A 144,179-nucleotide genomic window follows, 5' to 3' on the forward strand; every position below is an offset into this window, starting at 1 on the left:
TATTTATATAAAAATACCTTAGTATTGTGTCCAGAAACAGTTTTGTTATGTGTGAAATTTTATTTTATTAGTTCATGAAGATTCTCTGTGGCTGATTCTTGTTCACACTTAGAGTATGTGATGGAAGATACATTTTTATCACTGCAGTTTCTTTGCTAAAGAAGCCTTGAAATAAGAAGTGGGTCCTTTGAATCTTAACATTGACATAGCTAAAGTAAAAGCTATACCAAAAGAATTCAATTAATTTTATTTCATTAAGGCATGACCTGGTAAGATTTCAGGGGGATGTTGGAAAAAATTTGCATTGCTGGTGTCAGAAGAAGTGCAATTAGTGTGGTGCTGATGCTTTCTTTCTCTCTGAACTACTGTGCAAAACCAGAGCAAAGGGAGTCACAGAAACTGACAGAACAGTGAAGTGCACAGATTAATTGAGCCCTTGGGACAGATCTACTTCTTCCTGGGAAAATTTGTGAAGGCAGAATTCAGACCTCCCCCAGACCCAGTTTATTTCTCCCATCATTTTATTTTGCAATCTTTCCAGAAATAGCTACAATTAATAGTACAGGGGCAAAATCAGTATTTCCAACTAAAGGCCATCAGAATTAAGGGAATTGCTCTTGAATCTTGGCAATGGGACCCCTTTTCCAAACCCCACCCATCCTACAACCTAGAGGCCATTCCAGCTGCTAACTTTTTTTTATGCCTGCCCATTGTTCTGAAAAAGTGGTGGGAGATTTGCTTCCTGCAACAGCAATGACTTTTGTGGCTGTTTGCCATGGAGTGTACAAAGTTTCAAAACTCTGCTCCAGTTTATCATAAGTCAGCTCGGCAGGAACCAAATTCAACTTTCTGAAATGAGAGCTAGGACTTGCTTTTCTGCCTCAAGTCTGCAAGGTGTATGCCACAACGGTCTTTGAGACTTCTAAAACCACCTCTGATGGTGTGGCTGCTCACAACTGCATAGGAAGAAAATAATCAGATATAAGGTTTGTTTTGTTTTGTTTTTATTTTAAATTTTCCAGTCCTGTTTGGGTATGTTCACTGGCAGTCCTTTTATGCAGAGCATGAAGGGACAGTAAAAGCCACTGTCTTAAGTTACTGAGCATTGTTCTGATACTGAAACACAAATAAAAGAAGAAAAATAATTATTCTGGAACGTTTGCCAGGTCCAGATGAAACAGTTTAAAGATACATCCTCTCCAGAGCATAAGTAGTAGGATCTAAATGTTAAATATGCAGTTAGGGTGGAACATGAAGCTGGAAAACCAGTCAAAGAAGTAATAAACTGTGAAAGAATCTGTAACAAAGTAAACAACCTTATAAAGTTGTGTGTATCATCTGCTTTGGCAGACTTTTGATGCTGAAAGCAAAGTCAAGCCAGTCATTTCCAAATATAAATGTAAATGAGCACATTGCTTTGCAGCCTCTTTATAAGATGGCCTTTGAAGATTTGTGCTAAAATTTCTTATTTTTGAGCAGTACAAAATTAAAAATTTTTGTGCCACTATGGCAAATGCATATCCTGCACACACAGCAGCACGTAGTGGTAAGTAACTGAGAGAATACATCCAGTAGCATCCCAAGGATATGTAAAGGGGTGGATTCAGACGTAGAAACATTTCCACTCTTCTGATTTTTCAGCCCAAAAAAAAAACCTGCCAAAGAAGTATTAAGGACAAAGGCATTCCCAGGGGCTTTGGACTATAAGCACGTGAAGATGAACAGGAGTCTTTCCACTGATTGCAGATGATGTTGGGGAAAATTTGTACATATGATTAGTTCACTCTGCATGGCTAAGATTACATTCCTCTAGCAGAGCAGGAGGATGCAATAGAGCTCTCAGTTTCTCAAATGTACTTGTTACTGCATTACAGAATAGCATGGAAATATTCAGTGCTGATTCGTCATAGTTTGTCAACACCAGGACTGAAAAATTAATGTAATATGATAGAAGAACACTGTATAGTGTTATAATAGAAATAATGAATCTTGCTGAAGTGAACTTAAGAGGGTGATTCTGCACCTGAGAAGTATTATGACAATTTCAAATGTCAGGTCCCAGACCTTAGAAAATACCTATAGTTCAGTTCATGTCAGTAAAGTAACTCCATCTTCAGTAAGTGGAATCCAGCAATACATGTAAGGCAGTCTTTTTATTCAGAACTTCAGTAACAAAATGAACTGTAAAAGCAAAGTCCATATTAAAAAAATGCAATCAGTGCTTGTGCATTAACACAAACCATATTGAGCTGAATGCAGATGTTCTTGTCCAGCTACTGGTTTTGCCGAAGTTACTGTCTCAGCAACTGCCCTTTCACACAGCATAAAGCGACCCTGTGCTACTTTTTGCTTTCATGAATCTCACCAAGAATTGGCAGAGGAAGTCAGCATCTCAAATCAGGAAGAAACATGTTAAAATAGAAGATGTATAACATGCACCTAATGCATGAGGATCCCCAAATGGGATTGTGTGCTGTAGTGGAATCAGCTGCAGGTTTTATGGAAGTGCATCAGATACAGTCCATAATGCATGTGGCCTAACAGTTCTGATACTGACATGGTTGGGTCTTGCAAGCACAGCTCAGTATAAACAGCTTAGTTTGACATTTGATATTTATCTTACTGACTTTGAGCCTCTCCTTCAGATGAAAGCAAATCTTCTTGCCTAAGACTTCCAGACAGTCTTGATTGAGCAGGTATCTGGAATGGAGTCTTGTCCTTCTCAACAAAATTACTTGGTTGAATTCTTTAATTCAGCATCTTCCAAGCTTTCAAAAGGAGACCCCTGTTTTAGAAAACTAAATCAATCACTGCTTGTTTTTACTCTGATCATGTTGTTTTCACATTTTACAAATCTCACCTTGACTAGAACTTCCATCTGTTATTATAATGGGTTAATCACATGAACAGGCTGCAAATGCCACCTACCAAGCCTGAACCAAAACAGAAGAAAGATAATTTCATTTCATCTAATGCAATTTTGACCCTTGTAGATACCAGCACTTTCAAAGAAGTGTCATTCAGGCACACAAAATCACCAGATGATCTACCTTCTGAAAGTCATGACCAAAAATAATTTCATATAATCTAATACTTCATAAGCATGAAGGCTTATCACATGTAGAAAGTGGATTCCCTGGAAACCTGTGAAAAATGAAAAAAAAAATTACAGCTATTGTCAATACAGTCAACTTGTTTCCTGCCTGAGATGGGCTGCCAGGGATTCCTTGACATTTATATCCTCGAAACAGTTTTATATGTGCTTGAAGGAGAAGACTAGCCACATTGGAGAGCAAAAGTGCCAGGTGTTATCTTTTCACTACCAGCAGTAGGCACACAAAGATGTAACTACATTTGTAGGTCAGGATACGTTTTCCCATTTTCCCAAAATTTACCAAAAAGCAAAAAGTAGATAGTGACCTCATGTGTTCAAATCTTAGTTAATTGGTGACAAGTCCTCTTTAGCTACAGGAAAGCACAGCCTTTGATCAGGTTCCAAAAGTATGATTATCTCTGTTGTCAGTTTCCTGGAAATGGAGGAAATTTTTAGAGATTTGCATCTCTTCAGTTTTTGTTTGGTTTTCTACACAGATATATTTAACCAATAATTTGGAGTAGTTTGGTTAATTTATCTAAATACTTTCTTTCCTCCCTTCAAAATTAGCATATTACCTGTATTATTTTAACTGGTTATACTGAAGCTTTTGTTCTTGGTCATTCTTTTAAAAAACCTAGAATTGGTTTTTCCAGTAGATTTCGACTATGTTAAGTAGAATTGATGACTATGCCTACATGACCTAAAAGTAGGGTTTGCCTCTGCTGTTCTTGGAATGTCTGCTGAGATGATTTTGCCAAATTTCTAATGTCCATCCATTTGTGAATATAGAATTTTAGAATCTCACTTACAGAATTTTTAAAAGCTCTTAACAGTTTCAAAAGTTCACCAGGCAGTAGTGGAAATCTCAAAAGATTTTACATGCCTCAATTTTTAAACTTATTTACATGGAATTTCCAACACCAATGCTTCATATTATTTTCAAGAACTATGTGACCAGTTCAAATGTTAAACTTATTCTGCACTATCTGGCCTGACTAGTGTTTATGGTGTCACGTAGCAAGGCTTCTGCCCAAAAGCTACTACACTAGTAGTCCATTATGTACCCATCCCTTTATCTGCCTAGATTAAAAACTAATTATCTTTTTAATATGTTTTATATAGCACATGATAGATAGAGCCTGTTATTTTGGAACTGGCCTTGGCATACTGTCTCTGCTCAAAACCTTCTGTTGTAAGCATCATACCTTATTTAGAGAACCCTCTAAGAATCCATATTCAGTAGGTTAATGATACAACACAGTGTTTATTCACAGTGACACCTGAGAACGACTCAAAAAGACACCAAAAACCCGCATTACTCGTTATTATGCTTTTAGGTTCACTGGCCTTTGAGAAATGAATGCAAAGGAGCAGAAAAGACTGCGATGACTTTGTCGCTCAGATTGTTCCCTTTTCTGGGGACATTTTTCTTCCTAAAAGCTAAGCGGTACAAGAAACAACTGAAGCATTCTTGCGAAGGCAAGCTCTGCACAGAGAACTGACTCCAGTGCAAGCACGCGTTGCCCTACAGGTTCTCACCCAAGCACTATGCGCAGGATGGCTACATGCAGGAACGCGCCGGACGCTGCGATCAGTCCCACCGCCCCGCCGCACACGGCCAGCGGCCGCCCCTCACGCCCCGGCCTCCGGCCCCCGGGGGGCCCTCGGCCTCCCGCAGCCCCGCCTCCGCCTCTGATTGGAGGAGTACGCGGCGGCCGCGCCTGCCATTGGCCCCTCGGGCAGCGGTCGCGCTCGCCATTGGCTGCCGGTCGGTGCCACTCGGGGCGGCGGCGGCCGGGGAGGTGGTGAGGTAGACGGGCCCATCCTCTGCTGACGGCGGCGGCGGCGGCGGCACCACCACCACCACCACCACCACCGCCATGGTGAGCTGCGTCGGGCTGCTCGCCCTGCCTGTGGCTGGGCCGCGTCCGCTCTGCCGGGCACCGGGCCTGCGGTGGGAGGGAAGGGGTTGAATCCACTTGGGAAACGGGAAGCCGGACCACGGCTTTTCCCTTTGTTTCCGGGAGAGATGGGTGATGTTTCGGTGGGTTCCTTCCCGCCGGGGTGATGGGAAGGGTGGGGTGGGATGCTGCGGGGCGGGGGAAGGGGCTCCCCTAACGCCCGGTGCCTCACCGTGTGCCACCGCCTCGTCCTGCCCCGTAGTACGGCTTCGTCAATCACGCCCTGGAGCTGCTTGTCATCCGCAACTACGGCCCCGCCGTTTGGGAGGACATCAAGTAAGTGTCTGTGCGTGTGTTTGTGTGCATCCGTGTGTCCGCGTGCGTCTGTCTGTGCGCGCCTGTGCGCCGGGGCCGGCCGGGTATCGGGTCCCGGCGCCCCGTTTGCCGTCCGCTGGGTGCCGGGCGGGTGTGCGGGCCGGCAGGGGCTGGCAGCGGTACCCCCAGCTCTGCGGGCCGACAGAGGCACCCAGGACGCGGCTCCCAGTCGTGACGAGACCAGCGTGGATCCTGCAGCACCTCGTCCCGCTCGCGGCCTTCCTTAAAACCTCCAAGACCCGCCTTGTTCCAGCTTTCCCGGTCTCCAGGAGCCGCAGCGGGGATGGCATTGATCCCTCGGTTCCCTCGGTTATATGGAATATGTGGCGGAAGTAATGTCCTTGCATGAGGCCACCGGCTGAACCATGCAACAGTTGCATCCCTTTGCATCCTTGATGGAGCTAAGATACAATGTTCATTATACACTGTCTAAAAATACTGTCCGATTTTGGTAATGTCCTCAGCTTGAAATTAAAAAAGTCACTGAATATTATAGAGAAATATATGTAGGAATAGAAGAATGGTTTTTGGCTTCACTTCTTGAACCTGATTTCTTGTGCCCAAACCTTGTTTTTCAGGTGATATAACACTTTTTCTAAGGAGCTGACTGCCTTCACTTTAAACCTTTGATCAGCTGTGAGAGTGCACTGAAATTTTTAAATGAGTGTGCAAACAAAATTCTGTTTACTTTAAAAATAGTAGCATTAATCACTGGACAAAGCTACAACAAAAAATTTTAAAAGGACGTAAAAGCTTACAGAGTTGTAGGTATCCTTCATTGGGCTTTAGGTAATGTGGTGAGAAGAAATGATCTCTTGATAAGGGATCAAGAGATTGCATTTATTTTGAGCCAGTTTTAATATGTCAGTGTTGATGTTGATTTTATAATATATTGTTCTTGTCTTAATAGAATTTTTGGAGTCAAAGGCCAGTTTTGATTGTTAGATCTTTGTTACTATGACATACTTTTTTCATAAAATCATTTGTTAAGAATGTGGTAACCTTACATGTTACCGTGAAATCAGAGAATCATAGAAATGTTCTCTGGAAGTCATCTAGTCCAGTTTCTGTTTCAGCCTGGATTGTTACTGGCATTAAGTCAGGGGTCAGCTATGACTTTTGTCTAGCTGAGTGTCTAAAATGACTGAAGGTGAGTCCACAGTTGTGATTCAGCAGGCATTCGTTGTTCTATTGATCCCTGACAGGTATTCTGTAAATTACTGTTTGCAAATACAGTTCTGTGCATACCACAGATGAACCTTTAGTGTATGCCACAGAGTTTTGTGCTATAAGTGAGGCGTTTATTTTCCTTACATACTATCCATTTCTAAACACAGTGATCTATTTTAAATTCCTATGTTTTTGATTTATTTTAATGATGTATGTAAATTAAGAGGCGATAAAATAGCAACACATGCATAGTTTTCCATGAAAATTAAATAAATAAAATAAAAATATGCATAAATTACGATGTTCACTTTTTCTTGGCATGGCATCCCTTACCATGATGCCTTTAAATATCATGGACCACTTTTTGTCCAGATTACCCACTAAATATGTATTTGTATTTAATATCAATCTATCAGAGAAGATACAGAGTTTCATCTTCTAGTGTAAGATCATGCTGCAGACTGTCAGAACACGGCCATAATTCCTAATGCATTTTATCTCTTTAGATTTTGGAAATGCCTAATAGAATACTGAAGATAACTAAAGCCCATGAGGAATATTATGCATATAACATTTTGGAGAAATTTAATAGAAACATACAAAATACTTTTCTAAGGTCAGGAAGCTGCTAAGTCCTGTTTCTGCTTTAAAAATGAGACACTTACAACATTTATGTCTTGTAGCAGCCCAGCAGTTGGGCTCTGCTGTTAGCTCACAAGAAGAGGGCTCTGTGGGAGGAAACTAGCATGACATCATGCAGGAGAAGATTGGAGTGTGATCTCCAAGAAGGAGCCAGTATATTTGCAACAGCCACCATAGGTCCTTACGTGAAATTGGTCGCCATGGGGTTTTATGAAGCAGGATTTCTCAGCTGTGTATCCTAGAGTTTAGAAACAAATAAACCAACCCTTGCTGGAACACACTATAGTGATGCTGATTTAGGGAATGGTAGTGTCAACTGGTAGCCAAGTGATGTTGGGGAAAAGCTTGGATGTTTTATCTTTTATAAGCAAATGCAAACATCTTGCAAAGACTGTTTTGTTAGAACTGTTAATCATTTAGGATCAGCAAGAAAGTACAGAACAGTGTTGTGGCATGCTGAATTGTATCAATTGAATCACTGATGACTGGAGAAATAATTATTGAAGTCAACAAAACCAAGAGGAACTTTGCACTATTTGTGAGGTTGAGTTTGCTTCATGATTTTTATGAAGTAGAGGGGCCTTAGTGTAGGTCAATGCAAAATTTCTTACTAAGGTTTTTTTGGTTTTGGATTTTTTCAATGCTGAGCTGATCACATACTGCTATTTTGTTCTCTCAGAAGTCACCACAGAAGATGCGAATCAGCATTGCAGAGTGGTCGGTTATGACTGCTGAGTGATTCTCAAATGCCAACAGGTGCATTTGTACTTAATATTGATAGAAGGGAAAAGAAATCATAGAACTAATTAAACTGAAGTAATGAAATCTGGTCATTCTTCAAAAAAAGTGCATTTAAAAAAGTTAAATACTGAATTGAAAGAGTGTTCTCCATATGAAGCATGGAAACTCTTTTGTAGCTTGTTCAGTCAAAAGTGGTCTGGAATGAAGCTCTTACATAGAGAATTTGGGTACACAAGTTGTTTAATTTGATGCTCTTACAAGAGTGGTGTTTTCAGTGCCCTCATTGTTATTTGTGTTAGAACGATGATTTCAAGTCTCCATGTCTGTTATGTTCATTTTTCAGCATTATTATAAAACCATGATCTCTCAGAAAAAGATACACACTGTTTTTTAATGGTGCAGAGCGGAATTCTTGGGAAAGTCAGCCTTCATGTTACTTTCATCCACTTTAAAAAAACATAACAACAGACTTCTTTACGCATCATATAATAAGGCACTAAGTTCATGGAAAAGTTACAGTATATACTTTGATATAGGGCTTGCCTTTCCTAAAGAACTAGAATTAAAATGCTTGACACACAAATGGTTCAAAGCCTTCTATTTCTTCTATCCAGCATTCTGGGTCCCTAATAGGTTGAATTTAAAATAAGACTAAGAAAGCTGGCATATAAGTAATGAAAGGTAATCTTGATTTATGGTGCCTTTAATGATTTTCTCAACAGCAAAGTCTCAAAACTTTGCTTTTCCTTAGGGTTTTCTCTGGCTGCCACTTGCAAGAATTGAGAATATGGACTAGTGAACAGGGTCTTTGTGATGAACCCCTAGAATCATTAGAGGGATTCAGCAAAGCTGGATGAGCAAGAGGGAGTGAGAGGGAAAAGTCCTTCTGTAGTTGCTGAATTCTACAGTAGCAGAATTTTCTTGATGCAAAGTGAACATGATTCACCATAGTCCTTTATTTTGCTTACTGGCAGTCAGTGAGCTACACATACACTGCTCATTGTCATTCACTATTTTAGTCCTTGGAAGGGGAGGCTTAGGACCTGCAGTGCAATAGAGATAGACTCCTTTGATCAGCGCTTCACTAGCTCTGCGAAGAGTTACTATATAAACAGTTAAGGTAGAACTGTTAACGACACTTTTACTGAGAAAACGGTTGTCATTTGTTCCTTCTATACTTAAGAGAAAACCTTTTCCGAATCCTTTATTTTGTATTTGTTGCATCCAGAGGGCTGCTTTAGATTGTGAAGCCACAATTGTAATGGCTGGCTCTCAGGGGTGGTTCTCAAGGTTCCTTTGGCATTAGAGATCTTCAAGTCCTCTGCAGCCAATATAAACTGAAAATTGTTGGGCCTGGCTGTTCCCATATACATGCAATTCTGTGCTCATGTCTGTTTAAGGCCAAATTTATACTGCTGGGTGAATGGTAGTGTGTGCACATGATTGTCAGTAGTGCATGTGGAATTACTGTCCATGTACCTGGTCCAAAACAATGCAGAGAGATTACTCATATTGTCAAAATAAATAAAAATTTCCAGGGCTTAAGAAATTGTATTCCCTAGTATGTTTTTATGGTGGGCATATTTTTATGGTGTGTGATAGTACATTTTTAAAAGAGGCCTCTGTCATAAAATCTGAGCTCTTCTGTAACAGGTGTCACTTATGAACTACCAATATATGTGAAATTCTGATCCCTCCATACAGCAGTTCTAAGGGCATAATTGTGTAACAAGCATTGACAGGGATGTCTTCTTGAAACAGCTGTGGGTCAGTATGTGGGAGCTAGAGCAATGATGTCAGCAGGGAATATGTAGAGTTTTTTTTCTTGTGTTTCCCAACGCTGTTCCTCTGTGTTTGATTAAATGAATACAGGATTTTCCCACAGGCTCCTAAATCTGAATTGGGGCCAGGTTAGATGCTCAAACTGTGACACTTTCAAACATACTGCCAAGAAAATGAATGAGAACTCAAAAATCTAATAAAGAAATGCATTAAAATGCTTCATCACAAGCCTGTCCAGTAAATTAATATTTTTCCCACACAGACATATGAAATATCTGGACTTGGGAAATGAAATGGCACAGCCAGTCAGCCACACTCTTCATCTTCCCTCTGTTTTTATAGTAGAAGTCCCCACAAAAAAACATGTAGTGTGGAAAAACTAGAATGGAAGTTGAAACTCAAGGTTTGCTAACAGCCACTACCTAGAGGTGAAAACACTTTTTATTTGATTCTGGAGAAGTGTTCAAACTTGCACAGTTAGAAAAGTAGGCTTTTTTTTTACCCCTTTGCTGTCTGTACCTTAGCATGGGGATATATTAATCAAGTAATAGCCTTACATCCCTGGTGCTCAGTGTAGAATTAAGGCATCTTCTCCTGCCTTTGCCCTGTTTTATCCTTTGGAGGGATTGGGATGGCATGTGCTGTCCACACTCTTGAATGCCAGGACTCCAGGTCTGAGTAGCCTTTTGGCCAGCACAAACTTGGGGACCCAGTGGTCTGGAAGTGCACACTACAGAGGAGCAAAAGTCAATTGCTTGTCCTAGGAGGAAAGAAATTTGTTCCCCAAGCTTCACAGATTATCACCTACTAAGGCTCCAGGCAAAAGCTTTTTTTTTCTTGTAAGTGGCCTGTTAAGGTTAAAACGGTGAAGCATTGAGGATTGAGAAATTGTCCTGGTGCAGTGTGGAAAAGGAAAATGTAAAGCTCTGCTCAGTTTCAAATTGGGTTCATCTTAAGTGATAGAAGATTGTACCATTTGGAGAAGTGAAAGAAACTGCAGGGCCTGAAAATGAAAACTAAACTAAGCAGACAGAAACTTCTACATTCTGTTGGTGAAGGTTAACACAGATCAGACTGTAGTGACTTGGTGTGGCTTTTGCAATTAAATGTAGGTGATTTAAGAATACATATTATTGGCTAAATTTTCAAAGGCATTACTAGCAGTTAGATTTATTAGTAGTGTTATAGGTTGCCTACTTAAGTCAGGAAAGGTAGATGCTTTTATTAATTTACGTATTTTAAAATGGTACTCTGGTGATTTCACTAGCATTTAAATAACTACAACTTATTGATATGATGTGCTATTCTGATTAATTATATTTGTAGTTACATTCTAAAATAGTAATAATATAAATAAATAAAATAAATGTTAAATGCCTTTAAGAAAATATTTTATATTTTTTTTACAGGAGATGGACTTTAATTGCATTGTTTCCTCGGAATTTCTCACATAGCAAAAAATGCCCTTTTTTATGCTACTTAAACAAGCAAATAAGAAAAATTTTTTTAGCTGCAGAATGAAAGGCTCCAACTTGGCTTACTGTGTCTGTATGCTGAGTTCAGAATGTGACTTTGTGGTGTTTTTAGTTTTTACTATGTCAAAACACAACTTACATTTGTTGACAAATCCTGTGAGAATCAAGATTTTGGCCTACTGCTATTGCTTAGCACAATATTGCTTAGTGTTTAGAGGTAGTAATAGCTCCTGCTATAGTGTAGTTTGCCTTTTTTAGAAATCTAGGAAAATAGGACAGCAGCTCTAGTGAAAGATTAAGTTGCAATAGTAAGCTCTTAAGATTTGTGGGAATTTAGATAATTTGTAGTTCTGATGTTGGTAGGCTGTAAAGTCCATGCAAGCTGTATTTTGAGCATAAAAAGTGCTTACTATCTTAAAAACCCAGAACCGCTTGTCACATACTGGGCACCCTAAATAAATGAAACCTTTTTGATCTGTGGTGTTCTTGCTTGTTTTAAATGGAAATGGTATAATTGGCCTCATGAGATTGTTGGAGAGCTAATTAATGCTTCTGCATACAATTAGTGGAGATCAATTCCACAGAAAGACTTAATAGAAAGGAATAATTCTCTCTTCAGAACTGGATCTGAAAACTGATGTAAATCAAGCCTGAGGTTATATATTGAGGAATGGAATAAATTAAACACAAAATAGTTGTGCATTAGGGTAGTAGGATCTAGCCTCAGTACTGAAAGAACTGGAAGCCTGGAGGAAAAGGAGCAGGTTCTGTGGGCTCATGGGTGTAGCTGGATGTGTCATAACAGGCTCAGGATTAGACAGGGAAATGTTGTTTGGAGCAAACTGCTCTGATGTTGTTGAGTGGACCTGAATCCATCTTTCCTGTTTTCACTAAACTACAAAAAGAAAAAAAAATACAAATTCACCAGATGCTTATGACTCTTTATGGGACATGTTTTATTTCTTTGTAATTGTTCTGGAAAGTGTTTTTCATGTTTTCAGCTGACTGTAGTTTCTGTATATAGGACAGCCCTTTAAAAAGCATGTAAAACAGTACCATAGTCTGTAACAAGCTGTCTACAGTGATAACAGCATCACTTCTGGTAGGAGAGAAGTTGGATAATCATCAGCTTAGAATGTTAAGTTTTTGGAGAAAATCTCTGTGTATGTAGGTACATATGCAAATAAATATTGATGTACATGCCTATGTGTATGTGTATATTATGTATACATATTCCCCACATAGCCTGGACAATAAAACTGCCATCTAAACAGGAAATAAGAATCAAATATCTGTACAAAATGTGAGGTGGGGCACTTCAGCTAGTAATTATCTGTAGTGGAAGCAAGTGAAAAGCCTTCCAGTTAATCTTTGGTGTTTCTTGTCAAGGGGTTGATTTTCAGGAGAACCTTGGTGCCAGCCTTCTTATAAATTTCCAAGTGTAGATTTCAGTGTGTCTCAGACTTCAATTTTATTTTATCCTCTTAATTATTTTGGGATTTTTCCCATCAAAATGCTGGCTTTCCTGTTCCTTTCTTCTGTTCTTCCTCCCCCAGGAATTGTAGAAGTCTCTGTGGTGAACAGGTGAGTTATGGAGTTTATCATATAGGCGTGCATACCTGTGTACTGCAGTGGTGGCAGTCAGTCTCCTGTGAATCTTCTTTCCTTCTTCATTGAACTGCTGGGAGTTTGCTCAGTATTTCCCTTTCCCAGCCCACAACTAATTAGTGTAAAGAATGTTTGCTTTACAGTTTGCTTGAACTTACTGATTCTTTCGTGCTCAAAAGTGTTGCAGATACACTGTGTTAAATATTTTAACTATGTTGTCACAATGAGCACTGGTGAAAAGAATTGATTATTCACTAGAGTTTAGATTGTGAATACATTTTTATTTTGGATCATGTAATTCTCAGTTGTAAATAATTGCAGTGATCTGTTAAAAAGCAAGAAAATAGAGGTTTTGCTGCCTCTTTTAGTACAAGGAGGGTTTGCCCAGTGCTGAGGGCAGTGTCCTGTTCAATCAGTCTCAACAATTATGAAAACATTATGCCTACAAGTAGATATGAGAGAGACACTTTGGAAAGCCATTAGTGCTGAAATTACAATAGATGATTTCTTTTTAATCCATACCCCTTTTAGCATTAATGAGTTTTTATCCAGAAAGCAACATTTTTGTTTATATTTTTAAGTCCTTATTTCATACTATTCCAAAGCTCTATATAATTTAGTATTTTTTTTTTAAAGTGGTGCTCAATAGATGATTCTTCATGGGTAGGTAGGTTAATATTTATAAGCTTCATAGGGTCAGGACACTATACTTCCTGCTATTTCAGCTCCTCACAGCAGAAGGACCTTCTTGAAGGTCAGGAGTTAAACTAAGTAGATGCCAAATTCTTTAATTCCTCTGGGGAAGGGTTGGCTAAAAGGAAATAATTGGCATGTTATGAAACTTGGTGTGAGTGTTCTTGCAGTATCTCTAAGGTACTTTGCAGCTTTCCCAGAATTAAGTGCTTTTAGACATGCCAGGATAACAGGTGTTAAAAACACATCATTCTCTCTTTTTTAATAAAATGCATGAAAGAGTGTTTTGTAAATACCATTCTTTTTATTCTACTTACGTAAAAGGAAGCAAAATAATACTATCTTTATATTTTAAATAATATTTTTAGTATTTGTAATAGCAGCAAGGAACTTGTACTTTTGTTGACTGTATCTTCTAGTATTATCTTGTTTTGAAAACCTACATTAATCACTCCTGTATCCAGCCTGTAAAACTGGGAAATAGCTCAGAGCTGCAAAGTCTATAAATACACCTATTTACTTTACCCAGAACATCATTTTCCTGGACAGATTCCCATTTTTATTTAATCTTGTAACTTAATATCATTTATGTTCTTCCCAGCTTGGGGTTTTAAAATAATATTTGGACCATCCAAAACATGTACAAGTCTGTTTTCTTTTTTTCCTTTTTGGAATAGTGGCTTAATATTTTTAATAACTTTTAGTAAAGCATCTTGGTAAAATACATTAAAAAAGATGGGAAGTATTTTGAAAAAAGCAACTGTCTGTGAAGTAACATTAGTGGTGATTTTGCCATTTCAATGTAAACGAGATGCAAATACAGTGATTCTGGGTTCATAGATACCATCTTTAGTTCTGACCCATGTAATCCTGTTTAAGAGTGCTATTCTTGGAACAGAATTAAACTTGACTTGCTCCTATCAGTGAGATCAGAACCATGCTGTGTTTCTAAGTGCAGTAGAGTTATTTTGTCATTAAGATTGTTTTGACTGATCTCTTCAATTTAACAAGCACTTTTTCCATCCTTGGTATACCAAGAATACTGAAGCACAATGGTGGCAAAAGTCCCAACAGAAACAAGATGTATAATGGAAGAAGTCCTGGAGGTAGCCTTGGAACTAGCTGCTGTTTTTGGTGTGTTCAAGGTGACACACCCAGTGTGCACACTTTGGACTGAGTTTTGGTAGGAAGAGATCCAGTTGTTCTTTTGGGACACTGGATGATCTCTTAAAGTGACACCAGCAGCTTCTAAGTAATAATGTTATATCACAGAGAATCCCATGCATCTTCAGGATGTAAAGTGATTGTTCCATGCAGTCTTCTACCATATTTTTTCTCAATATTTGCTGCATGCAAATGGAAGGGTTCTTTTTCTGTAGGAATTTCTTAAGATTTCACCTTTTTGGCTAGCTAGAGAGGCAGGATAGCAAGTATGACTTTACAGGAAAAAAAGTTTTGTCAGCAGCAATCTTCTTGATTATGATTTATGCAAATTCACTTTAAATACTACTGCAAAACTACAATAAAACTCACCATGTGCAGAATGGACTATATAAGTAAGACCAGCCTGGTGTGACATCTTGTCCACCTGTGTTGTCTATAAAAAGATGGCCAAAGAAGTCCTTTCTACATTAAACCTCTATGAGAAATAAAAATGTGTGCATCCTGTAGTTTAAAAATGGGAAGTGCAGGGTCTGTTCTGATTTTAAGAATAGTTTTTCTTGGAATGCTAGTCCACACATAGCATTTCAGCCACTTCTGTGAATTATTAACATTACCTTTGAACATTAGTAGTGTGTTTACTAAACTAATTGCACAAAGGGAAAGATTTTCAAAGGGACCATTTTACAAAGATGTATCACCTGTAATGCTGTTCTGTGCTGCTAAATCAACAGCAGTTTAAACTGGGGGTGCTAGCATGACTGATGGAAGAAAGGCCATTTTAAGATCCTTCTTAAGATCTTCCTCCTTTTTTTGATCTTTCTTTCACGTATTCGATAGGAATTTTTCTACTGATTTCAAATCTTTATGTGAGAAATATCCTCTGTATAGCTGTTATTTTCCATGGTACAGTGGTTAAGGTTCTTCTCTTGCCCAACTAAACTGCCTCACATTAACCTGGATAATAGAAACATTATGGAGGAAAACAAAAGCATTTTAGAAAAGTCTGTGCTGGAATCTTTGTTTCCCACAATTGAAATAGCTCTGTGTAATCATTCAGAATTAGTTTAGAGTAAATAAAAAGGGCTGCCAGACCCTAGAAGTTAGGACAGACATGTCACAGGATGTAAGTTTTGAACCATGAAATACCACATCTCATGTGACAGGAGTCAGTTTGGGCAAGAACATTAAAATTCTGGGATGTTTTAGCGTTTTGAACATAAATTTACAGGGGAGCAAAACCCACACTTATTTTGTCTCTCTGTATGTGAGACATTAATTGTAAATTCTCTTATATTTGACTTGAATTATTTTGAAAGAACAATCATATAAAAGTTTGCTACTGTAATACTGCTTCTTCACTAAAGAATTAAGCAGGGCTTGGGAATTTGCCAGACATTGTTGCTTTTGGCTCATTTCCAGTCTTAGGTTCTTAAGAAAGCTACCAATGTGTTATTGCTGTTAATATCTTTGTGATCAAACACCACAGTCTGCAGAAAACATTACAACTGTGCTAATTTCCTCTCATAATTTTAACTGGTTGAAAACTGTAACTTAAGATTAACATTTCAAGGGAAATGCCACAGTTTTTTTTTTGTAAAGCTATGGTGCAGTGGTTTCAGTTTGAAACCAGGCAGAAACACCGATTTTGCATAGTGGTTTTGATTCACCAATTTGAGATTTCCCAGCCAGTGCACCAATTTATGTGGTGGGTTTAATGCTGGCCAAATCACCAGTGCACTCACTAGGATTATGTACTCATTTCTTGTTTTGAGATAGGATTAGGAGAAAAAGCAAAGCAGGCTCAAACTTTAAAGGGTATAAAGAAAACTTTATTAACAGAAACTAAAAGAATAATAAGAATCAGAATAAAACTCCTCCCCCCTACCCCCTGTTTTCTTTCACACTGACAACATGCAGAAACAAATCAGTCAGTTTGCCATCTCTAAGATAGTCTTTCTCCAATTTACTTAGGGAGAGGAGTCTCTCTCGTCAGTCTGTGGAGACTTCTCCACAAGCAAACAGTTCCCTCTTGACTTCAGTGTCACAGCGATCAGCTCTGTGGGAGAGTGGAAATCTGATCACTGGGTAAAAATCCCTTGCCTTGACTTACAGCTTTCCCCACAATTGTTTTCAAGGGCTCACTTTTTGGCCAATAGGGTGCAGCTTTTTAAGGATTTGAGCAGTTCAGAAGCAAAGGTTTTTTTCATCTAACTGAGATTATCTCTGGGAACAGAGATCTTCTTGCCTGGAGGCAAAGGGCATTACTGTCTCGCTCTCTTCAAATCACAGCTACTTCAACATCTGCTTGTTTAGTGTGGGTGCCTTTGCTCATGTCTACAGTGTGAACGCTCCATCCCCCATGCTTCTACTACGACTTACAGGGATATTCAGTATATCTTAGTCCATCACCATAGCTTACAAGATCATTAAGTGGGAAAACTGCAGCCATGAGGAAAAAATTTTAGGTATTCACATGAATGACCCTGCCCTGTTTCCTTGGGTGCTGGAGGTCTGTCATGGTCAGCCTCTCTGGAGCTGATAGCTGTGGTGCTCTCTCAGACAAGTTCATTAGAGACACTGCTATTTTGTAGAATTGCCGAAGGACCATTGCCTCCAAAAAAATAGGATTGCTTTTACCTTGCACTGCCCATTTTGGATAAACTCATGGCAGCATTTTCCCATTACATGTAGTCTTAAGACTAGTATTTCGGAAAGACTTTTGGAAGCTCTCTCTGCTGTTAGATTACTGAGGAAAGCAGAAGCTTGTCCACCATCGCTCTGGCCATGTGTTGTCTGTATGCAGGGCATCTTATGTGAACATGTTGATGGAGCAGACAGGGAAATTCATGTGGCAGAAAAATAATACAGAAAAACAGATATCTAACTGAATTTTATTTCAGCTCAATGCCTATCTAAATTGCTGGAATGTACCAGCACAACAAATCTTAGAGATACGGAGAAGGAATTAACTTGGAAAGGAAGAAGAAAGTTCTGAAATGCAATAATTTCCAAGCATGAATATTAAAAAGCAGTTTATCTTTCAACACAGGCTTAAATTAGCCACTGTCATGGTATTTACCATATTTGTAGAACAAGCAAAGAAATTTTTGCCTACATGGTTTTAATGGAGAAGTGTAATCCCCTGCAGGAGTAAATATTTACTTTTGACAAATTTTCTAGAAAATGTTGCTCAACTTAAAAGTATTTTTAATGGGAGATACATGAGTAAGACTACAGAGAAGATGACTGCTGATTGATCCAAAGAATAAACTAGAATAAACTAGAAAACAATTAGCTAAAATAATTAAATGGAATAGGCTGAAATAACCAGTGGTGATTTCAAAAAGTGGTGGCTCAGAGAAATTGCAGATATTGAAGAAAAACTTTGACAAAGTAAACTGAATACAAATAAAATAAAAAATGAAGCATGGCTTGGCACAGAGAAGTAAACAGGAAAATTTCCAGTCAATGTATTTGGAAAGAAATGCAAGAAGTTTTGAAGGAGATACCAACATCATCAAACTGGGTCAGTTTTTCGTAGAGAAAATTCTTACACAGAAAAGCGGTGTCTGCTGGACTGTGCAAGTATGCAGTATTTTTGAGGATGTTCATTGCTTTTCCAGATGCGTGTATCATCCTTTGTGGTTTGGCTCAGAACAGAGAGACTAAAAGAAAGCGCAGCATGTATCATAGATGTGGGAAAGTTTGTTCATCCTTTGCAAACATCCCTTCAAACTTGGACTTCCCTCAACAGTAGTTGACTTGTAGTTACATATCATCTTGTGAGAGTCAAAGAATCAAGATGGTTTTCTCATATGCATTTCAGTTCTCTTTTTAGGAACTGTAAACTTTACCTTCTTGTCCCTGACTGATCTCTTTCAAGAAATAATTTCCCATTAACAACTACACCTCTCCTCCTGCTTAAGACCCTGCTTAATTAAGTTTATTATAATATTTTTCATGTCATTGGATAGAGAATGATGTTTCTTTTATGTGGAATTATGAGGAATATTTAGTTGTACCTCCCCTATAGCTTTTGTCATACTCCTTTAGGAAAATTGCTTAGCTTGTTTTCAGTTCATCATTCTTAGAGTGAGTGTAAAAGTGTTTATTTCAAGTAACAGTTACAGTACTTTAGTTATTAATAAATAATCTATTTTTGAAATACAAAACCAATGTTATATAATTTTTGGACAGTGGGAAGAATGTGAGGAACAAGATTAAAGGAAGGTGAAGAGGAAGAAGAAAATAATGGGTTCCAGATATCCAATAAGTGAACAGATTATCAAAGATTGATGATTACAAACTGGAGGGTTAAATGACCAGTCATTTCACTTAGGTCAGTAGAATACTGCCATATTAGATTGGAATCAGTCCTTCTCAGAAGTACCATTTGCCATCTAGCAGTTTTAAGATCAACAAGAGTACTTAATTCACAGACCTCTCCCCTTTAAGTACCTCAGGAAATGTTTCTGTTTCTATGGATGGGTAATTCCTCTGCGTCTGTAAATGTTTGAATTGTTCTGCAGGCATCATTATTTTGTATTAATTAATTTGAAAAATCAATGACACCACTTTAGGAAATTTAAACCTGAGTTAGAGTCAAAGTATTTGATTTTAATTTATGGATGATTATGTTATGATAATGGAGAGAAAGTGTTTGATGTAAAAGGGGATGCAGGATTTTGCATAGTAGATTTAGAATTTTACTTTTTGTAGGTCTTTATAATTCCTCTGACAAAGAGAAATTAGAAGTACTGGCTCTGTAGGCTTGAGCTGTATCTCAAAGAGCAGTTCTTTGTATTTACTCAATTTACCAGTCGTATTCTGGTAATAGCTCTTCATTACCATGGTGCTAGTAAGTAATTGTTTACTCACTGTCCTCTTTTATTTGTGCATCAAAAAATAATTATACTGCTACCAAGTTGGTGAATGTCTTGATTTGCATCCCCTGTGCTTAGATTTCTTTTAAAAACCTATCTCATCATCTGCCTTTTTTCTAGTTTTTCTGATTCTAAGGGTTTTTTCTGAGGAGCAACATAGTGTACTGATTTTTTTTTATTTTGGTGTGATGTAAGATGTGATTCAGTAATTCACTTCAAGGCTTTCCTGTCTCTTTGCCTTTCTTTTGACTTCCTGAAATGAGCTGCGAGATAGAGATATATTTAGATGAAAGGATATAATTTCTTTTTAATGAGGTAGTTATGACCCTCCACCTGCAAATGTACCAGTGTTGCCATGATCATATCAATCATACAAATTTTGCTGAGCCAAAATATATTCTAAGTACATCAGTTAGAGCATGAACACTTACAGATGTCTCCTCTTTCGTCACTATTTCTGCAAAGCACACTGTCTCTATGCCTGTTTTTAAAAACACGCTGAGAAAGGAGGTTGTGCTCATTTTCCAGATGAGGACTTCAACAAATGGGGCATGACTTCATCAGAGAACACAGCAGGCCCCTCTGCCCATCTCCTCATCTGCTGAAGGGAAATTTGCAAAGGAAATAAGAGCAAATACCGAATACTGCTTTACTCGAAACTGGGGAGACATGGCATGCTCTGTGCACAGCAGGACAAACCACATGGGCAGCTGGCTCTTCAGTGTCCTGGGGTCTGCCTTTCCATGGAGGTGCTCCCTATCCCCCTCCCAAGAGCTGGGACTCGGCCACCTCTGCAGCACCAGTGGCCTGGCTCCAGTACTGTGCAGATAAGGTAAAACAGGGAAGAAGGTACTTGTGGGTCCTCCCTGGTAACTCACTTGTGCCAAATGCAAAGCTTGGAAGGCACGACAGTACATTCATTGTCTGTGGGATGAACTTGTTTTCCTCAGTAAAAAGTACAGTCTGCAGATTTTTGCTGCCTTTTGGACAAGCCGCTGATTTGATGATCAAGTTGAAGAGAATAGTAAATTACCCGAAAAACAAAGCTGTCATTTTACTTTGTTTTTTTACTTAGTAGCAGTAGTAAGTGTGCATAGGACATATATATGAGGCTTGTCTTGAACCTAGGGTAGAGAGTTGTTTCCTTTAGTGAAGAAATGTGTATTTTTATTGTTCTTTAGCTAAATAGTGACACTTTACACATGAGAATTCATGTGTAATGTGAGAACAAGGCCTTGCAAAATTCTAGCATCCTTTTCCTTCCTATCTACTGGGCATGCATAGAATTCTGAAGAAAGATACTTGATTTGGGACCTGCATCTGTATTTTAAATTTCTCTTCCGACATATGTGCAAATGGTTGTTAGGAACATCCCACGCCTTTTGTAAATAAAGTATAATTAAAATGTTATAGGGTGAAAAAGCTTAAAAAGTGAATAAAGAACCCATCATGGGCTGCATTATTGGATAGTATCTTATTTTAATACGCAAATTTTGTCTTTATTAGTACAGCAACTTCTTTCTGAGGCTCTGAACTGAAAAATCATGTTTATTTTCTTGTAGCTAATTATTATTTTCAGAACACTTGTGGTCTGAAATATTTGTATTGTACACTAATGACTGAGATATGGAACAAATTTATGTATAATTTTCCATCTTAAATAACTCTACAAACTTATTTTATTTAAAAGACTTTTATCCATATGGTGGTTTTCCCTCAAGCAAAAAGATTTTATTCTATTTTCTTTTTAGGAAGGAGGCACAGCTGGATGAAGAGGGACAGTTTCTGGTCAGAATAATTTACGATGATTCCAAAACCTATGACCTAGTTGCAGCTGCAAGCAAGGTCCTTAGTAAGTAATACAGATACCTTCTTTGCCCATTCATCACCAAAAAGGTAATACCCTCCTGCCCCCCAAATCTGTGTAGCAGAAAGGAACAGGATTTAGCACAGGGGAAGTGAAAATGAAGTATTGGTCTGAGATTTTTCTTAAAATCTTAGGGGCAAGAATTGTATTCTTTATTCCTCTTAAGAAAATTCTACTCCTTACATTGCTAGAAATTATTATTTCTGAAGTATTCCATCTTAATGGAGAAATATACCTCATCCACCTCATCTGCACAACATGGGCAGTGTAACAAGCAGTCATGAAGCAAATAATATCCTGCTGCAACTGCCTTCCAGTGCACCCAAGTTTCAACCATTGCTGCAAGAGCAGTGAATGAATGAATGAATGAATCAATCAATCAATCAATCCTTGTCTCTGCTGATGAACAATGATGAGTCACAGAAACTCTTGTGCACTTATTTCATTTAATGGACATATTTAATTTAATTGCTTATCAGTCATTGTTTGGGTTGCATTCATTTTCAATCATTGCAGATCTGATCTGGAATTTAAAAGGTAGAATTATGCCCATCAGCATTGTTTTATCTGCAGACCCAAGTGGGGTATGAAATTGTTCTGCATCAGTAATTAGCCAAGAATCTATAAGACTGATGACTGTAGTAATGTTGAATTGGAGCAGCTGATGTGGTTTTATGCTATCTTAAATTGGAATTAACTCTGCTGAGGCGAGCACTACTAACAACCAAGTTCCTTCATTTTCAATAAGTGATTCATTTTTCTGTATCAAAATCTATATATGTGTGTGAAACATACAATGCAGTGAAGTAATAATGGTGATTTGTAAGTCCTAATGAAATTCCTATATTTCTCAGTATAGAATACCCAGGATTTATAGAATACTCAGTATTTGCCATATGAACCCTGAATCTTTCTTTGTTCATGACCTACTGCATCTGGGTAGTGGTTATGAATACAAGAGTAAAGAAATAAGCAAGTGCATGAAATACAGTGTTTGGACTGAATCATATTTTCCTGTTTTAACTAGATCTAAATGCCGGGGAAATTCTTCAAATGTTTGGCAAGATGTTTTTTGTATTTTGTCAAGAATCTGGTTATGATACAATTCTACGTGTCTTGGGCTCAAATGTCAGAGAGTTTTTGCAGGTAAGAATTTTGTGCCAGATTGTTTCAGATACCAGACAGAATTATGGCCTAGTCAACAGAAATTTAATTTGAAATTCCAAAGAGAAATTTAGAACAGGTGTATTAATATGCAGCAAATTTGGGGGAGGTGGTGGGGTGCAGGTGTTAACCGGAAAGACCTTATTTACAGTAACAGAAAATGTTATCTTCAGATTTTGTGATATTTCTTCTATTTTCTCTGACTAATCATAGAGACTGGATATTTCTAATAGCATGTTATGTACAAAGCTAGGGCTCATAACAGCTTGTCTGTTAAGATGTTATTCTGCATCCACGAACTGAGAGTGGGATACTGCAGAACAGCATGATACTGCACTATAAACAAAAACAAAATTAAAATTATTCATTAATAGCATGTAAGAAATGTAAGGTCTTTTCAAAAGTGTTATTTCTAAGTGTAGAAAAATGGCTTTCCCTTTTTTGTCATCTGAAGATTGTTCCCTTCAGGAAGTACATTGTATTTAAGACTTTTGATCTATATCACTTTTGGAGAGAACTGTGTACTGTATTGAGGTTAAAAGCATTGAACTCAAGATTACCCAAAAGCTGACTGTCAAAACTATTGATTTTCTCTGAAAATGTAGTAGCCTCTTGTCATCTGTACCCTTAAAATCTCTCCAGCATTAAGGGAAAAAGAATCATAGTTTGCTGGATTACTTAAATATTTAATTATGTGCCTCACCAGCCCAAAACCTGCATAATTCTAGAGCATCCTAGATGCAGTCAAGCCAGACTTCTTGTACAAATCCCACCAACTGTCTGCTGGGCAGACAGGGTATATACCCTGTGTGTATTCCAACATGTGCATATCATAAGTGTTCTGTAAACCACTGTCTGTCTATAGGATGTTGCATCCTTTATATTTCATAGCTTCATTCACAGGCTGCTCTCAAATCAAGCCTTCAGGTAAAAGTAATTTCCAAAGATAACTTGGGTACTGAAGTTGTGGATAAGGTTGAGCAAGAGTAGGGGAGGAGAAAGAAGGTGTAGCTTTCCCATTGCATCATCACTTTGGTTGCTCATGTGTAGGCTGCAAACACAGATACTATATGCTTTCCCTCATGCCTTTTTCCATATCATATACTTCTCTTTTCACTCCTTGCCACATGTGCTGGTGAAAGGACTGGACATGTTTGTTATAGATACCAAACATCTATAGAAGTGGAAACAGCTTACATTTATATTCTTCTAATGACAGTATTTTAAGTTGCTTTGTTTGAATTTTAGTGTTAACAGATGACATTGGCTATTATATACTTCTCTAAATGTTAGCAGGACTAATGTATTAGTAGCTGTGCCAGAAGAGTACTTCATTGCTTTTTATTGCAATGGAAAATTAACCTTACTTGTGGTTTATTACTTCTGCATCTTCCAGCAGTCATATTAGGTCAGGAAACTGCTTTACTACACCTTTACTTTACTACACCTATGCCCATTACAGAAGTAGGTGCAGGTTGAGTTTAATGTCCCATACTTTTCTCAGATTCTTGAAATACATCATAGAGTTCCAAAAGGTGCTTCTTGAAGTGTATACTGAGTCCAGAATATATACAAAATTATCGGGAGCTGCAGCTTTTAAAAATATAGGAAAATAAATCTCACACTTATGTTCTGTTTCCTTTGACATCTCAAGAAAATTTCAGTCTATTCTTGGTTAAAGCGCAGGTACATCAAGCTTCATGAAAGAGGAAAATAAAAGGGCAACTAAATCAAATATTTAAGCACAAGCAAGGAAAATTTGCAAATCATATTGAAAGACACTGTGCCAAAGAGAAGCAGTGTGAAAAGAGGTACTTCCTAAGAAATATGAAGTGTGCTTTTATGTTCAGTTCAGTAGCTTTTTATTGAATGAAAATCAAAGTGGTTAGTTCTCCCATTTAAGGAATTGTTCACATGGCTATTTAGGTTTTCATGATTGCAGTGGGATTAACTCAGGGATGACAATTCAGGGGATAACTCCTCTTTTAGATAAGTCTCCAGGTATTTCAGGTGCTAACCACAACTCTCACTTTTAGACAGACCAGGATCAGCCCCATTTAGTGTGACTGCTTGTTCTTGTTTGGAGATTACCTTGTGTTTCTCCATGGAGCTGATGACTGTTCCTCATAGCTCTAGAATGGCTTCTTTGGTTCCAGCACAAGCTCTGGCATGTATCTGAACAGTCTAGGAGCCAAATTCAGGGAGAGAGCTTAGCCTATTATAATCTGCACCTTACTTCACCTCTGGCTTACAGCAGGTGAACATACAGTAAAAAAGATTTTTGTTCTTTCAGAAACTGCAGTATCAAGTTAGACTGGATCAAATGCAACAAAAAGATAGGAGTAGGAGTAACAGTGACAGTGTCTAGATCTAGGCGCGATTTCAGCTCCATGATCTGGAAAAACATGTCTACTCCTTGACTATGTGTCGGAGCAAGGTTTTGAATACAGTGGGCTGTAAGTCCCCCACTCCGGAAGTTTGGAGAGTGAAAACTGAAGGACATATCACAGGGACTTCACCTGTGACACAGCTTTGACAAAGTCAGCAGTAAAGGAGTAGAATGGTGTCAGAGTGGTTTTGCGGAATGGGGCTACCACCAGTTATAGTCACACTTGTGCCAGACTTAATACTTAAAAAAACATTTTACAACACGTCTGTCATTGACATTGGCTATTCCCTATTTGAAATTCTTCAGCTGGTGACTGTGTAACTGAAAGGTTATAATCTTTCCCCATGTATCTCCCTAAGAGTTTTTTTCCAAAAGGTCAGTATATCCTGGCTGTGTCTGAGGCATATGTACTGAAACTGCAGTTCTGTGTCCAGTTAAGGAGATGGCAGGGCAGTCTTTCAGAGCCATTCATCTCTCTACAGCCTTTCAAAACAGTCTCTACCAGTTGCATTGTCTTGAACCCTGCAAAGTTCTTACAGATTTTTTCTTAAAGCATTATGTTTTTTGGTCAATGCCCACTAACGGCTGGAATGAATTGACACTCAGATTTTTGCCTCTTCGTGTTCTAATTTGGAGATGTTGATATAGCAACAAAAACATGGATTTGAAACAAGCTAAAAAAACTGAAGGAGGAAATTCCAGGTTAAGTGCATCCCATGGAATTCATTGCTCAGTGTGTAATTTTGTCTGGAGGTCTCCAGGAGAAGAGGCACCTGTTCAAGCACTTCACAGCTTACATGAAATGAAGTTCAGTATGCTTCCACTAATTTGATGATCAACAGATGCTCATGAAAGGTGAAAAATTTCCCAGACAGCACACTGAAAATATTTTCATTTCACTTCACTTTCTGTGTTGGCAGAAAACAATATGCAAAGCCTAGTGATAGCAGTCACTTGCAGGGCAGTGAGGGGACAACATTTAAAATATGCAGTAATGTTCTGGACATAAGATGTAAAGAACTGTATTAATTCTACAACATAAATAAAAAATTGTCGGTTGCAACACTATCCTGCAAACTAGGTTGCTCTTTCTATATTAAATATAGAGTAAATAGCAACTTGGAGCCTTGATAATTGCTTCAAAATCAAAGTTGAGTCTAGCGTTGTGTTTAAAGTGTGATTTTGATCTCACTGTTCTCTTTAATGTCCTTACTAAGTATACCTCTCAGTTTATACTTTAGCTTTCCTCTCCGGGTCACAATTTGTCTGGTTAAAATTTAAAGTAAATTACATGAGATGGCTGGGACAGTAGCAGAAAAAAAAAAAATCCCTTTCCTGAACAACATTTTCTGGCAGATTATTACAGCAGCTGTGATATTTCTGTTTATTCTGTGGAGTTTTTCAATTATTGTCAAAGAAAATATATTGGAGTTTGGTCTTGCAAGCATTTAAGTCTTTAAAATTTGAACATTGTCAGGCCCTATAAACTTGACCGTTATGGTGTCAGAACTAGGCTTTTTCATTGATAATAAGGAGGAAGATTTATGCTTATTCAGACATGCTTATTTGTATTTAGCTCCTGAATTAATATTTGAAGAGGAGATTATAGAGACTAGAAATGGAAGGAATGAAACTGGATGAGGTACCAGACTGAGAAACACACAGAAGATCTTTAATCTGAGTGTTTCAAAAGACAGCATAATCAAGCATGACTTCTTACTATCTGGAGTAATTTATAATAGTCCTAATTTTTTATGCCATTCATTGTTCAAATGTTACCATGGTAGAATTCCAGGTTACCTGAAAAGCCTGGTGTGATGAGAGTTCTATAGAGAATAAGGCAAATGTGTAGACGTATGAGCAGTAGGAGAAAGGGGATGTTCAGATTGGACAAAATACATGCTTACTTTCTTCATAAATAGTAAATGAATGCCTTATAACCATGTTTTTAATTTCTTCCAGAACCTGGATGCTTTGCATGACCACCTTGCTACTATTTACCCGGGTATGCGAGCCCCTTCCTTTAGATGCACTGACGCGGAGAAGGGAAAGGGACTCATTCTGCATTACTATTCAGAAAGAGAAGGTCTGCAGGATATTGTTATTGGAATCATCAAAACAGTAGCTCAACAGATCCATGGTACAGAAATAGATATGAAGGTAATGTCTGAAGTGATATACTCAATGAAAAGTTATGTCAGTAGGAAGAAACCAAGAAAATCAAAAGTGAAGTGATGGCAAACTACAGTAATTTTCACTGTTGCTGTCTTCTGTGAAAAAGTGCAATCAGTACTCACTCTCAAGAAGAGCCATCATCATTTGTGTTGCTTGAAGGACACATCAGCCATGTGCTGAGAAGGCCAGCTGTAATTGGCAGCCAGACCTGACTGGGAACAGTGCAGAACAATATCCCTTTATTCAGAAAAGGATTGTAAAGAGGACATATAAAGAAATTATATACTGCCTTATTTAGGGTGCTTTTTTCCCCCTTTATTTTTTGTTTGGAATATATTTCCTATGTCTGCTGTGTTCTCTGAGAACACGGACATTTCCTCTTTGTCCTAGATTCTTCATCTGTGTGCAGACTGTAAGGCTGATGTGCATTGATGAGGCCTGGGTGGCAAGCAGTGTTTTCCTCCCAGCCAGTATGCCAGGTTCTTTCCAGAAAAAAGATACATTTGTGCGTTTCTTGCTGTCATTGCGTGGAAGCGTGTCTGGATATGCACCTAGAACCCCAGAAGTAAATGAATGTTACTCAGTGACAGAGTTTATGTGATGACATGTTTGCTCAGTCACTTGTGGAATAGGAAAGAGGTGTGTGCTTTGCCTATACAGAGCATCAGAAAGATTTAATTTATCAGGCCTTGCATATGTAGTAGCATAAAATCAAGGTTTGGTCCAAGGTGTGGAGGGGGAAGCAAAAATGAAAACTTTTTTCTATTAGAAATATTGCAACTGATATAATTTTTTTTCATCAAGTAGAAAAGAATCTGAGCAGGTACACCAATCACTTGGGTTTTTTTAAACATTTCCTAGTCATACTACATTTCTAGCACAATTTCATTGTATGCTTGCTGAGAAAATACTTTAATTATGTTAGCACAAAAACATGACCTTCCTTAGGGAAGAGATTTGCAAGAATTCCAATGACAAAGATATTTGGACTGCTTTATTGGAGTATTTGCCTTTTAGGCTTCCTGTTCTAGGTAGCTCAGGTTTATAGTAGATGTCTAGATGTGTGTAGTGTGGTGATAAACTTGTGTCCTTGTTTAGAGTCTATTTTTTAGAAAACCACACTTCAAACTTTTGCAGCAGGTGTTAGTAATCAGATACAGAAGGATACAACAGAATCAAAACAATCCTCTTTTTAGATTCCTGTTTATTTGAAGTGTTGAGATAGAGAAGAAGGACTGTGTTGGAAAGTTGGCTGCAAAAGTGCTGAAGCTGTTGCTTGACAAGCATTTATTTTGGTAGCACAGGCAGCTTAAGCAGTTCCTGTTCCCTCAGTGCTCAGGCTTGTCCTACAGCAACTTCTTTGGCTGTGCCTTCCAGCTGGTGTTAAGTTATAAAATAAACTACACTGAGGAAATGAACTGAGTTCAAAACAGCAGGGAGGGTTTTTGGATTTTATTTTTTTACGTTTGTGTGTTCATTTACATGGTTCAGTGTTCTGTCTCTCAGAGGCCCACACAGAGGCAAAAGTGATCCCTGGGGCAGAGGAGAAATCTGGGTTGTCCAAAGCAGCTAGCAGCACAAACTTTTGATAAACTGTGCTCTCAATCTGAAGGTTACTTTGCTGAGAAAATTGTGTTACTATCCATCTGGAACTTCTCACAAATAATATATGTTCTAAAGAGATTTAAATATTTATTACGTATTTACTTCTTATTTTAATTTTACTTTTTTTTGGCTTTTCTGGATATTTTACTGTTTTACTGTAAGTAAATAGATATTTAATAGTACTAGTCAAAACTAGTCTAAGTGAATGCAAAGTCTAATTTAAATCTACACTGTTCTTCTAGACTGTCTGAGGTAAAAGCACATAGGTGCCTAAAAAATAGTATTATCCTCTAAACTGAAGAAAGCGTATATTGTTTTATCTGTTACCCCAGTTTTAACTTTTTCCCTGTTAGAAATTCATGTACCCTTAACCCTGAACTTTTTCATGTTTTTCCTGATGAATAAAGCCTACGTCTTGACATCTCTAAGACATTACACACCACTGTACTCCGCAGGTTCTCAGAAACTTCAATGGTAGATACACAGAGTATTGATTCTCTAAGGTGAGAGTGCTGAAATTTGCAGCTTATCCACAGACAATGAAAGTCTTCCTCCATTACTCCACAGTCAGATATTAATCATGAATAGTATGGGGTGAAGGTTTTAAAGTAAAGTCTGGCATTGTAATAAGTAGGTAGTTTTACTGTTCAAAATACTGAGGAGAAAAATTAGACCAGCTTCTTTAACCTCCATTCTTTGCCTCATAATTAATACTTTTGTGTTTTAGTCTGTTAGCAATGCATTGTCTGAAACAGTGCAGCACAGAAAAACAATGGAATTGGTTTTAATTTCTTCAGTTTTTGCAGACCAGTCAGTGCCTCTAGTGTAAAATTTTTGGTTAGGACCTTAGTTAGAATTTTGCTTAAGGAAGAATGGGGGTTTTTTTTGAATCTGATAAAAACCTCAGTGCCTGGCCCAAAGTTGCCAGTGTTCTTACGGGAGTCGTCTTCTGATTCACAATAAGAGATTCCTGAATTGTCCTTTCAAATTTCTTTGTCCAAACCATTTACATAACAGTCTGACACAGAACTGACTTAGTAAATTCTGCAGTTCTCTTTATGTTAGTATAATGTTGATATCTGCAATTTGATGTGTAATACTTCTTTATCCACTTTCCTTCTCCATCTGTTTCGAACAAATGCTTATATAAATCTTCTGGTGATAATACATCCTTCTAAGTCTGTATTTTCCCGAAACTTTGTTTGAATTTGTTTACTGTATTGCAAGTGGTTGCAGACCTTGTTTTTGATAATGCTAGTTTTGTTTGATTAAGTGGTTAGATTTTGTTTCATGGGTTACAGAATGGCTGAGGTTGGAAGCAACCTCTGGAGGTCATTTTGTTCAACCTCACCTGCTCATGCCTGGCCACCTAGGACCAGTTGTTCTGGGCCACAGTCAGCCATCTTTCAGCTATCTCTAGGGATGGAGACTCTGCAAATTCTTTGGACGACAGGTGCCAGTGGTTCATCTCTCACAGTAGAAGAGTGTTTCCTGATGTTCAGACAGCACTTCCTGTGATTCAGTTTGTTCCCATTGCCTCTTGTCCTGGCACTGGACACCACTGAAGACAGCCTGGCTCCATCGTCTCTTCACCCCCCCTTCAGGTATTTTTGTGCATGGATGAGATCCTGCTGAGCCATCTGTTCTCCAGGCTGAACAGTGCCAGCTGTCTCAGCCTTTCCTCTTCTGAGAGATGCTCCAGTGCCTTGGTCACCTTAGTGGCCCTCCCTAGAGGGAGTGGACTCTGTCTTGTAGCTCTGAATCTCTCTTGTACTGAGGAACCCACAGCTGGACACAGCACTCCTTGTATGGCCTGTCCAGTGCTGAGGAGAGGGGAAGAATCACCTCTCTCAACCTGCAGAGAAAACCAGCTAATGATCACAAGAGGAAACTAAATATTAAGAAAAATATTATTCTTATTTTGTCCCACATTGTTTCTTTGGGTGGAGAAACAGCTAAATAGAAAAAAAAAGTTTTATCACCTTTCTTCAGTCTCACACAGAACAATTTTGTGTGTATAAATATATAAAACCATACAGCTTCTTTTGAAGTAAAGGAGGGCTTCCTTATTCAGGAATTGTGCATTCTCTTTTGACACCTAGAGTATGTGCATGCAGGAGGAAGGGCGGGACAGGGGAGGAGAAGTGTCGTTTTGTTTCTGTTAGATGATTTTTGCACTGAAAGGAAAGCAATTTGTTTTGAACTTGGGTTCAAAATTTCAGTTGAATAATTCCGGAAAGTCCAAGTTGACATTAATTGATGAATTGGTTAAAATCCAATTTGCCTTATCTTCTCTGATATGGCAATTCATTTTTAGCAAATAGAGCTAAGACTATATAATTTTTGTACCAGGTAATGTCTCAAAAGTTGTTAGTGACTTCATATATGTACTAAGAATATTCATATCCGGCCAGTCTGAGAACTAAAAAATCATCACAGTGCTGATGACAAACTTTACCACGAGATCTCTGTTAGCAGTCTACTGGCTATCTCTTCTCTTGCTTCACTTGTCAGAGGTTGTTAGTATAGAAATGAGGGTGACCTGTGAAGGTGAAGTCAGGACAGGGATTCCCTCAAGGCTATTAATGATATGGGTCGACAAAGAATGTTTGTTGTACATAATCCTGCAAAGCCCAAATATCTGTTGGGAGAGCAGACTTCTGCAGTTCTGTTACTTGAGAGCAGACTGTCAAAATCTTTTACATAGGGAAGATGTTTTACAATGTAAAATGAGAAAAGAATGGGAGGTTTTTGACAAGATGGTAATTTCAGGCTTACTAATGGCAATGTAAAAAAACAAAGTGAAGATGTGACCAGCTGGAGAGCTGATCTAAAAACTGCTTGGGTACTTGTCATGGAAGACAAGCAGTACTGGTCCATACATGAAAATGCTAACTGTGTGTGAAGATAAGTCAGTCATGGAGCATGATCAGCCTCTAATTTTGGCACTGGGGCAGCTGTAAACTTCACTATCTCTAGGCACAGTGGTTTGGTGAAGTGAGACAGTCTGCCCTGAAACCAGCTGCAAGGGGAAGATGTCCTCATGGCTCTATCTTTGGGTATGCAAAACTGAAAGTAGTTCCATTCCCACAGTGAACTCCTTTGTCTTGGGATCTTTCTAAAACAGCTACAGTGAACTTTCTTAAGCAGCATTACACAGTCAGTTTTGATCAGAAGAGATCAAAAATTTTATCCTGTATTGACCTTTAAAGGGCAAACCTCCCTTGTTTTTGTATTAATTTTCACAATCTCATCAAAAAAGATCCTTGTCCAAGAACATTCTATCCTTTCATGCTGAGATATGAGTGTGTCCTGGGGATATGCTCAGATCTACAGAATGGAGTCTTGTAGACACATCAGTGACAGTTTAACAAATAGCCTGTGCTCATTATGTGTTCTATATCATTGCAGTACTTCTTGATTTAATAGCTTGTGTGAATCTCACCAAATACACTCATTTTAAAATAATTTTTCTCTGAATAGCCATCCCCTGAAATACTGGTGTGACTTGACTTTTCACTTGATTGGGCAAGGACAAACTCTGAAGGTACATCTCCTGGAAGGCATAGGCAGGTTAGCAGTTTATATATATTCTCTTTGAAACCAAGAGAGTGATTTCTCCCTTCAGTTTTAACTGCAGTTACTATGGTGATTGAGCTCTTAGACCTTGTGAACTGATGCCACTTCACCAGCTAAGACTGCAGGGAGAGGAAGAATTAGACTTGATTGCTGGCTTTGTTGCTTTGTGACTGAACTTTGATTTGTCAAGCATTTATCAGAGGCTTCTTCAACAATATTTAAATGATACTGAAATTGTGTGGCTTGCAAACTTTGCTTGCAGAATGAAACAGTAGCTAAGTTGTATTCTACTTTAGCTTAGTAGAGTATCTTAGGGCAGGTCCTTATGCCAGACAAATATTCGGCCAGTTAGGTTGGCTCTACAGATGCAAGGGTGAAGGAACAGAATTTAACATCTTATGTTAGTGGTCAAAAGTGCTTGTTTTAAATTTGCTGACGAGGTGGATAAAGTAATGAGATGGGAAGATGAGATAGTTCATAAGTTGTGTGAGCAGAAAAGACACCATGAAATTACATATCCATTGGGAAGTTAATTAGAGATGCATCAGTAGATTTCCTAGCCTGGAGAGTATGATTAAAGCATCTGTTAATAAGTGTCTGTACATGAATGATCAGAATAAAATTGCATAAACCAGCCATGTCCACAGCTTATCATGTTTACCAGGAATGTGCAGCTGGCGCTGTGTCTGTCTTACAGGTCTGACACATGTCCATGTGTTTGGCCTGGTGTTCATTTGCTGCACTAACATGTTGCACTAATACAGCAAGCATTTCTAGATGCCCTGGGATCTGGACAAAAATAGTGTTTTAAATGAACTTGAAGATGCTGGGAAACATGCAGCTTTGCACTGCTACTGGCACAGTTCTAATCTATAAAGGTTAGGAAAATAGCACAGCATGTGCGAGAACTGATTTTGTCACTGTGTGAGCTTGTAGGATCTGCAGAGAGTCATGGCTCAAAGTAGCTAGACATTTTGAAGCATGTAGCAGTTCTATTTTTACAGGTGATTTTTTAATCTAAACCTGAGTTGTTTACTGATGTCTCATTCATTTCTAATAAATTAAATAAAATGGGAAGTCATTAAAAACAACCTGGTGCTGCATGGTAGAAGAAAAAGGTCTGTAAGTACAGGCTGGTAACAGAATACTAGTGTGCAGTAAGATGGCTATAAGGAGATAATATCTTTAGAAGGTGATGTGCTGCTTATATGAATATTTCCTTTAAAAATTATTAGCTTCTTTAAAATCAGCTTTGCTGAGCTAAGAAGGTTTTCATCCAAAATATGCAGGGTTTTTTTTCCATTTGTAGCAAGAGAATGCTTTGAAGTAAGATCCAAGACTGGAAATGAGCTGGAAGTATAGATCAGTTCTAGAGATAAATCTTCACCATTTGTAAAAGGTTTCTGTGTGTAATCTCAGCTATCTCTGGCCACAATAACAGCACTATTAAAATAAAAGCTGTGGGAGTGTGTATGAGTGGTAGAAAGTAAAAACTAAGACTCTTAACTGCGTTCTGATAATCTTTAATATGATCACAGTCTCACAATGTCAGGGATAATTATTTAAAGGAAGACCTGGAAAACCTTTAAACACTGAATTCAGAGGAAAACTAGGTGTCCACCTACTATATTCCCCTCTCCTAGACAAACCCATTTTATGTGTTTTCCTCAGATGGCCACCATATATTTTTCCTGATGCTTACCCCTTGCTAGGTCATACTTTCCCACTTCTCTTTGTCACACACACTGACATATGGATTACCAATACAGCTTCTTGAGGCAGTAGGGTTTTATCATCATCAACATTTGAATTTATTCATACATCCACCTTTGGTTACCTACATTAGCTGGTAAATTTAGTAGGCTGATCTTTATCTAAGTTACTTACATAAGTAATAGAAAGAGAAGAATAATGCAGCACACAGCTATAGAGCACCTAAATCAGGCTCTTCTCTAAAACTGTCCTCTAGAAAAGCCTCTCTTTCCTTCAGATGTGTAGTCAATTTGTAGATCAAAGAACAATGCTACTTTAAATTAAACATAATTTAACTGTAAAATACTGGCATTTTGTTTTACACTCCTTCATTTGTATAGAAACAAATAAAGGTATCAACTAGTATTTTTGGCAATTTTGGAGAACAAATATTTTATAAATTTGACATCTTAGGGATCAGTCACAGTGTTTGTGCATATCTGTTCTGCTTTCAAATTGTAACTGTTAATCTCTGTGGTTAGGATTATGTGTAAAGGGCAAAATCAGGATGCTTTAGAGATTTTAAGAACTTTTTTTTTTTTTGCTTTAGTGACTTTAGGATCAGACTCCATATGAAAGTAGAATCAGGTGGAATACATTCCAGAAAATCGCTGCTAAACAACACCATGTAAATAGAATTGTTCTTTTCCAGTCATTAAGTCTAATTAAATTTGAAAAGAGGTGAATTTGGCTTCTCAGGGTAAATTATATTATTCTACTCGTTATTAGCTTAAATTATATTGCCATAGATGACTCTTGGTGCAAACAAAATAATCCCCATTGATATTTTTTCTAACTTTGAGTAAAATTACTGAAGAGTGTAATGCTGTGTTAAGGACACCTTTTTGATATTCCACTGATATAGATGATTCTAGTTTTGCTGTCATTTCCTTTAATATGGAATGTTGCCCAAAGATTGTAATTGCTTTTAGTTTTTGTCTCTTGGCTCTGATCTTGCACTCTGCTGGAATGTATAAGGTCTGTATATCCTAACATCTCCATTCACCTTGCTTCTTGCTGTCAGTGACATGCCCACCCTCTTAGCACTATTTAGTCATCACTAAACAGTCAACAATTTTTCCTGTTGTGTTATAGACCTTGAAAACAGCTTTGATCAAAATAAGGATTCAAGGTTCTGTGTGATTCAAGACTATCACAGGTTTATTTCAGGGGAAGGAGCCACCCTGGTTTTTTCGCAAGTACCAGAAAAGCAAACAACCTGAGCCTTGACCCCTCATTTCAGGATTTTAATTTCATGCAGGCTTAATAAATTGTACTTGGGTGATCTTCAATATGTTGCTCTAGCGGAGAGCAATTGTGACTAATCAAAGGCATAGAAAATCAGAAATTCCTATTAGAATACAGTATTTTTCAAGATGTGAATATAATTCTTGAATATATCTTTCTCCTCTAAATAAATTCCTGTCTTCATAGTAGCTTTCCAATTACTAGTGAGCAGTAGAGTTTTCAATTTTTCATTTTTTCTTCATTTCTCTAGGTTATTCAACAGAGAAATGAGGAGTGTGACCACATTCAATTTTTAATTGAAGAGAAAGAGTCTAAGGAAGAGGACTACTATGAGGACCTTGACAGATTTGAAGAAAATGGTACCCAGGAATCTCGCATCAGTCCCTATACTTTCTGCAAGGCATTTCCTTTCCACATCATATTTGACAGAGATCTTGTGGTCACACAATGTGGCAATGCTATATACAGAGTTCTTCCACAGGTTAGATGATTCTTATGCATGGATAGCCATTGAAATTTCTAATAATGTTTGACAGGTTAATTTATAAAGATTAATAAAATAGACTTAGGATTCTCTGTTAAACAGCATTCCCTTGTAAGTATATAATATTTACTAAATTGTTCTTCTGTAGTTTGAAAAATAACTTGAAAATAGCCTAATTCTATAACAGCTTTTTCCTTATGGTCATTTACATATGCAGTAAGAGAATAATTTAAAAACCTTGTGATTCAATGGAGAGATGCATAAAGTGTATATATTCTGTTGCATTCCATTTTGTTATCTAAGAAAATGGATTTTAATCGCTCTATGTATATTTTTATTATAAAGCATAAGTCTTTTTTTTCCCTTTTCTTGTTTTCTAATATTCTAGCTGCAGCCAGGAAATTGCAGTCTGTTGTCAGTTTTCTCCTTGGTCCGGCCTCATATTGATATTAGCTTCCATGGGATCCTCTCCCATATCAATACAGTCTTCGTACTGAGGACTAAGGTAACTAGAGAATGTTTTCCTGGCTTTTCTTTAAGGAAGTGTGCTTTGGAGAGATAAGAAGTGCAGAAAGTTCAGAAGTCTTCAGAGAAAATTCTCTGCACAGTAGTATGCTCAGACCCTTTTGAGTCTTGAGCTAAGGGAGAGTTACAGTTATGAATTTGTGAACAGCTGTTAAACAGAATGTTTTATGGGAATGGTGAAGTAGATGTACTTCATTTATTCATTAAGATGCTTTCTTTGCAAGGGGCCAGTCTAGTTTATGGCATTGTATCAAAGCAAATGTAAAATTTACTTGTTACATTTACTTTTGTAACATTTACAAATGTTACATTTACTTTTGCTCCTAAGAGTGTGGGAGGCAAATATGAAATGTCTTCTTGCTTGGACTCACATACAAAGGTCTGTGTCCTTTTCCCTAAAGAGGGCAGAAGACAAGGCAGGTGATATGCAGCATGTAGAGTAACCCCTACTACATCAAGGAGCCTGTTTACTTAAAGAAAACTGTGCCTGATAGAAACCAGGATGATTTCTTAGAGGTGGTCCCAGGCACAGATAGAACTTAACAGAACAGGCAATACTATTGTCAAAACTGTTGTTAAAAAATTATGTGGAAGAAAACAAGGAGTCACAAATATAAATGAAAAGAGAGATAGCATGCTTTGTGTCTTTAAGGTAGAAAATCATAATATAAAATCCACAGACAGTACATGGTATTCAGACGAGAAATTAATCAGGGTTTGATGTAAGCTGTAAGTCTATACCAAATATTCCGACTGCATTTGTAGTGAATGCACATACAAGGCCTGATGCATAACATGCCATTGCCCTTACACAACTGTGGCTTTTCATCACCAGGAGGGGCTGTTGGATGTGGAGAAGTTGGAGTGTGAAGATGAACTGACTGGCACAGAAATCAGCTGCTTACGCCTGAAAGGGCAAATGATCTACTTGCCTGAAGCAGACAGCATTCTCTTTCTTTGTTCACCAAGGTACTTTAAACCTAGAGAGTTCTATAATACTGATTTTCATTTTGCAATTACTAATTTTAAGAACACTTAGGAGAGTAGTACTACAGAGATGAATTGGCTCGAGTATGGGTTTAGTTGGTTTTGATGTATTTATATTAAAAGAGGTAGGAACTTGACTGATTATTGAGTACTCAATATAAATACTGGCTTTCTCTGGCCCAGTTTGTATAAAAGATTATTCCACATATTCCTTTTTTTTTGCAAGTTCTATCCTTTGTTTTTTTCTCAGAGAATGCTAAGAAATATGACAGTGATTTGGTTTTCTATGTGGATTCATGGATTTTTGAAGTAGTTTTAATGTATTAGATTGGTGATAAAGAAGTGGTTGGAATGGAGGATTGAATGGAAAGGTTCTTTACAAAAACTCACTTGGTGTGCTGAAGTACATACATTTGATATGTTCATGGAACTCTTTGTGAGAATTCTGTATTTAAATGCAAAAATTAAGAGCAGTGGGTTAAAATGAATGATCACGAAAAAGGTGTTTCGTGGAAGGGATATGTTGTACTGCTCATCACAAGTTCAGAAGCTTTATCTTTCTACTATTCAGCAGATTCTGCTGCTTATTTTTAAATGCTCCTTTGGCAAGTTAATTTCATCCATATTATTGTTTATTTCTCTGCTTTGCAGTGTGATGAACTTGGATGATTTAACCAGAAGAGGTTTATATCTGAGTGATATTCCATTGCATGATGCTACCCGTGATCTTGTTCTTTTGGGAGAGCAGTTCCGAGAGGAATATAAACTGACCCAGGAGCTTGAGATCCTCACTGACAGACTGCAGCACACACTGCGTGCACTGGAAGATGAAAAGAAGAAGACAGACACGTAAGAACCAAATCCCAATTTTCAGCTGAAACACTCAAAGCAATATATTATTTATAGCTAACTTCTTTAAAGAATAACAGAATCTTGTAAGGAATATCAGAGATAATCAGGACTGGTAATTTTGGAGTCAAGAAAGAACATTTAATAGGGTATTTCTTTATTTAGACTGTCAAATGTCACCCATAGTCTAGGCCATTATATGCCTAGATGTTTTGGTGGCTCCCTCTCTGACGAGAAAAGTTACAAAAAATGAGCTGACAATTCATTTCCATTTGTGAATTACCTAAAATTTTGGAAACTTGCATGCAATCACTTCAGTGAAGGTGAGTTTGATGGATGCCAAAGTGCTGTTATATCTCTGTTTACAGAGTTCAGTAAACCAACTTTTGTCTTTCTGGCACAGGATAACAGAACAGAAAAACATCTTATAAACCTTGAAAAAAGTTTGTGTAAAGCTGAAATTTTGCAAAGCCTAATGCTATGAATTTGATTTATGGTTACTTATAGAAATTAATTTTGGTTTATCTAGATATAAGTGCATTAAAATAACACGTAACTGTGGGTGTGCATTGGGCCCCAAATCCAGTTCTACAGATACAGATTCAAATGTTGTTAGTCTATGGCATTTCAGCTCAACGATGACTGGCAAATTAAGCAAAAGCTTATGTGAAAAGTAGCAAGAGTTCATGATTGACTCCTTTTTTATAAAACACAGTCCCATCTCTATTCTATTGACAGAGGTGTTTTTTTTCTGTAATGGAGTAATGGAAATTATTTTAAAAATATTTAAAAGGGATGGACAGGAGAATCAGAGAAAACAAAGTCTAAGAAGTATTTTTTCTCTTCATTCCTGTTGGCTTGCTTTATAAAGTCATTTTATCTTCAGGAATTCTAGCCATCATGGCAGCTGCTGGAACAGATAGTGTCAGTTACTGTATGATGTGCCAAAAGTATTCACTAATTATAACTCGACTAGTGAACTTGCCAAAATGCAACTACTGAGGGTTTGCAGGAGGCTGTGTACAAAATGATGTTCAAGATTTGTGAAACAGAGATCTTCAGTTTGTCCACTTAGCTGTGTCAGGAGGGAAATGGACCTTTTAGATAGCAGTTAGAAAGTTGAAGGAATACACGTGACAATAGGGTGAATTTCTGTGTGTGTGATTGGGTTTTATTTGCATAATTTACAACACAAAAAAGTGTTATTATATCATATAGACTATTAATTAAAGACACTCTAGACCCTAAAAGCAGCATGCTTAGAGAGAGGGAGCATTTAGAAATGCATTAATTGATCAGAGATGGAAAACTGCTTGATCTTGTCATCATCTTTTTTGCAGTTTTTATGGTTCTGTGAAAAAAAACATATATTATATGAGCTGAGGATGTGGCAGAAAGAAGTAAAAATCATTCAAGACACTATTAACAAATCAAACAAATTATGTCAGAAGAATTAGTAATACGTGTCTCATTTTGTTGATAATTTAGATGTATTAATGTCTTCGAAATGGTATGCTGATGTAGATCAGTTTGTGTTTTCCAAATAACATATTCTTCAGTAAACACCTTTTCTATTGCTTATTGATGGTGGGAGTATGTTATAAACCCTGTGGGGGGTAGGAAGTTAATATATATAACTCCTGTAGTTAATATAGGAGTGCTGTTGTAAACATCTCTCTCCACATTCTCTCTCTTTTGCTTTTGACATTTTTTCCTTACCTGTGTAGGTTACTGTATTCTGTTCTGCCACCATCAGTGGCAAATGAGCTGAGACACAAGCGTCCTGTTCCAGCCAAACGCTATGACAACGTCACCATTCTTTTCAGTGGCATTGTGGGATTCAATGCCTTTTGTAGTAAACATGCCTCTGGAGAGGGAGCCATGAAAATTGTCAATCTTTTAAATGATCTTTACACAAGATTTGATATTTTAACTGATTCACGAAGGAATCCATTTGTTTATAAGGTAAGCATATGATTTTTAAAGTATATAATCTGTTACTTTTCCATAATTTACTATGGTGTCAGTCTTTACCAGTCTTTCCTTCGATTTTAGGCTTTTTAAAATAAATCTGTATTACCTGATATTAGATGAGTATGTTGGTTATCTCTGAATGTCTGAAAGAACATAAAATGTTAAGTTCTCATCACGACTTCTGCAGTCACCCATTAGGCGGGCATATAAATGTACTTCCACATTTAGCAGATGTGAACTTATATAAACCATTTGTGGTTCTTCTGACCTTGTGCTTTAAGGTTTTTGGTTCTATTTCTGGGTCTTCTAGTTGTAAATTATGACTTACTCAGTTACTCAATGTGAACTTCATTCCTTCATTAGGAGTGAGATGTAGTTGCAAATGTGTCTGGTAGCAGGAAGGTAGAGAGATAGATACATATGCATCCCATATATAGGTACATGTGTTTGCTTGTTTGTTTATATCTATGAAGTTCATTCCTAAGTTTTGCTAGAACTGAATTTTATGCCCTGTACCATGTGAATCAAGGGTATGAGTCAGAACAAACATAGAGCTCAGTTTCATTCAGAAGACACCGAAAGAGAGACTCGAGTTTACACAATCACAGTGTCATTGTAAGTTGTTACATTGTGGGTTTACAATAAATTCTCTTCAAAAACAAGCAGAGATGACAGTGATTAGGGTGATTTGAATGAAAGGGAAAGGGAACTATTTTAAAGGAGAAGCAGTCTTGAAGGAAGCACTACATCAATTCTAGTACTCTAAAAGCCATAATAATGAAGTAATTGAAAAATATCTATCTTGGTAGGTGGAAACAGTTGGAGACAAGTATATGACAGTGAGTGGTCTACCAGAGCCTTGCATGCATCATGCACGATCTATCTGCCACCTGGCTTTGGATATGATGGAAATAGCAGGCCAAGTTCAAGTAGATGGCGAGCCTGTACAGGTTAGTAAAATGTGGGCTTGAATGAAAAACCCATTCTTTGATAGGATGATAATGTTTTGAAATAAGATAATGCTTTAGTCCCAGTCCATGCAAGATTGTTAGATTTTGAGACTGATGCATAAAAATGAGAAGTCACATGTAGCTGTGATGCGCAGTTCCCAGACCTTAAAATGCTTATTTTGCTTTAAAAGATAAAGGAGTAATTTAGATCCACATCATTTATATCTATCTTCTGTTAGTTTCAGTATAATCAATGAATTCCTACTTGTGCATCAAGTACAATCTGTTTGGTCTTCTTCAACTCAAGGAGCAGAACAATAATGCTCCCTCCCTGATATTTTTGATCATGCCTCAGATCCTCAAGTCAGAGTAAGAAATTACTGCATTAAAAAGAGAATTACAGTTCCATAGACAGTTACAGCAATGATTACTGTACACCAGTATATATACTATACACCAGTGTATATTAGTGAAATTTCACTCGTGGGACTTTCTGGAGATGTTGTAGAGCTGATACAGACCTGGGCAAGCAGCATTGACTGTCTCCATCAGAAGGCTGTGAGCAGGAAATGCTTAATGAGTGCGATGCGTATTTCTGTTTACATGAATGCTGCTGTTCTATCACCTGTCTTAGAGCTGTGTACTTCACTTTATCATGGAGCAAAACAGTGAGAAGGTTTGATTTGGGGCTTTACGGTAACTGTAACGTGCTACAAGAATGAGTTCCTCCAAACCTCTGTCCCATCTCTTGACCTTTGGAATACAAAATACCAGGTTTTTGCCTTTGAGAAACATCTTTTTTCTTGACTTAGGCCATCCTTTTCTGCATGTTCTGAGCACTCATTAAACACAGACCTGCAGAGTACGCCTCTCAGCCCACATATTTTTTTTTATTTTCACAGTGCACAATAACAGCAGGGTGCATACTGGAAAATTACAGAGATTGATTGTTCTTATGGAAGGCAGAGGTATGACATTGTACTAAAGTTAAAAAACAAGTCACAAAGCCCACAAAATGCAAGGCTTTGAGGAAGCAGGAGTAGTACTTTGGAAAAATAAACTCCAGTAGATATAAGTGGCATATTGCCTGTATTTAGTCAGAAGCATCAGATCAATTACATTAATTTTGAATATTCAAACTTAATTTTTTCTCTCAAAAGATAACCATAGGAATCCATACTGGGGAGGTAGTCACAGGTGTCATAGGTCAAAGGATGCCACGGTACTGTCTCTTTGGAAATACTGTCAATCTAACAAGCAGAACAGAAACTACTGGAGAAAAAGGAAAGATCAATGTTTCTGAATATACTTACAGGTGAGTGATGTATTATTTTTATTAGTGTTGACATCTTAAAATAAATCACTTTGTCAGCATACCATAAAAGTTTTTTTGGAGTTGATAGTGACAGTCCTCCTTAAACCATTATTTAAGTATATGAGTTCTCATGAAACTGTATGGCAAGCTGCATTATGATGTATTGGTATGCAAACATAATAATGATGTAGAGGTAGATTTGAATCTTTTGATAATTTGTTCACATACATGTAGCGTGTTTAATATTTTACACAGTGTGTGGTGTGCATGCAAAGTGCATTCATTTACATGTTGTCTCTGTCAATTTCAGTTGTCTTATGACACCAGAAAATTCAGATCCTCAGTTCCACCTGGAGTACAGAGGTCCAGTTTCTATGAAGGGCAAAAAAGAGCCAATGCAGGTTTGGTTTTTGTCCAGAAAGAGTACAGAGACGGAGGTATGAGTAACTAGATTATAATTTTGGTTTTTTTTCAAACATAAACATCAAAATTTTAATCTAAACTATGGAGATCCATTTACATTTGCAAAAATAAATGTTCCATAGAAAAGAATGAAGAGTTTTGTGCACCCCTCTTTCATTAACACATTTATTATCTTGACAGTACTTGGAATTCCTTGATTATTTGTCTTTGCAGTTTGTGCAGTTCCTGAAAGAATGTTTTTGATTTCAAAAAGTCCTTGAGGGAATGCCAAGCGTTTAAATATTTATATCTCCCTCTTACAGATTTCTGCACTGCATTAGATTTTGCAATATAATGTTGGTTTCTGTTTAGTTGACATGTCTGGTTATCAAAATTTGCCATTTGCTTTCTTACAGTAAGTGAAAAAATGTGCCTTCACATACTTAGAGAGTTAGAGAGTTATTATCTTAGGATTTGCAAATCTATCAGCGTAATATTTTACTCTGAAGACCAGTAATAGGGACATGGTGAGGAAAATGGACCTAATGTTTACAGGTGCCATAAGAGAGGTGAAACCAAGGCTTAAAATATGCTTTTGCTTTTGTAGGCCAGTAGAAAATGATAGGGCTGACACAGCTCAGCATGCCTCAAACTTGATTCCTGGGTTGACATCTCTAATATCAGTCCCCATGAGCAGCAGTTACTTCTGAGAAAGACCTAATTTACAATTTAAATTACAAGAATAAGTGTTGGTTTGGAGTGCTACTCCTTCACCTTTTTTCTCTGAATCTCTTCCATGATACCAGTACAGCGATAAGTAGAATTGCATCAGAAATACACACAGAACAAAGAAACTGTGACCAATTATTAATTTTGCATCTGCTTGTTTGCATGTTATAAGATTAATTATTACTGTCTTCATTATTTTAACAGAGGTTCAGCTGAAGTTTTTCTCTCAAGAAACAGATTTGTTGTAAAAAAATAAATCTCGCTGAGAGCCTCAGATGTACAACTGCAATTTTACTCCCTCTCCAGTTTTTAGTATCTTTCTCTTCTGCTGTGTTCCCTCATTACTGCTGGGAACAAATTGAAATATCTCAGGCAGAGCTGGTAGTTCACCAGGGCATGTAGGAATTATTTAATTCCTACATACAATACATATAAAAGAAATACATGCACTACTTATGCTTTTTGTTCTTTTAATTTTTATTATTTCCTGGTACTGGCTGCAAGTTATAAAATGTATTTTGCTACTGCATTAACCCACCATGTTGTTGCTTCAAAGAAAATTCCTTACTTCTCAAATTCTGCTTGCATGCTCTCAAGGAAACAAAGCAAGATTCTTTCTGAGCTGAGGGAAGAGGAAGAGGATGCTGAATAGGGTGCAATACTGTCTCCAAATAGGGTGCCAGACAGTAAGGTTATGTTATGGATGTTCTTTTACATTATATCTCCCATTACCATGTGCAATACCATTGTCTTTTGCCCTCCTCCTGAAGTCATACTTACCATTTTTCTCCGAACTTGCTTGCTAATTTTTGTCCTTATTGTTTGGTACTGTTACATCTCTGCTATGAGCATGTATTCCAAGCTTTCCTGGTTTTGATATGCAATTTTGCATGTCAGTCATGTGACCATTCCTACCACCAGACAATCTTGAATGAAACCATGTAATATGCAGCAACAACCAACCACTTCAGTCTGAAGCTTCACATCTTCATCTCTGAACTACTGTGGTTATGTGAATTGATGACATTTCTGGAAAGATAGGTATTTCAGTTGATAGGCATAACAGTGAAGCTAAGGAACTATGTCTAAAAAAAATACCTGAAGCAGCATTGTGAAAATTATTGCATAAATGGTGTCAGATTTAGTTCTGCTATTACCATGCTTCTCATTCATTTTGTGAATAACACTTGTGCTCTGTAAATTCCTGATCAGAAAAAGGTTTCTTGTTTGATATTATCCTGCATTTTCCCTTTGTGGACACTGTAAACATCTTCTGTACTGGAAGGGGGCAGCTGTTTTTCTGATACTGCCGTTTGAAGCATGTGCCAATGTATTTCTCCTGAAATGCTGTTCACTTGCAATGTATTTCTCACTGGTTTATATAAACTAAAATTGTCATATTAATAGTAGATTGCTGGACAATATTAGACCATTCATAGTGCATTGATTCTCATCTGATGCAGCCCCTGGAGTTGGAAGGAATGCTACTGGGACATTGTTGCCTTTGGTTTGGTCTCTCTAACTTCAGAATTCCTTGAGAGGACCTGGTAATATTCTAGGCATCATGACATAATTAAAGGATGTAAAGCTTGGAAAGGGACATGGTGTGTTTCATCAGCTGATACAGTCAGTAAAAGTAGACAAGGTTTCAGATGCATGGACCTTCCATAACTTTAATATATAGTGCATTTATATGTGAATAGTATCTGTTCTTATCTGACTGAGCAATTCTGAATATTTGCATTAAAAATAGAATAGTGCAATTACTTTGTGTATAAAAATAGTCTATATCTAGTATACCTTAGTAGCACAGAATATATATGTATAAATGTTTCATGTTAATGTGCCAAAAAATTGCAATAAATTATTTTTTCCACTGAGTACTAGAAATCTTGTGATTTTCTTTTGATAGAAAACTTTATTTCATTGTTTGATTAAAAAAAGTATTTTCTCCATTCATAATTTTCAGTTCAAATGTAAATAAATTATTGAGTCATTGTTCCAATGTTGGCAGATGTCCAAGTGTCTCACACATTCAGGTTAATGGATCACATCCTCAAATTGAAGTAGTGTTCAAAACGTTGAGGTTAATGATTCAAAACTAATAGATGAGGTGACAACGCATAAACCCTTCCTTTGAAACTCTTGGGAAATATTTACCAATCAAAAATTATTAGCTGTACATTTTGAGCAAGATGTACATTAGAAACCAAAGCTTTAGGATTGGGAAATGAAAAGAGGAATCTGCATGCTCTCTTCCCCATCATTCCACTGCCAGACAGCAACACGTCCCAACACATCATCAGAGGTTGCCCTCTTTCAGATAGGTACACAACAGCAATTTAATTGATCAAGTTGTTAAAGCTTACAGTAACTTTATGGTGACTCGAAAAGATATGGAATTTGTGACAGCTGTGATTGTATATTGGTGTAATTCATATGCAAATGGTTCTGAAGAAACTGTTCCATGTCACACTTCAAGCTGATGGAAGATGGTCTGTCCTGGTTTGAAAGACAGGTGTTTGCCAAGGAAAGCAGAAGCTTCCCCTTGGACTGAAAGAAAATGTGATTCTTCCGATTTATTATAATTTCGGAATTAAGAGAGCTCTCAGGCAAAGATATGGGGGTAGGAATAACAGTTCTTTACTAGTATATCTAACAAGACAAACAAGAACAACAACAGCTATGAAATTACCCACAAACAGAACAGTAACTCAGTCCCAGTGTTTTTTGGCTGCAGGCACCTTTTCCCTGAGCTGCAGTTCCCGGTGCTGGGGGCGGGCGGGTCCCGCAGAGCTGCAGGAGGGCTGGGGGTGATGGCAGAGCTGTCCCAGGGGGAGAGAGAGATGGAGAGAGAGCTCTCCGCTCACGGTGTGGGTCCTGGTGCTCAGCAGAGTGCTGGATGGTGGTAGTTCACAGCGAGAAGACAGCAGGGCAGGGTCCGATGGTGGTTTCCCAACGCTGGGATGGGACACAGACGGCGATCGTCCTTCTCGTCCGAACTCCGCGGGGGAAATGGGCCGAGGCCCAGCCTTCCGCTTCCTCTTCTGGCTGTTTGAATCTCGCGGGGCTTGCTTCTTCCCTCCCGTCCCCTACCCCTTGTCACCAGGGCCCAGGCAACAGGTATCTTAGCATGACAATGGGGAAAATTCCACAGAGGGAAAAAAAAGAAAGAACTAACCCTCAACATGGTGTAACAGAAAACTTAAATAATAATCTGAGTTTATATTGTACCTTCTTAATAATTTCAAAATATTAAAACTCTTATTAAGCTGCTTTGTAACATAACCAGTTTCTTAAAGCATAGAATAATAGCTCATATTGTTCATGTGAGAGCTTTTTATCTCATTACAATTTAGGCACTTAACCACTTCTGTTACTAAAACTGGTCTTCACTTAAATGTTGCATTCAACTACTAAATTTATAGTTTGGTTAAATATTACTCTCAGCTAACAGTTAAACATTTCTGCAGGTATTTAGTTCTTTTATGTGTATTCTACTGCCTCTTGTATTTAACTGTAGTGATTTGCTTTTTCAGTAGAAGCTCTCTAGCTGAAACATGAGGCAGAGTAATTACTGAAGTGTTTCAAAGGTCTTTATAAATGAATGTATTTTATTCTGGTATTTTTTGTAAAAAAAATGGAACAAGGAGAAGAAAAGGGAGATCAGTCATCAAATTGCAAATTATGGAATGCTTAGGTGTTTGCAGTCTGCTGGATCTTATGCATTCATTTGAATTCAGACAGGCAAGGGTAATTGATTTTCAGTGGTGCTTGTGCTTTGGCTGTGCAGGGGATTCTGTGACTCTACTGGTGTCTTAAAGTGGTTACTGCAGTTGGCTTCCAAACCACTGGTTCAGTCATTGGTAGGGAAAACCTCTGGGAACGTAACATAATGTTTGATTTTTTTTTTTTTAAACAGAATGATAAACACTGGATGAGATGCTCATTTGGATATCTGCTTACAGAATTACCAAAATATCTTTACTGAAAGGGTAGTCAGGCACTGGAATAGGCTGCCCAGGGACGTGGTGGGCTCACCATCCTTGCAAGCATTCAAAAGACACATAGCTGTAGCACTTGGGCATGTGGTTTAGCAGTGAACACAGCAGTGCTAAGTTAAGACTTGGACTTGATGGTCCTAGAATTGTTTTCCAAACTGTGATTCTCTGTAAAGGACATCTTTTGGGAGAGACATAGGACAACAAAACCAGTAAGGTTAAGTGAGGTTTATTTTTATGCCTTGGTTCCAGAGTTTAAGGTGGTAGTGCAAGTCATACCTGATTGGTTCCAAGCTTGCTTTTGAAAGACAGTCATATGCACAAGAAGGAAATAGGAAGGGATGTCCTAGCATCTGATATGAATAAAAACTGGGAGGTGCTGGAGACCCCAGAATCTTTGCTATGAAGAAACCTCTAGTAAAATCTAAAGCTAATAAATAGGTGTACTGCAGGCAGTTGTGCACTACAGTATACACTCTTGTACTCTGAAATGTCGATGGCCTTGTCAGTAACACCTGTCTTCATGGAGCTCCATTATCTCCATGGAGCCAGAGCAGGACCTGAGGCATCTGTATCCTAAAATGTGTTTTTAATTCACCGTGTAGACAAGTCAACACTTTACTGTATTGTCACAAGTTGTAAAATGGTTATTCTGTGCATTTCTATTGCCATTTAAAAAAAAAAAAAAAAAAAAGGTTGGGTCATTGCATTCTAGCACTATGAGAACTTGAAGAAAATTAGAGAATTTAGTATTCATGTTAGTTATCCAGGCAGTCAGCATATCAGCATACTGGTACAAATGGGAGCTTATGGGCAATTGTAAATTAATTCTGCCAATCACTGTGTTATCATCTCCAAGTAAAGAGAAGTTACTGGACTTACATTCCTGTTTTATTTTAACAAGATTTTTGGGTTTTGTTTTGTTTTTTTTTTTTAACAAGATCCTTTCCTGGGGGATGGAGTCTGAAACTGTTGTCATTTCATGCACCTATCTGACCATGAGGGGGGAGCAAGTAATAAGGCAGTAAACAGAGCTGTGCAGATGTAACTGTAAAAAAGCCCAGCAAACATGAGGTTCCATTTCTCAGTCTATAGCTGCACATAGAAGGCACTGGATTTTTTTCTACTGTTCTTTAGATTTCTGTCTGACTTTGGGTATCAGTTTGGAAAAACTCCAATATTACATACTGTATCTACCAATTCATTCTTTGTTATTAGCAGGAAAAGGCTAATGTTCACTTTCATCATAATCAATGGATCTTTTTGCCAATATAACTGTTTTGGAGATAATGACAACACTGGGATATGAAAACAATATCGTGATTGTTATTCTGGGATGAAGATGTGTGATCTCTGTTATAAAGGTTTTGTTCCAGACTATTCCCCATATCCAGCATTCAGATTGACATCTTCTTTGTTACAGTTTTTTTCCAGAGATGTTTATGCACCTAGTACAGATTCAGCAGCACAGGACAACTGTGCTTTCAAGAGCAGCAATTTTGTGTGCTGAGGTTCTATCTGTTCATATGCCAGGCATGTCTGGCAGGAAACCTGTGTGCCTTTTTATATTATGGGTTCTCAGGGTCATTTAGCTTTTCAAAACTGATTTTACAATTTGATAAATGTGCTATCTTGTCTAGTGCTCAAACAACTGACTCGTGATTAAAATGATAGAACATAGCTGAGTCCTAGCAAAAGGCTGAAAATGTTCACAGTTCATAGCTGGTGTTAATCATAATCCTGAACTGGAGACCAATTAAGCCAATAGTCCTTAAGCCTTTGTTTAAAAATAAAACCAAACAAAACCCCCCACAAAAACTACATAGCCATACTTTTCAGATGAGAAATAAAACTCTTAGTTCAGAATTGCTGCCTTCAGCCCCTGTGTCAGTATGAGCATAGTGCTCTAATGAAGTGTATGAAAAAGAAACCACCTTCGTAAATCACACTGAAATATGCAGTGTATTAAGTGTAAAGAAATGCACGCTTGCACACTATTTCTTGCAAGTACTAAACACTGTGTAAGGTTCCTGGAAAGAAAAGGCAGCCTGTTTTGGCTTGTTATTTTCAGGTGTTTTGTGCAGGTCAACTTAATAAACGTAAGCTTTCCTATGCAAAGTGTTCAGAAACAACCTGATTTCCAAGAAAAAAACCCATATAAGTAGACTGAAGAGTAAGTATCCTTTTTCCACAGAGGGCATAGTGAAGCATTCAGAGGTTCAACTACATGTACAAGAAATCAAAGCCTTGCTTTCTGTCACATTGTAGATGTGTTTCTGGGCAATTTTGTAATGATCTAGAGGATAAAAACTTTCCCACAAAGTAAGGATACATGCCTTTTCACACAGCTTTTCCCACATCATCCTACCCTTCAGGCTTTATAGATGCATATACACGCACACATTTGAGTGCTGCATGCTCTTGCACGGAGTAAAATCAAAAGTCAGCAGCTGTTGGAACAACTCACTTTCCTGAGGTACTCAATTCTCTAAAGGAAGACCACAGAAATTACTATTGCTTTGTTTTTGTCACTGGAAGAAAGATCAGGGTTTTTTGCATATATAAATGTTTAGTTTTTAAAGCAATTGCTTCCTTCCACTGCTCATTTTGTAAGTCTGAAAGGAGGGGCTATCTGGGAAAAGGTACTGGGTTAATGATAACATTTCTATCTCTATGAGAGACTCAAGCTCAATTTTCACTTGAACCTTGTTTTCCAAACCATGCAATAGCTGCATAGCTATTGAAGGACTCTGTCCATCCTTTTGGTTCATTAGTTTTGTTTTTACTAAGTGCTAAATTTTCACCTTACCCTTGACTGCCCCTGGCACGCTGAAGAAAATCAAAAGTCTTTTCCTTCTTGACTACTAACTCTGCTTTGGACTTAAGATGCCAGTGAAATATTTGTGGTGTTTCATCTATTACTGGTGCAATTGATGCTATCCAAAGCTTACACATCATGTAGCTTGTTATATTTTAGTTCAGGAATACACACATCAGGAGTTTTGTCTCTGATGGATGTGTCAGTACTTTGTATTGTAATATCTCTCATGTGTAAAAGTACCTAAGAAGCTACCATTTTAAATGAAGATATAATATTCCAACATCTAACATGGTTACAATGGCATGGATATTTGGTAACATTTTGGTAAGGATTATGTAACAACAATGTTGTTACTTGAAGGAAAGGAACACAACTTGTCCCAAGCAGCACCCAGCCTTCCTATAGCTACATTTATGGACGTCTCTTAGAAGGAAAGCATTCTAGAAATAACTGAAGCTTAATCCAATGTAGGTCATATTTGAAGAGATAGTTTGTTTAAACCATTTAAGAATTACAAGCCAAAGATACTACTGACAGGTCTTTCTAAATATTAAAATTCAATCATTCATGTATAGTTTCTCATAAAAAAGATTTTTGGGTTGTTCCTGCTTGCTTAGCAACTGATTTTATTGCCCGTTTATATATTTTATTTATATGAATGTGGAGACTCGTGGTAACACTGCTGCAAAAAAAATGGGAAATTATCTGGTCTGTTAATTAATTGTTTGAAAGACCTTGTCAGCACTTCAGCAGTGGCTTCTGCTGTAGAGTGCTCACTTTTCTGCTAGGAATTCCTGCTGACCAACAGTATCACTCCTAATGCAGAGTAGTCCATTGTACACATCTCTTTCTGTACCTTATGTTCATTTCCTCTACAACTCTCTGGAAATACACAGAAGTTTTATTGAGACAATTGCTACTGAAAGGGTCTCTGAATTGAAGACGGGAATTCAAAATACTTGCAAATCAGGAAAAACTAATATATTATTTCCAGGCTGTTGCTCATACCTGGAGAATGCCTAAAGTCCCTGCATCTGCTTCTATTCTGTTCTGCAGTTCTGCAGCCTTCAAACTACTTCCATTGTTAATTGTGAGGATGTGGACAAAATGGAGGAGCTGATGCTAAAGAGTCTTTGCTTCTTTCCCTCATCTGTTTCTATAAAAAATTCCTTTCCCTTCTATGTATCTCAGTAATGCAGATTTGAATACTTTGGGTTGCATTTTTTAGAACTGTTTTACTTGCTCAGTCTACTTGAAAACATCCACAGGTCATTAGAGTTGCTAACTGCAGTCACTAAGTCAGGCTGGAACATCTCCTGCACCTAAACAAAAAACATACACTGGAAAGCTCCCTGCTTGTGGAAAAACAAAAAGCAGCTTTATTCTGGTCTGGCTGATATGCAAGTGGGTGAATTGTATCAGTGCACAGCTTGGTGCAAAAAAAATTGGTAGCAATCAGTGGAACGGGATTCTGAGTGGGAAATTAGGCTCTGAAAGGAATAGTCCCCACCCATCAGCACACAGCTTAGTCAGGCAGCAACTTTAAGCACTGCCATGGCTTTCTCAACTATGCTTCTTTCCTTTCTGCAGGGGTAGATGGAACAGATCATCAGGAGGGTGAAGAAAAAGAGACTTGTTGCTTCCTGAGCACCAGGCCTCATTTGAGCTTCTCTCATTGTCTGGACGCTTGCACAAGCAGCATGCATTTGCAGATGCATCTGCCTTGCCCTGTAGCAGAGGCAGTGTGGCTCTGTGGAAGCAGGGAACCCGGGCAAGATGCTGGAGGCCCAGGTCCTTGCTGAGGAATTTATCTTCCATCAGCATCCAAAGCAACAGCAGTACCAAGAAATGTTTCTGCTTTTCCACTTTTAACAAGAAAAGGAGGGTCAGAATTTGGGCACTAAGACATTATGTAGGCATGGCCAAAAGAATTGTTTTGGTTTATGTATCTGAGAGTTGTGTGCCATCTGTTTTGTGTTCTGCTGTCCTTCACCTCCTTAAGGCAAATACTTATTATTGATGCATGTGAACTATGCATTCATTTTAATTATCAAGTCCTGTATATGCTTTATTTAATTTATTTCATCTGCTCTTAGTAATACAAAACCAAATGCATGCATTCAGGATACATGATAGAAATCCATTTCACTTGTAGCTTTCTCAGCAGGAGAGCAATTCAGTTCAGCTGACTGCTTAACAATCTCAAAATTAACTGTCAACCTCTTTCTGTTCTTAATTGAAGGTAGAATGCTTTTGAATAAAGCAAGGCAGGGTGACTGAAAAAAAACAATTATTCAAGCTTTGTCCTTGATGTTTATCCAGAATTTTGCTAGCTTTAGCCACTATTGCATAGTTTGTTGTTAATGACATTCGTATTGATAAGTAGCTGTTGCATATTTTCCTTACTGGGCATCCTAGGTCTGGTCTTGGTGTCATGTGAATTACTGATCAGTTTGCTGAGTTGATATTCTTTATTAAGGCAAAAATGTCAGAATTATGCAGTTGAATTCAGAACTATATTTGCTGACTTAACACCATGAGAATGTGATGAGTGTTTTATGTAAGGGTTAATTAATGGAGCTTAATAGCTGAATTCCATTGCTGGGTGCAAACTCGGTAGAAGATCATACCTTTAGAAGGTTTATTTCCTGTTTGGTATTTTGAAAGACACAGAGGTTAAGAAAGCAAAAGTCTAGTGTTTCCATTAGCAGAGCAACTGTTTGGCTCCTCAGCCCTCCTGATTTTCTTCAGAGATATGAACTATGCCATCATGAGAAATACTCTTCTTCAATTGGAAACTACACCTTCCTCCTCCCCAAAGAGATGTTTTTCACCCTTGGATGTATCTTTGGAATTGAATACTATTACTAATTTGCTAATAATGTTCTTGATTTTCAGACAGAGTTTTCTGGCAGAAGTTTCTTATTGGCTTATTGTACTGGAAACTTCCCATGGAGTCTGCAGAAACTGGCAATATCAGCCAGTGAGAATTCAGTCATGTGTCAGCAATATTGTCTCCAAATATAGATGTAAATATGCAGTATGCATATCATAATGCAGTATTTGCTAGCATCATCAGCAGATCTTATGTGGGTGAGTATTTGCTGGAGCAAACCCAAAGCTGTCATCAAAACAACTGGGTGACAAGAAGTTGTGCTGTCCACATAATTTGAAACCGTTGTTTCTCCACCCTTCTTCATACACCAGGTGAAAAACATGTTTGCCTTCTCAAGGGAGGCTCAGGAAGAGTCATGTTTATCTCATGATGGTGCTGTTGCTGTTCTCTGCTTACTCTTAAGGCCATTTGTTTTGAGACATCTGAAGTTTCTATGCAAGCAGTAAGAATGAGAGAAAAGGTAGTTGCCCTATCTAACCACACTTTCTTATCTGACCAAAAAAAGTGGCATCTCAAATACACAGGTGCTTTGAATTGAGGAACAAACCAGGTGCCTTACAGTTTTCTAAAGCTGAAGGACCTTTGGAACATGGTTTGCATTTTGTGAGGTACTTCATACAGCAGAGTCCTTGTCTGAACTGGAATACTGGAAAATAAAGAACAAGGGCTTATGATTCAGGACAAATGAATTCTCTAAAATCTGGTGCTGTACTGCACTCTATTACTTCACTTTCCTCAGGTATTTTTTTAAATTATTTAGGTCTTTTAGTAACAGTGTTGCCTTTTATTTTATTTCTCCTACTTTTACTGTTTGCTTAACTTCAATGTTTAAACAGTGAGCAGCTTCTTATAATTAGTTTTAAAACAGACCTTTGTGATGTTTCTCTAGTCAAATAAGGCTTTTTTCCCCCCCTCATACCTGGTTTATTTCATGTGGGGCATTGTTTTCCATTTTTATTCATACATTGCTTAGATGTTTGGACTAAAAAAAAACCAGAAAATTCCATTAATTCAGACTTCAGGAGAAGATTAAGATGTGATGCAGCACTTCCAGACTAGAGCACATACAATCTATAAGTGAACTGTATATTTACATGGGCATGGTCTGAAGATGTTTGGCATTTTATGGTGGAAAATTTCTGCTGAACTCTGGATCAGTGAGTAACAGGTAATGAGTCCCATACAGTGGAGCTAGAAACATTTTGGTGTAATTCAGGATTACAAATGTAACAGGCCAGGTGACCAACAGGAACATATTCCTGGGCTCATCCTATTAGCCAGGATTTGCAGTAGGCCTTCTAAGTATTTCTTTGTAGTTACTCTACGGGAAGACCTGGTGGATACTCCAGAAAAAGGGGTTATATTAAAATTCTTAGCTAGTTATTGGGAGTATCAGTTATGGAAACTGCATAAGAATTGAGTCATTGTTGTGGGAGGCATATGGGTTGAGTTGAAAAACACCAGAAGAAAATTTTCATTTTTAATGAACTGTTTTTGCATATTCTGTGGTGTGTGTGCAGCCCTGACAAACCCACGTTTTTTACAGCTTTTGCACAAAAGCATTCCTTGTTGTAACTGTTCCTATTTCTTATCTTTAGCTGATTCACATTATGTGAGGGATACATCAGGAATGGTCAAGTGTGTAATCATCAATCCTGCCTTGTACACCTATTTGCCAAGTCTTAAATAGGTAGAAGTAGATTAGGGAGCCCAATGCTGTCTTCAGATTGAAAGCCCCAAGGGACACAACCTGTGGTGTTTTAGTGTTCATCTCTTCAACATAAAATGACTGGCTAAGGTGAGAGTGGCTTTGAAAGTGTCACAAAGTAGGCAGAAATACTAAGAATTATAATGTGGACTATTATCCTTTACATTAAAGACCTTGAAGTGTATTGGAAGTGTTACTAAATTTGCTAAAGTTCAGGGTTATTTCTTTGAAAGTAACCCCCAAGAATTAGCAATGCAAAATATGTACTAGTTATGCACTTAACCAGACTTCCTGTTGCAAAATTGCATGCTTCTCTGGAGATAGAAGTGTTTTAGTATTTCACCTGGGGAAAGAATAGCTACATGTGTGAACCTCTGTCTCCTGGTTTTGTGGAAGTACCCCTGATCCCAAAAGATGCTAAAAAATAACCAAACCAAAAAGCACAAAAACCCCACTACCTTGGGTATTACTGTCCTGAGACAAGAGATAGGTGGGGATTTCCTGTTTAAACATCAATTGTGTAGTGAGAAGAACCGTTTGGAAGTTTTTGTGTTCTAAAGAAGCTTTCCTTCTTGTGGTGGCTGCTTTTAGTGAGGAGTCAGCAGAGGTGAGCATCTCCTGGTGGATAAAGGGACAGAGTGCAAGAGAGTTAACAGTGCAGGATGGTCATAAGCAGCATGAAGGAGATGTGGTGCAAACCACGGATTTGCACAAGTATCCTCACCATACATTATTTATTATTTATAACCCTGTCATGTTTCAACGTTGCACTAAGTAGTTAATATGGTTTGAAGTTGGAGATATTTCCTGTATCCTGAGTTTATTAAGTACAACTGCCAACACAAAAATGTGTTTAACTCTGGATACAGTCTGGAAACACTTCATACTTCTAGAGACAGTGTGAGTGAAACACTGTGGTTTATGTTTGTCTGGGAGTTTTTAGAATTTCATTATTGGATTGATGTTTGGATTTCCAAAATACTGTGCAACTGTGAGGCAGTGTTTGTTTGTAAGAAACATGGCTGTTTCATGCTGCCATGAGGTACTGCTCAGGTGAGATGGAGTTATTTTCTGAAGTTTTCCCAGCACCAGATTCACACACAGTGCAAATACTTGTATTTGGGCTAGGGTGTAGGTGCAGCTAACTACCTTCAATCTTGACTGATTATATAAGGAAATGCTTCCCCCCCCACCCCAGGTAGTTGCAGGTTAAAAAACTTGTGAGGATAATTATTTTACCTTAACCAACACTTTCTTAAACAACATTAGATAAGCTGGCTTGAATAAGCTCCTTAAGAAATGCTTTGATCATCTTATTTTGATGCAAAGTGGGGATGGCTGTATACTTTTGTTTGCTTGTTTTCCTCAGAAATCAATCTAAACATACTGCTGCAAAGATGATGTCTCAGTTCAGTCTAAATAATAGCAGGTTTGCCAGCAGGTCCTTTGAAATACTTCCTCAGCTGATACATCATTAACCAGAGGGAAACAGTCTGTCTTCAGTTACACTGAGAAATTCTATAATAGGTGCTGGGAAATCAGCTGTGTGAGAGAAGCGTTGTGAACAGCAGCCTAAAGTAAGTGGGGCATCTACTGGTGAAACTTTGAAGTTAATTCATCTACTCCATGAAAGTCTGCTCCAAATCCTTCTGTACAGGCTATTCTGTACGTTCTACATTTTACTTTGCGAAATAAGCAAGTGACAGACCTGTTTCCTGAACTCTTTGGAAAAAAATGCAATTTCTTCTTTAATAATTCCTTAATTTCATACATTCCTTACTGGTGCTCCTTTAGAGATGTCTGCCATGTACATTGCAATCGTAGTCTTGTGAGACAGTTAGAAGAAAGGAAATAAGCTGAAGAAACTTGTCACAAGGTGTGATTTGTGTCTTTAGCTATTTCCAATGTTCCCCCAGTCTCTTATCACACTCTAATAGTTTATTAAAATGTCTGTCTTCATTGTGCCAGGAGCTCTGACACCCTGACCAGCTGCCCAGAGGTTGAAAATGAATACTATGTATAAGGCAATGAAACAATACTCTATGAAAAATACTTATAAAATTCATAAGGGAATGCAACAATACTCTATAAAATCCACAGCTCCCAAACACAGATCATTATCCACATAACTAAATTGCCTCCCTCTGTTCATCAGAAAACATATGTAACAGTGTGAGATCCTTTGCAGCATTAAATAAAGTTTAATGACTTCTGCACAATGCATTTAAAAATGTATTTTAAATTTTTATTTAAAAAAAATTCTACCTTGCATCTCTTTTTATCTTTCGATAAGGACTTGGGAGGAGCCCAAGTGGGCTTTCCCAATCATGTAATTTCATTGTTAGAACTACCATTTTCGAATCAATTGCTATGGGAAAAACTTCCCAGTGTGTTTACTTGGAGCATGGATGCGCACTTGTGGAAAGGAGAACAGAATAAGTAAGCAGCAAAGTAATGGTAAACCAGGAGGGGATCTGTTCAACCTGTTAAAATACTTTGCTCCCTCTTGTTATAGATATGACATTGTCACCCATCCAGTAAAGCCAGACATTTCCTTAACAGTTTTTAAAATTCTGTTGTTGTAACAGGGGATACATCTTAATACAAAAGCATCCTTACTTCTGCTCTGCTGCACAGCACATTTGCTAAATTTAGCTGTGCTGGGGAATCAATTGCTTTATATAATCTTATCACAAACCATTGCTGAGAAAAACCCATCCGAGTGTGTCACTTGACCTTGGGCAAAACAAGTCTTTGTGCTTTCTTCAGAGCTCCTTCTGCCATGTATGTTAAAAGAATCTGTAACCAAGCCATGATTTCAGCTGTCCAAAGTCAGAGTAGTAAGCAAAAGTTCTTTCAGTCTTCTAAACAAAGCAAAGATTTCAGTACATTCCGTTTCTGGGCTGGTGCTTTTTTTACTGATTTTTTAGCATGTTCTGTGTTTCATTTCACCTGAATTTTTGGACAAAAACAATACTACTTTTGTTTTGTTTAGTCCTTACAATACTAATGTTCTTTTATTTAACCCTTATTAATAGAAGCAAAGAAAACAAGTCATTGTGATTGATAGCTAACAAATGCTTTGATCTCTGAAATACAAGGTGTGCTAGATTACTATGTTTAAACTTTACCCTGCTTTTCTTTTATCCAGAGCTCAGATAATACCTGGTTCCTATTTCGAAACCTATAATTTCTTTTGGCTTAAGAATTCCACAGTTAGAAACAGTTTGGGGCTGGGAGAAGCCTTTGGAGAAATATTGCAGTATGTTTGCTCTGTTCTTTCCGTTCTTCCTCTGTGTTGGCTTATGCACACCTTGGACAATGGGGTTAGAATGACCTATTTGTAGGGCTGCTGAGCCAAATGTGCTTGGTAATAGTGAGGGGTAAAAGTTCCAGCAGAAGTGGTGTGACCAATGAAAAAGAATTGAGAAAAAGTATTCTTCGAGTTATGCTTAAGGTTAGAGGATAAAATCAAGGCATCTCTGTATAGGAAGCAAAACCATTTCCTGTGTTTCCTGAATTACATATCCTAGGGCTTATGTGGAAGGCTAGCTGTTGCCAATGATGGCCAAATGGTAGCATTTTCATTATTTTATGTCTGACCTTAAGGACTTGGCTCTTTAGTATTACTACTTTATTTAATCATCACAGTCTTCTTAAAAAAAACATAAGACTAAACCACTACTGCTCTGTAGGCCCAAACAGATGCAGGAAATCACAGAAGCTTTTCTGAAAACTTTTAAGTAAATAAATGTTCAGGAAGCCTGAATCAGCACCAAAACCACAAAATTCTTACACTGACTCATATTTAACGAGTGAATGATGAATTAGATGAAGCCTTTAGCCTTTATTTTCATCTTTCATGGCATTAAACACTGAACTTGACCCCTACTTGCCCACTTGCCATCCCACTTGGATGTCCTGTGGTTCTCTATAGTAGCTGGCAGAATGATGAGATTCTTTTGATGTGTTTCAGACAGATGGTACTGTAAATTTTATTGCTATTAAGTACATTCCTAATTGTTCTAGTCGAAGCTACTATATTCGTCACTCGAGTATGTTACAATGATACCTACTAGAAGAGTTGTTAATAAGGAACTTTCATTTTAAGAATAGCAATGCTACATATTTATGGTGGTCAAGAAATTTCTGTGAGATAAGTTGGCATGTGTATTATTTCTCATCACTCAAAACAGATGATAACTGGGTTGTGAATGCTAAATTGTATCATATGTCAGCATCACTTGCTATGCTATTTTAAAAATTAATTTATTAAAAGTTAAAGATTGCATTTTTGTTTAAATGAGAAATAGAGAGACACTTTGTGAAATATGCTCTTTAGAGTTATTTAGCACGTTAGATAGTTTTAGGGAATAAAAGGGAGAAGAAGGAGAGAAGAAAAGGGAGCAATGTAAAATATTACTGTCTCCTTTTTATCTCAAAAAGAAAGGGAATTTGCAAAACCAATTATTTCTGGACTTCTACAAGCCACTAACATTCTTGTATTCCCCTCTTTTTTTCCTTATGTGTTGGTTGGTTCTGGGAAGGATTGTTCCATTGAGGCATTTCAGGAGCTTTCAAAAGAAGAAAGATGCACATCCAACAGAAGTTAGTAAAAATATACTCTAGCAGTTCTATGATTGTAATCATACTGGCACCACAAAACAGTCCAAGCTGGCCACCTACATCAGCTACAATAGAAGGAAAAAAACATATGTCAACTAAATCATCTGGTTTAGTCTAGCAGGCAAACAAAACCCTGCCAGGCTCAAGTGTTAAATAAATTCGATATACATAATCCATCACTTTAAGAAAACAATTGATATTCTTAAGAAAGTTTACTGAAGAAGACTAATGTGTTTTTGAAAATTCTAAAGAGAGCAAGTATAACAGAAGACATCCTACTGTGAAACAGATACTTAAAATATTTACTACTTCTATGCCTTTTTAGCTGTTCCCTTGCTTCTCATCCCCATATTTTCCCTCTCCTCTCCAAATCCCTAAAATACCACTATTTTACAGTCTGGTGTGTGATAGAGCAATAAATTTGTGCCAAACTTAATTCTTACTCTCAGCTGCTGACCCTACAACAGCTTCTTTAATAGAAGGAGAGGCGACAAAAATGACCATGAAACAAACATTATTACTATGATAATATAAAAATTATGGCTTCTTGTTCAGAAGGCCACATAGTTTTTGATTTAGGAGGAGAGAGAATTAAAGAAACAGGGTGTTTTTTTTTTTTTTTGTCTGGTGTTTTTAAAATTATTATGTTTAGATTAATTATTAATAAAAATAAATAAATAATGAACATTCACTTACCAAGTAACTCAGAGATAGTCAGGGCCTTCTGCTGCTGTGTTATTTTGTAGCTCAGATCATGATATTTAATCTCAATACGCACAAGGTTTTGCCTAATGACAAATACATAGAGTTTACTTGAGACAATCAGGAGTGCTGTTCATTTTTGCCAACATCTGTCAGCATGGTCTGAGTTCAGGGAGAGGGATGGTGTCCTTTAATGAAATATTAGATGAATGTTATCAAAATCAGTTACATGAGAGAAGGATAAAACCCAAAGTCCTAACAACAACAGCAGTTTAAAAGGAGTAGATCTTCTACGTTGAAAAAGTAGCTCTAGATCTGTACTGTGGGACAGACTCATGCTTTTTAAGGGTCACTGAGAGACACTTGAGTGGAAATGTCAAGCACAGTGTCGCCTAACACTCTTGATTATGTACAACTGCATATTTAATTGTGCTTGTTTCAACTGGCATGTTTGTGCAGAACACTGCTTGTCCTAAATTTGGATGTTCAGTTCTACCCTCTGCTAGTAGCCTCACTTACCTAATTATATTCTCGCCTGCTGCAAAATTGGAGGAGTAGGTAAGTCTCAGCTGGAGCAAGACCTGTTTAATGATTGAGTAAAGGGCTCCTCTTTATGATATCTTGTCTACAGAAAGGCTCTGCCTGTATCCTAAATTGAATATAAAAAAATGGGTTTGGAAGAAAACAGACACCAAAACTGATTGCACACATAATGTCAGTGGCTCGATGTCCAAGTAGAGTATTTGGACCAGCGCTGTTTGACATCCTTTTTAGTGACATGGGCAGTGGCACTGAGGACTCCTTCAGCAAATTTATCGATGACACCAAGCTGTGTGGTATGACTGACATGCTGGAGGGAAGGGATGCCATCCAGAGGGACCTGGACAGGCTCGAGAGGTGTGCCTGTGTGGACCTCACATAGTTCAACAAAGCCAGGTGCTAAGTACTCAACCTGGGTCAGGGAAAGCACAAGTAAAGTACAGGTTGAACAGAGAATAGAATGAGAAGAACCCTAAGTGGAGGGTGTTGAGAAGCTCAACACATACCAGAATGTATACTTGCAGCCCACAAAGTCTGTCAAGACAACATTGAAGGAAGAGTGACCAGAAGGTCGGGAGAAGGTCCGCAAGAGTGGAGTGTTTTGTCCAGCTCTGGGGCTCCCACCATAAAAAGGATGTAGAGAGAGTCCAGAGGAGGCCATGAAGATGATCAGAGGGCTGGAGCACCTCACCTATTAGGACAGGCTGAGAGACTTGTGGCTGTTCAGCTTAGAGAAGAGAAGCCTCTGGAGAGAAATTAGCCTTCCAGTACCTAAAGGGCCCTTACAAAAAACATAGAAAGTGACTTTTAACAAGGACATTTGGGGATAGGACAAGGGGGAATGACTTTAAACTGAAACAGGGTAGGTTTAGATTAGATATTGGGAAGAAGGTCTTTACTGCGAGAGTGGTGTGGCACTGGAACAGGTTGCCCATAGAAGTTGTGGATGCCCCATCCCTGGTGGTGTTCAAGGCCAGGTTGGATGGGACTTGGAGCAACCTGATGTAGAGGGTGGTATCCCTGCCAACAGGGGTTGGAACCTGATGATCATTAAGGTCCCTTCAAACCCAAACCCTTCTGTAATTCTTCAGAAGTGTTGACAGCTACAGGTTTTTGGTTTGATGGTGGCAATCAGCTCATTAACAATATTCAATATTCATGAAAATAAATTATTTTCTATACAAAATCATCACTTCAATCTCTTTGGGTGATAATTCTAAAACTCAGGTAGCACTAATGTATAAAAATAATCTTATTCTCCTAGATTCTGTTAGTAAGGCCCTTGTAATGGATTTGCTAACAGAACTATCCAATAAATATTTAACTTTTTTCTCCTTACATCTTCAGAAATAATTTCATCTCTATGTTTTATAGTTTGAAATGTGTACTCAATGTGTTGGCAGGATCCCTATTGGTTAAGGCCTGGCAACAGGGGAATTTCTTGTATGTATTTCTTGCTTAATTGAATAATTACAGAGTTGCACATGATGTTTACAGACAATTAAATAATCAACAAAGATAAAATGTCTTCTAATATCGTTTGCATATAACAACAGGTTGAATTTTCATAATGTTCATTTGGAACAGATTTTTTAATAGGGCCTGTAGATATAGGACAAGAGGTAATGGTTGTAAACTAAGAGAGGATAGATTCAGACTAGGTATAAGGAAGGCATTTTTTTACAAGGGTGGTGAAACACAGGAACAGATTGCCCTGAGAGATGGTGAATGACCCATTCCTAGAAACATTCAAGGTCAGGTTGGACTGGGCTCTGAGCAACCTGTTGTAGATGAAGATATCCCTGCTCATTGCAGGGGAGTGGGACTAGTTGACCATTAAAGGTCCCATCCAACCATTTTATGATTTGTATAGTTCCTGTGAATGTATAAATGTATGCAAACATTTGCAGACTAATGGCTTCAAAAGTGAGAAAACTGAAGTCACTGAGACAGTGAAACTCATAGATATTTAATGAACCAAATTTTCTCCAGTTGTTTCTAAACATACTTTGAAGTTGTATATACTGTGAGTTCATATAGCACTTGCTTTAGTACTTATTTGTACTACTGACATCTCTGGCTATGAGAAAGAGGCAAGTCAGTATACAGAACTGTATTAAATTTTCTTGGACAACTAGATCATATGTTTCTAACAAAAAAAATCTGGAAATAATTAAATTTTTGTCTATAAAAAATCTTGTCTTTGCAAGGAAGTCTGGCACCAATTGTTTATATCGTAACAGTAAGGCACATGTAGTCTATTAAAGCATAAGGACACACGGCGTCTCTGAATTTAAAAGTATGCAGATTAGGTCAGTGCAGTCTGCATACTGAATAACACAACTCGATGCATAACATGAGTCCTATCACTTTTTCATGCATAAAAGATGTAGTCAGTACTGTTCAGATGTTTTCACACTAGAAGGTTGTGTTTGTTACCTTCTGTGTTTTTTATCTTCTGTTGGGTGGAAAACTACCTCATTTTTTCTCTGTAGTGCTTTCAATCGCACTTTTTTCACTCTTGTGCTATCTTGTGAGAATTAATGTGGTACCAAAGATTTTCTAAACAACTTTTATAATATAAATGGTGTTAGGGAATTCTACTATCAATAGAAAATATTACTAAATTTGTGGTATTACTACTACAATAAAACCCAGGTCTTCAATACTTAAAAAGCTTCCTTGGGGAATAGGCTGAAAGGAGAAAACCTTTATACAGCATCTATTTGTGTTTTTTCATTGCCTTAATTTGTGGAAGTGTGAAGATTTGTCTTCTGTACTGAATTGATTGTGTGTAAGTTCCATAACTCTGCATATTTTTTTCCCCCTAATTGAAACAGTGATCAAAAACTATGTTCTAAGAGATTAGCAACAGAGAAGGTAATTGAGAATATTATGTTGTAATTGCATAACTATTCTTTGTTATCCAGTCTTAGGTGTATCCAAGTATATTATATACATATATATATATGTGTGTGTGTGTGTATGTGTGTGTATAGTACATACATCAATATAGATATGAATTTGTATAAATCTTAACCAGTGTTGTCCAATAGATTACATTATCTCACAGACAATGATAATAATACCACACATAAAATATCTTTGTAAGGTCATATTTTCATCATATGCTCTGGTAGCATGGTTGAAAGGAATTGATAATTTCTTTGTTAGACAAGGTATAAAGCAAGATTACCTGATGTATTCTGGGCTTTTCTTCAGTTTTGTAGAAAAATATTTTATGGCTTTTTCTCCTCCAAAGTTTGAATAGGTGACAGTGGTAGGATAATCTGTTTCTTCACATGGGGCAGGGCAAGTGGAATTGTGTGTTCCTACTGAACACAATCCTTTTATCTCTATATCATCTGGAAATTTCAGAAGAAATCATTTATATAATATTTCTAAAAAACCACAGAGTTTAAAAACTTTATAAAAAATACTTACTAAATTACTGTTAATTGTCTTTGATAAATGTGTGGATTAATTACCCCAAGAAAAGTGGATATTTACCCGTTTTGAAGGATCAAATAAGTATTTGCAACTGTCATTTGGGAAACTGGTGCACAGAAACAAGGGTTGAGATATTTTTCTCACTTTTTCCAAAGAAATACAGCATCTCTAAGTGTTTCTGCTTTTACCAGTGCTTTTATGTGCTTATTACTTCTCACACACAGTTAAATAAAAAGACAACACAAGACTTCCTATGCTTTTGCTAGCTTTCTAATTAAATACTTAGGTATATATTGTTGGTCTTGATGCCTTAGTGTTGGAATTTCCCCTGGTCTCTCTGACCTGCCTTGGCTAGCTGGGGTCAGAGAGATGGGGGATTTTTTATCCGGCATGGACAAAGACAAAAGATTAGAGGAGGCTCTCCTTCCCGGGATGATCCAAGTTTATTTTCCTGAAGAGTTCCAGGAAGAAGAGAGAGCAAGCATGGCAAACGTGGGGTATTTTAAATTCAACTCGGGGCGGACGAACCCCAGGTCACAGCCACTCATGGCTGGCCAGGGGGAAAAGGGAGGGGATAAGGGAAGGGGAGAACCACATTACAAACCGAGAGGGGAAACAGAACAAACCATCCTCAATGCAACACCAAACCATAAACAACACCTTAGTGCCTGACCTGCTCATTTCAGTGCACAGAAACAGCTTCCAGAGGAATTCCAGTTGTAATTTGCTACCATCTGATAACTCTAAAAACCTTGGTAAACTAAGTTCACTTTACCTTAACCCCTGCCTGCCATTTGATAATTGGGCTCAAGAGAGCTAAGAAGGCTTAGGGAAAGCTTTGTCTTTTCAAATACCAAAGAGAAGTCATAAAATTCTGCAGGTCTGGCTGCTCATGAAAGTGGGGAGCCATTCGTCTAACAGGGAGTTACAAAACTAATTACAGAAAATAATAATTACAGAAATCTGGCAAAGCTAGAGAAAAACAATGTGGATGAAAAATTGTAAGGCATAAATGTTTCCTAAGTAATAAGCCATCACTGTAAGATGAGTACTGTAATCTGCTTCTGATGCACTATTTGTCCTGTTTGTGGGGTGGCAGAGGTTGTGTCTGTTTGCTCTGTTTGTGGGCTTTTAACTTTTGCAAAGCACAGAGGAGGATATATCTCAGCGTGTTAGCTGATGATTTGAAATACTCCCTAGGGATTGCTGGGGTTGTGGATTTTATTCTGGAGAGGCAGCCTTTAGAGCTCCTAAAATAATGCTCTTCGAAGATCCTGCAAATACTGGTTAAGTATGCTGTTTAGTGAGATTTTGTTATCAGATGTCTTACCTCTCCTACACTGTCAAAGGAGAGTCAGCCCCTAAAATGAGATGCTGGGGACCATATATCTACAAATCTTCTGGGATTTGCTCTGAATCCTGTTCATCCTGCAGGGGAAGTTACTTCTCAGGTTACCATTGTAAGTATTTTCTAGTCTGTTGTAGTGACTTAAAATTTCATACCCACTGTGTACAGACTATTTGTTTATGGAGAAGAATTAATGCATTTGGAGTGCGTTCAAAATTTATAATTTACTTTAAGAAAGATAGAACTTTAAAGTCCAGTAATTTCTGTTTTTACCAGTTAACAAACCTGTTATTACAGTGCTGTTCACTCTTCTTGCACAAAGAATACAACATTGGATCTAGAAGGATACCATGAAGATTTGAAAATGCTAGCCGGAGACTTGGTAATTGAAAACACATTTGTTGGATGCTCTTCCATTTTAAACCACTTCTGATTGCTAAAATGAATTATTCTATTAGTAATTAGTACATATGTGTGTGTGTATATATATATATATAGCATGCTCTGTCTGGTCTCTGTTTTCAGAATACTAAATGAACTGGGATGTACTCCATTTCAGATTATTTTCAGTATTTTGATCAGTATTTTGATTTAATTGATAGATGTTGTCTACTAATTGGATTTCGCTTAAAAAACATGAAGTTATTACTTACAGACTGCTGGGTAAACACATTTGTAAAACTTCAGCAAGTCACATTCTGTTCCATTTCCTAAAAATAAATAAAAATATTTAGGAGCTTCAATTAACCATCTAACCCTTAGCTCTATTTGTACTAAACTGAAATGTAATGTCTTCAAAGCCTGCTCACCACTTCATGTTAATGATTACACAACTGAGAAATCAATTCAGTTGGGCACAGTGCAGTTGCCAACACCAGGAGGGGTACAGAGTGAAGAGACACACCAGACCAAGCCCAGAGGCTGCTGTTGGAGAAAACACCTTCATTATGTGTACTAGCCTGAACTGCCTTTAAGCTTGTGGTTCATTCTTTGTGTTAGCTTACTAAAGACATGAATTTTTGCTTTTCCTAGAAGAAATGGGAAAAAAAAAAAAAAACAACAAAAAACCCCAGAGTAAGGTACATTTGATATGTGATTACATCCCATGTGTTTCTGCAGAAAATTTGAACTGCATGCAGGAGTTTTTTGAGACCTAGGGGGTAAGATAGAGCAAAATTTTCAGATTTCAGATGGCCTCAGTTTCACCCCATTTTTAATTTTTTTTGTTCACAAGTAAATGTTGTGTAGCAGTTTAGCACACAGTTCCAGAAGGCATTGCTCTCCTTTATCTAACTGTCCTTGTATAAAGTTGTATAAAGCTGTCACCCCAGGCATGGGAGATCCAGACTTAATTGCCTTGGCAACCCCCATTCCATGACAGTTTGGAGAAGACTGCCAACCTCCTTTTCCTGTTTCTCAAACAGGCTAGAATTTACACATTAATGGGTCTACTTTAGTAGGAGCATTCTGTCTTGCTTGAACATATTTAAAGAATACGAGTCAGAAAGTGCAGGGTTTCTTATGGCTTTTCTTGTGATGTAGTGGCTTTCTTGCCCACCAGTTGTGAAAAAAGAGGTGCAAGAGCAGAGATTTGGGTTCCAGCTCTTGCTTTACGTGACACTATTGTCCTTACATTTAATGCTGAAAAGGTGTGAGAGCTCATTGTTACTGCTTTTCTAGAGTGATTTAGAAGCCTGGATACTTTAGGGGAGTATTACTGCATGCACCTCAAATGCTCCACATTTGAGGCTGATTAGAAGGCTCCATACAGCTTTTTGGCTTTCGTACAGCCTTTGCTGCTAACAGGCTCTTTCCATGGCTCGTGTAGGGGTCCTCAGATTCTGTCTTCAAGCAAGCTCTTCTGCTGTGGTTGCTGAATGCCTGCCTGTGAAGTAGATTGCCTGGATTACATGTGAAAATATATGCCTTCCAATGGATTTAGTTCCAGCTTCTTAGGAAGTCAGGTTGAAGACTACAGACCTGTCTCACACTCTGAGGCATAATTGTTTCTATTTTTTGGACTGTATCCTAAGAATAGACAATGACCCAGATGCTAGGTCTAGGCTTGACCAAATATCTTGCTTGTTTCCTTGGAATTTTAATTAATCTTAGGTGGAGATTTCCCTCAAACATGTGCCTTATCTCCTTGGCTATTCAATAATGTGAGGTCTTCCAGGAAGATGATCAGTGTGTGGTATGATGATACTCCTGAGAAATACCTGGAAGAATGAATGGTAAACAGCCACACCAGTCCTGTATGTACCGGGCTTTGCATTCCAGCAAACATCCATTAGTACTATAAATCTTGTGGTACTGAAGCTTTATGTCAGGCTTGCACTCTCCCCATGGATATTCTTGGATAATTGACTGTAGAGTAATAATAACAACAAAAGATATAATTTTGGGGGGTCTGTTTCAAACATAGGTTTTGCTTTCTTGCATCTTAAAGTGCTGCAGGAAGCCTGTTGAAGACATAAGATGTAACACTGTCATTTAATTAGAGGCAATTATAGTTCATGCTTTTGGGATTAAAAATTCATCTCCCCCTCTAGAGCAAAAGTAGGGCCTGATCAGACAGCTTAGTGCAAAATGATACTCTCTGCAGCTTGGATTCCGCTAGGAATGTGAGACCCCCCCCCTTAATGGTATCAGAATGTGTTGATAGGGAAATTCTGTGGTCTGTTATCATTATCTGTCAATGAGGCTGTAAAGTTACAGGGAAGAAAGGCTGACTTTGATAGAGACAGATTAGGAAAACCAGCGATATCCTCCCACTAAACAGCAGTAATTTCATTTGTTTCTGGAGGAAATGTTATTTTTTGGAGTCACTAAAGCATAGTAAATATTTTGCATTCCAAAATGTCTAATTTTAATTACTGTCTAAATTCCAAATGTCTAATTCATTGTCAGTGCTTCAGAAGAGAATTAGAGACAGTGAAAAACACTACTTCCAGTTCATGGCAAAGTCCTTACCTTCAGCTGGCGGATTGCGACCTGTGCGTGCATCCCCACTGGTGTCAGCAAACCTAAACCATCAAAACGTGGAAACTCTTGGGGTGAATGGATAACAAAAGTTATTCCAGCATCAGTATAACCAAGAGTAGGTTCATCAGTGAATTTGTCCTGATATGAAAAAGAATTGTTTAAAGTAGTTTTGGATTTGCTTGCCATCTGAACCTTTAGCCATATTTATTGTGGTACTATGCTATTTAGTAACATTTTTGGCAATTTGCAGGAAAGTATAAAAGCCAACTGACTTGAATTTCCTTTGCTCATTATCTCTGAGGGTTTCCTTCCAGTTGCTGTAAACTTTTAATCTTTTTATTCCTTTTGGCATCCCCCAATTTTAGATACAAGAAGTTACAGGTGAACGTTTGCTCATAACTTTGAGATTTGTTCCTTCTACTTGCAACTACTCATCACATTTCAGCATATTCTCTTCAAAACTTTTCACTCCTGACTCATAATTCCTATAGAACAAGAGCCAATGTCTAAATCATTTATCAGTCTGTTAGTTTTCTTCCCTGTTCTCACAAGGTGATATTCCCTGTTTTCTGCTTTTTGTTGGTCAAAGACTATTTAGTGTCAGAAATAATTTACAGTGCAAAGGCCAGGTATTGGCTGGCACTGAGCTGCTGCAGCTGCTGTAACTTAAATTTGGTGCTGCTTAGAAACTGGTACCAGGTGACCTTCCCTACTGGGCCTTTTATTTAAATGCACTGCTTGTGTAAAATTAAATTGCTTTTTGATGACATCTTTCAGTTGTGGGTGAACAATGCATGTATATGCTCACTCACAACCTTCCCCCCTTTAACTGTGGACAGTCAATAATAATTCTGTCTTTTAAAAGCTATTTGGGTCTTTCCTTTAAAATACGCTTTTACTTGGAAATAGTCTTGATTTTGAACTTTGTGCATGAAATTCTGGAGGTCTGTGTAAACCAAATCAAATAAAAATCCCAAAGCAAACAAAAAACCCCCTCCACTAATTTATAAGTTAGCATATGATTCATTGTTTATAATCCTTAGGATAGCTGTACCTGCTGAACATCAAAAAGCAAATGTAAGCCTCTTCCAGACAAGCTCACTCTTCTTGCTGAAAGATCATTGTGATTAAAAGTAAAGCAGTTGCCATATTCAGTGAAAACCTGTTCAAAATCCTTCAATAAAGGAAAATAGGGAAGAGTGATATGAAAGAAAGAACATTAGCAGTTTCCTTAGTTAATTACAATGCAAGAGAGGGACTACTGGGGTTATTGGGTTATTTTGTTTTATTTTTTTCCTCCAAAGTGCTCAATATTGCAATCAGAAAAGTGGTATTGATTAAATACTCAAAAGTGTTTCAGCTGTTTCTACAGAAAATGAAGTTTAAAGGAGAAATGTCACATTGGTTTTATTAATACTTATGAACGGCTCAGAATAATTTAATTATGTCCTGTGTTATTTTTGTACCTGTAACATTATATGGAAATTATATATTAAAAAATAACTTTTTTTTTCTCAATTTGCTGCTTAGTGAAGACTTAGTTTCAAAACTAAATGTCATATTACATATGAAAGTACAATATTTGCATTTTTTCCTGAAACAACCTCATAATTTGACTGCATCTCATTGCATTAGTTTTAGTTCTTAGTACTATTGTCTTCCAGTTAAGAGAAGTCTCTAATGCCTAATTTTAGAAACTACAGCATATCTAAAGGTTAGATTAAACTGAAAGGATATAGACCTGACTTCTCTGTTCACATTTTTCCGTTTCAAGTTGGGAATTCCTTTACAGAAGAATTGTCATAAAAATGGGATGATCATATTTTTGGCTATTGTCCCAAATTCCCAAAGATGGGCTGTTTTAATTTCAATATTTAAAATTCATGTGGATTCTGCATATAGTCACCCTGGCTGTCCATATCCTTAACCTCAAGAACAAAATTACAGAATCACAACATGCAAAAAAAACCTTTGAACCTTTGTTCAAACTGTCCGTCATTATAGGCCACTGGTGGAAAAGGTTGTTAGATACAGCCTGGAGGTATGACAGCTTTCAAAAGCTGCTGTCTGTGCAGAAGTGGCATTAGGCAGAGAGCAATTTAAACTGAAATTGCATCTTACAGCTCAAAAAGTCCAGCAGGCTGCCTCTGTAGTCAGTGGGATAATTGAGACCCTCGTGGTAATTTAGAGCAGGACTTTTGTTCTCAATTGTGTGACTATAAAGAACATAGGGGAGCAGCTGGGAAAGCTAGATGTCTTAAGTAGAGTATAAGAACATATACCCTTCCTCTCCATGCTACTGTTTTAATAAAATAAACATATTTACCTGTGGGTAACATGGCTTTCCAAAAAAATCACATTCTAGCAATGTGCTGCTGTTCAGATAAAATCCATTTTTCCTTGTAAAGTCTTTGATACTGAAGTTCTGGTTCCCAAGAAGGAAATCATTTAACTCCTGGGAATGTTTGTTTTCCATAGCAAATTTTTGGAGAATTGCAGATACAATGTTCCAAATTAAAAAAATTACTTTGAGGTTGCTCACTGCATGAGCTTGAAACCTGTCAATGAGAAGAAGAATTGCTTGGGATTCTGTAGTTTATAGGACTGATCTCAAGGCTGCTCTTGACAAAACTGTGACATAATTTGCTGTCTGTTCATAAACTATAAGTTATTCTTGCCCGCCAGGTTGCAGTTTGATCTCTACAACAGGCATAAACGATACAGTCTCTATCTCTAGGGCTGCATCTTCCATATCTGGAAATAGAAAATAGACCCCTTCCCATGGCTGTTCTGGTCAGTCATATATGAAACATTTCTGTTGTGGGTGGTTGTTTATTAAATTTTAAAAACTAAATCCCCTGAGCAGATTAACCATATAAGCAAACAACCAGATTTGTAGAACCAATGACAAACTGAACAGTTGTTTTTACATGTGGGAAACTAGCTGAGAGGAGCTGCCCCTTTCAAACAAAGCTGTCTTCCTTAATTTGGAAAACTGAATTCCAAGCGTGTCTGCAATAGTCTCATGTACCTGCTTTACTAAGGTAGTGCACCTCATTGAAGAGACAGTCTACCTTCCCGTGAGCTGGTGGCATGGTGGTTTAAATCAAAGGTGACCTTTACTCTTTGAATCCACTTGAAAAGTCTCAAAAACATGAGAATACTTTGGTGGTGCTTTCCTTAAGTACAGCATTGAGGTTCTTCATTTAAGTAAATTAAGGCTTTACAGAGGTTAGAAATTTGAAGAGAGAATAAGCAGAAATGAAGCTATAATGCCATGTTATTTAGAATGGACATTTTATCTTATTTTTAGAAATTTATTAATGTAACATATTTGTGTAATAGATCTTAATGCCCCAATTTAAAGAAGATTAGTAGGAACAGTTCTTCACAACTGAATTTCAATCAAAAAATAAAGACAAAGGGAGTGCTGTGTCTCTTTGTCCTGCTAATGAAAAAAATCCCAGTTAATTAAAACAGGAAGGGAGGATAAGCACAGTATCACCGGCAGATGGATATGGCAGCAAACTGTTATTTAGATGGAAAAATGCCATGCTCAGTAGCTGACTCCTTACAGCGTGCTGCTGCTATAGTTACAAGAAGTGAGATATGCTTATAACAGCCAGCCCACTGCAACTTCTGTCTGCAGTGCACATTTTGTGGCATAACCCAAGGGTCGCTTTATGCAGGTGGCATAAAGTGGGAGTGGGAAGGTGGCATAGGGAGGCAGAACAACTCCATGTCTTTGAGACTTGGACTTCTGGCTGATTCTGCCAGCAAAAGGTAGAAAATAAGAAAACTTACTATTTTTTGAGGAAAAAACTGTGAATAAATTTTCTGTGTTCCTGAAACTTTTCCTCAATTGTGTATTTGCTCTAAAAATCAGGCCACAATTTTATGAAATTATTTTTGAAGTGGCTGCACTGAATGTTGGCTGCTGTCTTGAAATGTAGAAATCTGTAGTGAAGTTCTTGCTTAGATACATGATTTCTGCAAAAAGTCCAGATATAAGCTGGTGTTCTAAAGGCTGAGCACCTCTGAAAAAAAGAGCATCTGTTTTTCTTAAGATTTTAACCTTTGCATGAGGTTTCTACTTAAAATCATTTGCTAATCTTGTCTTTTATTTTTAACTTGGATGTGGCTGATGGCTGTCCCTTAGTTACACTGAATAGCAACACTCATACGTAGAACACTACCACCAGAGGTGTTTTTCTATTCCAGCTTATGTAGTGGATCTTAAAAATCATGTCATCTGAAGGAAGGGAAAGATTATAAAAGCAACCTCCTTTTCTTGATTCTCCTATTTTCATTTTCATTTAAGTACCATGTGGTGGTTTGGAAGACGCCCCTCATAGCCGTATTTTCCTTGGTTTATATGATTTATCCAAACAAGCTGTGGAACCTGACTGCTTTCAGATAAAGATGTATTGGGTCTCAAAAGCAAATAACAAACATATTTTTTACCTGTTCAGGTTGCAAAAGGTCACAGCGGGGAATTTGACATTTTCCACGTACTGAACCACCACTGTAGTCGTGGTTGGCCAGCTGAAGTAGTAGAATAAGCGACGGCAGATCTGCCAAATAACAATGGCAAGGCAGCCTGTGACTATCAGCAGCCACAGCACTCTGCGAGCCTTGCTCTGTGTGTGGACAATGTTATGCACGCCATGAAATGAAGTGGATGAGGCAAACTCGTCATGATACTTCCTTCTGTCATCCAAATCTGGAAGCAGTTTCTTTATTAAACACAATCGTATCTTTTCCAGTATTCCTGAATATGGAACAAAGTTATGTTTTTTAAAAAATTAGCATTTAACCATCACTTAAAAAAAGAATCCACATAATTCTGAATATGAAAAGCAGATGTAAATTTTCCCTTTAATTGTAAATTCTCTCTTTAAGTAATGAACTTGTTTCTGAAGATGGAAGAATTGTGTGCTGAGATGAGCTCAATGCTGTCCTGAGTACAATGTATATCTTGCAGTATTTCAAGCCCACAAATGTTTGAGCACTTTAATTTAAAAGAGTAGTTACACATCTGGGGAAAAGTGGATTTTTACATACCTCCTGGGTCTAAAACCATAGGTTGCTCTGAGCTTACATGAAAAGTTAAACATCTCATTTTTAGACAAACAACCCAAAACAGGACAGGTCCTTCACACGTGCTCTGACAAATAAGGTTAAAAATGAATGATATAAAATGGAATTTCACTCTTTCACTATAAAAAATTTCAGGATAAGACTTGGAAGTTTGCAGGTTCAAAAGAATATCTGATCTAATTTTCTTAAGTTCATACTTGTCTGATTCCATAACTTTGAAATGGGATGGGTTTAGTTTTCTTTTGTGCCATGTTTTCTGTAAACTGGCATTAAAATAAACCAATCCAAACCATTTTTAAATCAAAGTTTTAGGGCTGTAAATATAATGAATGTAATCAATACCTGCAACTGCAGTACCTTTCTTATGCTTAATGCTGAATAATCTTTTGAACATGGATTTAAACATAATTTTCTCTGCCAAAATATCCAAATGAGGGAAGCTTCATGAGACATTTTTTTTACCTTGTCATAATTGGATCACTCTTTTTGCAAAGTGCTTCTTTTACAGATTGCTATCCACTACTTTATTTTGGCTTTAAGTAAGTCCATAAGAATAGTAAATCAAAGAAAGTTTGTGAGACAGTTATTAATATCTGGAAATGTATTATTTAGATCAGTGTTTAATAGCAATTAAATGTTTCCCTTCTTCTGTTTTTAACCAAAATCTAGGTTTAATAATTTGCATGTGTCTTAGGGAAAACAAAAAAAGAAAAGGAAAAAAGAAGCCTTTTTAAGACTGACTTGCTCAAGGCTATTAGAGTTGGGCAAAGGAACAAAGGGATGTAAAACTCATCTGCCAGAACCACATCAGCCACATCGAGGCCACATCAGTACTCTGGGACATTTCTTTGGTCCGCATTCTCTGGACTGTGATAATGAAATCCCAGCTGGTGCTGGATTTCAAAATGTTTCTGAAGGGAAAGAATTTACTTTATGTTGTTCTTTCAAGGTCTGTGTAAGAACTTTGATCAATATTACATAATTTACTATGACCTCATTTTATCATCAGACAGTTTTCCGCTACAAAAGTGTTCAAAAGTTTCTCCCTTAGCTCTAATTATTATTGGAGCCCACTGCAAATCTGCTCAGCCATGTGTGGTTTTGTGCTGGAATGGAGAAGATTTCTGGTTTTGTTGTAGGCTTCTCTCTCACTAGCACATGGCCAGTGGGACGAGTTCTTCTCATGTTCCCCAAAAAACAGCAGAGGGAGAAGTACATTCTACACCTGCTCCTGTAGACTCCAACAAGAAATCACAGGCAAGCCAGATCCTTTTTTCCAAGGATAGTGCTGTGAGTGTTTACTTCTTCTATACTAGGTATGAGAACGATAGCATGTCCCTGCATTGAAGTCCAATGCCATCAAAAAACACTAGTTACCTTAATCAGCAGAAGTTTAACTTGTAATCTAAGCAAAAATGAAGCTAAGTTATATTTCAGCTCATGTGCACAGCTAGTACAATAAATAGTAGTAAGTAGAAATGATGTTTCAACTGAGAAAAACATTAAATGTTTTGCTTTTAATGTATAGGATTATCTAATAATAGCATGCTGTTGCTTTCATTAGCACTACCTTGTGACTGTTTTGAAGAATCTTTATGCTACTTCCAGATTTCTTTTGAAAATGCTGTTTAGAAATTGCCTAGTTAAAATGTATTAGCTTTATTCTAAGTACACAGAGGACCAATAGCTAAAGACTTTAATTTTTTAAGTAAGCATACAATTTTTTTCTACAAGCTTTTTTGAGTTCTCCCTTCTTCATTGTTTCTTGAAAAGGTACATTATTGCTACTTTTGGACAAGATGATTAACAACAAAGTTCTTGGTAAAGTACTCTGATATGCCTAGTCACATACCTTTGGCATCCAATTCAATGAATCTCCTGAGGTGATCCATGAGGCTGTGCTTATTTCAGTGAGGAAGGGATGGATAACAAGCTGCCTTACCATTGTGATCACTGCTAGGTAATGGCTTTTATAGAACTGTAAATGGGAGGTGATTCTTGATGACACATGGGACTGGGTAATTTACCTGCCAGGGTTGCTACATTTTTCCTTTTATTAGCACAGTCTACAATGTGAAGGAGAAGATAATTTTGATTACAGGATCAAATGTACATATTTATATGCATTTCAATTACTCATTATGCTAATAGTAGTGGAAGTGCAGTTGTGTATTGCATCACCTTACAAATTTCTTTCATATATTTTCCTTTTGTTTTAGAAAGACCAATTATCTTTCTAAAATACTGTGCTGTTCAGAACTGAATAGCTTCTCTTGAAGTAAAAAAGCAGCCTCTTTCTGGTCTGGAGGGCAATGTCTCTCACTAGGTTCCCACCAGGAACAGTGTGCAGTTCATCCACACTTTCACTAGCTGTCTTCATAACCAGCTCCAGATTTCATGTTCTTGTGGATATTTCAGCAAAAATGAGCTGTTACTCCCAAGAACTAACCCTGTAGGCAAGGATGAATATACATACAGGGTCAATCTTTCCAGCAAGGCCTTATGCAAGAGTACAGAGACTGCTTTTTTGTAGATGTGCAAAATTATCTTGTTTTAAATTTATTTCAAGAAAAGAACATCTAATAAAAGTGAATAAAAATACTAGAAGATTTAACTCTGGGATGTACTTGATTAATGTTTTGGGAAAAAATAAGAAAAAACCCTCTCACATTCTCTTTCTAACCTCTTCTGATCTCTTTATTTCTTTCCCTCTGTTAGTCATGTCCTGTTGGTCACCTACAGAGTTCTTGGGTTACCAGGTGTATTAGCTTGGCTTTTTGGTACCTCATTGCCTGGTTGCTTGCCATGACTGTGTTGTTAATGCTACAAGCAACAAGGTAAAGCACTGAACCCCATTGAATTATTCTTGGCTGACAGGATTCTGTGCTCTTATCTCTTGGAATTCTCAGCTCCATTTGTCACTGTTGCCTCACTGGTGGGACTCTCTGCCAGGAAAAGCTTTGCACAGCTCTTGTGTCAACTCAAGAAGTTTTTAAGATCTGTTTGTAACTTGAGCACAACTGATGCTCTGCTGAGCAGTTTTTGAGTGCTGCAGATCCATTGAATCCTATTAATGCAAACCACTGTAATTCACAGAACTCAGACAAACACCTTTTGCCCGAGTTGCTTGAGTTCATAAAACAAATTATGTCAATCTTTTATACTGTTATGTACATAGAATTAAGAAGAATAAACTGTAGGTTACTTGGTTCTCTATACAGCAAATGATTCAACTTAGTTTTCTTCTTTTTTTTATTTGTGTTGCTGCCTTAGAAAGTGTTGTTATGCTTATGCAATGCTTTAGATGAGCAAGGCTTGTGTTGTCCCCTTGCATCTTACATAAGAAATTAATTTGGAAAAATTTCTTTCTTTTATGGTTGTTTTATATTAATACTTAAGCAAACAGTAAGGCATGAAGACCAGCCATCTTATGTTTGTTCATCCTTCCCAAATGGCTTGGACAAACAGGTCCCAAGTTGTAAATTGGTCACAGGCAGCTTGCTCTGTCCACTCACTCCTAGCATATGTATCTATTTATTTAAACCACACATTCCCTAATACTTAATGCAGTAAAGATTAGGAAAACCAACTATTGACAGAAGTGGTCACCATTTTTTGCATTCACACATAATGCAAATTTTGTACTTACATTATTATTTGCAGTCAGTCTTAAGTGTTGTTCAGTTCTTATGTTATGGTGCTAAATTAAAAAAATAATGCTGCAGCCAGCATAACTACATAGCTATTTCCTGAGACAGATAACATGTTTCTGATAAAGTTAATTCTTTATAGCCTAGTTGCAGCAAAATGTCTTCTAAGAATTCTTATGGGTTGCTGAGGTAAAATACATGCATACACAAGTATGTATTTGTGTATCTTTAGCTTTCATTGGACAATATTGCATTTTTTTGGAATATATTAGTGTTTCTTTCCAATGCCTGTTACATTGCATGACCCTCTGTAAGTGCTTTCTTGACATTAATGCTTCTGATGTTTTGCTTAGCTCTCTCTTTCAATAGAAGCATCTCAAATATTACCTACTTTTAAGACAGAAGTAATGCATTTGCTAATATGGACAAATACTTTTACTCAGTTCATAAAAAAATATTATTTAAAAAAGGCAAAACAGAGGAAAAAACAAGGGAGTGATCACCACCTGAATTGTTATAATGTATTGTCATTACCATTTCATGAAATGCTGGTAACTAATTGTATATGCAAGCATCTGTCCTGCTTCTTCCTTTGAGCATGTACTGAAAGTGGATTCAGCAATGGGGGGCAGAAGGGGCTTCAGCAGGAGGTGCTCAAGGAGGGTTGGGGGACTCATTGAGTCTCTCTCTGCATTGACAAGGAATCAGCTATGACTGGAGAAATTATGAGCTCTTATAATTGATTTTTAATGCTTAAAGATATTAGAATTTCCTTATTTTTTGTTTTCTTATGTCTGTGTTATCCTGCCATAATTTAAACTGGTTACTCCTTCTCCCATCCCCTGCTGTATTGGAAGTTGCTTCCTTTTGAAAGGGAGGTATTTCTCACTTTTCCACCCACAATCTTCTCTTAGTTATACAGGTCAATTCTTTCTATCTTTCTTAAGGGGCTGTATTTTCTACATCAAACATCCATTGTTCTTGCCATCCTCTTCTGAATCCTTACCACATTGTCTTCATCTGACTTGGAGAGTGGTACCCAGAACATAATATAACAGATAAAGTTTTTCTGATGCTTGAAAAGAAATGAGGGATTCCATGCTATGTAGAAAATTCCAGTATAAGATTTGCTCTAAATAATTTCTTATTTGCAAGTTTGGTTATCACAACTGAAATTCAAAAGTTCTGTTCTTTGCATCGCAGAAACTGCACATGATTAATTTCAGTGCATTAAGGTAATTTTGAATTCTCACTCCTATATGTCAGCATGCATAGACTTTCCAGGTTTTTTTTTTCATTTGTCATTTTAAGAAGTGCACAACCTATTCCATCACCCCAGCTGTTAATGGTAATGCTGAATAGGATGAGGTGAGTACATTTTTATCAATGTTTCTCCTAAACCAGCCCTTTGCACTTTCCAGACAGCTGTACTGTGGAGTAAACAGCAGCACGAACTGAGCCACGTGGAGGCATGGGAGTAGCTTATGGTTACAGGTTTGTGCTTCACTGGACCTGACAGGTAGCCAGGATTTGAGTGTTCAGGAAGGGGAAAAAAGACTTTACTAACGAATTGCACTCTGCAATGTGTGGCTGCAAGGCATTTATAGAGAATATGTTTGATGTGGGACAACACTGTGGGATGTGTTCAAGATACGTTGTTTCTCCTAAGTTTACAGTTCTGGCTGGCATTGATCCATTTACATTGATGAAAGGGTGTTTGGACAATAGAAGTGAAAGGACATTTTCTCTGTACTTGGGAATAATTATCAGTCAAAAATTATCAGCATGTGAAGGAAATATTGCTGCATTCTACTGAGCCACAAATCAGAGACAGTGGGGGAAAATTTGTGCTGGGATGTGTGAAAAATAAATGCAAGTTAAAAGTGTGCTGGGAAGTGATGACACAGTTCTTTGTGTTTAAGAATTTGAACAAATGCAGTATTTAAAAAGAAAAAAAATAATCTTTCTAGCATTATCTCATCCCTTTGTTTGTAGTTTGCAAGACCTTGAGCTCTGTTCCTCCCCCAGGTACAAATGTCTGATTGGATTATTAATATTGCATCAACTTTAAGCTTGTTTGTTTTAGCCTGGAGTCACCAAATTTTAGTTTTCTTGAAACCAACAGTTAATTTCATGTGCTAGTTAGATAGCAGTTTGGAAAACTAACAGAACATTCACTTCAGCAGAGGACAAATTTTGGTTCCAAGTTTATCTTCTGCTCTTCACCTTCCTTTTATGTGTCTTTATTCACTTATCTCTTGTTGTGTTGTTAAATTGGGTGAGGAAGTGATTTTTGTTCAGTGCTGCGGAGTAGCCATAACAGTGAGGTTCTGGTTTAGGGCACTGGGGGTTTCACCTCTACAATTTGAGTTGCACTTTGTCAACCAAAACAGTAGCTGCTGTACTGCATTTCACTATTATAGTTGTGAGTTTTCTGAAATTATTTAATTACTATAATTTTGTGAGATTAGCAAGGCAACATCTTTACATAGAAAAGATATTTTCCTTTTGAGTACTTTGTCTCACAAACATCACAGCAGAATCTGCACAAATGCATAACAGGGACTACAAAATTATCATGCACCTATTTCTCATTAGCCATGAATTAGTACCAAACAAAAATGAAAATTACTTGATTATTTGGCAGGAAGTTTGAAACTTGCACAGGGAAATACTCCTTCACATGATATGTACTTGAGTTATGCAGTATTTCATTGCTGCAGGCTGTGGATTTACAGAATCTACAAAAAGGTTATTAAATGCAAGGACACAGGTATCTTAGAAAGTCCTGGGCTATCACAATTGGAAAGTTACATGAATATTCTGGGGAAATTATTGCACTGTAAGGTTGCTTGTAAGCTTGCTTTTTAGTTTGTTGGGTGAGTTTTTTTGTTTTAGGTTTTGTTTTGCTGATGGTGTTTTGTTTGTTAATGTTTGTTTCTTTTGTTCTAATAGCTCTTTCAAGAACTCTTTTACTTTCTCTTTGAAACTTTTCAGCATGGCATGACCTACTTGGATCTTTGACTCATTGCAAGAATTCTTACATGGGTAGAAGCCATGTGTGCTGGGTAGCTCTTAGCCTAGTCTGCAATTGTTGGACAAGTGTTGGGAAGATTCAAGCGTCATTTGTTTGCAGTCAGAAGTTCTCTGAGCTCTTTCTTCAAGTTAGCAAACACAAGGCAAACAAATTGATTTGTGATGATTTTGTAATCAGAATGAGGGTTTGAGCAGTAGAATGGGTGACACTGTCCAAACCACTTGTGTGTGTACTTTTTTTTTCTCCATAAGTGATTTCATGCAGGAAAACTTGAGATTTGGCTTGGGTGAACAGGTCACTTCCAATTCATACTTTTTTTTGATTCATGACAGAAGGTCAGTGTTACTTATCTGTCCTCATCAGACCATAATGTTTCAGACAGAGAGCCCCATAGTGTGAACTCTTGGCTCTGGCTGCATCCATAAATCATGTTTCAGGCCACCTCTGCCTTACATTGAACCTCCCTCAGCCAGGCTGGCGAGAGGTTGCCTTTTTGCCCGTATGAATCACTTAATCTCATTCCAAGTAAGTTCAGTTTGTCTCTGCTCTGCAACCCTATTGCAGCCAGTCCAGCCACCCTACATCCACCTGGGGAAGGAGGTAAATGGAAAGGGGGTAAGAGTGAATTAAGAATGGTGTTTAACAATTCCCATGCTTGGTCATGAAAGCCATGACAGTTCATTTGAAGGCCACAAAGAGGAGTTCTGGGAAGCTGTGGGGTTGTTTTGTCTTGTTTAGTTTAGTTTTGTTTGTTTTTTCCCTGCTGTATGTAACTGCCTTGTATTCAGCCCAGGCACAAAACAGAACATTCCCACTGTCTGCTGAAGGTTAGAGTCCTCTGATGAAAGGAAGGCTTTTTATCTGACTTTCATGCATTAAAAGTATTAAACAAATAACTGAATAAAAGCTCAAGGGCTCATACACTTGGTTTTCACAGCCTTGCTCAGTCACCTACAGCATGTTATGTGTGAGGTTAGATCTGCCTCTTTGTGGTTCTGAGTGTTCAACATGAAAATGGGAAATGAAGGTACATTTTGAGAAAAAAGCAATACGATAATTTAAAATTAAAGTTATGTTTTGCTTTCAGATACATTCACAGTGAAGAGCTTTTTTCATCAAGACTTGTTTATGATTATGCTAGTAGGGAGAGATGACAGAATGGCTATAAATCTCTGTCAGGATAAAAAGGACACTGAAATGAATATCAGGTCCCTACAGTGAGTCCCAGATTTGAGCAGCATGGCAGAAGCACATTTATTTCTAAGGGTGTCTGCAGCCATGCCAGAGTTCAAGGCTCTGAGCTGATTGAAACCTGAGGGCTCTTGTAAGCTATGCTATCATGTACACTGCCAACAGACAGTTTCATAATCAGGTCATACAAACCACTTAAATTATTTTACTACCAAGTTCATTACACACTTTGAAGCCTTACTGAGATCAGATGAAGGCAGCCAGAAAGAGGAATGAATTATCTGTATTGTCTGTGGTTTTATTTCAGGGTTTTTCAAGTCCTCATTGAGATATCTTTTACCACTGATCTTGGAGAGTTTGAGATCTATTTTAGTTGCAGTGGTTAGAGCACTGAATTCAGCTAGTGTGAAATTACATTTTCTTAAATTAATGGATGCAAATATTTTCCATAATATTACCCATTTTTTTTCAGGAATTGGTCATTTTACAGCTTTGGGACCAATCAGCTATGAGGTCCTTAAACAAGGAGTTTGAAATGTTGGAAACACTGAATAAAACTTTCTGAATTGGTCTTGTCTGCCTTATTTATTTGATTGACTGAAGCCTGTCGCTGAATTGAAAGGGAGAGTTTGTATAGTTGTTGGTTAGACAATACCTCCAGCTAGATTTCAAGTGAGTTTGCTAACCCTGAGTGAATTAATGGTACTACTATTTCCCAAATAGAGAGTTAATGTTTTGTTAAGTACAGAGTGTAAAAGGCCTCTGATACTTCAAAGTCTTTTGTCTACTGGATAGGCAATGTAAAGGTTGCCAGTCAGATATCATTGCACTGGAAGTTTATTATTCTCTGTATTCCACAGAAGAATATAAAACTGCACAAGGAAACACACATTAATATATTTTGTGAGGTTAAACGTTCAATATTTTCCAACTGTCCTTATTTTTACTAGCTTCACATTCTTTGTTTGTGCCATGAGAAAAGATAACAGCTTCATTTCATTATGCAGGCTAAGTCCAGATGTTTCAGGTGAAGGTATACAGGAATGACAAGATAAACATTTTTCTTTTGAGATCTATGGATGTACAAGATTTCCACATTTGTAAATCAAGCTTTTTGAGTGCAAACATGTGAAAAGTGTTTTACAACATTTAATTTCTGATGTCTTCACTTTCATCTCTGGTTGTCTGCATCACTGAGCACATGTGTAGGTGCGTGTGAAGAGAAGATTATTTTCTTCTGTCAGATTTTACATAATTAACTCCTTGACCTTGCTTGGAGGGTTGCTTCAGTGAAGTCCTGCATTTCTTGTGGCTCAACTGAATTTCAAGCTGATTTGTGTAAAGCCTGACAAATGACATCTGGCTGAAGAGGGTATCCATTCTATCACCCACATCCTACATCTGCATTTTTTTATGAGCAAACGACTCTTAAGTGACTGGAACAGCTGAAACCACCACACAGACACCACTAAGCAGAATAAGTCCTGCAGAGAGCAAATGATCCAGGGTCACAGAGGTCCTGAAGTTTTGTTTGCAGTGAAACTGAGCATAAACTTTTTTTTCAGAAAGGGCTGGCAGGCAGAAAAGAAGTGTATACTAGTTACATGTTACTTCATTGTGTGTTAAGCTGATGACCAGATAGAATTGAGTAACATTTGTCAATAAATGAGAGTGAAACTTTGTGCAAGGAGAGAAAATTAAGAAATTATTCAGAATTAAATACTCAGAAAATGAGCATGAGAGTTTCATAATGCTTTTAGTTCTTTACTTAATTTTTTAAAATATATATATTACTTGAAATCTCTTTGAATAAGCACTATTTAGTCTCCTGCAGAAACATGTTTCATGTGTCTGATTTTTTAAAAATTAGTAGCATCCTGAAACCAAAGGTTGCAGGTTAAAAACCTACTTTAACAATTCCTGCATTTATTAAATATTACCCATTTATCAGACACAGACGTCTTATTGACTTACACACTACACCTTACACCTGCATCCAAAGAAGTGACTGATGGAAACCTTGCAGTAAAAAGCACAAAAAACTTGTGCCACAGGGCAAAACAAGCATGCTATCCATTCATTTTTTAACTGGCAGAGAAAAACACAATCCTGGAGAGCCAACAACACATGAACTTCCTGACCTTGGTGCTGTGATAGTTTTGTAATGATTGAATAGTGGGGATGGGCTGAGGCTAAGGAGGGGAATTTGGGGGTTGGCTTTGGCAGTGAGATAAGGCTACATATAAGGGAGCTGCAGCAGGGAACACTACAGGGTATTTTCCCCAGTGTGCAGTTCAGCGAATTTGGATCCTGAAATCATGAGCCACTGCCCCTTCGCGGGGAAGAATTACCTGTGAGTCCTTCCTCTCTCTGTTTTTGCTTTATAAATTCAATTCAAATGATAGTGTTAGTGCAAAATATGAAATCTCAGAGAGCAATTACTGTTATTATCAACAAAGAGACAGCTGTAGCTGTAACTATTGTTTAGCTATTGCTAAATGAATAGAGATCATACAAGGACTTGTCTGAGCACTTGTTATTTGATGAACTAAATGTGATTTTACCAGCTGTTGCTGTGACAAGAAGAATTTCAGTTTTTATCAAAAGCCTGCTTTTCTGGTTATGTTTATCAAAGTAAAGCATTGTTTGAATTGTAGATGCATCTGTTAGTAAAAAGGCAGGTATATTCATAATCCTTTAATTAAATAGTTCACATATTTGCTTCATTTTCTTCTTAGATTTAATTTTAACAAGCTATCTTTGGAAGATGAAAATGATGACAAATCTCAAGAAGGAATAAATAAAGCCAGCAAAGGTGGGCTTATCTATGGAGAATACCTACAAGTAAGTTTAAGGATTTCATGTTTGCTGTCCTGGTTGCTCTTAGGACTTGAGGCAGGACCTGTGATTGACACTCCTCCCAGAAATCAGTCAGTTACTAAGACAGGTCTCCAGGTTTAACAGGCCCAGCTGCCCATTTCAACTGAGACCTCAAGGCAGACTGTGGAAAGACTTCTCAAACTGCAAGAGAGATCAGTATTTTGGGGGATTTGGTAGGGAATTATCCATATTGGTAAGCCTAAACTATAAAGTGACACACCACTAAAAGCTTTCTTTGGTCTGACAATAATCACTTGGCAATTTCTGCACACCAGCAGGCTCTGGCAACTTCCTTCAAAGTCTGGAATACTTGGCTGGAAAAATCTATTTCAGAATTCTAGGGGGTAAGATGATGACTGGGGGGAACATATAAAAAAAGAAACCCAAACAAAAACTGCAAAACTAGAACTAATCTAAAAGTAATTAAGAAAATTAAGAAATAGGTAAAAAATAAAATACCACAGGTAATAAAAGAATCTGGAAGGTTTGTTGTTGTTGTTGTTGTTGTTGTTTTTTTTTAGACAGCATGAACTGAAGTGAGAGGAAATAACTGTGCTTTTGAACTGATTTAATAACATACTCTTTAGAATCTTGCAAAGATTATTTGAAAACAGCTGTGATTAGATTGTAAATTCGACTAAGAAAAATATTTAGTACTTTAAGAACTAAAATTATTATTACTGCCTCAAATCAGAGCTGAGCAATGATATCTTATCCTGATGTTGTTGTATGATTACTCAGAATATAACTATGGGAACTCTGTTTTCATGGGACACAGCAGTATAGATCAAAAATCTGGAAGACATGATGAATATTTTGTTTTATCTATTTTTAAATAAATAAAGAAATATATATTTGAAATAATCCTTAAAATTATTTTCAAAACTTTATTACTTGAGGTACCTCAGTGTTTCATTTTGGGCAAGATTTTTTCCTAATTAAAAAGTGAAAGTCATACCTGAGAAAATTTAGTCAAACTTCTCACATAACCGTAACAGTGTGAGGTCTGTATGTGTATTTTTAAAAAATACTATTCTTAAAAATTAGCTGTAGGCAGCAAGACTGCCATTTCTAATAGTAGAAATGAGAGCTTTACAGAACAGTTCTTACCTTTATTTTTAAGCTGAACAAAATATTGAATGCTCAAGAACTTGAGAGTGAGAAGAAAGGGAAAAAAATCCATGACGAGCATCTTTTCATTGTGACACATCAAGGTAAGTGGAGGAGTACAGTGATGGTTGCCCAATATTTTTGCCATAGGGAGTTATTTGGTGCTGACACATGCAGTACACTACTTGTTTTCATTTTAGACACTAGCACAGCAATATCTATGTCTCTAATCTGTTTTAATATTTACATATATTCATATATAAATTGTAAGACAGTAATCAACTCTATGCTTGTGAAGCCATAAGTATAACCTTTGCATTTGTTAAACCAAGATATGGATGGTTCTATTCTTAGAGAAATGAAGGTGGTGAAAATCTTGGCGTCATCGAAGCAACAGGCTGCTGTGCAGGTTATTGTAGGCAAATTTTGTGTGTTGCCTTGTGTCTTCTCTGACATTTCGGTTTTAACCATCTAGAATCTGTCTAGAAATCAGCACACCAGTTAGGCACTCCCAAATGCCTATGTCTCCCTGTTTTTCAGATCCTGGCCTGATGGTATTTTCTGTTATTGACAGAAAACGTGTAGATTGTAAGCAGGTTTACTGAAGTATCAGATGTGGATTTTCCCTTTCCTCCTTTTGTAATGAACAATCTGTAGATCAAGTAACTGATGTGTAAAATATTTTTTTAAAAGTTCTGTCAGTATTCTCAACTCTTAGATTGTTTTGTCTAATACTGTAGGTAAAGGACAGAATACTGTAATAGGTATTAGGTGTATGTATCAGCATCTTCTTGCACACTGGCAGTGTCCATGTATGCTATTAATTTCAAATCAACATGTAAGAATTTTTCGTTCTTGGTGCTAAGAACAAAGTAACCTTGAGGTTGATGCTAACAGTATCTTTCTTCTTGTAGCATATGAACTTTGGTTTAAGCAGATTTTGTGGGAAATGGACTCTGTGCGAGTGATCTTTCAAAATGGTCACGTAAGTTAAAAACAAATATTAATTTTTGGGAAAATTCAGCCCAGATTTTCTCTTGTTTCCTTCCTCTCAGGATATACTTGGGTTTACTAAAGCAACGTGTTGTTTTTAAAAACAGTATCAAAAGAAAAAATAAAATTTGGGTGAGTGGCTCTTATACCCTGATAGTACAGATTTTTGATCAGCAAAATCTTATTTCCTCCTGAAGTAGGCCTTTTGTGTAGATAACCTTTCAAGGCAAATTTCATACACCAAAAATGTTCTTAAACTCTCCTGCATCTGCAGAAACTTAAGTTGGAAATACTCTACTGCAGAAAAAGCAGGTTCAGAGACAAAACTGAAAAACAGAAGGCTCACAGGTATTTTTATGTTGAAAAGTAATTTCTGCCTTTTTTCAGTTTCTGAAGTCTACATACTACTTCCTTCCATCAAATATCTGCTGTGAGGAGAACTCATTTTTTGTGATTGTATAATAGCAAATCCAACAGAGAAGCAAGAATCCAAAGCAGTGTAATACTGTGTGAGAATTTCTGAAAATTACAAATATAAACAACTTTTCCCATTTGTCCAAAGCTAAATACATGTTATAACAATAGGCAAGAATGAAAAACTTTTGAATTGAGACTACATCCACAGAAAAATTTGACTGTGTACAGTTCAAGAAATACCTTGAGTACATCATTAGCATATGTCTAAGAAGAAAATCTGAAATTAGACCAGATTGAAAGAAGGATTTTTTTCATAAGGTCCAATGAAAATGTTCTCTGTTGTCCACTCTTTTCCTAATTTAATTGACTTTTTAGTTTAATATTTTATCAAATTATAACTGACCATAACTAGTTCATAAGAAGAGTATTTGTTTTGGTGGTGAAAAATGAAGCCTTTCTTGCAATCAGAATTTGAAATGTCAATGTTAAATACACAGCCAAGCAACTAGGGAAATTATTATCATCTGCCATTTTTTGTAGTTTGATATTTCCTGGTTGCATGCTCAGATTTTAGAGAGAAATTTAATCCCATTGAAACTGAAAGGAATTTTAGCAGACCCTTCTGCAAAGTGTTTAAATTAGTGAAGAAAATAATTTCTGTGTTTTCTATTTAATATTTTCTATTTCCCACCAGATGTAGTCTTATTTTCTCTGCTTGCTAACACACATTTCTGATGAACATGTTTTAGATGTGCTTTCCTGATACAACTGTCAGATTATTTTGCTTGTCTACTTTTTAGTAATTCCCATACCTGCTTTCTGGCTTGTAGAATAGAACAAGAATAGAAATTATTCTAGAATAAATTAAAACAGGAGGTATATAATTTTCATATTATATAATATTAAGTTACAATAATATTGTAATTATTGGAAATTATAAATTATTTTGATTTAGAATCTAATTTCTTTGACTGCTCTTTTAGTCAAAAACATAGAAAAGAAAAAAACCCTGTACGAGAGGCCTACCTGTAATTTAACATCAGTCAGAAAAAAATGGATTTCAATCTTTAAAAGTTAGAGTTTCAGTTTTAAGTTAAAACCAGAGTGCTCTATTCTATATGAGATTCTGACACTATGGATTTCACATGGGAAGGACTTGGGAACTATAGTGATGTACAACAGTGAAAAGACATGAAATAACTAGGTAGGATCTAGAGAAAACACCATTCTGGTTATGATTGTTGTTTTTTACAGGTAAGAGATGAGAGGAACATGCTGAAGGTTATTACTCGAATGAACAGAATTTCACTGATTCTGAAATTACTTGTGGAACAGTTCTCAGTTTTGGAAACTATGACTGCATTGGACTTCTTTGATTTCAGGTAAAGACTTATTATTCCTCCACAGCAATCTACAAGCTGGTAGTTCCCATCCTTAGAACTGGTTGAGAATTTTGCATGTGTGCTGGTACCTGTCAGCAAGGTGAGAGCTCACCTTGCAGAGGCAAACATGACTGCAAGGGTCAAATTATGAATCTGACCTTGACTGTGAGTCCAGCATGTTCTGTGAAGAAGTACAAGTGAATTGTTGATGCTTTTGTGTAGGGTGCTGCTGACTGGTTTCAGGGTCAAAAGTTAAAACAGTAGAAACAACAGAAACAGCTCATGATTCTGCTAGCAATTTAGTTGAAACTTGGTACTGCAGATTGAAGCCTTGTTCTGTAGCAAAGCCTAGAAGTGCTTGGGGCAAAAAACGTGCTCTTTCTAGATTATCAAACAGGTATTTCAGATGTCTTGGTTTGCATGGTGTTGCCTTGGGTCTGCAGTGCTGGAGGCTTCAAGTGGCTGAAGGAAACATTGCTGTCCCTTTTCCTTTCTCCCCAGTAACTTCTGCTATCCAGTAGTAGCTCGATGTGTTGCTGGGCTGGATTGTGGGTACCTCTTCTGCCTTTTGCTCAGGTTTTCTCTGGGATCCTTTGGCTTGTCTCACTTCTCCCATGGCATTTTTTCTCATCCCTCACTACATCTGGGTCCTTTCACCACACTACCATGTGTTACAGCTTCATCCACTGTCTTCCTTCTCTATATTTCTCCTGCTTGTGTCACTTGTGCTTATCTGTCTGTCTTGTGATCTCCATGCCATCCAGAATCCCATCCACTTCTGTATTTTGATACTCTTCTATCTTTTAATGTTCCCTATTAAAAAGAGCAGGAAACTACGATTTTTCTTCACTTGTTTGAATCTAGCATTACACTACAGCAGGGGAAATCCATGGGTTACTCATCTGTTTTGATCCATACTTGTCTCAGTTTTTCAACCCCATACTGTCATTTGATAAGTAAACATAAGATTACATCAACAATGTGTTGCTGTCAAATCTTGTACTCGCAATTAAAAATGCATTACAATTATCTAGCAATGTGGGATTTCAGGTTACTTTAGCAATTGTTTTTCAGCATGGTCAGATGACTTAACTCTTAAGATTCCCATTAATGAATCCCTCAAAAAAAAAACCCCACTGGAAGATTTTCTGAGCATTATTATACTCAATAGAATAAAGCAATATACACTATTGCACATATATATTTTGCATATATAGACTATTATATTTAATAACATATATGAATTATGCTGTATATCAAAACTATTTAAAATGCATTCCTTGGCACATTATTGCTGTAAAAATTTTTGTAACAGCTTTTTTGAATGCAGCTACTTAGTTTATTTGGAAAGGAACTTATATTCACTAACGTTGCCTCCTGTACATCACATGCACAAAGATGCTGTTTTAAAGCAGAAATTCACACATTTACGTTTGCACTACCAGCGTATGCACAAACAATATAGAACTAGAAAATGAGATTATGTTATATGTAGTTGCAACAACACTGTAGTTGCATTAAAATTGCTTGGGTTTTTTTTTTTTTTTGCTTTTCCTAAATGCAGTCATATGAAAAACATCCTCAGATAGATATTTTATATTCTCCAGATGTGAAATATTGGGGGCTTTTTGAGAACAAGAGAAATCCACCATTGTAAAATAACATCCTGCATTTTTGTATCTTCTTTTCTTCTGTTCCCAAAGGTACTACCTAAGCCCAGCCTCAGGTTTTCAGAGCCTGCAGTTTCGCTTGCTAGAGAACAAGATTGGTGTTCCCCAAAGTCTGAGAGTCCCTTATAACAGAAGGCATTACCGTGATAACTTCAAGGGACAGGATCATGAGCTACTACTTCAATCAGAGCAAGAACCAACACTACTGCAACTTGTGGAGGTAACAATGTCTGTCTTGGACCTTGTTTTGATTTCTTTCATCTCCCAAGAATGTCCTTCATTAGTGTCAGCAACGAATTCTACCTTAAGAGAAACAAGCACATTGGCAAATTCTCTGTCGATTGTGTTTTGGATTCTTGACAAATCTAGCATGAAAGAGAGTTAGTTGTTAGTAAACCAACTGATTTTTCACAGCATTTCCCTTTCATCTGAAAATTCTGTCTGTTTAAACTGGTAAATTGCATTGTGGAAATGCGAGCTAAGAATGTAAATGGACTGTTTCATTTGCATTGTTTTTCACAACTATAAGCCCTTTTTGGAGGAAACTTTAAAAATAGTCCCACTGTTAGTGATGGCTATTAGAGAGGTTAAAAACTATAGATGGCTCTATGTCTTCTGTCTGAGATTTATCATTACTATAATCCTATTTATATGTGGAGTAAGACTTGTTTTTCTGTAGTTTGTTTTAAAGACATCCTTAGAAGAAGACAGCTTTTGTTTTCCAATATTGGCCATGCAATCTGGAACCTGAGGGGGTTGGTATGGCACCATTATGCAGGTGTAAATAATCCACATGGACATGCTGAATTTAGCAATAAACACTTCCACAGGACACTAAACCAGAACTATAGTAGTAGAATCTGTGTTGCTATAACTTGTAATTTTAGGATAATGCAGTTGCATTGTTATTCTTTGAACATACTACTACAACTACTACTACTGCTATTATTATTATTATTATTATTATTACTATTATTATTAAAGGCATGGCTGGAAAGAACTCCGGGACTTGATGCAGAAGAATTTGATTTCTGGGGACAATTTGAAGAGAATGTTTTAAAAGGCCTAGAAGAGGAATTTGCTTTGATACAGGTATATAGTGTACTCTTGAACTACCTATAAGTAAAGACATCTGGCAATATGATCTTCTGACATAAATTTAGCTTTTAGCTTACTGAGAGTTTCTCACTCTACTTAATCTTCATCAGTCATTTTCTGTAAGAAGCAGAAAAAAAAATGCAAGTTCTTCAGGAAATAGGGATATTTTTAAAATTTGACATCTAAGATGATTTAAAGCATGAGATACATGCATTATTTGGACTGCAAAAGGGATGGATTAGTATCAATGGAAGGGCTGAAGTTGATTTTACTGAAACTACAACTTCACCTTTGGTTAGTACCTGCATCTACAATCTAGAATAAATATGAAGTTTGGGCCTCTGAGCTGTGGATATGCAATGTCACTATTAACAACCCATTTCTGTTTAATTTTGTATGTTAACAGCAATTTGCTGCTATGTGATCATTTGAATTGCACTGGCAAATAAGCACCAGAAAATCCCTGACTGTTTTAAGACCTGCAGCTTTAAATTACATTTTTAATTTTTTTTTCATTTTTAATGAAAAAAATAAGAATTTATCAGCTTCCTGAGAATATCTGTTTATGACTTTCTAACTTATCTAAACTTTTTAATTTGCATATTTCTTGCCCACAACTCTGCAAGGATGTAATTTTTTGCCTTGAAAAGAAATAAATCAGGATTCAAACAAATGATGGTTAATTTTTTTAAGGTCTCTAGACCAAAAAACATGATAAACTGCCAGTTTATTTGAATATTCATTTATCAGAGTTGTGTTGGAATCTATTTAATTGCACATTTCTTGATCATCGTACTTTTCAAAGGACAGTGACTTATGTATCTTATTTGAAAATATAGTTCTTACATCTAAGATGCAAACTTCAGAGTATTTAAATAAAAGTTGCATAAGGAGTCATTCAAGTGCTTAATTTTCCCTGTTGAATTCTAAAACTTGTCTTTGTTTTAAATACCAAAGGCAAAAGCAGACTCAGAAGAAAAAGATGACTTACTGTCTGAATTCCAAAAACAGAGAGATGTATTACTTTCATTATTTGATGAAAAACGCCATGAACATCTGCTCAGTAAAGGTAGATTTTATTACCATATGTCAGTCTGCACTTTGTATATTTTACACGTTTGTTATAGCATTAAATTTGCAGGAGGATGAACAACAAACTAGGGACACTTTTATCTTGCAGGAGAGAGACGACTGTCCTACAAAGCACTGAAGGGGGCCTTGATGATCTACTTCTACAGGTAACATTGTAAGATGTGTCTTTGATGGTGACTGGCAGGAGAGGTGAAGGTTGAGAACAGTAGCACAGGTTCAGATAGGCTGGAATGGGCTGTGAAGCAATCTATTTCAGCCCTCCACAAGAGCCCTGATTATTCAGATGCAGCCCAAAGGTCAAACTAGGCTGCTCAGCACCATGTCCAGCTGAATATCTTCAAGGATGGAGGTTGCACATCACCTCTGGGCACCTGTTCCTTGCTTGACTAGATGCTGCTTCTCAGATTGTAACTAGTAAATGCCTCGTTCTACCTGTGCTAGAAAGATCTGGAGTCCTTTTCCAAGTTCAAAAATAAAGGGGGAGATCAAGACTTACACAGCAAAAGCATTTGTTAAAATATCTACTGATATTTCAGAACCAATTTAAGAGAAGTATAGTTTAAGTCACTAAGCACTGGTGAAATGCTACCTTGAAAAATACAGCTTATGCTGAGAGGTCTCACTGTCTTCTCTTTCATTTTCCAAGGGAGGAGCCTCGTTTCCAGGTTCCCTTTCAGCTTCTTACCTCTCTTATGGATCTCGATGTGCTCATGACTAAATGGAGATGTAAGTTTGACTTTTTTGACTGTGACACTCCCTCTTCTAGATGCAAATAAATTGTTCTCTGAGTTACACTCAGTTTTAGTATTGAGCTTTGGAGTTCATGCTTTAGGAATGACTCTTCTCGTTTGGAAAGACAAAGAGCTGCTTCTGTGATCATTATATAGGTATAGCTACCAATTCTATGAACTGCTTTAAGTGTACTATCATCTTTCAGGGACAGGTATCTATTATTCAACGTATCCCAAGAAGTCATAACAACATGTCTTTATATGTAAACATTCCTTCTGCCTCCTTCCCTACCTAGACATACATAAGTGAATGTATAATTCTGTATTAACAGAGCACAGTAATGTGTAATAATTAGTGTGTTTATTCTGAATAAACAATAATTTTATATGAATTGACTGAAGAATTACAGAATTAACTCCTGCATTGCTGAAGATCTAATAGTTCTGTATCCCTGTAAAGACCTCTGAATGACCTTCAGTGACTCTTTTTTTATATCTAAATACTAAACACATGCCATTTTCTCCTGTTGTATCATTTAGATAACCATGTCTGTTTGGTGCACAGAATGATTGGCAGCAAGGCTGGCACTGGAGGCTCATCAGGCTACCACTACTTGCGCTCAACAGTGAGGTAGAAATAACCTGTTTCCTCTGTTATCTGCAATAATGCAGTTCATAAATACTCTACTGCTGGGAAACGTATTTCAGATGGTTCACTGGACACCCTTCTGGGACTCTAGCATCTCCTCCTGGTTGTTGTACATTTATTTATCAGTGACATATAAATTCCAAGTCTTCTAGGGCAAAAATAACTCCTTTTGCTCACTCATGCAAAATGCCATCCATAATTCTCAGTTGAGGGGTACAGGCGTTACAGTGACAGCAATAGTATTAACCCTGCATTGCTCAGTTTGTGCCAGCTAGCTGAAGCTAATGAGATGACAAAGGCTGAAAGTGAGCCCCAGATACTACGTAACTGAGTTTCTTTAGTCCCTAGCATGACCTCTAATTGCACAACCTCCTTAAAAGAGGATCTTTGAGATTTATTCTCAAAGAGCCGTGAACCACCATGTAGTGCTGTGAGCAGCTACTATCAGAACCAATGGAACAGAGGGCAGAGTACAAAGCAGATGGTTAGACTGATGCTGAGGATTGAATGTCCACTGTCTTTTTTAGAAAGCTTTCCCACTCTTCCTTAATGTCAGGTTAACATTATTGCTCCTAGATAAATTCTGCTAGAGATCACACCCTATGGACTCAGCGTTTTCAGAAGTAAGATGTTACTATAGATCCCTATTAAGCCTAACCTGCTATGCCCCAGAAGGTTAGGACAGGATTCTTGCTCTGTAAAGTTCAGGAGGATTAGTGCAAGGAATCTTATTATTTGCATGAAAAGGAATGTTTACTGAGGATTTAGAAATTATGGTCATTTATGCTGATGGAATTATTGTTCCAATTGTCTTTTTCAGTGACAGATACAAGGTGTTTGTGGATTTGTTCAATCTTTCAACATTTCTAGTGCCAAGACACTGGATACCAAAGATGAACCCAAGCATTCATAAATTCCTTTACACAGCAGAATACTGTGACAGCTCCTACTTCAGCAGTGATGACTCTGACTAGCCTGCCTTTCTAGGCTGGCTGCTGTAAAGAACTTCCTGACTTTCACCAAGAGTGGTGCCCCTAAGACATTCCCACAAAATGTGTAGGTGTGTAAATATGTATTTATGTATGACAGCTTTGTGAATAGTACAGTTGACCTGTGAAAGAAATTAATTGCTTGTACAAAAAATAAATCTGTATTGATTTAGCCTGTGTTAAGAGCAAAATGATACCCCAATTCAACCCAATGACCAATTTAACTCTTAGCTGGTTTCTTAAAGCCTGCACCTAAAGTAAGGGAGAAAATTACATGCAGTTGTTATGATCATTACTTATTTGTACATATTTTTTGTATTTGCTTTTTTGCCTAATGACTGTTATTAATTTATGTCTAGTTGAGGATATAATCAGTCTCATCACCTTCAGAAGAATATTAGTTTCTGAGCTCTAGTGCAATTTAAAAAGGAATTTTGTGTTAAAAGTTTCCGAAGCCAGATTCAAAAAAAGTAAGTCCTGAATCTATAGAAACCAACCCATCCTGAACTTATAATAGCAACATGGTTCTTGATGTATCTCTACATGTGACTGTAAACCCCTGACATAGAAACACTGTTAAAAATAGCAGATATAAGTACTTACTTTGCATTTCAAATAAATCAGTATTAAATACAGCTCATCTTTTGTTAAGTCTTCTTTAAAGCAAACTATAAAATCCAAACAAGAGTATGACAGGCATTTAAAGTGATTTTTATTCAAATTGGTATACAATGAAAAGGCAACTTTGGCTATAGAATACTGATAAACTAGTGTCATCTTCTCATTAAATGGACTTTTGTCTTAAATGCTTCTTTTGAAAAGACACAAACACTGTAGGCTGGAATTTCTGGTAAGTTCTCTCTACCACAGCACTTCAGGTACTTATACTTGGCCGTATGACCTCAAAACCACTGGAGGCACATCTGTGTTTCATACTGCTATGACTACATCACTCTTATTCATGCCCATCAGGGACTTTGTTTTCCAGTTACAGAAATGTGCTATCTGTTGTTTGTGAGCCACTCAAGGAAGGCCAGACTACACAACACTCAGAGTACAGAAGACTTCACATTTTTTAAAACTGAAGTCTTCAGCCAAGTAAATTCAGTGCATAGCAAAACCTGAGGTTGAGAAACATCACACTTGGTCTTTCTTTCATTTAAGATATTAACAATTAGAAGGACTAAAACAGCAAGAGACAATTAACAATAGACAATTATAAACACTCACTGCATTTGTCATAAAAAGGTTATAAAAAACTAATCTAAAAACATGGTACAGTAATTGAGTGCAAAAATTACAGAATTGCTTCAACACTTTTCACAGCAGGCCTTCTTACAAGATACAGGTAAAGCATTCCACGTGAAAAATTCAGAGCACTTTAGGATTACATGTTTCACTTTGAGTTCTAGCTATATTTGCCCACAGATGCAGTTTCACAGCTCAACAAAGATGGAATACCTTTTTATTACCAGCAAGTCCGCCCTCTGAATTCAATTAATGAGGGAAATTTAACACTCACTCTATTGGATATATTCTTTAATTGCTAACTTTCTATACCATTAATCATGATTCTTCTCATATTCAAATTATTTCAAATATACTCTTATACTATTGATTTTTTAATCCAAATTCCTTCTTATTTGTCATAATTTCTTGCCTTTTAAGATTTTTCTATGGAGTAGTATTCAACACCTGGATAAAGCTTACATTTGAGACTTCGGTCCATCTTTGTAACTACTATTTGTACACTCTGCAGTTCAGTCTTCTTACTCCATGAGAAATTTGGCATTCAACACAAATTCCAAATAAAAACATTTTAAAAAACTTCAGCCACGAGATGCAGGAATTGCTTGTCAGCCATTTCTTATATTTGAAAATGGTGTTTTGAATTACGTCTTCATATACAGTGTCTGTTCTCATGATACTTGTGGTCTTTGACCAGTTGTTGAGGCCCAGAGAAATGTCAAACAAATACTGCTGAAACTGTTTCTGCTATACCTAGAAATGATGTAAAATTTGGTTTTAATGAATACTGAAGTGGAGACTTCCCAGAATTCATATTCATATAATGCCCTCTTCCCTCCACACCATAACAGTAGGAATCCGGGGAATCATCTGCAACCCTTTTATTTTTTCCTTGCCTGACACTGTGTATAGTTGAAACCTAATCTCCTACTTCCTCTGCTTTTATGTTGAAAATTTTATATCCTGGTCTCAGAGCACCTCTAAATCAGAAGACAACAGCTCTGTGGGAAAAGGAGCAACTACTGTCCTTTGCTGGATTGTTCTTGTGTGGTACATTACAGAAAATGTGAAAGATCTTGCTTTTTGAAAGAACAGGTTTTGAAAATAACACATCTGTTCTCCCTATAATCTGTTATAATCTCCCACATCTGTTCTCCTTTTATCACTATTTCTAAATTTCTCTTTACAAACTGTTTATACAATAACAGTAAAACAAAGATTCAGTAACATGAGAAACCTCTGATTGGATACACTGCTCTGATCTTTACTAAGTGCAGGCAAACCGAATATTATCTGTTCTTTATGTGCAGAAGACTTTGGTAATCTTACACCTCTTGCAATGACTGAGAGCTACTGTGAAACACACATGGAAGGGAAACCCAGTGGGTTAGTTACTTTAACACATATAACAGATACACAACACCTCCTATCTAGTGGAAATACCCCACCAATTTGTCTCAGCAATCTGATGATAAACCAGAGCCTTACTTCCCTATCTAGCAGAAAAGGAGTATTTGATGCTACAGAAATCCCTCAAACACAAAGAAAAAAACCATGCAAACAACAGGGCAGGAGATCAAACTAGCACTAAAAAGATATATTTCTGTCTTCCAAGAAAAGCCATGAGCAAGGTACAGAATTCCCAGGTAGATTCACTTTTCATATTTGTTTGCTAAACTGAGCCCAGAGATAATGGCACCCACCAGACAAGGAAAGCAGCTCTTTTACCTACAGGGAGTACAGTGGTGGCACCCACCTAGAACCACCACACATGACTGAGTATTTTACAATGGCAGTACCTCTGTATGGTAAGGGACAACAGTACTTTGATTATTTATTTTGTCTTATACAACTTTGCCTTCACATGGTGCTTTTCAATCATTCAACTCCATGGCTTGGTTGAACTAGCTACCACTTTATTTATATAATTTTTCCATCTGGACTCATTTAACCTCTTTTAAAGCATAGCAATGATTTTCTATTGCTTCTCTGAGGATCCCGTTATACCTTTATTATACTATTATATAATATTATGATTACAGTAATTTGTTATAGCCATTGAGAAACATATCCCAGCCCATGAAGTGGCCTTTACCACTTACTTTTTGTCAGACTTACCACAGACATTGCTGCCTATCTTAACACGAACATAGCCATCTATTCCCCATGCTGGCCCCCAAGAGTTCTGTACAATCCAGTAAGGGATGCTACCTGGAAGAGACATTTCATGAAAAAGAGGCAACATGAGACTTGTGAAGCTTTAGCCTCCTAACACTCCACAGAGTTAATTAGCACTTCAGTATCTCACAGTTTCTGATGGATTTATGATACAGGCCAGTGAAACCTGCTGTTGTTCAAATAGATAACACAGCTAATATTCTGGTATGGGAAGACTGGATATGGGCTCTTCTGGAATAAAGACACACAAAGCCACGGTCTTGACTTTACAAGGATGAAGTCCCACAGAACTGAAGAAACAATGACAAAAACAGTTTTTCTTCTGGCTGATGTGAAGATGATGTGATCATCACAGAAATTCCAGAACTAACTTCCAGTTAGACATCAAGCCTAACAGCCTCCAACAGAAAACAAAGTTTTAGAGACAATCACTTGTCCCACAAAAGGCAAGTTGCAAGTAAGAGAAACCTACTGTGCTGAAGTTCAGCTGGTGGAAACGCACCTGTTCTGTCAAAACCAGTGATAAGAACAGCATGGTTCGCTCTTCCACTGGAGCAGTGATACTGTATGATTCCACCAAGATAATCCTGCCAGCTAACAGCATCAACTGTCACTGCCAAAGGGCCCCAGCTCACAAGCACCCTCATCATTTCCTCTTCTTGACCACTGCAAAAGGAGTAAAAATACCAAACTACCTAAATTAGCCACTGGAGTGATTAGTGATTGTAATCTACTTGTTAAGAACAATTTTGAAATCAAATAATTAAAATCTTTCCTCCAAGTTTCAGGTATCACAGAACACACATCAGTAATATGTATTTCATACACCATAACACAGTGGTACCAATAAAGGGTACTCAAACTAAGGAACAGGTCTAGATCCAAACACATAATACTGTTAAAAAGCACCAGGTTTCTAGGTCAAGCCAGTGGGCAGTGGAGAGCACTACATACTTTATGTACATCACTCTTCTCCATTAAAACCAGCTCTGAACAAACCATTAGTCTGTATTAGAATTTCCCACTGTTTTTTAAACCTAAAGAAGTATCTCTTAACATAATAATACACTAAAGTATGTTTCTCAAACATATCTGAACACAGAAAATTTCCACTGTCAGACATTTATCATTAGCACCCTCATACAGTTTTATTTATCTAATATACTGGAATGGGAAATTTTCATCACTGCATGATAGGTTCATTAGCTAAATTTGGCAAATGCAGACTAGCAAAGATAAGTTTGATTTTAGTTACTTATATCTAGAAGTAACACAATTCCTAGTATCAGAATAATACTTGTCTTTATTCAGTAGTTGTACTGTACTGATAAAAATTAGAAATGAAGTTTCTTCACACAGGAACCTGAAAAGCTGAAGTTTTTATAGAGTTCAGTTGACAACATTTTCTACAGTCATGGGCTGGAAAGGATGTGGGTAGGGGATGTATGCAAATGCATGAATGCTGAAGTAATTTAATGTTTCCTAATTTTTTTCAGTAAATTCCAGTTACTATTGGTAGGACTTACTGTTTCTGACAAAAGCAAAGTAATGTTCATATATTAAAAACTGCAACTGACTCTATGTTACAATTTCTAGCCAATTCAAAAGATCTAATTTCAAGACAGAAGCTTTCTCATTTGAACAGGCTTAGAGATGGCAGTGTTGAGTTGATTAATTGTGGCAGGCCTTAACTCTCAAAGATGTTATATAGTAATCCTTCTCCAGCACACAGGTACAGAACTGATGCAATCAACCTCACAACCTCTGCCTGGTCAATGCACCGTTCACTCCACCTTACTCCATGACTATTGAACACAGAAGGAAAAGCACAGCAAAAGAAAAGAATGAATAATAGCTACCTGAAGTCATATGCAGCAAATCCTGTTATTGAAACTCCAAAATATGAGTGCTCAAAATAATGGCACAGTCCTGTCTGAGCTTTAAAAGTGTATTCTGAATCTCTCACGAGTTTTACTTTTGTCTGCAAGAACGTAATTGAATAAGAATTTAATGTATTTGACTTTACTACTATGCAGCTCAAAACATATAACAAACATATAACCCATTCAAAATTCAATGTGCACTGGGAAAGATGAGAAGAATGTCATATTGTGAAATAAATATTTACTATCTCTAGTTTCCTTACTCACTGAGCTTCAGAAGGGATTCAGAAATCTTTAAATAAGAAACTAAATTTAAAAGGCATCTCCAGTTTAAACTATCCTCATAAGCAGTCCTGTCAATTTCAAGACACAGATATTAATTCACTTCATTCATGAACTATTCATTCTCTTCAAATGACTTCCACACACAAAATTACAGTTACCTTGGGACAGTTCAAGAAACACAAGTATCCCAAAAAGTTATATAAAATACTGTAAAGTCCAACTCTGTTCTTAGTATGTAATTCTCACGCTAGTATGCATCTCATAATGCATGCATCAGCCTTTTATACTTCTCATGTCTTCTGCAGTACAGTATGTTTATGACAGTGACTTCTTCAGCCTAATTCATTTGTGGTTCCTCTGCTGCCAAGTAAGAGGGAATTTTGCTTCAGAAGAATAAAGATGAGTATCCTCTGTTGTTCTTGATATTCAAACTTAAGTCACCTAGACTGTTATTAGCTATAGGTATATTACTCTTCAGGGGTAGAATTACACTTTCTTAAATTCTGTTTTGTTTTTATTTTTTTTATTCAAAAAACTAAAGAATTGTTTTTATATTTTTGTAATTCAATCTGAAAGAGTATTTTTTATTTCAAAGATACTAAAATATTTGTGTTTACCTATGTTATTAACACACTTTCTAAATTTTTAATGAAATCAAATGTGTTGGCAAAAACTGAAGCAGGAACTTTGAATGCATTTTCAATGTTTTGGGCTGCGAGGGAAACAAACGTAAACATAGTTCATTTTATTCTGAGGTTTTCCACATAGACTTGTACATAATTTTACAGTGTATGCAACAGAAACTACTGAAATTTGAAAAGAGAAAATGTCAAGATCCTTCCTTTTCCCCAGATGCTGGTACTTTAAATCCACAAAATGCCATATGCATTGGTGGCTCTGTCTACACTGGTACTGTATGCCTGCAAATGAATTCATGAAAATAATTTTAAACCCCTGTGGACTGATTTGTTCCGTTCACAAGGACATGTATGGACCATAAAGTTCCAATCAAATTTCAATAATGCTTCGCCTAATTCTCTCTTGGTTACAAACTAAATAAATAAGCATACATGCATATACACAAGCACATATATGTATGCATATATGAACACACACACATTTAAAAAAAACCACCCTGTACCTTTCAGCTTCCCCATCGGTTTTCTCCAATAAATAAGAATGCTAATAGAGAAGCTGATGAAGCCTTTTGGGATTTTTACAGTGTTTCAAACCTGGTTCAGCCAGCTCAAAGCGCTAACAGTGGATCCCCCGCTGCAGCCGTAGTTATTGTACGAGCAGTCAAGAACTTGCTGCACACTGAGCTCTTCCAAGGTGTTTCTTTTAATTGCATAGGCAGACTGTATGCCACCTACAATGCTGAAAGCCCAGCAGCCTCCACACTGATAGAGAGAAAAGGGAAATGGCAGAGGATGCAAAAGTCAGCTTTGGTTTTGAAGCCCGATATGAAAAAAAGAGGCAAAAGAGTTTTCCAATTCTCTTCATTCAATACATCATCCTTGAACTCTGTTTTTAAGGCAATAATAAAGAAATGTGATCATCCATTTAAAATGCTGAACTGTTTCTTCCCCTATATTGCTCTCTGAATGCTAGAAATGCATTATGGGTGTCTTATTTTACAGACTCCTTCCTGATGAATTTTTGTTCTTGATGATGGGTCTGAAGATGCTTTTTATTGTGAGATATCTATTTTCCAAAAAAGGAAAAGTGGCCTCAGTATGAAATTAGTTTTTAACCACACTAGAAAGTTTTTCTAGAATTCTGTAGAAACAGATTACAGTTTAAGAAATGGTAAAGTGAAATTAAACATAATAGAAAAAAAATCTTAGACAATAACAATCTATATTGCAATTCTAGGCTCCTTGAACTGTGACATTTAAAATAAGCAGCAGAATTGATTCCTCACAAGTTCTTATGTGAAGCATGGAAAGGAGACACTGGAGATTGAACAGCTTGCTTCTTACCAGTGACCATAACCACTTTGGGATAAACTGTAATTGTGTGGGGTCTGGTTACTTTCCTATCATGAATGCATCCCCTGAGTAATTCACTGGTAAAGACATGGGTGTTGACAGCCAAGGGGATTCAGTCACGGCAGAAAAACAACACGAAAGGATCTACACCTCTCTCTCTGGGATGAGATCAAGTACTGAACTTAGCTTGGTTCCTTCAGAAAAATACAAAACACGCATGGTGCAAAATACTTGGAGATTCAGTTAACTAGATAAAAAAATGCATTACAGTTTCTAAATGCACAACTACACCTCATTCTTTTAAGTGTAATACAGTTTGCATAAAATGCTGCATGACTTTGTGTATGTTCAACTGATGACCCTTGTGCCAGTGCTCCAAGGAGCCTCCAGGCAGAGCTGGTCCCTGCAAAACCTTCCTCGTGTTCTGCAGCCAACCTTCTGAGAACCAGGAACAGAAAACACCAGGACTTACTGTCTGCTGATTTCTCACTTCTGCAATGACTTTCTTGTCCCTCCAGTCAAACTTCTTTGGCAGAGGCTTTTCCTTCCCCTTTGGCACTTTTATGTATCTGGGAAGTTTGTGAGGTATGCTTCTCAAGTAAATAGCTAAACACAACACAAAACATCTATAAATCTAGGAACAAAAAACACCCCATGAATAACTGCTTTACTAGAATTCAGAGGTAACTTCAATCTACAGTTACAACCATGAAACTGTATCTCATTCTAAAAGCTACAAAAAATTAATGTATTTTAAAATAATCATTATGCTCCAGAATGAATAAAAGTATTTCTACAGTTTCAAAAATAACAGAAATACTCTATGTAGGGCATGTGGGTAGGAAGTGTGAAGATTTTCTGAAGTTGAGCAGTAACAACAGATACTCCATAAAACAAATTTTACTCAAAAATTTCCAAAACATTTTATTTACTTAAAAAATAAATTGTTTTAGCCATGTGCAAGGGGAAAATAAGAGAATAAATATTCTGAAACACCTGTAAGTTGCTGTGTTTCCACTAAGATATGTTGTTTAATTATTTAAAATTAAAACAAGATGTTGTCAATCCTCTGATGAATAGAATATGTAACAACAGATATGAACAGCAAGAAGGGAAGGTATCAGAAACATTTTCTAGGAAAAAAAAAATTAAGGATGTCAATGATTGAGAACGCCCCAGCTGTCATTACGCAGCCATGGACCTTCAAACATTGTTTGGTCTTTAGTCAATTTTGTGCTAGGGTAGGGAATATGAAGATACATACTGGAGAACCTTGTGTATCTTCCTTTCTTCTGTTGCAACTGAAGAAAGCTTTAAAGTACAGTGAGAAGAAAGAAGGAAAAACAGAACTGCATGAATACTAAAACATATTGCAGCTGTGGACACTTCAATCTTGCAAGACCAAAGAACATGAAGAGGATTGTTGTATCCTCCAGAAGTACTTACAGTTTGGTACCAGCCATTGTAAATTAGCTGATTATCACAACAGGAAGACTCTGTAAATGTGAAACACACAAGGTTCTGGGAAAAAAAATTAAAAAAAATCAGAAAAGGCATTAGAAGAAACCAGAAAATGTACCTTTGAACTCTTCAGGAAACAGGTGAGAAAACTGATTTATTCCATATACAGCAGTCGTATTATCTTTTGATAATGAATTCAATAATCTAATTCTTTTAGCACTTTCCTGAAGGAATAAAAAAAGAATTGTGGGCATTATTAAGTTAGCAGCAGGGACAAAACCGTAAGAGCAGAAACAGGTAAGGTCAGCAACAGTAAACATGAAATTAGGTAACGAGAGCTGTTCATCTCAAATTCGTCCTGTATCCCTAGCAACAGGAAAGCCATAACACCAATTCCAACTCCAACAGATACCAAAAAAGCATTTGTAAAGTGCAAAAAATGTACTTGAAACAGACAAAACAGATAGGCTGAGAACAAGCTGTCTCAAACTCATTTGATGCCCTTCTTTGACAACACAACAAACCTTGTGCTTGAGAGATACGCAAAAAAGTCTTCAGACACGAGTTAACCCCATCACTTCGCCCCTTCACGAAGCGAAAGCACAGTATAACGACCTAGAGGCTTCCCCGACGCCGCCGGCCAGCCGCTGTGGCGGTCGGCGGTGACCCGCGGGGCCCGGGAGAGCGGCCGCGGGGAGCGGCACCGGGCGGGCGCGTCCCGGCGCGGCGGGAGCAGAGCGCGGGTCCGGGCCTCCCAGCCTCCATCATCCGGCCCGCAGAGCCCGCACCAGCCCCGCCGCGCAGCGCGGATGGAGAGGGAAGCGCGGGCTGGGCCACCTACCCGCAGAGCCCCCGCTTCCTCTTGTTCCCGGCCGCCGCCGCTCTCCTCCCGCAGCCGGGTGCCTGCAGGCGCCGGGAGGGCGGCACTGCCCGGCCGCAGCAGGCAGAGGAGCAGCGCCGGCACCGCCATCGGCCACCGCGTCATGGCGGGGTGGGCCCGGACAGGCACCCCCGCCCGCGGAGCTGCGGTCGGTTCCGAGCGGGTAACGAGCTGAACCCTCCTTCTTCCCAGCCCGCTGCCGCTTCCCGCGGGGCCGGCGCCCGGCGGGGCGGGGCATCAAGGAGCCGCAGCCCGGCACTGCCGCTCCCGCTCCACCGCGCGGGGCTGGGAGGGCTCCTTCTCCTGCGGGCTGTTGGGAGATGTCTCCGAGTCCGAGCTGTATTTGAGAGTGTTCACCGGTGCCAGGATAAAGCCGTGTTTCCAGGGGTGTTTTTCCGTATGGGAGACTCGCGTCAGGCGCGCAGGGCTGCAGAGGAGGGGCGAAGGGATGCTGGGCGTTCAGGTATCTTCCAGGTTATAAATTAGTGCGAGCCCTTCTCCGAGAGGAAGTTAGTTGGTACCTGAAAGCTGGGCTGCCAGTAGGAGAGGGGAGCAGCCGGAACGCAGGTTACGGGCTTTAGCAAGGGGTGGTACGGGTGGGGAGAGCAGAGCTGCCAGGTGCTGCGCAGCCGGAGTCCCGCAGCCTATGCGTCCCAGCGAGAGTTTGTGCTGAAAAACGCATGGAGAGAAACCATGACTTTCCTCAGAAAGTGGTCATGCTGGTACTTGAATAAGCAGGTCAGTGTTCAGTGCTTAAAAGGTCCCTTAGACCACTACGAGTTAACAGAGCCTCTTAATTAAATTCCATCACCAAGCATTTTTACACAGTGCCTGTAAATAAGATATTTGTGTGTTTTAAACCTGTTGTATGTTTCAGTTCTCTCTGCTGCTTTCCCCCCACTCACCCTCTAATTAACAGAGGTAAAGACACAGATTCTCAGTCCTGTGCTGCCAGTAGAGCACCTGGTAGCACTGTGCTTGCGGAACAAACCTGGGGGGATTGCGATTCAGTTTTGCCTTTGCCCTCCTCCGTTGGAATGGCTGCTGGGGATTTGGCTGAACTGCCACCGGTTTTGTTACAGGGAAGGCTATTTATGGCTTATAGCCAGTGTATGAAAGAGCTTGTTAACACGGCAGATTTTATTGGTATTCTGATACAGTTTATCACTGTAAACTCAGGATTGGCGTTGGAGATGTTATTGCCAACTCATATTGGAATTTATTACAAACTCGTATTGACAGATTGAGGTCTGAGATCAGCATAGGGACTGAATAGGATGACATAAGAACTGAACGGTGAAACCTTTTAAAGAATGGTTTGAACCTCAGCAGCCAAATTCTGAGGCAAATTCCATCAAACTGTGACTGAGCACTGAGGCTCTTGTGAGAAGTGCAGGGTGTAGTGTTCAGCAGGAGTGTCAAAGGAGGAGCTTGCTGTGGTCACCACAGCTTTGGATGTACTGACTGTGGGAGGAGAACAGAAGCCTTAATGCAACAGTCACATGGTTTTATTCTCTATGATACAGCATAATTGAGCAGGAAAGAAGTTACTTTGCCAGTTAGTGTAAGCCACAGAAAGATGCTGAAATTATGCTTTATTCAATAACATACATTTCATTGAAAATTTCCATCAGTCTAACATGATCAACTTTCTCTAAATTGGCCTGCTGCCCTTGAAATCTCTTGTTCCAGGATTATGTTTATCTCGAGCTGCAATTTTTTTTCTTATTTTTAGTATATAGTAATTAAGTTTTAAACCAGCCAACCTATCTTTAACAGAACAAAGAGAGAAACTTTCAGCTATTTTTGGTTATTGTTTCTCTAGGCTATGTGGTTTTCAAACAGAAGTAATCTTGATTGGCGGAGGCATTTTGTTTTGAATGTAGACTTAAAAGGTTACTTTTCCCGTGAAACACATGAGGGCAGCAAAGGACTTCTGAAAGGTAGTTGCAAACCATGCGGCTTTCATTCTATTTTAATTAAATAACCCCGAAACAAACAAGCAAAAATAATCTCCTCCTATTTTGGGGAAATAGATGTATCTCAGATTGATTTGCATTAAAAATTAGTATAGGAAGAGGAAAAGGTTTGTTTCCCCTGGATTTGCCCTCTGTACTACATAGCTGTTTCAATTTATCTTGTTCAGGAGCAAAGATTATAAGAAAAGTGTCTCCTCTGGTGACTTGCTCAGAAGGAAGAAAGTGTAACAAACAGCCAAAGGTGGGCGACTGACAGCCAAAGTGTTTCAGAAGGTTTTATATTTCCACTGAGCTACCTACTTTACCATAAAACATTTTTTGTTCCTGTGCTCATATGAACAAAACCACACCAGTGTAGACAAAGAGGTCAGTCTACAGGAATGCAGTCTCCCTGCTCTGCTTTGAATTATTTCAGTGTAAATTTAGCCATGCTTCATTAAGATAAAATACACTTGTAAAAATAGTATCACAATAATATAGGGTATAGAGATACTTGGTGGGTATGTTGTATTGGGTTTTTTGTTTGATTGAGTTTTTTAAAAGGCTTTATTGATACAATTCTTATTGGTTCATTGACACAGGTAAGCCATGTATTAGTTACACTAGTCATCATAGACAGATGATGAAAATATTTTTATGTTTTCCCCCCATCCCCCACCAGAAACTGATTTAGAATTTTTTAATTGTAAATAATTAAAAAAATGTATTTTAATGAAACTTTACATATCTCTATCCCATTCTGGCTATTAATTAGAAGTGTTTGATGGGCTGAAACAATGCATACTAAGGGAAGAAGCAATGATTAATATATATTTAGGAACCTCTAAACTTGTGGTAAGATGTTTTCTTTAAGTGAGGATATTCCTTTATTAAGAGAATTTGCTTCCCATAAGCTGCAAAACACCCATTTCTAAAATTTCTCTTGACACAGCAGTGTTATTAGCGGGTGGGTTTTTTATAGTATCGCAGGTTCAGATTGCAAGATCATGTTAATATTTACTTGTCAGGCTTTTTATTTTTTTCCTCCAGTATTTTTTTGCGTAGCTGTTTGAAATAGTCAGTTAAATCTAGTTGGACAGCCTAGCTTCAGTGCCTCCTGGCCTCTGTGTTTATAATTAGCATAGCAAAGAGGGCAAAATAAAAGAAATTACTTCTGAGTTGGAGACAGGTGTGCCAAGGATGGATGTTGCAGCTCCTAAGGGTGTTAAAGAGATGTATTATTGGACCTTCAGGTAGGAGTGATGCCTTTATAGCACTTTGGGAGGTATTTACTTAGCAGCAGTTTGGACTCCTGTTTTAGGCATATAAGATGTATAACAAATGGAAAATAAATCAATTTGTGTTGTGTGATCTTCAACCTCAGAGAGAAATTGTCTAAATCCAGCAGATGGAGCTAAGTGCCCCTTCTTAAAATGACTTGTAAGGAAAAATTTTGTCCAAGGATTTGCTTATTTTAAAACCTTGCAGAGGTGTTGTTTGCTGATACAATTGCACTGGTAGCATTTATTCAATGTAAGCAAAGCAAGTGAGAATTGCAATCTTGTGATGAAATCTATTCCTGTGAGGGTAAATGAGTGCTGTTGATGTAGCCTATGTTCAGAAGTTGTCTTTTCTGAGCCCCAAGGCAGACATTTTAAAATATGTGAGAAGCAAACAAATTTACATACGATAGCACTTAGGTTTGCAGGAATAACCAAACTGTGCTGGGGCTGCCTTAGGCAGATCATGACAAAATCTGTATTGACTATGAAGTCTCTCCTGGTAGAATGATCTTCCTTTGCAAATAATGAAATAACTGTAGGATCTGCTTCTCAAACCTGACTTGTCTATCTCAGCTGAATATTCTAAACACTAGTAAGTCTCTAGCTCCTTTAGAAAGGCTTTTCTGAAATCTTGTCAGTAAGAGATGAATTATGAATGAAGAAGGCTGGCAGTGGAGCTAATAATTCAAAATCAAAAAATAAAAATGCAGAAAGGAACAACACCTCTTCTGAGTGAGAATGAAGTAAGAAGTCTTGTTCAGTTTTAGGGATCTGAGAACTGGCTTTTCTCTGAGAAATCTGATTTGCTGGTACTCTGATTTTCTGTCTTCATTGCCAGTCCCACTTGCCAGTGTCTACAAATTTACATTAAATATTCTCAGCTGAGAAAATTTCTCATATCCATGTCATTCAAGTCTTATTTTCTTGTTGGCTTTTTACTTATTTGTTTTGGTCTTTTTAAAGAAAAGTCCACGAAGTGGGTTATGTGGTCAGCTTTCCAGGAAGAATTTCAGACAATATTTGGTGCAGCTTGGCTTAAGGGCACAAGTATTGCTGAACATTTTTTTACTCTAATTGTTCTGATTTCTTCCATCAAGCTGTTTGACCATGGGATGTGGACAAAGGGCTTATATGTAGAAGTAATGTTGTTTTGCAGAGTCTACTTCACAGATTTCTGTAAGTGCTCAAGTAAATTTGTTTGTATATCCTTCATGACTCATCAGTGACTTTGTTGGTGGAGGAATAAGAGGGCCTTCAAAATTCACCTGAAAGGAGAAACAAAATTAAAGAAACAAGCACCGTTTAAGAATCAAGATATTTCTACCCAACATAGATTTTTGTGCTTTTTTTGTGGACCTGCTTGCTGACTTTCTCCATGTGTGATTATAATTCAAAACTGCTGTTGAATCATCCCAACCTTATATTCTGTTTCATTATTCTTTATGTTTCATATGCAGTACCTTCCTCTTTTGATTTACTGTGAAACTTAAAATAATGGATTTTACAGTCGCATTGATGTGAATTAGTTGTGACTTACTGCTAGGATTATACTATTGAAGTTATACTTTGTCCCTGTAGTGCTTTTTATCCATAGAACTCCAGTGCCTTTTGTGGGAAGGTCAGCAATGTAAAACCAATGTCAAATTTGTGCGTCAGGCATGAGGTCTGTGTCCATGAGGTCTGTGTCCACCTGTGCACAGAAATATAGAGTCTGTTTTACATCAATGGTTGAGGTTTTTTATTGTGTAAAGTTTTACTGGAAGCTTAGCTTGTTTTGTTGCTTTAGACTTTGGTCTAAAAGGCTTTCATGCAAGAGGAGTGACAATCCTACCTTCCGTGCTGCTGCTTGTGTGAAATGCACCACCCAATTGCCACTGTTTCCATACATGCTGCTAAAGAGGATAAATTTTTCTGAAGTCTTGCAGGTCTGACATGCAGGAGGGCATTAAGCCCCAGCTGCCTGTTGAAAATGGGAGGATTAGTATGCAGGAAAATAGATTTAGAGAAAGAGGTCTAGGACTCTGCCCCTTTTTACCTCTTTTGTTTCCACAGGAAGCACACAACCTGCCATGGTTGTCATCTTCAGTCTGTATCTATGGCCAGTCTAAGAGTGCCATGTCATTATCCTGGTATTTCAGTTACAGAAGGGATGAGATTGGAAGGAGACACTGGCAGTCATCTAGTCCAACCTCACTGCTCAAGCAGGGTCCCCTAGACCATGTTTACTGAGGATTGTGTCCAGATGACTTTGAGTATCTCCATGGAAGGAGACTCCATGACCTCTCCAGGCAGTCTGTACTAGTGCCTAGTCACCTGCACAGTAAAGTTTTTCCTCATGTTCAGGTGGGACTTCCTGTGCATCAGTTTCTGCCCACTGCCTCTTGTCCTATTGCTTGGCATCACTGAGATGAGCCTGGCTCTGTTCTTCTGTCACCCTCCCTTCAGATAATGACAGACATTCATGAGGTCTCCTGTCAGTTGTCTCTTCTCAAGGCTGAACAGGCCCAGCTGCCTCTGCCTTTTGTCATAAGAGGGGTGGTCAGACCCCTCACCATTTTCATAGCACTCCACTGGACCATTTCCAGGAGCTCCATGTATTTCTTGTTCTGAGGAGCCCAGAACTGAACACAACAACACTCCAGATGTGGCCTCACCAGGGCTGAGCAGAGGAGCAGGATCAGCTCCCTCATCTGGCTGGAGTGCTCTTCCTAATGCACCATCAGCCTTTCTGGCCACAAGCAACTCATGGACAGCTTGTTGTCCACCAGGACCCCCCAGGTCCTTCTCTGCTGACTTGCTTTCCAGTAGGCCCAGCCTGTCCTGGAGTGTGGGGTTGTTCCACCCCAAAAGCAGGACTCCACATTTGCCTCTGTTAAATTTTGGAGAGTTCCTCTTGTTCAGTTGCAAGGACTCATTCTTCGTTGTAGAAAGAAAAGAGTGCAGTAAGAGTGTGTCATGTATACTTACACCAATAAAAGTTTGGAGACAAAGAAAAGGTAAAAATGAGTTTCTTACGTAGGAAGGAAGAATGCTTCAGGACCAGAAGGAGCTTTGTGTGAGTGTGTAATTATAGTGATGTGAAAGTAATGTTATGGTGGGCACAACTGAGCCTTGTATATTTCTCATAGTTACAGACTTTGAACTTGTGTCTACAGCTTGTCAGGGGGAAGGGAGTAATCCTATTACAGCTCCTCAGTTTTCTTCTTACAAACTACTACAGCTGGCCTCCTGTGTAAGACCATACATAGCAGCGCACTTAGAGTTTCCCAGCTGATTAAATTAGGTTGTTTTGAAAAAATTAGATGATGTCAGGAACTGTTGAACGACAACAAAAAAGTTTCATTAATTACTCAAATATTTATTGTATTTGGGTTGATAATGACAGCTTACTTCACCCTTTCTCTTGTTCAAAGCTACAATGTAATATTGGCTTTTGCATTTATGTATTAGCTTTTACATGCTGGTATTGACCATAAATATTCTGATATAGTGCAATTCGTTAGTATAACATAATTAATTTAATTTAATCTATTAATTTAAGTGTGTACCATATAGTTTATAGCAATAGTGATGTGATGAATGTAATTATATCATAGGCCTTAGCAAAAGCACAAAATGTTTAACATGCTTGTATGTGACAGAAAGAATGGTGGGAAACAATTATGTTGATTCCCATATATGCTGACTAACCTCTCCAAGAGATAAGGTAACAATGACAAAAACAGAGCACCTGAGAAGAATCGTAGAAGAATCTGTTAACCCCATATCAGAGGATGTGGAACACCAGAAAAGTTGTTGTGGAGAGAAGTTTGAGTGTAAAGAAAACAAACCGAACAGTTCCTGAAACATCAAAAACTCACAAGACTGTCTGAATAATGTATGAAGCACATGAATCTGTATGTACCTCAGTAAAGTAACAGTATTTAGATCACACTGTCTGTCTTTACCTGTGTGCTTTTTGGCCAAAAGCCAAGGGTGCCCCAGCACTGGTTAATGTTTTTTACATCCCTTATTAAACTTTAAAAAAAAACTCAAACTGCAAATCTCGTTTTTCACACTCTGTTAGTAAAAGTTAATTGTGTTTTTAAAAGGGTAGTGCCAGGCTTTGGGCCTTAAGGTCTGTCTTGTTTTGGTTCATGAGGATATTAAATTTTAATTTTCCCAGGAAATAGAAATTTTATATGTCATATAAGGCAGATTTTTAATGATGGGGTTTGTTCTACACCCCACATCTTCTCATGCGTATCTGACCACAAAAGATAACTGGAGAGGCAGTTTCTTTTGAAAATCCTGATCATGCCAAGTGTTATATGTTACCTTTTAAAAAGAAAAACTTGCTTGTATCTCAGCTTTTCCTTGAATTATTGAGAGCTCATTCAAGTTGAAGCCCTTCATACCAGAGATCATTGGAAACATTCTTTCACAAGGGCACAAGAAATATGTTTCTCCTTTTACAAAAAGCCCTTGACATTATCATTTTTTTCTCAAAGATTTTTTAGATGTGTTTTATTAACTAGGCTAGCCACATACAGAGCACCTACAATGTGTTTGTTGTGACAGATCAGTATCCAAAGGCTATGGATTCACAACATGGCAGAATTTGAGCAAAAGTAATACATATTAAATATTACATGAAAAGGATTTAATATCTAATTTAGCACCTACATTTAAGTTTCACTTGAAATTAACAGCATTGCAATGATATTTTTTAAACAACAGTTTTCAAATAGATTGAAGTAATTGTTGAGGGAATATTTTGGCTGAAGAATTAAATATGTATATAGGAGATATTCATGCTAAACCTGTGTGAAAGCTTTTTAGACTTTGAGCCTGTTAACCCCACTGAGATGTCTGTGTTGTGTTACCAGCAGCATGTCACTGGGTTTTAATACTGATGGTGAAACATTGTGCCAAACTATATGTTTTTGTCTTTGTGTGGTCATTTCTGGGGTATGTAAACATAATATTCATGGCCAGACATGGATGTTTGGCTGAGATTGGTACATACTCTGGCTTCTCTAAGAGAAGCAATTATCTCTGCTAGTTGTTCAGGGTGTGTTGCCAGTTGCCCTGAGTAGAGCACTGCTCTTTAGTGACAGATTACCATGTATGCTGCTTCTTTTGGTTGACCATGAATATGCAGTAAGGTTAATATTTTCTGTGCTCAAAAAGTTTTTCTTTCCTCATTAAGTTAGTCATGCCTAAGTATTTTGAAATGACTGAGAACTTATTGAAATTTAATGCATAATTTCAGCTGAGAAGAATTGCAGATGTTTGGACTATGTTTTTAACCCCATGTATTTCATTTCAATGTTAAGAAGAGAGGATATTTTTAGTTAACACCACCATTCATTTCCAGTCAAAATGAATGCAAAGAGAGTATGAAGGCCTACAAAATTGGATTTCACATTTGTAGACTGCAGAAGGAAATGAGCACTAATGAATGCTTAGGAGATTTTTATTATATACCTTTGTAGTCCAGTTTTGGGAAGAATATGCATTACCTGAGACATCATCCATTTAAAGGACAAACTGGCTGGCCCTAACAGTTAAATAACTGAGATGTTATTTGCCTTACCAATTTATTGTAGTTCGGAGCCAAGGAAATGTATGCAGTTAAAATGGACACTAAATGCTATGGCAAGAGGTGCTTACCTAAGCCCAGCTACCAGAGCTTTCAGGAATTCATTTTCCCCAGCAGGCCTGCCATATTACAGTCTGCCCTTGCTAGTTATATAGGTGGGCTGCCTTAAACAGTCCTGAATTTGAATTGCCACAGGACTTTTCCTTTATAAAGGGTATATTTCTTTGGAGCCTGCAACCACCCTGCACTATCTGCACCCAGTGAACTCATCTTTGCCATGCAGTAGGCAGCCTGTGAAGCAGAGATAATGTGCTTATCAGGGAAACAAGTGCTGGGAGTGCACTTTTCCTTAAGATTGGTCCCATAGCTGTGGGAGAACTCTACCTAGACATCCTTTGTTTTAATCTGAATAGACCTGGGTTAATTTCGCTATTTTGTTTGAACCTTATTAAAGGGAATTTAATATTTTTCATTCTTCTGTTCTGTTGAGTGGGATTCTTCACAGTCAAAGGTATCATCTGGGTCATACAACACATGGGGAACAGCACAGGTAGCCAGCTGGGCAGGGAGACAGTACAGGAAGGCACCACCAGGCAAATGGGCAGAGTCATAGTATCTAAGTAGGCCTGGACTGGCTGTATTTTCAGTGCATTTCAGGAAAGGAAGTAAACCCACTAGTGTGGGGTGACTTTGTCCTTTTATAGCATTAAAAAATATATTCTTGTTGAAGCCAAATATATTGGAGAGAAAGCAACTTCTGTCTTCACAGTGAGCATATGTCCCCTTCAGGACTCCCAGTTATATCCCGCAGTAGCCAGGGCTGACTGCAAGCTAGGCAGCCACCTGTATCCCTGGTGAGAACCTGATGCATCCATCCCATGCTCAAGAGATATCGGGTGACATGCAGACAAAATTAATATATTCATTGTTTTATTTGGATGTTGGGACAAATGGCTGGTACTTTCTCATTTTCCTTTTGATAAAGGTGTTGACATTTTAAGTACCGCAATGTTAAGGCTTGAGATAATGACATCTCATTTGAAAGCTGACTATGCCATGCACTGTCTTTTCCTTGCTGTTTAGAAGAATATACCATCAGACTGTATTGTTTTGATCACCCCTGTATTCTAATCCTCTTGGAAAGTGAAGATTGTTTTCCAACCTCCTGCAAATCAAAATAAGAAAAAAGGCAAAGAACAACAGCTGCTCTGTCTGCTATAATCCAAGCACAGTTCTCTCCTAAAGTGTGGATATAATGCCTAACTAGAATTGCAAGAAGTGCTGCACCATGAAAACTTGATAGGTCATTGGTAAGGTGCACACCCCTTTGGCATGCCTGGTTAGCCTTCCTTGAATTAATTGAAAAGCTCTTAAGTGGATTTTAGCTTCTGACTGCTATTTTTCTGGAATTATCCTGCAGTTATTGAGTTACCACCTCTAGGGATTAGGAAGAGAGTATTATAACATGATAAAAATCAAAATAATTTTCTCCATGGCTTGCCAAGTGAAATATCCCTGCAAGTACTGCTTTTGGTAATTGTAGAGAAGATAAACTGTTTTGAATACAAGTTTAGCACTTATATGCTGATTAGTCATCAGAGATTACTCCAATTTTGACTTCACAACTTAGTCCTTGTCCACTTCCCTTTGATTTTTATAACCACTCTGAAGACTGAAAATGTCAGGGCAGCAGCTATGTCACTAACCAAAATGCAGCACTAAATTGGGTGCTCAGTAAGTTTTACTGAGCAGCCTTATGTTCTGTGAGTAGGAAAAAAATCTTGAAAATAAGTGGTCCCACTGCTTTGGAAAAGAATAATTGAAAAGGATGATTAATTTATGAATTCTTTCCACTTTCATTTAAAATAAATTATTCTGGAGGCAACTAAGAATTTCTTCCCATGTAATAAGTTAAATTGATGAATTGCCATGGTCTAGAAATGGCTTAGATTTATTTTAGGCAAGTACAATGTATCAAATTAAATGTTATTAATACATTTTGTAACAGTCTTTCAATAAACAAAGACACCTCACGGGTACTGATGATGTAAATGCTGTTTGTAAGTGATTTATCTTCACCTCCGTCTTTGAGGTCTTTGTCCAAGACTTAAGTTCAACTTTTACTTGATATTATTTCAGGAAGACAATCAATTAACGCATATGAGTGTGCTGGTTTTACCCTGAGGGGAGGGCACACTGGGAAGTTTTTTCTCCATGAGAACTTCCTCTGGGAATTGATGGGATCAATTGAAGGCTGGTTTAGTTGTTGACAGCCTGAGAACCAATTTGGAAAAGTCTGTTCGCTCCGTGAATCACATTTGAAGCAAGTAAACCCCGGGAAAGCTCCTCTTGCAATTCCAGCCCCTTACAGTGTGGCACTGACCTAGCCCGGGTCCCTTCTAGAGGGGGGCCCGGGCCAGGCAGAGGGCCAAGCTCCAGGGGCTGCTGGGCCCCGTCTTTAACCAGGGGCCCCAGTGGTCAAGAGGAGGAGAGGCCCATTCCTGGGATCCTCACCTTTTCCCAGGTGTGTCCGTGTCTCGGGGGGCCCTGCCCTGCCCTGCCCCGGCTCGGAGCAGCCCTGGGGTGGCCGAGCCCACCCGGCCGCCCTCACGGGCTGGGGGGAGGCAGCCGGGCCCGGTTCGGGAGAGCCCCCAGGGCTTTGTGTGCTGGGCAGGGCAGAGGGAGAACCCCCGGGCTGCGGCTGGAGCTGGGGGCGGGCAGCGCCGGGGGAAAGCCATGGACACACGGCCTTGGCACCCATTTCTCCTCTGCGTGCGCTTTGCAGTTCTCGTCCTGCCCCTCCAGCGTGGCCTGGGCACCCTGAGATCCTGACACAGCTCCGGCATGGCCTGGCACAGCCCCTGCAACTTCTGGGGGAGATTTTAACTTTTCCAATGCTCAGATAAGACTTACAGACTTGCATCTTTCCTTGGGTGAGAGGGAGAAGAACAGAAAGGATACACCAAAGTCAATGAAGCAAAAGCTAAGTTTCTAAATGGAAGGAGAATGGGGAGACACCATGAAGGTTGGCTGAAATATCTTTTTGTAAGTTGTAGGGGTGGACTGTACTTCATGAAAAAATTCCTTTAAACCATGAAAAAAAAAGAGATGGGGGGGGGGGGGGGTTGGAGCAAAGTGTCAAGTGTTTGAAGAATCCTTTGCCCCGAGAGAAAAGAGGGGGCTCTCTGTTCCTGGAAGTGAAGTATGAACAGAAAGAGAAGTGAGCTAAAGAGAACTTTTGCCTTTGAGTAGCTCATCCTTAAAAGTAATACCCCATGAGTTTTTAACATGGCCCACAACTCCGTTCTGGAAAGACTGTGAAGTGGGAGGAAATTCATGATAGCAGATCCCGGGTAGCTGTTAATCATGAAAAAGTGGAGTCAGGAGAGAACTGGTCATTTCCTCTCTTGGTAAAAGATCCTTATAGCTAAACAAGAAGAAACTCCTCACCCTAAAGTGAACTGAAAAAGATTATTTAAGTAAGGAATTGACTGAAATGTCCCTGTATGTTGTTAAGCTGTAAGAAAAGGGGAAAGAAGAACTGGTCTGAAAATCTGTTCTGAATTTATTATTATTATTATTCTTTGTGTTGTTAATAAAGTGGTTTTTTTTCTTTATTCCCTTTTAAGTTTCAAGGCATGCTTTACTTTTACTCCTGGTTCTATTTCACAACAAAAAGTAAATATATTACAATTGGCTAACCCAAACTATTACAATTTTGGTGCATTGGCGGGGAAACAAACAAACTAAACCTTGACAGTGAGTCAATGAATTATGGACAAAAGACATTCATTTGCTGAATAGTTTTAACCTGAATAAAGGTATTTAAAGAACTATAGCTAGTATTTCAGTTACCACCTCTGAAAATACTGTCATCAGTTTTACTTTTCTGAATTGCAGGCACTTAGCAATAGTCAGGAATTTAAAGCACAAGTTTCCTTGTGTTAAAGAGTTATTTTTTTTCCCCCAGTTTGTCCTTTAATAATGTAAATCAGGTGGAAAATCACTTATCACCAGTTTCTAGTCCTAAGGGCTCTTGCATCCTTTCTATACACAAAATCCAACTAATGTTTTGCTGGAATTAGTTCACTATAATTAACTGTAAACCCAGAAGATTCAAAAGTAGGGTTCTACAAAAAGACTTGAACAGTATATTTCATCAACTTTCAGCTAATTCTCATTAACCTGTAGCTAAAGAAAAACGGTGGTGCCCCAGCTAACAGCTCAGTATTTGGGATATTGGGGAGCTTTTCAGGTGTATTCCTGCTGTGAGCAAGGAGAGGACTCCTGCAGGAAAGCCAGAGACAGAGGAGAGGGCATGGTGGAGGTCCTGTCATTCCTCCTTCAGCCTGTTCCATGCCAGGTTATACTGGCTTTATGATATTCCATTCTCAATCTAAAATGTAAACTAATTACAGAGAAATTTATGATTATGATGGCAATAATAATGTAGCAATAGAAGAAATGCATATATGTATGTAATTAACACAGTGCAGTCTTAAAAATGATAATTTTTAAATTATAGAATATAAACTTACTTTATATACATAACTATATTGTCTAAAACTATAAGCTTGAATTATAGGAAGTTTGAGGTGTATATTATTTATTAAAAAGGCATTTAAGAGTTGACATGAAGGAACTGAAATGTTTTTAAACAGTATTTTACAATTATTTTCACAGTTATTCATAAAATAAAGTATTCCAGTTAAATTTTATTCAGAGTGTATTTCAACAGATGACAGGTTTTTTCCCAAGAGATTCTGGGTGGTGGTGGTAAAGACCTACATTTTCCATGTTGCATTTACCAAGACCGGGAGGGTCATACTCAATCTTTACTGAGTACCCGTTATTTTAATAGCAGAAGAACTACTTAATGTAAAAGTATTTACAAGGGTTCATGGCTTTTTGTTGCATCATATTTTTATCTGTCAAACCCTGTCAGTGTGTGGGGAAAAGAATGAATGCTTAAAAGTATCTCAGTGCAGCTTAGGTGAGCAATATGCTAAATGTGAGCACATTTAAAAAAAAATCTGTAGCTGGAATATAAAATTACAATAAAGTTCAACAAAATTAATGGGCATAGAGGTGATCAGAACTTCTAAGATCTGGTTGTTTGGAAACTACCTTAAAGTGTATTTCACAGTAAGAGTGCTTGTTCAAAAGGGCTTTTTGTACAGAGCATGAAGTCAAACACAAAATACATCAATAAAAGATATTGAATAAACTGTACCACAGTGACATATATCTGCTCTTAGAGTTTCAGGGGTTAATTTAAACCCCAATCATGTACCATGTTACCATTTTAAACTTTTTCTGGTCTGATGTATGACCTACTCAGGCAGTAGCAGGTATGAAAATGGTGCTCTGGTGTTGTAGTATGTATGTATATTCTATCCTACTGTATATAGGGTAGAGGTGCTGATTGAAAAAAATCTCTGTGCAACTGTTGTGACAGAATCAATTGCACTGAAACATAACTTAATATCAGGGAATAGTGAAATATATATATATATATAGTATCTAAATCTTATTTTTCACTACTTTTCCTTCAATCATAATCTGCTGCGCTGTGTAAGAATGTAGCCATTTAAAGGGGAAATGTAGCCATTTCACAGTGTAGCTGTGAAAACATCAACAAAAAGGTTTTGTTATTCTTGTGCTGTTACACATTAGCTTTCCTGAAAACACAGCTGCCTAACTAGAAAGCCAAAGCAGTCAGGGTTCCTGTGCCTTATTTTTAGTCTAAACCAACCCTCTTTCATTTTATAGCCATTCTTCTTTGTCCTGTCCCTACATATCCTTGTAAAAAGTCCCTCTCCTGCTTTCTTGTAGGCTCCTTTTACATACTGGAAATGTCTCTGTTTTAAAATATTTGCTTGGTCAATCAGAAAAAACAAAAAGCAACAAAAAACACACTAAAATCCCCAAGTTTTGGTTTTTATTTTATTCTGATCCTGTGCAGTTAGCTTTTCTTCCCTCGATGCTTCAAAAGTTGACTTTATCCAGTTTCTGTGATCAGCAAGAGAGCTTTGTGATGGTGTTTCTTCTTGTGTCATACTTCATATCTGAACTTCGGATTTTACTAAAATTGACTTGTTCTTTTCTATGCTATGTCTATACTATACCTATTTCAAGAAGAAAAATCTTGAGAGTGGCAACTCAAATTTTCATCTACAGTGTCCTCCCTGTGAAATGGGTATAGATTTCAAAGAGAGTGCTGTACCTACAAAGATGTACAGAATAAGAATGTCCAGAAGGTACCATTTTCAGTTGCACTTCCTTGTGCAGGTAAACATGATTACCTCAAAGATTCATCCAACTTTGTGGCTTCTTAATATGCTGTGTCCCGAGAGCTATCAGCTGTGACTTCTGCTTTTGTTGTTCCCTGTGCCCCCTGATGATGAACAGAATTCTGTGTGGGTTAGGCCTCTTGGCTTCACAGGCTTTAGCATTGTATCTCACATGCTTCTCTGATATCCCTTTCTGTATTCCTCTGTTTCTCTCAGTCTTGTTCTAATAAGGCTGTGAATAGGGTTCCTGGGTCTACACCTGCTGCCTCCATAAGGGCAACTGCCTCAGGCCGGCAGTACTGCAGTGTCTTAAAAAAACAAAAAACAAAAAACCCCAAAACGGATGTTTTACATTATGTTTGCAGTGCTGCAGTTCTTAAAATTATTCATTTTATTAAGTCAACATCATTTAGAAATATATACTTACATTGTTCTGAAAGAGATACGCACATTAACAAAAGGTGAAAATAGCAAGAAAACCATGTAGGTTATTAGCTTGTTACATCGATGAAATCTGTAGAATCCTGTTAGCTAAACCAGATATTGAAATAGGAACAGTTGCAATGAGGTAGGTATTACATAATTTATAAAATAGTGTGTCTGATCTTGGAAGTTATAGGTAAGGAAACTGCTTGGAGCTGTGAAAGGGTAAGTTTAGATTGACTATTAGGAAAAAGTTCTTCACTGAGAGAGTGGTTATACACTAGAACAAGATCTTCCAGGTAGCAATCATGGCCCCAAGTCTGTTGGTGTTAAAGAAGTGTTGCTCTTAGATATAAGATTTAACTTTTAAGTTATCCTGTGTGGATTCAGGGGTTAGACCTGATGGGACCATCCAACTCAGAATATTCTATAGAACTACTTGTGCACACTGTTGAATTTCCTTCTGGAGCTCTAGTCTTCTCAAATCCTTTTATATTATCACCAGTCTGTAATACAATTCAAAGTCTTCAGTTCAGGGGTTTTCTGCCACCTTATTTGTGACTCTGTAACATATTATAGTTAATGCACAACTTCTTTTAACTCATACACTTGTATATAAGACGGCAAAAAAGGGAGTAATATTTTTTTTTTCCTTTTTAAATGCATTAGTAGAAGAGGAGGTAAGAAGTAGGAGTTAGCACCATGTGACCATTCTGCTATCTTTTGATAGCTGATGTGTCCATACTTAATTGTTGCAATTATTCCTCATTGCTGCCTTTGGATTATTTTACTAAGTCTTTATGGAAGCTCAACCGTGGTCTCAAAAAGTCGTGTTTTAGCAGCAAAAATCAGTTTCAGGTGTAATGGCTGCAATGAGTAGAGATCAAGATCTTGGCAATATTTCTGTGGGATGTTGGACTGGTTTTACTCTTTGCTAAAAGTGGGAAACATATCTTGCTAAAATGGTAGCATTTTTACTCCCATTGTAAACTGATGTATACACAGGATATAAAGGAATAAAGAATTAGGCATTCGGTTTTGATACTGGGCTGGTAAGATCATTATGCTTCTGATAAGCTACACCGGGAAATTACAATATCTAACGCTTTGCAGCTTTCATTTATTTTTCCAAGGCAAAATTTTCAGTTTATGATGTTATATATCATTTAACTTCTGCTTACAGATACATCGATCTTCATACTGAGGTGGACAGTGAGAAGAAAATGAGACTGAGATTTGGTGTCTGCTCATAATGAAGTACTACTGCCAACCCCCTCCTCCACAGAATTAATTACATAATTTAGTGGTCAGACACCCAGTGGCATGAAAGAGATTGTTTTTCTGAGCCAAATTAAGATTAAGAAATACTAATTTCTGTATATCACATATCAAAGGACCAGGACAATGAAGAGGAAGAAAATGATACTATGTTCACAAACAAAAGTACCAAATGCTTACTTTGCGGCTGTAAAATGATGGTATGAAGACACTCAGGTTGGTGTAACCTTACAGCATTTGAGAGATGGCTCATAGAAGCCTTTCCCTAGCTCCATAACAATGTGAACTGTGTCTATGATTTATGAGGTGATACACAGTAACTTTGCTTTCTGCCAGCACTGTCTTGGCCTTGGTTGAACATCCAAGTTCTTTCTTGGCTAATGAAAAGGTTTGGTTTGCCTTCTGTGCTTACATACTATGCTAGAGTAGAGCAATAAACAGAGCTTGCCTGGTTTGCTGTGAAGAGTTATGATAGTGTGAAGTGCTCAAGTATGAGATACTGTAGCCCAGATGCTCTTAAAAATATAAGCAATGAGGATGAGTTTGCTATCTACAGGAATCAAGTTACAACAGACTAGTCTGGAGACTTGGAACTGCAGAAAATAATTTAGGTGTCCCTGTAGACAAGCTGAACATGTGAAAGTGATGTATCCTCTCAATAAAGAGGGCCAGCTGTATACTAGACTAAAAGCAAGGGCATGGGGACCAGGTAGAGGGAAGTGAATATTTATCTCTGATGCTTGTGAGACTCCATCTGAAATACTCTGTTCAGGTCTGGGCTCCCCAGTACAAGAAATACATAGATGTACTGGGGCAAGTCCAGAGAAAGGGCACTGGGATGCTAGAACAAATTCTATACAAGGAGAGGCTAAGAGAGCTCAGTTTGTTTAATGTGAAGAAGGAAAGATGCTGTTGCTGTCCTAAAGTGTCTGGTGGGTAGTTAGAGGGAAGATGAAGCCAATCTCTTCTGGTAGGTGCACAGTGACAGAAGACATCAGAGAGAATTTGCAATGAGGTAAATCAAATTAAATAGCAGAAAAACTGTCTTACATTGAGGATGGTCAGATGTTAAATCTGAGAGCGATTGTGTAATCTCCACCTTCAAAGATATTCAGAAGTCGAGCAGAGAACCTCAACTAGGCAAATTTGATCTCATGAGAGCTTTTCAATCTGTATTATTCTGATTCTTGTTTTGTATTCTGACAGAAATGGTAGAAAATTTTACTCATAGATACTATTCAACAAAAGGCTTGCCTTGAGGGCATATTTCAAAGCAACCTGAGGTACTGATTGTGGAAGCTCATTCCTGTCTTAGTTGAATGTAGCCTTTATTTACCAGAGTGCACTAGAGTGAAGAAATGTTCAGTCACTGTTGCTTCAGTGAACAGCTCAGTTTCTCTCCAGATAGCTAAGACAGACAAAATTGCTTTCCAACCATGGATATATTAGAAAGGTCTTCTGTATATCATAGTGTATGACTTCAAACTTCGTCTTTCACCAGAAACTAAGTTGGTTCACTTACCCTTGTGTTGAAGTTGACATTTTATGCTAGAGTATGACAGAGTGATTGGACTTTATTGCTGTGTTTTGCCCTGAAATTTATGATAGTCACTTCAATTAAACAAGGTGTTCTAAGTGGTTTTTTTGTGGGTTTTTTTGTTTGTTTTTGGGGGGGTAGGTTAGGTAATAAGGTATTAAGAACACTTGAAAATATTGTAGAGTACTTTAACCCTTTTTTATTACACGGACTAAATGTTTGGGGTTTGAATTGGAATATGTTGGTTATTTGTCCTTTTAAGACTGGCAAGGACAGAAGACAATTAGGCAGCAAAAGGTGCATAATACACATAGGCTGATAGTGATAACAGTCATGTAAATTGATACTGTGCTTGAGCCCATCTGAAGCTTCTCTTCCTGATTGCTGCTGCTTCTCAAAGGAAAGGAAAGGAAACCTTTTGTGCTGGTGCCACTTTTGGTGAAGAACACAGTCTCAGTGAAAAATACCCAGTTTCTATCTTAAAGAAATTAATTTCTTGCATACAAAGTCAATGTGATACTTTTAATGTTCATTTGAATAGTAATCCATGTAATTTTGAAAATAAAAAGGATTATTTAAATTGTTGTTTAAGGTTATAGAGATTAAATCATCTGAATTGGTTTTTTTTACACCAGTAAAAATCAGGGCATGGGTTTTTTTACCTAGTTATTTGCTTACATAATTTTCTGAGGAGAGTCAAAGGTAGTGGTATTTATAGAGACAAGAGTCATGTCCACGTAATTTTTATACGGGACATCCAATAAAGATGAGAAAAACTAAATGTGGAAAGGGGCAAAATTCATTAACTTACCTTAGCAAAATACTTAAACCTATGTTAGTGAAGAGGTTCTCATTGTATGATTTGATGTAATGAACCATTTGTATTGTAGCCAAGATGATACTTCATTCTGTTTGTCCTTGTTTGTTTTGACAGAAAAAAAAAAAAGGTAATTTTGATTAAAGGGGAACTTTTCAATGTGAGCTGTTTGGAGAGCTTTAGAGTTGTTATATATATCAACTGTGTGTTGTTTTAGTAACTCCACCCTCCTGTTCTATTTGTTTGTTTCCTTGCATGGTTTCACTAAGAGCCTGTTTTGTACTTAGGTGCTGCCTCTGTGCCCAGTTATGTCTGTGTAGCTAAGAGATAACCCCTGCTTTAACAAGTGATGGCAAATGAATTGTTTATAGATATCATACTTTTGAGTATTTTCTACAATATTTGTCAAAAACATGTAGGAAGCTTTAGATCACAGCTTCACAGTCTTAGGTTGAGTTTTGTAGTTCTTCATTTATCTAAATTAATTTTTTCTCACTTGTTTCTTAATAATTCAGTTAAATTCTAAAGGTTTCGTAAAGTATAAAGGACTATACACCTCATAGGTATCCATACTATCTGCACTAGATAATTTTCATCAGCTATCTTAATCAGTTATTGGGCAGGATGACTTCACTTGCCTTGAAGTAGCTGAGAGTAGGCGTTATCGATGTTTCATGGTTTTTAGAGATATTTATCTGTTTTTTGCAGATTCTAAATTGTATCTATCCATGACCTTTAAACTGCAATGAGTATGTTAGATTAAAAAGAAATGTCACAATCTGTCTTCTTTATTCAGAGTTCCTAAACATGAGAAGAAACACAGGGAGTGTAATAGTTTTAGGAAAACATTTATTAATCAATTATTTCTTATTTTTCTTTTTAACCTCCATCTGTTATTTTGTGAAATTCTATACAAATCAATGTAATATTAGATATAATCACAGATGTAATTACTCAAAGGCAATTCAGAATGTGAAATGTATGTTTATACAATACACTAATTAAACATTGACAACTAATATTGATTTTGATGTAAAAAGTGAAAAACAGGAAGGCTGAAAATGGTCTAAGTTCCTTAATGTGGCACAGTCTCAGAGCTCTTTGAGTGTGCCTAAGTATAATGGGTTGACTAGCTAGCAGCTAAGCACCCAACCAGAAACTCATCCCACAGTGGGACAGGGGAGAGAATTAGAAGAGCAAAGGCTGGCAGCCCCTGGGCTGAGATGAAGCAGCAATGCTGCTGCATGTGCAAGCAGAGCAGTAAATCAGAAATATATTCACTATTTGTTGTTGGCAGGCCAGTGTCCATCCAATTCCTGAAAAGCAAGGCATCAGCATGTATAATGGTTGGTTGGGAAAATGAAGCTGTAACCAAGCACCACCCCCCCCCCCCCCCCCCCCCCCCTTCCCTGCCCTGAGATTTTATTGCAGAGCATAATGGCATAGTGTAGGAAATATCCCTTTGGTCAGTTTGGGTCCACTGTGTCAACTGTGTCCCTTTCCAACTTCATGGAACGCCCCTGGCCTACTCCCAGAGGTGGGCAGAGCACTGAAAAGAAAACTGTGATGTTGTGAAAGTCAGAACACTGGTGTATTAATAATACTGGTTTAATCACAAGTCCAAAATATACCATGATATGGGCTATACAGGATTAACTCCATCCCCGTCAGACCCAGTACACCAGGGAAGGCAGTATTTATTCAGAGGAATAGTTTGCTTTTGCTCTCCTTGCAATAAAGTTATTAGCAAGAAAAATATAGTAAGGTATATGGTTTATAAATATTATCTGCCTAAAAGTCTACATCTTTTTTTGCTCAAGGTATGTTAGACTAAAAGAAGGTAACTGTACAAACTTATATGTTCTTATTAAAAAAAATAATAAATTGATTGAGCTCTGAGACTGTGCCACCATTGAGGAGCTTAGGCTATTTTCAGCCTTGCTGTTTTTCACTTTTTACATCAAAATCAGTATTAGTTGTCAATGTTTAATTAGTGTATTGTATAAACATACATTTCACATTCTGAATTTCCTTCTGATAATTTAATTTGTGATTATATCTAATATTACATTGATTTGTATAGAATTTCACAAAATAACAGATGGAGGTGAACAGAAAAAAAAAAAGAAACAATTAATAAATGTTTTCCTAAAACTAATGCACTGATAAATTTCTGGCTTTCTGTTAGCACTACCAGCAAAGAAGGAGAAGGGAGAAAATAATATATCAAATGCTGTGCTTCTGTGCATAAAGTTTCTTTTTATTTGAACATATGCTTTATAGTAGAATGAATTTATCTTGGTTTGTAGGAGCAGGAAAGGTCAAGGATATATATCTATAGCTTTGACTTAGAGTGCTTTCTGAGTTAACTGCACTTAAGTTCTGGCAGGATCATGCCATACATGACTTCTGTTGATGCACAGTCACTTCTCATGCTTGTGGATATCTCATGCTCTCAAAAATGAGGCCAAATCAAATGTTTTTAGAAAGGCCTGGAAAAAAGTTGTTGTCTTGGTGATGTAAAGGCCATAATGCTGAGAATAGTCTCTTAGACTGTTCTTAGTCCCTCTCAGTTCCCACAAACACATTTTCCCATATCACTAAACCATTGTGTGGTTTCAGGAGTGGTAGAATCCGGTACAGAAATCAAGTAGAGGCTACATCTGGTGCTATATTGTTGACTTCAGTATTCATGTCTCTCCTGGTTTTTCTTATTTGCTGAATTTATCTCTGCTGAAGTTTTCTGTCTCTGTGAAAAGGATGTGATTTAAGACAATCCTGCCTCTATCCAGACTGTTGCATGCACCAGCTTAAAAGAAACCAAAAACAGCTCTTATTGTGCTAGCAACAGTCCTTGCTGGGTTCCAACAAAATTAGTGCAGTGTTTGTCCAACATCAATGTGCTAACTTCGTAATAGTAGCACAATTAATTCCCTGAGATGATGTTGAAAACTAGTACTAAAGCTATGCAAATTGTGGAACATAAAGGACACATTTCAGGTGTCCATGCAGAACTGTGCCTTTGGTATTTGGGCAAGGAGCTGATTTGCATACATACTTGAATATATTTTGCACCTTATTTGATCACTAACTAATTAGTGCATACAGATGGCAATCAGATTTCTGATCTGAATACACAAATAGTACCTTGTGATTTCAATCAAGGTCTGTGAAGCTGCAGCTGGGGAGCTCTACTCAACTGGAGTGAAAAGTTATTAATATATCTCCTATGATTATGAAAGGGGAGGAAACTTTTTTTTTTCATTAGTACTTTGAAAGGACTTGCTGATTTATTCATATGTGGAAGATAGTTGAGAAACTAAAAATCAGCTGTGGACCGACTCCAACTCTGATTCCCAATTTTTATTTTTAAACTTTATCTGCAAGAGTGCTATAAGTCTTATTACTTACTGAGGAGCAAGTGAATGGAATGTGTAATTTCAGTGCTTTCAGAGTACTTTCAAAGATTTCCCATTTCTGTCTCTCACCTTCCTTGGGGAAAGGAAGAATTTCTGTGGATGCTGTGTGAAGGTCCCCGCATAGGCTTGCATATTCCAGAGAAGATCACTGAGATTACAACACTGTAGTTGATTCTTGCTTCCTAATTGCTGTAAGTTGTTAGCAGTTAAAGAGTCTGTTTTGATGAGTCTGAAGATTCCACTTTCTGTTTTCCTGTCTTTCTCCTGATTTTTAATACTGTGTTAATATTTTACTGGTAAATTGCAACTGCAAGATGTTCCTACCCACACCAAAGGAGTTGGTATTAGATGGTCTTTAAAGTCTTTCCGACTTAGGACATTTTGTGATCTATTGGAACATGAAGCAACCTTTATATGATCTGAAGATGTCTATATTCTCTAGTAAAACATTGTATTTTTTGTTTTGTATTTCAACAGCTTTTAAGAGATACATTACCCACTTTACTTATCAGTTATGCAAGTAGCATTTTTTTAAAAGTTGGCAAATGGTGAGCTTAAATACACTGTGACTTATAGAGCTATTTTTTTCCCAATCTTCTTGTTCAGTGCTTCATAGCCATTTTAGCCTTGGAAGTTATTTTTGTCCATGAATGTTGTCAGCTATAAAAATCAAGCTGTTGATCTATCAGCAGACTTCTCTGTGAAAATAATTAAACTTCAGAATCCTATTCATTTAAGGAACTTGACTTCTAACTGGCTTGACCTTCGATTGGCTCCCCCGCCTGCTTTGCACTGAACTGAAATTTCTGGGATGATAACATCATTAAGAATGCGATTTCCTTTCCCTCTGAAATATTAGCTACATTGGCAAAAAACATTGTACAAGCATTTTCTTATGTCCTAAAAGCTGCTGTTCAAGGGAAAACCCTGCTGTTGCTTCTTGCAATAGGGTGTTCATTAGATACAATGCAGTGATAAAATAACATGGTCTCTGAATTGACTCTACTGGCCTTTTATCATTAGAAAGGTTTTTATTCAGCATTTTAATCCTGGCCAGCATTTTAATACTTGCGTATTTTACTGAAAGACACAATTGATACACAAGCTATATTTTTGTTGTCTTTTATGTTGCAAACCAAGCTGCTGCTGATTTTTAACTGGAACTGTGTAGCTGTTTCATTACTAGTTTACTCAGCAGCAGTTTAGAACAAGATTATTTTTAATGTAAAAATTATAAGATAATGGGTTTTATGTTTTGTTATTTATGTTCCTATTAAATGGAGTAATCAAGTAGACTAAGGCAGCTTCTTAAAATAATGAGATTTTTTTTATCAGAGTAGACATTTGTTTTAAATGAATCATTAATCTTGTAGTTAAAGCACTGATTAAGAATGTTCTCTGATTTGCATTCCTTTGTCTGAATTTGATTTAGGACAGAGGCTATTATAAAAGAGGTTGATAAACCTATTTATTATAAAAATAATATTCCTGGTATATTGTATATGCTTTGCTATTCATTGTCTGTGCTCTGTTTAACTTATTGGACCTAACCTTTCAAGCTCTTAGATAAATTGATTTAATATTTTCATTTTCAATAACTCAACAACTATGGGACTAGTCAAATTAATTTGAAATACTCATTCTGCATCTTCAGAGGTGTCTGTGAGTGCTCAGATCTCTGACTTCTGGGGCTCTACACAGCTCTACACAGCCTAGGGAAGGGTAGACACACTCTCCATTGCCTGGGTAGGGCACTGAATATGCTCACAGCTGTGCCCTTTGGGTTGGGTTCTGCATGTGAACTTGCTGCTGCCTTACAGCACAGCTCAGCATTGCAAGGATCTGCTTTTCCACAGCTGAGGAGCAGAAGGCTTGACATTCAGGGGTGTGAAACTTACAAGCTGTGGAATCATTGTAAAAAATGAAATCCAGAAATAGAAATAGTTACAGAAAATTGTTAGATTATATTTTAAAAAAGACTAGATATTAGAGCAAAATTTTATGCTCTTCTGTTGGAAATCCTTTTTGTCACTCAAGTTTAAGCATGTAGGGAGTTATTAAAGAAGTGCATTGAGTCACAGCTGCAGCAAAACAAGCTTGATGTGAGTGCCCTGTAGTGGGCCGTGACTGGTCACTGTGTCTACTCTGTCCACCTCTCATCTTTCTTTAATTGTGGGTGGGGTACTGTTTGCATTTTCAGGATCAAGGCTTCTGTTTCTATGCAAAAGTGTATGACTTTCCATGTTTGCACTTTTTCTTTCTGACTTGTTTGCTTACACTCTATTTTGTACTTTGCTTGAAGAAAATATAAAGTGTAATAATACTCTATTCTCTTAATTCACAGGACAGAAACCTAGCAGAAGTTTGCAATTTATCTCCCTTCCCCTCTCTCCACTTTCACAGACACATTTCAGAACCGAAGCTTATGCTTTCATAAGTTTTAGAAAAAATTGATTTCTCTTACCCAAAGTTAAAGACTCTAAATATAAAAAATGGTTCCTCTATGAAATCTCACAAAGATGCTGCAGGGAAAGTAAGAAGATTTTCATGTGACTGTAAACATACTGAATTTCTCCATTCCTGAGCAGCCTACAAGTAAGAAATATTTATTTTATAGCTCAAGCCATTATCAACTAAAAAGGAAAAAAAAAAATCTTTGTGATAGCATTTCAGATGCTAATTGTATTTCAGAAGTTTATCTCTTAAACAGAATTATTGAGTAAGAGTCCTAAGAGCAGCATTTTGATTTAAACATTTAAATGTAAACTAGCGGTTCATACATGTAAACTATGAAGTTTTTTGTTATTACTCTTTTCCTTTTGTGACTTTCTGAATTTTTGCCTTAATGTCAGGTTAGAAAAAGGTAGCCAGTCATAGGTTCCTGAAATTCATTGTTTAAGGCCAAGTTACTAACATCACTTTGTAAAAGATTCTGATAAAAAGAATGTACCACTCTAATGCTCCAGACCAAAGGAGGATATGGAAGTGATATTTGTTTGAAAGATAAAACGTCTCCTTTGAGCAAAGCTGTGAAGAGCAGTGCATTATGAATCAAGAGCTTGCAGGTGGTGGTGCTCCATCTTTTCTTCTTCATGTACACAGAGACCACTTAACAATGATGGCAGATATTCCATGCAGGAATTGAGAGCTATAGGTTGGGTTTTCTTTCTTTGGGTATGCCAGGCACAGGTCTCAACTGTCTCTTTTGTTAAGTTGCACTGATAGATCTTTCACAGACACAAGCTCCACAGGTCTGTTTTTGTTCTTCAGGTGTGTGCTAGTGTCTTGGTTTGAAAGACAGATGTCTGCTAAGGAAGGCAGGAGCCTCTCTTGAAATGGAAAATGTAAACCCCCACCCTACAAATTATTAAAATTTTGAAACTAAGGGGCTCTCAGGCAAAGATGTGGGAATAGGAATAACAGTTCTTTACTACGAAAATTAAGATAAAAATACAGTAACAAAAAGCCAAACCAAACCAAAACAAAAACCACTGAGTCAGAATGCAACCTGACACCACTTCAGTCAGGGCATTGGTACATTTTGCTCATCTTCAAAGATGGCAGTAAATTCTCTTGATGGAAGTGCGGAGATTGTGTTCCAGAGGCCCAACTTCCATCTAATTCCTCCCTTGCCTTAAGCCACTTAAACTTGTTTTACTTTAGCTCAGAACTTCATGTCAATGCAACATGCAATCTTCAGACATGATTGGTTTGTTATTGCTGTGCTGAAACAATTTATCTGCTTTAAATGGGAAAAAATATAAAGGAAAAAAAAGTACCAAAAATGGTATGCACCATTTTTAAATTGCAGGAAAAATGGTTTAAAAATATGAGGATTTGTCCTTTTTTTATATGTACTATTTTTCTGTGGTTTCTTCTATACACTCACTGAGAATTTTTTCTGCCTACAGCTGTTTTGTAATACAGAAACGAATCTTTCTGTAACAGTATCTTTCTTTATACTTTCCTGTAAAATAGTTATGAGCAGTGTTTTTGTATTTTCCTACATAAGCTAGATATGATTATGATGCATTGTGGATTTCTTCTAAGTGAGCTATAGCAAAGCATAGTTGTGTTTCAGATTTCAGGCAAGATAAAGTTGGAAGCAGTGGTGGAAGCTTGTAAAATGTTGCAATGGGTATCTCAGATTCAGAAATGTGTTTGAAGGAAAATGGAATTAAATCAGGAAAAAAGCAGGCAACTGATACTTGTAGGTGTAAATCTTCATTGGGAAGGGAGAAAAGAAACCTGGGGCAGTGCAGCGGGGAGACAAATTGAGATCTGAGGCTTCAGCATATTTGGTGCCTCTTTAGGAATGACTGTCTCAGCACATGTGAATAACATGCTTTCTGGAGGAAGGGGTGGGGGATTGTTGGTTTAGAACTAATTTCTGTCAAGAGTTCTCTGCAGAATAATACTTAAGGAAGGGATCAATATTGGGATGAAAGACTAGCCAGCTGGATCATTGTTCTTTGATCCATAAAGAGAAGTTCCTAGGCCAAACATGAAGAATGTAGGGTGAAAAATGCCTTCCTGAGGATACAAGAACAAGAAATGCCTGCAAAGCTTTTAATGTCTAGTTTTTAACTGTATGGGAAAGAGAAGGTCTCCTGCAGGACCTGTGGAAATAGCATTATTCTGATGAATAAACACTGTCGTAGTCCACCGTGGACCACTGTGGTGGTCTCAGTTGGAGTCTCAGATGCTTCTACAGTCCTGTCAAAAAGTATATTCTGATTACCTGATTTGTTCTTCTAAGTAAATGTAAATTCCTTTGACTGAAAAACTCAGAAATTTATTCTAAAATGTGGGAGATATTCCCATGTCTTGGGAAGTAAGATTAAAGAGAAAAAAAGATTTAACTTATGATGTCATTTTGTACCTTACTAAATTGCTTCCAGTGTATGTATTTTCCTTCTTACAATAAATCTAATAGAACAGAAATGGTTCATTATTATGCTGGCCTTACACAGACTAATGTGACCATACTGATTATTCTAAAAATCATCCACAGTTCCTGATTTCGATCAGTATACTTTTGGTGGATGTGATTGCAGGGAACATTTGCATTTGTTTGGAGTTTTGGAGTTTAAACGTCCTAACTGCAATCTGCAAATTGGAGAGGCTTAACATATCACTTAAATGTCATGTCTGTTTTAATTACCGAGTCTCCCCAGTTTGCTCTGAAGTTGTGAGATTTAGTATTTAGTATCTCTGTGTTATCTCTGTTCCTTTAAACTCTCTTACCCAGCTGTTCATGCAGAAACACTTGTGCCTTTCAGGGTGATTTTATTTTCTTTTGCTTAGCTTTGCTAAGGTGGATCCCAGCTTCTGAGATTTTTGGATAGTTGTGAGAAGCATCCTTGTTTCCATCGTAAATTGTTGTTTTATTCTGACCTGTCTGAAGATTGGTATATTTTCTTTCTTCTCCTGGTGTGCTGAGAAGCAAAAAATAGTTTTTATAGCAAAACATGCAATTAAGAGGTAAGCAATTAATTTTCATTATTCATTCCTTCAAGTGAAAAATGTTCTCAAGATATTTTGTCATTAGGATCTTGGCATAGATCAGGACAACACAGACACCCATGAATAATACTTGATCTAATTGTGCATTTATTCATCATGTGAACCACACAAGGCCTGTCTTTTTTTCTGGAAAATTAGGGTTTTATCCTTAGGTCACTGTTTTCTTATTTTTAATGTTCATCCAATATTCTAGTATATAAGTAATTTATTAATCATTGTTCTTTACTCTCTAGGAAAATATTCTGTGTGTGTGTAATGTGCACAAAATTCCCCAGTAAATAAACTAGTTGTGCTATTGCTACGTTCTCCCATAAATCCAGACCTGCTGACATTTTATCTGCTGGAACAAACCTCATATGAAATTTCCGTTATCAAATCTGCACAGAAAATGCCCCAACCTTCGTCTGCCAACTGCTATTATAAACAGGCATGCTGAGAAGCCAGAAGGCTACAGTAGGAAAGTGCTGCTTTTCTATTCAGTGACTCGTCATCTGCAGTGGGAGTCCTGGATAATCATTCTAGTGTATAATTTTCTCCTTTTGATGAAAGTTCAGAATTCTGCTGTATTATCCAGTAAATTATATGAAGTGTACAATAATTCTGTATTGAAATAGAAGAGTTCATAGGTATTTTATAGGACAGTCACAGCAGTGTAGCTAAGAATTAAAATGAAATAGTATTGAAGGGGGAGGAATTGCAACCCTTAGCTCATATATAGCATGATAAGTGTCAGGCCTCTAATTCATCAATCTCCTTGTTTTCACAGTTTACAATTTACAGTGTCTCAAGAACATTGGTTAGCTCTTATCCCTTATTTGAACAGTATGATTTTCATTGTCCTGAGTACTGGCATGTCATTCTCTGTTGGCCATAAGAGAAGCTGGAGCATGCGCCTCTGGTTAAGTCTGTGCATCAATGCTGGTTTATGGAACTGATGTGGAAATCTGTGGAGGTTTGAAAATTGGAGGGTGGTGGGAATTTTGTTGTTATCTTGGTTTTTTCACTCACTGCAGAGAAGCCTGTCTGACTTCTGAAACAGATAAAATAAACATTCAGAAAACACTAGTCATTTTATTATTCTTAGTAAATATATTAATTCATCATAAATATGCCAAGTTATATTCTTTTTCTTTAAGCAGCCATAGGAAAAGTTAGATATTATCTTAAGGGTGAAAATTAAAGGTGGTGCAACTATTCAGTTTATAGTATGAATAGTTCAGATTTGCACAGCATTTATATTTTTCATCTGCTAGGAACAGGTTCACACATGCTTATTTGTTTTATGAACATAAGTATTTGATTTCTCAGGCAGTCTCTTGGGAGATTAGACTTGGCCCCAGCAGTAGCCGCAGAAAGTTTTCTTGATCTCCTTGCATCTGGTAAGTGTTAATATGGATCAAAATAAGGACTTGTTTACATAGTAATACATGTGTATCTTACCTTAAAAATGAAAGCAGAGGTCACAGTAACCCCAACTATCTCCAGATTTTTCAAGTATGTTCTCGCCTGATGCCTCTCTGGTAATGCATTTTCTTTACTCATTCATCTTTTTTACCGGTCAGGGAAATCTAGGGAAGATGGTTGTACCCATTTCAAGTGTAAAGATCATATAAAGTGTCAGCACAAAGCTTAGAACAAGTTTGTAAAACCATTGCAAAATATCACCTTTATGTTTTAAAATTATAAGTATGTAACTGTTAGTCTTCTGACATATCTCTCAAGTCTGTTATTGGTGATATGTTGGTTTCTTTGCAGCATGTCTGTACACAGATATGTCTCCCATGTTCACCTTACCTACCACTCTGGTCAGTCCTAGGAGTGCTTTTGTGCTATCAATACTCAGTGGTTTCCCAGTGCTCTGACTCCTCTGACAAAGGCCACAGCACATGGTGACCTCTGTATGTGACCTGTGTCTGTGGCCCTTTTAATAGTATGGCTATATAGATTGAATGAATCTCCCTCATGAGATCCCGCCTGCATTACTGTGTCCAGGTCTGGGGTCTTCAACACAGGAAGTGCGTGTACCTGTTAGAGAGTGTTCAGAGGAGGGCCACGGAGATGGTCAGAGGTATGGAGTACCTCTCCTTGAAGACAAAATGAGAGACCTGAGGTTGTTCAGCTGCAAGAAGAATTAGCTTTGAGGAGACCTTACAGCAGTCTTGCAGTGCTTTGAGGCTTATAAAAAGGAGAGAGGGAGGGCCTTTGTATGCAGGTGGATACTGACAGGACAAGGGGCAGTGGTTTTAAACTGAAAGGGGGCAGTTTTAGTCAGACATTAGGAAGAAATTTATTTTTACCACGAAGGCAGTAAGCTACTGTAACAGATTGCCCAGAGACGCTAGGGGTGCCCCATCAGTGAAAATGTTCAAGGCCCTGAATAATCCAGTTTAGTGAGTTGCATCCTTGCCCACAGCAGGGGTTTGGAACTAGTTGATCATGAAGGTCTCTTCCAACCTAAACCTGTGTGATTCTATGATCCTATACTGATTATTTTGGACTGTAATGCCAGATATTTGTGAAAAGGTTCAGTGCCATTTCAGCATACAAGACATGCTACCCTGTTTGCAGTTCAAATTCAAGTTCAGACATTTAAGCATATTTGAATATTTTATTTGTGAGAACTTAAAAGCTCTATACAGTAATTGAGGTTATTCATATGTAGAAAATCTCTGTAACTCTGTGGTGGGGGAGGGGTCAGAGACAGACACCACACACTTCCCAGCTTCTTCAGGGACAACAGTAACATTTTTTCATGGAGGCCCCCTTTTACAGGGGGTTCAAAATTCCCCACTTGAACACTTGATTAGTTGAGGTCCTGGCACCCCCCAGCCCCCTTGACTAATGATATGTCTACAGCCCAAGTGAAATCTGATTAAGTGAAGTCTCTGGGTTTGAATATCCACCCAGGGACTGGCCCATGGAACCAGGCTGGGTCTCTGAAGCAATTATCCAGTACAAGCCAACCTGCACTGTGACAAATCTCAACATTTTCAATTAGACTTCAGACATATAGTAAAAGTGCCTCAATACTTCTATGGGTTGAGAGTCATATAATCTTTTTAGCATTCAGTGATAATCTGTCACAAGACAATGTATTTTCCTTAAGATGTGCAGTTAAGGGTTACTATTTTGTTATAGTGTTTAAGCATTGGCAGACTTCAGGAGATATGTTTTTAAGGTGTGTTTTGTGACCTATTCACCTTACCTTAATATAAAGTCCCATTTGTATACATAAGGATTGGAAATCATGTGATTTGTTGTAAGTAAACAGCAAAAGTTATTGTTGTCCAGAGTACCATGGAGAAGAAACTCTTGCATGTTTAACTCCCTACCCTACCTCCTACCCCTTCACTGGAATGCTGAACTATTGTTTACTGTAGGCTGTAAGCTGTTTACTGTAGCCAATAAGAATTGATATCTATAAGACATAATTCCTTCCATGTGTCTCATATTCATAGTCCTTGCTACAATTACAGATTAAAGGCAAGTTCCCCCTATCCTCAAAGATCTCTAGAACCATGCCTTATATTATTTGAATGGTAATACGTCTGATAGGTTTTATAATTGAAAGAATGATTTAAGGGAAGTACTGAATGGTAATGAGCTGATAGTTCCACCAGACATAAAGTGAAAACATCTAGTTCCAGGCACACAAGCTTTTATAAAACAAAAATGTTGCAGGGATAATACAATGAGCAACATGCATGGAGGTGCTGTTAACTATTCAAGATACATCCCCTGAATATCCTCTGAAATAATTTAGTGATAAAGGATACATTAATTTTTGTTGGTTTGGTATTTTTTAAAACCAATATTGTATAAGAAGAAGTCATAAAAATGTTGTTTGAATGAACAAAAATTATTTATAATTCCACAGGTTTGCTGAGGATATATGCTAATTCAATGTGTGTTTCCATAAAGGTTTCTGTAATAATATATTTTTTAAACTTTCTTTGATTTTCTTTCTACATTTTTTTTAAACTGCCTTTACTAAATATAGATTTCTTGGCATGCCATTATTCAGTAGGAGAAAATGGGTGTCAATATTCACACATTCTTCTGCTTTTAAAAAAAATGTTCTCTGCAAGGTGTAGATGTGTTTTCCTGATATTTTTAGAGAAATATCTAAATAAAAGAATAAATAAGTATGTTCTCCTAGGGAGAATCACAGATGTATAGTTTTTACAGCAGGAAGGGAGAATCAAAAACTTCCTTGGCCTTAGGGATTTCATCTGTGTTTCCACATTTGTTGAAATTACAGTGCATTGTATATTTTATAAGGTTCAGGAATCTTTATTGCTTTATTGCAGTGAATGTGTGCCAACCATAATACTTGAATGCATTTTACCATAAATAATTGCTTTTTCTTCCCATTTTTCAAATTATTACTTGCACTGTACAACAATAGTTTATTACTGTTTTCTAATGGTTTATTACTATTTTGCATTATATGTTGTGGTAGAGGTTTTTTCTTCAATGTTATGTTGGCATGTTTCATGTTTTACTCCATTATTTCATTGGGACTGACTCACTAATTAATCCTTTTTGGTTTTGTCCTGTTTTACTTCTGCTAGTGCCAATAACAGTAGCTATATTTTACCTCACTTGGTATAATTTTTCTATAATTTGGTATAATTTGCAGTGTAAGAACTATTTTGTCAAAAATTTTTGAAGACTAATGCATAAGAGAAAATAGTATGGGTCAATTAAGCTATCGCTTTTGCAACATGATAGAAGTTCACCCTGTATACCTGGTGAAGAATAGTGAGCATGCAATAATTTATTCAGGTTTATAATGAGCACAGAGTGCCAGTGGGGAAAGACAAATAAAAACTTGAAGGTCTTAATCAATAGCACTGAAATGGGAAAATTTCATTCAAGTTCTTAGATTAATCTTAATGAAAATGCAGCACTCATGTATTGGTGATCTTTACATTTCAGCTGGCATGTGGAAACATACCATTTATTACCATAATTTTGCACAGGCCTGCAAAAGCAAATTCTCAAATCTATTTGGGAACGCCTTACATAAATTACTGAGAATATGGTTGCTTCTCCTGTATATATATTCTGTTCAGCTCAGAGTTTGCATATGGACCACAGGTAGTGGTGCAGCACAAAGAATATATAAATGTGTCTTTGGTTGCAAAGCAGGATGTAAACAAAAGTATGTATTCTATTACCATGTGTTAAAACCAGGTGGGGCAGTGTTCTTTCTTTTCCACAACCCATCCTTCCCCCAGAGAGGTATCTTCCATTAGTGGGCCATTGAGTCCCACTGCATGACTGATAAAATTACATCATCCCATTTGGAGATGCTCCAGCCAGGGGGAGGAGCCAAGCATTTCCCACCTAAATAAAAATCTGAGATTTGTAATGTCAGAGCGGACTTTTTCTACTGGATTCCAGAGGTGAACCAGACCCTTCTACATCATCGCTGGACCTTTGGAGGAAAACTGCACCTGTCCACAGAACCACTGCTTCAACAGGATCACGTCTGTCACTCCAGGAGGACTGCAGCCACTATTTAATCAGACTGCTACCAGCACCCTGACTGAAAGGGTGTCAGGTTGTATTCTGACTTTGTCAGTGTTTTGGTTTTTTGTGTTACTGTATTTTTGTTTTAATTTTCCTAGTAAAGAACTGTTATTCCTGTTCCCATATAGTTGCCTGAGAGCTCCTTAATTTCTAAATTTTAATAATTTGTAGGGAGGGGGTTTACATTTTCCATTTCAAGAGAGGCTCCTGCCTTCCTTAGCAGACACCTGTCTTTCAAACCAAGACAAAATGATTTTCAAAGTATCACATAAGAACCTCGTATTAAAGGTAAAATAGTTTTCCAGCTCAGTAAAAGGTCATTTTCATTAGGTCATCTTCTACCTTTCCTTTATGTTTCCACAGAATGTAGTCCATTGTATTCTCAATCCTTACAGAAAATGAAATAAGGGGTTGTTGGGGGTTGATTCTCTCCCTTTTCCCTCTGTGGAATTTTCCCCATTGTCATGCTAAGATACCTGTTGACTGGGCCCTGGTGACAAGGGGGAGGAGAGAGAGGGGAGGGAAACCCCGCGAGATTCAAACATCCAGAAGAGGAAAAGGAAGGCTCTGGCTCGGCCCATTTCCCCCAGGGAGTTTGGACAAGAAGGACGATCGCCGCCTGTGTCCCATCCCTGCCATCCCAGCATCAGGAGCCATCCTCACTGCTGTCAGACCCTGCCCTGCTGCCTTCTCACTGTAACCTGCCACCATCCAGCACTCTGCTGAGCACCAGGACCCACACCGTGAGCGGAGAGCGAGCTCTCCATCTCTCTCTCCCCCTGGGACAGCTCTGCCATCACCCCCAGCCCTCCTGCAGCTCTGCGGGACCCGCCCGCCCCCAGCACCGGGAACTGCAGCTCAGGGAAAAGGTGCCTGCAGCCAAAAAACACTGGGACTGAGTTACTGTTCTGTTTGTGGGTAATTTCATAGCTGTTGTTGTTCTTGTTTGTCTTGTTAGATATACTAGTAAAGAACTGTTATTCCTACCCCCATATCTTTGCCTGAGAGCTCCCTTAATTTCAAAATCATAATAATCGGAAGGATCACATTTTTTTCAGTCCAAAGGGAAGCTTCTGCTTTTGTTAGGAAACACCTGTCTTTCAAACCAGGACAGGGGTCTTAGACTTTGTTGGGGTTTTTTTCATTATATATACCTATTCCATTCTTTAAGCTCCATTTACCCTTACTGTGCATCAGTGTTGTGTTTTTTTTTTTTATAATAACTTATTTGAACTGCTAAAGATGTGGGGTTTTTTATTTTTTAACTGGAAAATGCACAGAACTGGGGTGGAAATAGAGCAGTCTGTAAAAATATTTACCTGGAAATGCTATTCCAACTCAAGAATAACATGTTGACCTATCCAAGGTTAATTTCTCACATAAATGACCTGTACGAAGTATCTGAAAGTCAGAATAAGGTAGCCTGCCTAGGTGTAGTTGTTTTGATTTGCCAATTTGAGATTTCCTAGCCCATGCTCCAGTTTATGTTGTGAATTAAGTCCTGGCTAAATTGCCAGTGTACCCATTAGAATTATTTACTCATTTCCTGCTGTGAGATAGGATTAGGAGGGAGGCAAAACAGGCTCAAACTTTAAAGAGTATAAGAGAAGCTTCATTACTAGAAACTATAAGAAAAAAATAATAATAATCAGAATAAAACTTTCAGAACACTTCTCCTCTCCCCACAACTTCTTTCAGACTGACAATGTATAGAAACAAAACAGTCAGTTTACCATCTCTAAAAATAGTCTTTTACCAATTTACGTAGGGAGAGGAGTCTCTCTCTTCAGTATATGGAGACTTCTCCATGAGAAAACAGTTCTCTCCTTGCTTCAATTTCAGCCTGGGAGCATCTGATCACTGTGTAAATGTTCCTTCCTCGACTGACAGTTTTCTCCACAGCTGTTATTGAGGACCATGTCAGCTTGTGGGGTTTATTTTTAAGGATTTGAGAATTCAGAAAAAAAAAGTTCTCTTCATCTAACTCTGAGATCATCTTCATCTCTGGGAACAGAGATCTTCTTCTTCCCTGGAGGCAAAGGGTCTTCTTTGCTCTTCTCTCTCTGTTCAAACTTCTCATGGCATCACAACTACCTCAACATGTGCTTACTTCAGCACTGATGCTTCAGCTCACAACTGTGGTTAGAACGCTTCATCCCCCCAAAACCCATTCCACTAGTTACAGGTTAAAAAAGAGTATGCTATATCAATCACATCTTCTCCATAGCCTTACAAGAGGATTTCAGCCCAAGAGTGAGTCATCTCCATAAATCCCTTCCATCTGGAACCTGATTTCTCCTTCACTGACCTTGGTGTCTTCACTGTCCTTTTCTTTCACTCAGGAGAGAGAACAAAGTGTCTGCCAGTCTCATCTGGGCAATGAAAGAGTTAATATCTTGCCTGGGCAGCAGCTGTGCTGAGGCTGGGCCAGGAGAGCAGAGCCCAGCGAGAAACAGGGGGTGGCTGCTCTGGCTACATAGGTGTTTTCTGGCTTTTACTGCTTTCAATTGCAGCTGTGAACTCATGGCCTTCCCCTCCCCCTGCCCAGCCCCTGCTGGGCTGCGTGAGCCGTGGCGGAAGGGACATGGTGGGGAGAGCAAGCAGGATATCAGTGGCTGCCTCAGCAGCAGCAGAATTTCAGCCAGCCCGCCTGACCATGCTGGGGAGGAAACCTGACCTGACCAGTGCTGCAACACAGGCAGGGCCCAAAGCCCGGCCTGGCCCTGCTGGGCCCGGCCCCCCTAGGCCTGCAGGCCGTGTGAGGCCTGACCCGGGAGAATAGGACTAGTTACCTTCTGAGAGGCTGGAAATGAAAGAAAGATTCCCCGGGTCTGTTAGTTTTGAAATGTGGATTTTGCAGAGCTGTGTTCCTCTCTTTCAGTGGTTTAACAGGTTGTCAGTTCTCAAAACCGATCACTGGTTGTTTTTTTTTGTCAGATATAGAGGAAGCTCTAGCTGCTCCTCTCAGGAAAAATCACTTCCATGGGTCGTCTTTAGTGCCAAACCAGCACACTAGGTAACTATAAGCGAGACTGAAATGGGCAGATAGGCTGACAAGGAGGCATTTCTTTCTGGCTGCTCTTCTATTGTTTGCTGCATGAAAATCTTAAAATGTCTTAGGTCCATTACAGATGGTGTAGGAAGCGCTTACATTTTAAAAAGGCATAATGGGTCATGAAAGCCAGTTCTCTTCAAGCTCTATGAAATGCAAATACTTTTCAGGGTTTTTGTTTTGTTTGGTTGATTGATTTTTTTGTGTGTACAGAATCTGGTTGACTTGTATCCAGGAGTGGGTAATGGTTCTGTAAATATTTATGTCCTTGTGGTGTGATTTAGACAAGACCTGATCAGTATGAACCTGACTCCTTACCTTATCCACCTTCTACAGGGTGGATTCCACCTCTGTGTGGAGTCTGGAACTTCTGTCAAGGTAAGAGCTTTAAAATGCAAACAGTCCATTTTAGTAATGTGCAAAGAAATCTCTGTTAATTTGGTTGAGGCTCTGTTTTTGTAATTATTCAGAAAGATTTGACTTAATTGTGATATTGTTTTGGAGAATGTATGATTTTTTTTTGCAAAGTTGTCTTATGTTTATTGTTTCTTGGGTTAATTTTAAAAAAAAATTTCTTTGTTGTTACAGGATATGTCCCTTTAACATAATTTGAGTAAATGCCTTGTATATGGTATATAAATACAGAACTATGAAAATCTCTATAGGTTGCTACTGCTGTTTTAATCAAACTAAAATTGATGAGTAAAACAGTAGATACAGAAATATCATACTGATGATGAGATCTGTAGGAGTCATTTGAGAGTTTCTGTTGTGGGATACACTGGTTATACTGTTATTTCAGAAAAAGTAATTTTCTCATCAAACAGCTTTGAGTTTATGGACTTTTCCTAGAGGAAGGCTCCTGTGGTTATCCTGCATTGCCTATCTCAAATGTGACATTGAGCACCTATGTCAGGTATTTTGCAAAAAGATCCGTGAGATCTTCCATGCTACTAGGCTTTATTTAAGAAAACAGCTTAAATAATCTCTTGGGAATCCTCCAGTGATGTATGGATAATGATTTAGTGGGGAAGGAGTACAGGAAGGAGGGCCAAGCTGACCTGTGATTGTTTCAGTCTGTTGGCTAGTCTTGTACTTCCCATCATGCATTTAATGTATTATAGTGGCATATGGTTAGATGACAAGACCAAGTTTTTATAGTAGCTATCAACCTTTATTTTCTAGTTAAAAAAGGGAAATTCATTTTATTAAATAGCAGAATATAGAATGTGGAGTATAAAATATAAGCAGCTTTTAAAAATTTTCATAGTGACTCATTAAAAATGCATGGATATGGAAAGAGAGGTGTTCGAAAATTTCACCCTTCAGCAGGCAGTCTCTTATCTAGTTTCTCTTGGTTTTCATAGTAGATTCTAAGGAAACGTTAAATGTTCAGAGTTGTGCTTGGTATGTATTATTCCTTGTAGTATTGATACCTGGTTTATATTCATACAGATAATTTATTCATATTCACCTGTAGGTTATTTTGTAATTTTTCTTATAAGTTCATGCTGTCACATGTAGTGGAAAATGTATACAAAGAATATTGACTTAATATTGCCTGAATATTAACTGAATATTGACTTAATAGAATTGTGCAGTAATTCATTTTGGAAGGGGTCTTAGGAGGTTTCTAGTCCAACACACTGTTCAAAGCAGGGTCAGTCCTCAGGTCAGCCTGGGCTGCTCAGAGCTTGATCCAGCAGGATCCTGAAAACCTCCAAGTCTGGAAACTGCACAGCTTTTTTGGGCAGCCTGCTGCAGGGAAAACAAATCAGACTGATCAGGCATGATTTACCCATAGTAAATCCATGCTGGCTCTTCTCAATCACCAAGCTTGGCATGTACTAAGCAATATGAAGGCTAAATAACTTCTCAAGTGCATGAGATATGACAGATTTGTTAAGCCATTATCCTAGCGAGTAATTTCAGAGGAACCTTCGTGTACGTTGGAAACACAAATGGAAACATTTTGAAGGTCTGGTGGGTACTATTGACCTTGTACCCTTTATCTCAGATTCATAGTTTCTCCATGTCTTTGCATCTAATTTCTGTTTCTGCTGTATATAGTCCTAGGCACAAGGCAAAGCAGAAATATTTTTTATAGATTTCTTTTTTTTTTTTACTTCAGAATATGAATGCTGATTTTTTTTTTTGGTAGTTAGTTCTAAAATTTCTGTCTGTGTCTTGTCATTCTGAAATGTCTCTGAGCAACTGAAAATATTTTACTTGGTACTGCAGTAAAAATAGTGGGTATTTAAGAAATTCATGGTTATGCAACTGATAAACCTATCTAAAAATGTGAATCTTCTTTGCTGTTAAGCAAGAAGCAGTTGACTGTAAGTGTAGCAATACTTTGGTGAGTATCTCAGTTTAATCAGCTTTCAGTAAGTTTTTATAGGAGGAGATATTAGAGTTGCTTAATAGCACAAAACCTTCACTATCCTATTTTTAATGTCATATTCCTTCCTATTCCTATGACTAGATCCAAACTCCAATGGAATCACATACTCTGTTTTCTAGTCAGATTGTTAAGACCTTATGTCTCAACTGGGACAGAAACTGTAAAGTTGAATATAGATGTAATTTACAACCTGACTGTCAAAGATATATGGCCCATAGGTACACCTAATATTCTTTTATATGTGTGAGGAAAGAATTAATGAAACCACATTTTAAAACTGATTTGACAATGGATTCTGTTAGCTATGGATAGAAATGGGAAAGAAGGTAAAGGAATGATCTGTAGTAAATGTTGAGGCAACCTTGAATAGAGACATTATTAGGCACAAGGTCTTTAATAAGTGTATTTCTTTTCCACTTGATTTAAACATTCCATAAATGTTAAATTAATCTGAATAAAATCCAAAAGAGGTGGGACCTAGAAGGTTTAAATAAAGTAGATCTATTGAAGCTACCAAATCAATTCTATGTAAGCAGACTTTCCTTCAAGT

The 144,179-nt window shown here is 37.6% G+C and overlaps 4 protein-coding genes and 1 long non-coding RNA gene across 6 annotated transcripts; 2 read left to right on the forward strand and 3 right to left on the reverse strand.

Moving 5' to 3' along the window:
- Positions 1-2,210: 2,210 nt before the first annotated feature.
- LOC134044478 (uncharacterized) lies at positions 2,211-4,732 on the reverse strand. Its single transcript, XR_009933241.1, has 3 exons — positions 4,637-4,732; positions 2,861-3,144; positions 2,211-2,785 (listed from the first exon to the last, which is right to left on the reverse strand). It is a non-coding gene; the product is annotated as an uncharacterized LOC134044478 (long non-coding RNA).
- A 196-nt stretch (positions 4,733-4,928) lies between these two features.
- Positions 4,929-45,405, forward strand: GUCY1B1 (guanylate cyclase 1 soluble subunit beta 1). Of its 2 annotated transcripts, none has more exons than XM_062492877.1 (14): positions 4,929-4,980; positions 5,261-5,334; positions 21,283-21,383; positions 22,426-22,544; positions 26,914-27,111; positions 35,561-35,791; positions 36,183-36,299; positions 37,155-37,288; positions 37,958-38,155; positions 39,883-40,120; positions 40,939-41,079; positions 42,240-42,394; positions 42,705-42,831; positions 44,123-45,405. In XM_062492877.1, exons 1-14 carry the CDS (start codon positions 4,978-4,980, stop codon positions 44,144-44,146), a joined length of 1,860 nt encoding a protein of 619 aa, XP_062348861.1. In that variant the 5' UTR covers positions 4,929-4,977; the 3' UTR covers positions 44,147-45,405. The 2 variants fall into 2 exon arrangements, with proteins under 2 accessions (XP_062348861.1, XP_062348862.1); XM_062492878.1 differs by having other exon boundaries at positions 4,934-4,980; positions 43,730-45,405.
- A 14,037-nt stretch (positions 45,406-59,442) lies between these two features.
- On the reverse strand, positions 59,443-75,594 carry ASIC5 (acid sensing ion channel subunit family member 5). The gene is made up of 10 exons (XM_062493710.1): positions 75,555-75,594; positions 73,067-73,373; positions 70,929-71,160; positions 69,657-69,776; positions 68,591-68,740; positions 67,837-67,984; positions 66,271-66,327; positions 64,016-64,184; positions 60,274-60,365; positions 59,443-59,642 (listed from the first exon to the last, which is right to left on the reverse strand). Exons 1-10 carry the CDS (start codon positions 75,592-75,594, stop codon positions 59,443-59,445), a joined length of 1,515 nt encoding a protein of 504 aa, XP_062349694.1.
- An 8,283-nt stretch (positions 75,595-83,877) lies between these two features.
- On the forward strand, positions 83,878-94,576 carry TDO2 (tryptophan 2,3-dioxygenase). The gene is made up of 12 exons (XM_062493713.1): positions 83,878-83,933; positions 84,319-84,424; positions 85,584-85,674; positions 86,485-86,555; positions 88,235-88,362; positions 90,066-90,252; positions 91,017-91,124; positions 92,088-92,199; positions 92,311-92,368; positions 92,869-92,948; positions 93,494-93,584; positions 94,423-94,576. The coding sequence occupies exons 1-12, from the start codon at positions 83,899-83,901 to the stop codon at positions 94,574-94,576; spliced, it is 1,221 nt and encodes a 406-aa protein (XP_062349697.1). The 5' UTR covers positions 83,878-83,898.
- Positions 94,577-95,329: 753 nt separating this feature from the next.
- CTSO (cathepsin O) lies at positions 95,330-104,622 on the reverse strand. Its single transcript, XM_062493716.1, has 8 exons — positions 104,479-104,622; positions 103,756-103,861; positions 102,649-102,782; positions 101,418-101,585; positions 99,877-99,998; positions 98,520-98,683; positions 97,958-98,050; positions 95,330-96,592 (listed from the first exon to the last, which is right to left on the reverse strand). Exons 1-8 carry the CDS (start codon positions 104,620-104,622, stop codon positions 96,558-96,560), a joined length of 966 nt encoding a protein of 321 aa, XP_062349700.1. The 3' UTR covers positions 95,330-96,557.
- Positions 104,623-144,179: the final 39,557 nt, after the last annotated feature.

Source organism: Cinclus cinclus, chromosome 5 (genome assembly GCF_963662255.1).
Source record: "Cinclus cinclus chromosome 5, bCinCin1.1, whole genome shotgun sequence".
NCBI lineage: Eukaryota > Metazoa > Chordata > Aves > Passeriformes > Cinclidae > Cinclus > Cinclus cinclus.

Bases quoted from the DNA above. Each gene is read 5' to 3' on its own strand.
- GUCY1B1 (XM_062492877.1), top strand. The intron at 38,156-39,882 runs GTAAGAACCAAA...TTACCTGTGTAG, and splicing joins GAAAAGAAGAAGACAGACAC to GTTACTGTATTCTGTTCTGC. The intron at 41,080-42,239 runs GTTAGTAAAATG...TTCTCTCAAAAG, and splicing joins TAGATGGCGAGCCTGTACAG to ATAACCATAGGAATCCATAC.
- ASIC5 (XM_062493710.1), bottom strand. From the start codon at position 75,594: ATGGATCACCTCAGGAGATTCATTGAATTGGATGCCAAAG. The intron at 68,741-69,656 runs GTACAGCTATCC...TTTTCATATCAG, and splicing joins TGCTTTTTGATGTTCAGCAG to GACAAATTCACTGATGAACC. The intron at 66,328-67,836 runs GTATTTCTCAGG...ATTTATTTTTAG, and splicing joins TTTACCATTCATTCTTCCAG to GAAATGGAACAGAATGTGAC.
- TDO2 (XM_062493713.1), top strand. From the start codon at position 83,899: ATGAGCCACTGCCCCTTCGCGGGGAAGAATTACCT. The intron at 90,253-91,016 runs GTAACAATGTCT...TTATTATTAAAG, and splicing joins CACTACTGCAACTTGTGGAG to GCATGGCTGGAAAGAACTCC. The intron at 91,125-92,087 runs GTATATAGTGTA...TAAATACCAAAG, and splicing joins AGGAATTTGCTTTGATACAG to GCAAAAGCAGACTCAGAAGA.
- CTSO (XM_062493716.1), bottom strand. From the start codon at position 104,622: ATGACGCGGTGGCCGATGGCGGTGCCGGCGCTGCTCCTCTGCCTGCTG. The intron at 103,862-104,478 runs GTAGGTGGCCCA...TTATTCCTTCAG, and splicing joins AGGAAGCGGGGGCTCTGCGG to GAAAGTGCTAAAAGAATTAG. The intron at 96,593-97,957 runs GTAAGTCTGACA...CATCATTTCTAG, and splicing joins GATAGGCAGCAATGTCTGTG to GTATAGCAGAAACAGTTTCA.